A 144,179-nucleotide genomic window follows, 5' to 3' on the forward strand; every position below is an offset into this window, starting at 1 on the left:
GAGGCAGGCACGCTACTCCTACACCACGGGGCCGGCATGTGTTTACCTACTAGACAATAAATATCTAGCATATTTCAGATATTTTCTCCTAAATTTTTCATTCCTAATGCTTTCCAGTGCCAATATCTACATCGGCATTGTCTAGTTATAATTTCAGTTCAGTATCGCTCTCCGTGGTTTCCTACTTTCACACCAAGAAAATGCCGTAGTTTCTCTCTCCGAATGTCTTTTGAGTCATTCATCCAAGTAAAGTGTTTCCAAAACCTAAAAAGAATACCTTCAACGTATCTATCATCCAATCAAGAGTCAAGCTTGAGTCAGCTGGAAGGACGTTTAAAATTGGAAGAGGAATCCACTAAGGCGATCCCATATCGCTTAAGTTATTCACTTGCCTACTGGATGTGTTTCAATATAGACTTGGACTGGGATGAGTAATGCTACTAACATCAAAAGCAAGAAATATTCCAGCTTGAGATTTGCAGATGATGTCCGGTTTTCGGAGAATCAACCAGAGCTTCAGTTATGTTAACGACATGTATGAGCTCAGTAAGAGAGTGGTGTTACTAATGAATGAAGCCAAGACCATGTTAATGACAAACAGCCTTAAGGAGCTAATGAAAGTGAACGAAGAGTGAATAGAGCACGTTTATTTAGGCTAGATGTTGTCCTTTCAAGCTGGCCCCGTGGTGTAGGGGTAGCGTGCCTGCCTCTCGCCCGGAAGCCCTGGGTTCAATTCCCGGCCAGGTCAGGATCTTTCTCTCGACCTGAGGGCTGGTTCGAGGTCCACTCAGCCTACGTGATTCGAATTGAGGAGCTATCTGACGGTGAGATAGTTTCCCCGGTCTCGAAAGCCCAGAATAACGGCCGAGAGGATGCGTCGTGCTGACCACATGGCCCCTCGTAATCTGCAGGCCTTTGGGCTGATCAGCGGTCGCTGCGAAGGCCAAAGCCCTGTCAAGGGCGTTAAGTGCCGTGGGGTTTATTTTTTGGTTGTCCTTTCAAAGTAAGCTGGATAAAGAGTTCAGAACATGAACAGCGATTGCCTGGAAGAATGATTAGTCACTTAGCTTCATTCTCAACGATGATTATCCGCATAACATCAAGGTATATAGAAGAAGAAGAAGAGTCAAATGGTCTCAGCTGCTTGCTCGTCGACGTTCCGTTTTTCTCTAGGCCTACTAGATTAAATCGAATCTCTCTTGGGTGTGTATGGTTGAGTTTTAATGAATTTGTCGGATGAACACCAAATGTATCACCAGAGATCTTTTACATGCCGACATCGAACAGCATCGGTTGTCGAATAGACTTTTATCCGCCCTTCAAAAATCTGACAATCTCTGCAGATTTTGAACCACCTATATTGGAATCCGGAGGTCGACACTCTACTACTGATCCACAGAGGAAGTTAACATCAGTATGAAAGTAATGGACACTTTTGTTCTGGCCGTTCTCACATACGGTGACCGGGCAAGTTGGCCGTGCGGTGAGGGGCGTGCAGCTGTGAGCTTGCATCCGGGAGATAGTGGGTTCGAACCCACTGTCGGCAGTCCCGAAGACGGTTTTCCGTGTTTCCCATTTTCACACCAGAAAAATGCTGGGGCAGTACCTTAATTAAGGCCACGGCCGCTTCCTTCTCACTCCTAGGCCTTTGCCATCCCATCGTAACCGTAAGACTTACCTGTGTCGGTGTGACGTAAAAGCAATTGTAAAAAAAAAAAAATCGCATATGGTGCTGATACATGGTCCCCAACTGAAAAGATAGATCAACCAACTTTTATTCTGTCAACAAAGGATGGAATGAATTTTACCGGGTATTTCTCTGAGTGACCATCTCCGTAACAGTGCTGTTAGGCTTCAAAACTGGACAAAAGGTTGTATAAAGGAGATATGATTTCTATTCACGCAAAAAATGAGAAGTGTGGCTGGAGGTACTCAATGATTTACTGTACAGTTCAGACCTTGCGCCTTGTTGAATTTCATCCCTTCGGATTAGTGAAGAAATTCCTAGGGGACCAACGCTTCCTTTCAAATGAGGAAGTGAAATCCGTCGTCCACAGGTGGCTATATTCCGAAGGAACGAGGCGTATTGAACTTGATTTTACGGTGGGAGAAATGTCTCGAGAGGCTTGGCTCATGTTGAAATATAGGTAAAAAGTACATAGATTCTTCGCACATACTTTTTTATTTTTTACTTTCTTAATAAGTTTACCCTCCAGGGTTGGTTATTCCCTTGGACTCTATCGCCTCAAGGGAAGTGCTCTGGGGAGGGAGACTTCGGGTTTTTGGGGGATACAGCTAGGGAGGAGGAGGCCCAGGCGGCCTCACCTGCTATGCTGAACAGTGGTCTTGTGTACGGGGGGTGGGGGTTGGGGAGATTGGAAGTGGTAGACAAGGAAGACGAAACGAAGTTAGGTACCATCCCGGCATTTGCCTGGAGGAGAAGTGGGAAACCACGGAAAACCACTTCAAGGATAGCTGAGGTGGGAATACAAACCTCTCTACTCAGTTGACCTCCCGAGGCTGAGTGGACCCCGTTCCAGTCCTCATACTACTTTTCAAATTTCGTGGCATAACCACTACACCACAGAGGCGGAGTTTGTTTTAAATACTCATCAACCGTTTCGTAAGGAAAATAATGTGCTTTACTGTCGAGGCTCTGTCGTATAATATCAAAGTCTGTTCTCCCCAGAGACGAGAGCCGTCATTTCTATAGGTATATTCTCCAGAAGTTCGTGAAGGAGTTTGAATGAGATCAGAATATTGATATTCACCAACTAATTTCTACCCCGCAGAAACTATGCGGAGAGGGCTGAATTTTCATTCCGAGAGGCATTAGCCTTCAAGTACGCAATGAACTCGCAGTGTTGCCATGGGTGATGGTATGGATCTCAGTACACATTCGAATATCGAGTTAATCATGGAAGACCATGTGCTACCACTGATAAGAGAAAATTTCAGAAACTGCGTTCTGCACGCTACTTGAGTGACTTGCTTGGTGCAGGCAGCGCACCAACTCGGAAAGCTCTTATGGCGATGATGGGATAGGCCGGGCTAGGACTAGGAAGTGATCGACCGTGGCCTGGACGTCAGAGGTAAACTATCATAAGTGACTTTTCACTAACTTTACAGGAGAGGAGGAAGAAGCTGCTAAGGCAGGTATATTATTATTATTATTATTATTATTATTATTATTATTATTACTATTATTATTATTATTATTATTATTATTATTATTATTATTATTATTATTATTATTATTATACCGCCTCTGTGATGTACTGGTTAGAGTGATTAGCTGCGACCCGCAGAGGCCCAGGTTCAATTCCCCGCTCTGCTACGAAATTTGAAAAGTGGCACGAAGACTGGAACGGGATCTAGGCCTACTCAGCTTCGGGAGGTCAACTGAGTAGAGGGGTGTTCGATTCCCATTTCAGCCATACTTGAAGTAGTTTTCCATGGTTTCTCACTTCTCCTCCAGGCAAATGCCAGGATGGTACCTAACTTAAGGCCACAGCCGTTTTCTTTTCTCTTCCTTATCTATCCCTTCCGATATCCCATCCCCCTACAAGGCCCCTGTTCAGCACAGAAGGTGAGGCCGCCTAGGCGAGCTACTGGTCCTCCTCTCCAGTTGTATCCTCGACACAAAACTTCACGTTCCAGGACACTGCCCTTGAGGTGGTAGAGGTGGGATCCCTCACTGAGTCAGAGGGAAAAACGAACCCTGGAGGGTAAACGGATTAAGAAAGATTATTATTATTATTATTATTATTATTATTATTATTATTATTATTATTATTATTATTATTATTATTATTATTATTATTATATTTTATGCAGGTCTAATCGAAAGTTAGGTCGATGGTAAACTATCACAACAGTGAATACAATAACAAGTGCGGCGGATGGCATAAGATTGAACTGTTGTATGCTCTTTTACCATTGTTTATCGCTGATTTCTCCTTGTACGTACGATAGTATCGCATATAGTAGCTTATCTTCATTCCTGCGAAAGTTACACATACAATAATGTAGCCATAAGAAGGCACGACCAAAACAACTCACATACGATGAAAACCTCAAAATTGTCTTTTTTTTTTTTTATTTAAGATAGTTTACCTCTGACGTCCAGAATTAACGTGCATACCCAGCATTTGCCTCGTGCGAAAATGGTAAACCACAGAAAACTGTCTTCAGGGCTTCCAACAATGGGGTTCGAACCCATCATCTTCCGAATGCAATTTCACAGTTACGTGCGTAGTTAACTCGCTCGGTGCCATGTGGATTAATGGAAAGTGAAAACTTTCACTATATTTAACCTCATCACCAAATTTAATGTCGGGTAGAGTGATTAGCCTTACGTTCACCCGCTTTTTTCCCGTAGGTATTCATTTCTGGAGAGTAAACCCCAGGACCATGTGTATTTTCAAGTGTCGAAGTCCCGTTTCAATATTTTTCGATATTTAACGGAGATTCCATTCCACGTCCTTTCGAATGAACGAAGGATACTTAATCTACTACGGTAAAAAGGTATCGATCCAACTTCTTGGTCCAGTCGCCACCCAATAAATAATTTCATTGATTTTACATCCTTTTAACTACTATTACGATTTTCGGAGACGCTGAAGTGCCGGAATATTGTCTAGCAAGAGCTGATTTACGTGCCAGTAAATCTACCGACACGAGCTGGTTCATTTAAGCACCTTCAAATACCACCGGTGGCTAAGGTAGGATCGAACATATCAACTTCAACTCAAAGGGCAGCACATTATCATCTGAGTTACTCAGTCCAGCGAAGGGTGTTGGCTGTCAAATGTGTACCTCCAATACTAAGACCTGTAACATAACAATCAGGTTCTATCAAAGAACCTTAAGTGTTCACTTCAAGTTTGTGGATATTTTCACTGCCAAACCATTCGCTTTTCTAGAGCTGTATGAACGATGCGGAATTGGTCTACCTCATTCTACAACAGCTGACATCCAGATCGGTTTAAGAAGTCACCGTGAAAGAGTAAGCTAAGCTTAACATAGTGCGGGGGAAAGAAGCAGCGTTTTGTGGTGGACTTACTGAGCGAGGCCCTGTGTTACAATTGAGATCGAAAACTCAACGGACAAGTTGCAGATTAGAATTTCATCAACAATGAGAAGTTTGGTCAGCATTTATTTCTTTTAATAGGTACGAGAGATTTCATCTAACCAGTACTTTCAATATATCTAGTGGTAAAATAGCAAATACGCAGGATGTTTAATTCATTTTTACACGAAAATCGTCCAACTAATAATGAAATTGTTTTATTGACAATGATGCTTTCGCGGCCCGTAGTTGTAGACATGATAACGCTGCTGGCCCATTCTAGGTCCACGTTATCCCACAGATATAACAAAAGGAAGGTCATCAATCAAAATCAAACATTGACCACTGATCTGCATTAAGGGCTCTCGCCCAGGTGGCAGATGCCCTATCAATTGTTTGCTTAGACTTTTCTTAATATATTTTCGAAAAGTTGGAAAATACTGAACATTTCCCTTAGGAAATTCTTCCAGTCCCTTATTCCTCTCCCTATAAACAAATATGTGCAACAATTTGTCCCCTTGAATTTAAACTTTATCTTCATATTATGATCTTTCCTACTTTTAGAAAACTCAGCTCAAGCTTATTCGTCTACCAATGTCATTCCATGTTCACTAACAGCTAGGAACATACCGCTTAATCAAGCAGCTCGTCTCCTTACTCCCAAGTCCTTCCCGTCCAAAGTTTACAACGTTTTTTGTAACACTACTCTTTTGTCGGAACTCACCAGAACAAATCGTGCTGCTTGTCTTTGAAACATTTTAAGTTCTTAAGTGAAGTAATTTGGTGAGGATCCTATATCCTGGAACCATACTCTAATTGGGGGTCTTATGCCCTCTCCTTTACAGCCGTACCCCTTAGATACCATCATAGCCAATGAAAAGATCTGTAACATTTATTTACAACCTTATTAATGTAATCACGCCAATGGAGACCTTTCTTTATGTTAACACTGGATTCTTACAGATACTTACTTGGATTGCAAACTAATTTGGTTAGTAGGAAGTGTCGGCCACCCGCTCTTCCACAATGTAGCAAGAGTAACATAGACCATAGGGGTCCTAATGGGCCGTACCCGTAATGTTTATGCAAACCCCATACCACAATCGTTGTGAAGGTAGACGATACGTGCTACTCGCTTCAGTAAGTTTGCATTCTATCCTGTTAATGCATCGAAATCCGGGCTCTACCCATGAGTTACTTTCATCCCATTAACATAGTAATTAAACCTGAGAGGACTTCTCCTCTTGGTCAGCCTCTCTCCTACACAGTATCCCACCGATAACGATTTCCCCTTGCTTAAACTTCTCCTGCGCTGTCATCTCATTGCGCCTTTGGCCATAAATACGGGGTTTGATGATAGGAATGACGTCCTTTCTCCTGTAATAAGTGTAAAATTAATGAGAGCTTAAATGAGTGTATTCTTGTTCTCTGCTACTCATTATTCATTTATTTATTTATTTATTTATTTATTTATTTATTTATTTATTTATTTATTTATTTATTTTTCTTTGCGTTTAGGCCATCTGTGGACCACGGTGCTTGTGTTCTAGCTGTGTTTTTTGTCGTCGTCTGCCCCTTTTAGCGTACTGGATTGTGTTCTTAGTGGCCTCTTGAGCCTTCCTGTTGGCCCAGTATTCCTTCATTTTATTGCTGAATTCTTTCCTGCGCTCCTCTGACCAATTCCCGGCTCCTTTGTGGCTATCTGATGTAAGGGATGTTAGGAAAGGTTTAGTTTTGACCAGTAAACGGTATGCATTTCTGTCAGTAATGGAGGCTTGATTAATATTAAGCTCTGCAAGATATTTGTCCACTTGTTTTGTCCAAGGGAATCCAGTAGCTTTACCTTTGTTAGCAACCTTGAAGATCTTATGGGATAATCTATTAGGATCCATTTTGTATAGGTGTCCATAGAAAGTCAGACGTTTTCTCCTGATGGCATCTATGAGGTTTTCTTGATGCTGGTAGAGCTCATTGTTGGGTTTGTACCATCGCCTTCCATCTGGTAGGATCCTTGGCCCTATTATTCTTCTCAGGAATTTCCGTTCTTGCACTTCCAGGGCTCTCAGTGGGGTCTTTTTAGTTAGGGATAGGCATTCTGGTGCATAGAGGACTGATGGTCTGACTACTGCATTACAGTGTCTCAGTTTTACATTCTTTGATAAATGCTTTGAGGCATACAGTTTTCTGCAGGCATGGTAGGCCTTGTCTAATTTGATTCTCCTTTGTTCAAGAGCCATCGTTTCACTTAGGTCCTCCGATATCCACTCTCCGAGGTACTTCACATTTTTAGCTCTCTTGATGTGTTTTGTATCACTGACTCCCATTGTTGTAGGGGCATCTTTGATGTTGGTCATAAACTCGGTCTTTCCAATGTTGATCATGAGGCCCGCTTTAGCTGCTATAGAGTGCAGTGTTTGAAGCTGCATAGTGGCCTCATGCATGTCGTTTGCTAATAAAGTAAGGTCATCAGCAAAGGCCAGGCATGGAATCCTCAGGTTGTCTGATTGAAACCCCATCCTTAATCCGGTGTTCTCAGGTAATGACCTGATCCATTCTCTTATGGTCTTTTCCAGGACACAGTTAAATAATATGCATGAGATACCATCTCCTTGCCTCACCCCTGTTTTGATTGTGAAGCTCTCTGATAATTGACCTCTAAACATAACTTTGGAAGTGGTGTTGTGCAGGGTGGCTTGCACCAACCTGTTAATTTTTTCGTTTAGTCCCAGTTCTCTTAAGGTGTTGAAGAGTGTGATCCTATCCACGGAGTCGTATGCCTTCTGGAAGTCGACAAAGATAGCTACCCACTGTCGGCATCTTTTCTTGCTATATTGAAGGATGGTCTTCAGATTTTGTATCTGTTCAGCACAAGACCTTGCAGTTCTGAACCCTGCTTGATATTCTCCTAATTCTTTATCCAGTTGTCTTGTTATGTGCTGTTCCAGAATCTTGGAAACGACTTTATATGATACTGAAAGGAGTGATATTCCTCTATAGTTGCTGGAATCTGTTTTGCTTCCCTTCTTGTGGATTGGATGGATAACAGCTGATGTCCAATCATCTGGGAGCCTTTCCTTAGCCCATATGTCCAGGATTACTTTGTGTATGTGCCTGAATGTTTGCTCACCAGCTTGTTTCAACATTTCTTCTACTATTCCGTCTTCTCCAGGAGCTTTGTTATTCTTGAGAAGTTGAATGGTCTCTCTTACTTCTTCATAGATGGGAGGAGGGATGTCTTTGGTGTCCGGGTTAGCTGGTTCTCTAACTGGGAGGCGCTGCGCAGGTTCTTCAGCATTCAAAAGTCCATGGAAATAATCAGCTAGGGTCTTGATGCAGTCATCATCATTGAGGCACAGTGATTCGTCTGTTCTCTGGAAGTGTAACGTTTGAGGTGTGAACTGGGTTGTCTGTTGTTTTAGACCTTTGTATAAGTCTCTGGAGTTGTTTCTTCCAAAATCCTCCTCGGCTTGCTTAATCAGTTCTTTGTTGTATTTTCTTTTTGCCCCTCTTATGATGCTGGAGGCGTTCATTCTTTGTGTAATAAAGGCTTATAGGTTGGTTTCGTTTTTATGATGGTTCCATTTGAGCCATGCTAGTCGCCTGGCTTATAGCCTCATCGCATTCGTTTGACCACCATGGGTGCTTGTTTCCTTTAGGTCTGTTGGGGATCGTCTTCTGAGCCGCGTCTGTTATAGCATCCCGAAGTGGGTCGCAATTTGTAGTGGTGTTAATCCTATTGATGTGTTGGTTCAGACTCTATTGGTAACTTGCATTGTCTTCTTTAAGTTTGGTGATATCAAACCTAGGAATCTTCTTCTTCATAAGCATAGCCTTGGTCTTATACACTGGTTTCAGATTCATCTTAACCATGGACAGGTAATGATCGGAGTCTATTTATTTATTTATTTATTTATTTATTTATTTATTTATTTATTTATTTATTTATTTATTTATTTATTTATTCGCTAATCGGCCAACTAGAGACCACGATAAGTTTCATTATACATTCTGGCGTTTACTCAATTTTCTATTGATCCAGTAGGTTTTCGTTAGCTAATTGTGTCGAGCATGTCGTTCATCCGACCTTCTTGTACCTTTTGTCCATTTTTCGACTCGGAAAGTACAAAAAGACACGATGCTTGTTCTGAAAAGGTCTCGTTTGTGCGCGTCATCTCGTAGTAGACTCATTTCTTCAGGTCTTTCTTGACGTTAACGTGCTAGGGAATTAATGTTTTTGGTTTTGAGTCAAAATTGTTAAAAATGCGTTTTGTCCATGGAGAGTCCTCCATCCGTCGGAGGTGACCGTACAACGAGCCCTGAGTTTGCGCATTGTGTCCGTGATCGTCTACATCTTAGAGTAGATTTCTTATCTGGATTTTCTTAGGTAGGCCTACATCCCGTTTTTGTAGCTTGGGCCAAGAATGTTGTTGATAAACTTTCTCTCTTTTGCTGTAACTTAGCGGACGCACATTTGAGAGAGGATGAGGTATTCTGACGCATAGAGAGATAACGGTGTGACGAGAGTGTTTTTTGGTATTTATAAAAAGCATGTTTTCTTATATATAAATGTTCCAGGGGGTTCGAAAAACTACCTCCAATCTTTTTATTTCTTGCTCTGGCCGCTAAGGCCTCTGTATATAGTTAGTTTGATTATATCCACTCACTAAGGTATTGTCCGGCTCCATGACTGAATGGTTAGCGTGCTAGCCTTTGGTCACAGGGGCCCCGGGTTCGATTCCCTGCAGGGTCGGGAATTTTAACCTTAATTGGTTAAATTCGCTGGCACGCGGGCTGGGTGTATGTGTCGTCTTCATCATCATATCATCCTCATCACGACGCGCAAGTCGCCTACGGGTGTCGAATCAAAAGACCTGCATCTGGCGAGCCGAACTTGTCCTCGGACACTCCCGGCACTAAAAGCCATACGCCATTTCCATTTCATTACCAACGTATTCAAAATTATGCACACGGTTTATTGTCCCATGTTTGGTGTTGATTTGGGTCTTGTTGTCTTTGATGTTTGACCTTATTTCCGTCTTTTCAAAAGATATCTGTAAGCCTGTTTGTTCTGCTACCTCTTTCAGCACATTAATTTCTTCTGTTACAGTTTCAAAATTTTCTGTCATTATTGCCTTATCATCCGCAAAATATAAGCAGTCAATGTTTACTCCGATCTTCTTCGTTCCAATCCTTCAGTGTCTGAACAGGTTTCTACCTGGTGGTGTCAGACGCCACTCCTGTATTGCTTTTTCCAGTACGCTATTATTATTATTATTATTATTATTATTATTATTATTATTATTATTATTATTATTATTATTATTATTATTATTATTTAATTATTATTATTATTGCCTGTTTAATGTTGCGCTAACATAGTGTGTTGAACTTGATCTTATAACCAGTACAGGTGAAGCGTTTGTAATTAGGTCAGCGCTGACAAGGAAGTGATCATAGACTTCATCCTGAAATCTTTCTAAAGATGAAAGAAATAGCACTTCCTCGATAGAGAATAGTGCGATTCTAACATATTCCCCCATTCAATTACAGGCGTAATAGCCGAGTGATCTCATCGCTGGCTTTTCGCCAAGTTAGCTGCGGTTCGAATTCTGATATGTCTATGTGGAGTTTTATCAGATGAAATGTTACGCCTCTGTGGTTCGGATTGGACGTAAACATCGAGCGCCTGTGGGTATGATCACGGTATCAACATGTCGGCATTGGCACAAAATCTTTTCTCATTTCCTGGGGTGTTGATCCCGCGGTGAGACCTTACGTTTAACTCGACACCACCAATAAAGTCCATCATCACTCAGAAAATTCGAGAAAATGACTATACTCTGCATGGAGAACTCTATATGGCTTGTCGGAGAATGGAAGTAAGCGCAGGATCGATATCATAGCCTTAAAAGACAAAATTGAAAGATATATTATAGATCCTTCTGTTCGATTTGAATTGGACGCTAACCTTCCAAGCGAGGTGAATGAGGAAAAGAAGAGAACATACGAACCGACTATCTCCTTTCTCCGACGAGAATACGGACTTCAGAATATCACTGTAATAGGCCTGCTGATCGGAGAAAGAGGAACAATTCCCAAGGCGTTCGAGAACCGTGAAAGGTTCAATCTCCCTTCACCAATGACAAGGAAAATCGTCTTGTCAACTTTGAAAGGCTCTATTTCAATTATGAGACAACATCTCTACAGCTATGGACATAATGCATGAAGTATATTTTGTCCTCATGGGCATTCTCTTCACGAGGGAAGTTTTTATTCATCACTGAATAAACTTAGAGCTTGCTTGCTTGCGTCTACTGACGAGGAACCCAATCCACTTGAAAGATGGGAAATCACAATATTGTTCAAGGTAGCAGCCAAGGTTTAGCTCTATGTACAATATCAGCAGCTAATAGAAAAATCTTGTGTACAGGATAAAGTATGGGACGTTTACCGTCGAGTAGTGCGAAGAATTTCTGTGTCTAAACGCGAATGGAATGTAATAGAGAGAGAATTTTCATTTTTTATTATGACCAGCTGTTGTACCCTTGCTTCGCTACCGAATTATACATCGTATACAAAATGCTAGATGAAGTTGTGTACACGTTGTGAATAAGATTTTATTAAATTGCAGAATAAAATATCACAGGAATTTAAAAATTAAATTGTAGGCGCCTTCTCGTAAACTGCCATTTCATCCATCGTGAATAAAGTTATTTAGAGCCTATACTGTAGTGCTTTATTCACATATTTTCATTACATTCTGTCCACTCATTTTCTCATGGCTTGACATTGATATGGACCTAGCAACAAACATCGAAATTCATGAATATCTCTGTTATCATAGCCGGTACTATAAAATGCATAAGACATAAATAATCGGAAATGATATTCTATATAATTTTCGTTATGTATTATTTATCGATAGGACCACTAATAACTATTTCGGAATTGAATGTTGGGCCTTTTCCTAAACTATCATTTCACTCAGCGAAAATAAAATTATTTACAACCTAGATTGTATAGCCTCATTCCCCGACTTTACACACCGATTTTCATTAAATTCTCTTAAGACATTTCCTCGTGATGCTCGTACAGACAGACAGACAGACAGACAGACAGACAGACAGACAGACAGACAGACAGACAGACAGACAGACAGACAGACAGACAGATAGACAGACAGACAGACATGACGAAAAATTAAAAAGCACATTTCCTGGTTACTGTGGGCATGGCCGATACAGGAATGCCATTCTTTTCAAATTATGAGCAACGTACAGACAAAACTCTTACTATGTATATATAGAGGATCAAACATTGATGCCGGATCGGAATGTTTCATCAAAATTTCGGAATATGTTTGTAAATATGTCACAATTTTGATGACGTTACCTAAAACTAAATACGGAAGCCATGCATTTCAATGTAGTCATACAGCAGTTAATATAACATTCAAGTTTTTCAGTCTGTGGAACACAAGATGTAAATTAATAAATCACTAGTATATAATCCGATTGTTTATTTTGTAGGTATGTACTACTGGTATGTACGTTCTTTCATTTGTCCTTAAAGATTTGTAGCTCAGAATCTTTCCAACACAACTCAATGGAAGAATATCCGGCGCATAATCGCAAGGCCGTACGTTCGGATCCCACTGGTGTTCGGTTAGTCATTTTTGTTCCGTACTATATTCTAAGTTTGCCTTGAATACTGATTTTTATCTGTATGCAGATAGCCTGTGTTTTACTAGTAAGCAGGTCCATTTTCATGTTTGTGAACACTTTCCTGGTCAAATTATTTAAGAAATAATATTTTGGAAACTAAAAGGTTTTTTTAGTGATGGGTGGTCAAGGAACGGGAAACTATTTTGTTTCTTCATCATCATCATCATCATCTGTTTACCCTCCAGGTTCGGTTTTTCCCTCGGACTCAGCGAGGGATCCCACCTCTACCACCTCGGGGGCAGTGTCCTGGAGCTTCAGACTCTTGGTCGGGGGATACAACTGGGGAGAATGACCAGTACCGCGCCCAGGCGGCCTCACCTGCTATGCTGAACAGGGGCCTTGTGGAGGGATGGGAAGATTGGAAGGATAGGCAAGGAAGAGGGAAGGAAGCAGCCGTGGCCTTAAGTTAGGTACCATCCCGGCATTCGCCTGGAGGAGAAGTGGGAAACCACGGAAAACCACTTCCAGGATGGCTGAGGTGGGAATCGAACCCACCTCTACTCAGTTGACCTCCCGAGGCTGAGTGGACCCCGTTCCAGCCCTCGTACCACTTTTCAAATTTCGTGGCAGAGCCGGGAATCGAACCCGGGCCTCCGGGGGTGGCAGCTAATCACGCTAACCACTACACCACAGAGGCGGACATTTTGTTTCTTAATATTCCAAATGCTAGAACCGTACAAAAATATGTGGAAACTATACATCCGAATTGCTGTCACATGCCTGAATGACGCAAATTTGGGAGCTTGCGGTTATTTCCCAGTAACCAAACGCTTGAACACTCACAAATCAGGACGTAGAATGTGAATATGTGCATTCATTGTTTACTTCACAGAAGTACAACTAATTTACACTGAATACAGCACTAACAAAAATTTCTGGTAGAATAAGGCCTCCATTTTTCAGGTGAAAGATGTTTCAGCCGGCCCCTTGGTGTAAGGGTAGCGTGCCTGCCTCTTACCCGGAGGCCCCGGGTTCGATTCCCGGCCAGGTCAGGGATTTTTACCTGGACCTGAGGGCTGGTTCGAGGTCCACTCAGCCTACGTGATTAGAATTGAGGAGCTATCTGACGGTGAAATAGCGGCCCCGGTCTAGAAAGCTAAGAATAACGGCCGAGAGGATCGTCGTGTTCACCACACGACACTTCGTAATCTGCAGGCCTTCGGGCTGAGCGGCGGTCGCTTGGTAGGCCAAGGCCTTTCAAGGGCTGTAGTGCCATAGGGTTTGGTTTGGTTTGGAAAGATGTTTCACTTATATAGACTACCAAAGAAAACAAAGAATTCACAAACGAACTGTAGGGTGGTCTATATTTGTATAACTGAGTCTTTAATCTTCATAACAGCACTGGTAATAGCACTGAAACATAATAAAAAATCTGAAAATGAATAATGATGGTGTAGCGAAGAACGTGGTTTACTGTGCTTTGCCTTTATATAAACCCTATTTATTTACCCATAGTGCAACTTAAAATGAGCTCAGTCTAAAGTACAACTGAAGAACTACAGATAATTCATCATAACGTAAATAGTTTATAATTACGTATATCCATCACTTCCCGAAGGAATGCGCTCTTGGCATCAATTACAGTACTCTAAATTGTGTGAATTATAGACATGATACCTTCGACCTAACATTTAGCTGCAAACATTAACCAGTTATTTTTTCTGTTTTTATCGGTGAAATAAAGTTCTCCGAACAGTGCGTTGTGTGTAGATGAGACAGATACGAACACACATTCCCAGAGCCAGGGGCTTTAATCATAAACAGGTAAAATACCTGGTCCAGCTGGAAATTATTATTATTATTGTTATTATTATTATTATTATTATTATTATTATTATTATTATTATTATATGACGTTTTGCTGTTTAACAACTACAGTGAACGATTTTCCTGTAAGTGAGAAAATTCGGTCTAAACTTACGTAAACATTTATGTAAAAGAATGGCTGGAAATAAAATGTCCAGTAATCGCATTAGTCGCCGATGGGAAAACTGCAAAATTAATTTTGTTTTGCTTGTAATTAAAATGTGGATTACACAACGCTGTTGATGAATATTAACTACGGATACGTAAAGACGAGAACAATAGAATTTAGCAAAGCGCTGTACTGAGTACAAGGAAATGCGTTTGAATTGTATTTGTAACGAAGACGAATGATTCGCAAGACATCAGCTGAAGCACGCAATTTAATGCACTTGTTGTTTGTTGGTTTATCTGGAGTATCAATTGCTACAGTCATGTGCAAACATACATTCAGACGTACGAACCAAACTCCATGGCGCAACAGCCCCGAAAGACCATGACCTACCAAGCGACCGTTGCTCAACCCGAAGGCCTGCAGATTACGATGTGTCGTGTGGTCAACACGACGAATCCTCTCGGCCATTATTCTTGGCTTTCTAGACCGAGACCGCTATCTCACCGTCAGCTAACTCGTCGATTGTAATCTGTAGGCTGAGTGATTCATGTTCCAGCCCTCAGGTTACACGACCCTGACCTGACCTGGTCGGGAAACGAACCCGGGGCCTCCGGGTACGAGGCAGACACGCTACCCCTACATCGTTGGGGATGGCTACATTCATGCATACTCGTAAATAAATATATAGCAGGTTGGTGTGTAGCTGAAAGCATGCATACACTTGCTGGCAATTAAGACTACAATACCAAAGTGGACGTGAGCCTCCACCCAAATTCGCAAGTTATATGTTTACTCTTGCACCTCGGTGCGACGTACAGCATATGGGAAAATCAGTATTGTGTAGCTTGACCATGGGTGATACTCGCTGCTACGCTACACGGCTTTGAGAGGAAGAGACTTTCGATCTTCATCTGGTGTTATCTCCGCCCATGTTTCAACGAGTATCCTAAGTTCATTTGTTGTGAACGCGAGTGTCCTGTGATACGTCAGTCGTAATCTGACCACGGATCACACTGTTTCGATGGGCCGCAAATGTCCTGTAACAGGCAAGTCGTAATCCTACTATGGATCATGATGTGCGGGAGATCCGGTGAACGCGCAGGCCAAAGAAGCAATGAGATATGGTCGTTATCCACGAAACGATGTATGTTACATGATGCGATCGCGCATTGTCTTGTTGATACAGGACGCCGGGCTGGCCATGAAGATAGGGGACAACCACAAGCTCCAACACCTCCGCGAATTAATGGTTGTTGGTCAGTATACCAGCGATGCGGACTAGGCACGAGTGTGGCTGGAATCTGATGGTAACCCATGCCACAACTCTAGGTACAGAGCCGGTATGACGGTACACAATGCAGGACTTGTGCCGCTGCAAGTGAAAGCCGGACTTATCGGAGAAGACGACGGCAGGTCATTTATCTCTCCAGAACCGACATTCCATGCACCAGTGTTGCTACAGGCGCCAGTATTGAGCAATCAGTGACAGCCTCAGAAATGCGCGTGTGGACAAGATGCTCCGCTGCTGCAAACAGCGATGAACCGTGCGTGCAGACTCAGATTGATGTGCTACATGCCTGAAATCGTGAGGGAGGGTGTGTGATTTGGTTGTACGGTCCGTAATCCCCACGCGTACCAGATGCCTGTCCTCGCGCTCGTTGCTCGTTGGTGCACCGGAGTCATTGGTTTCCTGCACGTCGCTCAACCTGTTCTTTCTCAATCCACAGATGGCATATCCGCTTCACTGCATTTCTTCCAGTGCGAGAAAGTTTCTTGGTAGGGTAATCCATAACCTCTAGAGTCCATATTTTTTATTTTTTTACTAGTGGTTTAACGTCGCACCAATACATGGAAATGTTTTCGGTGACGCATGGATGAGAAAGGGCTGGGATTGGGAAGGTAGCGGCTGTGTCCTTAATTAAGGTACAACACCAGCATTTGTCTGGTGTGAAAATGGGAAAATACAGAAACCCATCTTCAAGGTGGGATTCGAATCCACCATCTCCCGAATGCAAGCTCACAGCTACATGACCCTATCCGCGCGTCCAAATTGAGTAGTAGGCCACTATTCTCCCATGCCAAGGGCGGAAACCTATTCATATAGTTGTCGCGTTCTTCGACGCGGCATACTAACTTCGTCTGTGAATATCAACGGCAGGTGTAAACACAGTGCCGCTACTTTTCTGTGGTTCTGTCCGCCTCCATGGCTAAGTGGTTAAATGGTCATCGGCAGGTCGCATACAGCCATCAAATGAAAAGACCTGCACCTGGCGAGCCGAACATGTCCTCGGACACTCTCGGCACTAAAAGCTATACGTCATTTAATTTCATTTCTGTGATTCTACAACTTCCATCCTTATATCGCTCATCAGTGTCACAAGGTGTGTCATTGTGCCACTTGGCTGTGTAACTAGTCGTGTCATTGTCCTGTCCTGTTCTACTCATTACCCCAATGTGGGGTCAATCAGATGTGTCTATCTTGGTGTTACAATTATTGTGGTCAGCCGTATACTTACATCGATATATAAAAAAAGAACTAATGTTTCCAGTTCCCTGGATAACACTCGTCCACTGTGATGGTGCCAGCATAGTGATGTAAGGATAGCGAACCTGTCTCTTATTTTTTGGCATCGGGTTCGATTCCTGTCTTATCTAAGACTTTTAATTGTAGAAGAATGGAACAGAATTCACTCAGACTCGTGAGGTGAACAGAAGGACTGTTGGATACAAGAGGCAATGTCTCGGAAGCCAACAGTACGGCTGAGAACGTCGTCACGCTATCACGTGTCGGTCCGCGATCTTGCTAAACAGCAGCCGTGTTGGCAGAACAAGGCTCTTTATGAATTTCATCTTCTGATGCAACTTTGATTGACCGTGAGAGATTCAGGATCTAGTTCGGTCGCCTATTTGTATAGACTCTCAGCCGTTCTGCATAAGCAGTCCGTTGCCAAGGGTACACCACGAGGAGATTATGGGAAAATATGGCTCAAGAACTTCCTCAGTGACGTATTACAGACTGGAATCATTCCCCCGGAGTTCAAAATGGCACACACCATAGCAATCCTCAAACCAGGAAAACCAACGAGAATGTCTCCTTTTAAGCTATTATATAAGTCGGACAATGTGTTAATCATCCACACAGTGTTTCTCGCAGTTATGTGTGTGTATTTTCAACCTGAGTGGAAAGACTATGACATTATTAGTGAGCTGATGTCAGGGCTATCCAAAATAAGGAAAACAGATCATCTTATTCTTGCTGGCGATCTCAACTGTCGGATTGATATCTCAAATAAAAAAGCAGATGCTGTAATATCCTATTTGGAGTCGGAAGATTTCTCACTACTCAATGAACGGACCGAGAAAACATACTTTTGCCCCAGTGGAAGTAGCACGATCGACCTGATTTTCAGTAACAGGATTGGGCCAAGAACAATAAGACCCTCAGTATTAAGAGATGTGGCAATTAGGAAACACCTGCCTGTAGAAATTACTCTCTCAGGCTTCATCGACCCACCTATCATCATCGCCCCCCTGAAACCACCGGTGCGGAAACTGGATTTGTTCAAACTGGAGGCTTACTCTGATTCGGTGAAAGCGATTATGGAAATAATACATCTCGGCGACCTGAATGGATCCCTTCGAGCTATAGAAGATATCATCAAGGATTCTGTTATACCAAGAAGTTTGCAGGAAAGGAAAGCTAAGCCCTGGTTTAACCGAACTTGCTACATTAAAAGGAAAGAAACGTTACGGGCCCTTCATCAAGTAATGGAAAGCCAAACTCAGGAAAGACTCACAGAATATGCAGTAAGAAGAAAAGAATACAAAAGGGTAGTTAAAGAAGCAAAGAAACAGTTCCAGAAAATATCTGAGGAAAATCTACTAAAGAAAGCCGAAGAAGAGCCTTTTTCAATTGTGAAGCAGAGGCAGCCGAAATTCACAAGACAGATCCCATTGGAAGTCTGGCAAGATCACTTCACCTCACTACTCCAAGCTAAAGAGACGCGAGACTTGATCGACGAAGACGGCAATGACAGAGCTCCAATCAAACTTTTTACGACAGATGAATTAGAAGACATCGTCCGGAACAGTAAAAACGGTAAAGCAGGGGGACCTGATAATATATTTTACGAACATATTAAAGACAGCTGGGCTATACTAAAGGACTCAATTACAGAACTCTTGAATCAATGTCTCAGACAGGGGAAAATTCCAGATAAGTGGAGAGAATCAACTATAAAGGTGATGTATAAAGGCAAAGGAGATGTGAACAACCCAAATTCATACCGAGGAATTGCTTTAGAGTGTACACTTTTGAAGATATTAACGAAGGCTCTAGCAAACCGTCTGAATGATCTACTAGATGACAAATTACCGGAAGAACAATTCGGGTTCAGAAGAGGTCGTTCAACTTTGCAGGCAGTACATTGTTTGATGGAAGACATTCAAGAGGCACTTAAAGTACAGAAAGGAAAATTGTATGCAGTGTTTGTTGACTTTCGCAAAGCATTCGATTCTACAAGTAGGAAATTGATCCTCCAGAAATTAAGAGAAATTTGCGGTGAAAACTGTTACATAAAATTGATAAAAAAAATATATTATCGGAAAATTATGTAAGAATTGATGATGACTTAACAAAGTCTAAGCCAATCCTACAGACTATAGGAGTTCTTCAAGGAGATCCTTTGAGTCCACTACTCTTTAATGTCGCAACATATGACATAACGAAAGCCATTGTTACAGAGCAGACAAGTATCTATCTATACGCAGACGACATGGTTATTGTCGCGTCTTGTAGAGAAGAACTACAAACAGCACTTGATAGACTGTCAAAATGGTGTGAAGAGGCCGGTTTGGAAGTTAACAAAGAGAAAACAGTAGTGATGGTTTTTACAAGAGGAGGAAAACGAGCGGCTGCAGATACTTTCTATTTTGAAGATTCTCTTCTAAATTCTGTGAACTCTTTCAAATACCTTGGAATAACTCTCCAAATGAACGGCAAAACATTCTCAGCTCACGTGAAAGAAAGATCTCTTGCAGCAATAATAGCAATAAATGATATAGAGCACATCGATCAATTATCAATTGAGACAGCAATGAAACTGTTTCATCTAAAGATTACTCCAATTGCAACTTACGGTTTAGAACTCATATGGACCTTCTTGAAAAAGAAAGACCTAAAGGAATTAGAAAGGGTTAAAGCTACCTTCCTTAAACGAATCCTTTGTGTGTCTAAATACACGCCTTCGAGACTTGTTTACGAACTGACAAGAGAACTGTTTTTCATCGAAGACCTACGGTTTTCTATGACCCTGCAATCGACGACAGAATACCAAGACTTCCTGCATAATTTGAAATTTAAAAAGACCGAAATATGGAGTGACTTCTACACAACCGACGCAATGACTACAACTGACTGGCAACAAAGTTGTTTTGAACTGAGACACGCGGTGACCCGTGCAGCGGTCCACGGATTTCACCACAAGGCTTGTGCTACTCTCCGCTTTCACGATCCGAATAGTGACTGTGTATGTCGATGGTGCAATAGACTTTGTGGCCGTTACCACGCTTTGGAGTGTCCAAAGAGAGCCTACTCTCTGAAAAGTCTCTGTAGTGAATAGTGCTATGTATTCTATTCTTTTATTTGACCATTGGTTGCAATAAAGATTTATATAAAACCAGCAGATGACCCCTCAGCTACCGTCCTATTGCACTACTGAGTGTCTGCTACAAATTGTTGGAACGCCTCATCCCCAACCGAATCCAGGAAATAATAAATGACATAACACCAACATACCAGGCGGGTTTCAGAACCAAACGAAGCTGCAGCGAACAAGTATTAGCATTAACATCATATATTGAGGCAGGATTGTAGAAGAAGCTAAAGACATCTGTCACTTTTGTTGACCTGACAGCGGCATATGATACAGTATGGCTGGATGGACTACTATTCAAAATTGAAAAGCATACAGGCTGGCGAAAACTTACAGCCCTTCTGAAGAACATGCTGTCAAATCGCTACTTCAAGGTCATCATAGGGCAAAAGACAAGCAAGTCTTTTACAGTAAAAAATGGACTACCTCAAGGGTCTGTATTTGTCCCATTACTTTTCAACTTGTACACCAGTGACATGCCTGACACCATCAGCAAGAACTTCTGTTATGCTGACGACTTAGCCATCGCTGTCCAAACTGTCACATTAGAAGAGGGGCAAAGCATTCTCTCCAATGACTTGAAACCTTAAATGCATACTACACGAAGTGGAGACGTCGCCCAAATCCGGCTAAGACAGAAGTATGCTCTTTCCATCTGTGTAACCAAATAGCTCACCAAAAGCTCAACGTTGTGTTCTGCCAACAAAGAAATAAACATAATTTCAACCCCAAGTACCTTGGCATCACCTTATACTGTTCTTTAACATACAAAAACACCTTGAAAATACAAGTCAGAAACTTAAGTCAAGAAACAACATCATGAAGAAACTAGCTGGTACGACACGGGGAGCTGATGCATCCATACTACTCACTACTGCCCTCACCATGGTTTATCCCGTGGCTGAATATTGTACCCCAGTGTGGCAAGGTAGCGCTCATACTAGGAAGATCGACGTCCATTTGAATGAATGTATGAGAACCATAAGAGGTACACTAAAATCCAACCCAATCTCGTGGCTACATACTCAGTAACATACCACCTCCGGAACTGAGACGGCAGGAAGCAACCATACTCGAGTGGAAAAAGTTACACCATCCTGATCATCCACAGAATCTCCCAATCCATGAGGTCCTTACTGACCTACCTCCTTCTCGTCTTAAATCAAGGAACCCAATATGGCATGGCATAACTGGCTTCAATATTCAGGAAAAATGGCGTCAAAGCTGGAGCTTTGCATGTATGAAACACCAAGGCATCCAATACCCCACAGCTGGACTCCCAGGATTTCACCTGAAGAGACACCAATGGTCTAAACTCAACTGTTTAAGAAAAGGCCACGCTAGATGTAATGCCATGCTACATAAGTGGGGTCTTCGAGAATCCCCTGCCTGTGACTGCGGAGCCCCTTTCCACTCAGTGCAGCACATTATTGAGGAGTGCCCTCTGAGAAAGTATGGTGGACCAGCCCAAGATGCCATCAGTGCTACACCCCCACCCCCCACCCCTTTCTTAGAATGGCTACAGCAATTGGACATTGATTTGTAAATGTGAACGCTACCAATATTCTTGTCATTGTATATAGTGTAGATTTTCTTTTCCTTTTGTATACTTGCCATACGATAATAAAGGCACTTTATGGGCTGAATGTGTTACAGTTTCCTTTATGTTGCTACATCGATGATGACAGATATTGTTTTAAGAGTCAAAATTATCAGCCTCAGGTACAGTATGATGGTAGAGACAGAGACTAGAGCAAGCAGGAGTAATAATAACAGTACTAATACAGGGTGGTCGGAAACAACGTGACACGGATATATGAGCGTTACAGATATGGTCATACTGATACATAATTTTAAAAATATAATTCGATATGTCGCACCGTTTTCATTTTCCCAGCTGCTGAAGGAAGCCAATGAGATCGCTTCGCGGGCGAATTCAGATGGGCTCGGCGCGGTGCTGTTGCTATATCGCACCTGTACTAGTTCTATTTGAGGATACAACTAACCTTCGTGCCGTTGACCTAACAGAGAGAGACATCAGCAGTTACAATGAAAATCACACTTGTTTGTTTTTAATTTATTTTTCCTTTCTGTTGCCGACATGTCTGTCTACCATCTTATGTTTTCATTTCTTCAGTTACCAAGAAAGACAACAGGAGTCTCCAGGCTGATGTCATCGTGTGCAGGTGATCACAGTAACTTCTCTTCCAGGGTACCAGGGTTTTCTTCTAGGCTTCGTTATTAGTTTGAGTGTTTGAATAGGAAGCAACCCTATGTGAAGGGTTGTATTCACTATGTTTGTGTAGTGATTCAAATAAATAAATCCTCCATGATCCGCATTTAGTGCTGTCGGCCAGGTGGCAGATTTCCTATCAATTGTTCACCTAGCTTTTTCTTAGAAGTTTTCAAAGAACTTGGAAATGTTGTCGAATATTTCCGTTGATAATTTATTCCAATCTCTTACTCATCGTCCTATAAATGAATATTTTCCCCAATTTGTCCTCTTGACTTCTATCTTCATATTGTAATCTTTCCTACTTTTAAAAGCTCCGCTCAAGCATATTCGTCTACTAATGTCAATCCACACCATCTCTCCACTGGCAGCTCGGAACATACCACTTAGTCGAGTATCTCGTCTCCTTAATCCCAAGTCTTCCCAGCCGAATATTCACTATATGTTCGTAACACTACTAACTTTTTAGGAAATCACCCAGAACAAATCCTGCTGCTTTCCTTCGACTCTTTTCCAGTTCTCGTATCAGTGAGTCCTGGTGTAGTTCCCATACACTGGAAACATACTCTAATCGGGGTGTTTTCATTCTTTAAATCCTTTCTTACTTTCTTTCCTTTCTTTCTTTCTTTCTTATTCCGTTCACCCTCCAGGATTGGTTTTCCCCTCGGATGCAGCAAGGGATCTCACCTCTACCACCTCAATGGCAGTGTTCTGGAGCGTAAGACTTTGGGTCGTAGGATACAACTGTGGAGGGGACCAGTACCTCGCCTAGGCGGCCTTACCTATTATACTGAAGAGCGGCCTAGTAGGGGGCAGAGGGGATGGGAATATTTGAAGGGATAAACAAAGAACAGGGAAGGAAGCGGCCGTGGCCTTACGTTAAGTACCATTCCGGCATTTGCCTGGAGGAGAAGTGCGAAATCACGGAAGACCATTTCGAGGATGGCTAAGGTGGGAATCGAACCCTCCTGTACTCAAGTTGACCTCCCGAGGCTGAGTGGACACCGTTCCAGTCCTCGAACCACTTTTCAAGTTTCATGATAGAGGATCGAACCCGGATCTCCGGGAATGGCAGCTAATCTCACTAACCACTAAATCACACAGGTGGACCTAAATTCTTACTACAACCCCTCGTAACTATGTGAAGAGATCTGTAAACTTTCTCAACCACCTCGTTAATGTGATTACCTCACTGAAGATCATTTGTAATATAAAGACCTAGGTACTTACAGAGTTCCCCATGAGGTACTACCACCCCATCAACACAGTAATTAAAACTGAGAGGACTTTTCGAAACTTACAACCTGACTCTTCATCCCGCTTACCATCAAACCATTGTCCACTGTGTGTGTGTGTGTGTGTGTGTGTGTGTGTGTGTGTGTGTGTGTGTGTGTGTGTGTGTGTGTGTGTGTGTGTGTGTGTGTGTGTGTGTGTGTGTGTGTGTGTGTGTGTGTGTGTGTGTGTGTGTGTGTGTGTGTGTGTGTGTGTGTGTGTAGGGACAAATACGAACACCGAGTCAGAGAAATTAAGCTGATGCGATTGAAACCGTGATTCGAACCCAACTTTTGACAGCAAATGCTGGGGATATATCGTAATTAAGGCCACGGTCGCTTCCTTACCGCTCCAAGCCCTTCCCAATCCCATCGTCGCCAAAAGACCTGTCTGTGTCGGTGCGACGTTCAGCCAATATAAAAAAGAAAAAAGAAATCTGCGACCCGGCCAGGTGTCGAACCAAATAGATGACCGCGACGCTGACCATTCAGCAAAGGAGCTGGATAATAATAATAATAATAATAATAATAATAATAATAATAATAATAATAATAATAATAATAATAATAATAATAATAATAATAATAATAATTGTTCCGGGGTATCTGTGGAACGCAGAGGTGAAAGAAGGTGCCGGGATGAATGGGTCTAACTACAAAGTCAAAGTTAGTTTACAATTTTAACAAAGGTTATATTTTCAGAAGAAACAACAAAATTATAACAACTTTTCATTGATGAAATAACAATTTGGAAACAAGACTTAGAGAGATCCAAGATTTCGGAATTTTAACACTCTTGGGCTACAAGCCCCTAGTTTTACAATTTTGAGCTTCGAGCTCAACATTACAAAACACTAATTGTTCAAAGGGCAAAAATCCCCTAACACATGGAGCACTTGCTCCTAATTACAATATCGAGCCTCCGAGAGGCATTCCTACAATACTTGAAAAGAGCTGAGGTGCTCTCAGTGTTCCCAGCCTACTCAAGGCAATACAATGTGAAAATCTACTAATTACTGGCCTTACAAGGCACTTTTTTACAAATAGCAATCTTATTACACAGAGGTATCTAGTACCCAACCTACGGGGCCTTAGTGAAAAAGAATTGGTTCAATAAACGGCCCATGTACAACAGGAATGGAGTCAAAGATTGAGCTCCCAAAGAGAAATTTAAAAACCTATAGGGCTCTTGGCCAACGAAACAGGGGCTAATTCCAAACTACTGAGGTTGCTCGGACGGAGATAACTTAAATACATATTAAAAACAAATGCGGTACCTCAAACCAAGATGAAGAGGAGTTCGAGAGGGTGTATTATTCTCTATCCCCGATTTACAGCTAAAAATTTTATGAAATTTTTACATAAGCCGGCATAAAATGACATTTTAGAGAAGGTGGTTACATATTAAAGTTTCGGACCTATCCTTCGGGTTAAACTGCGGAGCTAACAAAAGGTGAAGATGTTAAGTGGCCATACCTTGTCGAAGTACTGCTGCCTGATGAAAGAGGCACCTCCCGCTTTCTGCTTCACACACACACACACACTTAGTTAGATGTTGATCAAAATGGCCAAGAGACGTGAAAATCCGCAGTTTATAAACCCTCGGGTAAGGTTCGAGACCTTTCATGAATAATCAAGACACACCCACAGAATTTTATTGGAGGATAAAAAAGTTACACACAAAATCGGAGAAGAAATATGTGATTGGTTGGAAATTAATTACAGAAATTCTTGATTGGTTGGATTAAAAACAGGCGGAAAGAAAAGATAAATATTGCCAACCCAAAAATGGATGAATGAAATTTAGTAAAGAAAAACTTAGGAATACAACATGTCTTCAAAAAATTTCTTCCACTTCGCACTTGGATGCATGATCAAAGTTTATTATTAGTGACATCTGTTGCAGAAAGTCCAAACTTCTTGATAAATGGTAAACAAAACACGTAGAATTTTATACAGTACGGGAAACTTCAAAATAACCAAAATATTCGGTAGTGGCATCTTCTGAGGAAAAGTTTAAGTAGGTCTAGTTTCAAGTTGAGTGTTTCTCCTGTAGAGGAGGTTTTATTAGGCGCAACATTTAAATGTGCGGCCTAGAGGTGTACCTCCCGGTACAATAATAATAATCGCAAAACTGAATTGAGGCAAAAATAATCAAAATAACTTTCTGACATTTATTTCACTTTTCCACATATTCACCGTGTACATTCAGGCACTTCTTCCATCACTTTACAAGTCCTTGAAAGCCAGCAGCAAAGACGTCCTTTGGTTGCTGTCGCAGCCAATGTGTATGACTCCTCGCATGTCCCAAAACACGGTGAGCAAAACCTTGCAGGCCGATGGAATCTTCTTGAACTTTTTTCTTGTTGGGGAGGCGGTATGTATCCATTCCATAGACGATCGTTTGGATTCGGGTTGAAAGTGGTGAACCCAACACTCGTCCCCCGTAACAATTCGTGCCATGAAGTCCTTTCATGGTTAAACTTCTGGATCCAGTTGAACACAGCTTTCCGTGAGAAACAGTTTTCACCATAGACGGGATGCGATCCGCGATGCACTTCTTCTGTGGATAGTTCTTTGGTCCACAACAAACGCACAACTGCACGCTGTTCTTCTCGTGTACAGTCAAGCAACACATGTGCCATCGTGCAATAGCAGCCTCTGACTGACTGAGTGCCTGCGAGATGCCGTACGACAAGCATACATATGCTGTCATCTGCAGCAAAACTTGCGCACGTAATTTAAAATCGAATATTTGGTATAAGGCGCACACATATTTGCGACTTATTTCTGTGGCTTGGTTCTAAAAGGGCCAATTTCATATTTTTTTTTATCGAAATTGAGATATTAACTGATACAAACGCGTTTTTTTCCTAGGGGCTTTACGTCGCACCGACACAAATAGGTCTTATGGCGACGCTGGGATAGGAAAGGCCTAGGAGTTGGAAGGAAGCGGCCGTGGCCTTAATTAAGGTACAGCCCCAGCATTTGCCTGGTGTGAAAATGGGAAACCACGGAAAACCATTTTCAGGGCTGCCGATAGTGGGATTCGAACCCACTATCTCCCGGATGCAAGCTCACAGCCGCGCGCCTCTACGCGCACGGCCAACTCGCCCGGTTCCACAAACGCGTTTCATCCTGGCTTGCAACATGTTAACAGGGCCTGTTAAGTACTGTTAAGTACTAAACGAACAGTTAACGTTTAATTAAATAAGCCCTTGCCAATAATGTTAAATTACCAATCAAGATTAGAGACCTGGAAATTTTTAAAGAATACGATAGAAAAAATTAGCGTTTAATAAGGTGACTTCCAAAAAGAAAGTATAAAGTTATTTAAAGTTAATTGTTGAAAAAAATTGGAAAACTATAAGCAAAATTTCAAATGCTCATAGCTCAAAAACAGTTTTTTTGACATTGGCCATTTTAGAACCAAGCCACAGATTTATTGATACCCTCGTAAATCTTGCACTGCCTTGTCCATTACTGAAGGTTGGTCACAATTACAACGAAGTATGTACGATGTTCGGCCGTCCTCATCAGAATCTAGGCCTGTCCAGTCCCGTAAGTTCCTCAGCCAAGAGTGTTTCCATCTGCCGCAACCGCTACGTCCATCAATTTTACCCCGCATGATCAATTTAAGTAATGTGTAATTTTACTTCCTCATAATATGCCCAAGGTATGCTGTCTTTCTTTTCTAGATTGTAGCCTACACATCAACATTCGTTCCCTCCTCATGCGTTTGAGTACGGCAGCATTGGAGACGTGGTCACTCCACGAGATCACCGAGCTCGATAGCTGCAGTCGCTTAAGTGCGGCCAGTATCCAGTATTCGGGAGACAGTAGGTTCGAACCCCACTTGTCGCCAGCCCTGAAAATGGTTTTTCGTGGTTTCCCATTTTCACACCAGGCAAATGCTGGGGCTGTACCTTAATTAAGGCCACGGCCGCTTCCTTCCCACTCCTAGCCCTTTCCTGTCCCATCGCCGCCGTAAGACCTATCTGTGTAGATGCGACGTAAAACAACTAGCAAAAAAACTCCACGAGATCACGAGTTCCTTCGGAACATCCTCATCTCGAAGGCATTTATTTTCTTAATGGTGTTACATTTCAGAGTCCATGTTTCAGCGCCGTACAGAAGCACTAAATATACATAGCATCTGACGAAGTTGTGTCGTGTTTCCAAGCTGAGGCTTCTGTCACACACTAGATAATAATAATAAGAAGAAGAAGAAGATGAAGAAGAAGACGAAGAAGAAGACTCCGTGGCTCAGGCTGCAACGCGTCGGCCGCTCACCGCTGGGTTCCGTGGTTCAAATACCAGTCAATCCATGTGAGATTCGTGCTAGACAAAGCGGAGGGGCGACAGGTTTTTCTCCGGGTACTCAGGTTTTCCCTGTCATCTTTCATTCCAGCAACACTCTCCACTATCATTTCTTTTCATCTGTCAGTCATTAATCATTGCCCCAGGGGAGTGCGACAGGCTTCGGCAGCCGGCACAATTCCTATCCTCGCCGCAAGATGGAGGCTTCATTCACATTCCATCCCTGACCCGATCACTGACTGAAAAATAGTTTGTAGGTCTTCAATAATAGACTAATAATAATAATAATAATAATAATAATAATAATAATAATAATAATAATAATAATAATAATAATAATAATAATAATAATAATAATAATAATTTTGTGATTGCTAGCCTAATACAGTGCTTGTGAGGCAGACGCCCACTGTGTATATAGGAAATTGCGTGTTATTATAATGGAGGATAGTTTTGTGTGTGGTGTGTGAGTTGCAAGAGTATTAGAACAGCACAAACACCCAGTTTCCGTGCTAAAGGAATTAACTGTTTAAAATTAAAATCCCGTGACCCAGTCGTGTATCGAACCTGGGGTCCTGAGGACCGACGGTCAAAACGCTTACCACTCAGGCTGGAACCATGTAGAAGAAGAAGAGGGGGCAGAAAAATAATACAAAACTCTTGGATTATACTGTATGTAATATATTGTCTTTCCATATTGAACCAGAGATGGATGGACAATATTTTTATTTTGCTTTTATATCGCATTTACTCAAAAGTAAATATTTTCTATATGAAAAAGGAACGGCTCGGTTTTACAGCCATTGAGCACAGTTTAAGGCAAATTAAGGTAATTAAGTATGAAGTTGCGAGCCTCGAATGGAAATGAAAAGAAGAAAGAAATAAAGCGTAAAGGAAAAAAGGAAAAAGACAAAAAAGAAGGAAAAAGCTTGTGTAAGAGCACCCGATGGTCTATTGTTGATCCACTCAACGGAGTTGCTCTCCATTCCGAGTCATTTCATTAGCGCTCCTCTCCTAGGGGATACTAAACTCTGCAGCGGGGAGCACTGGCTCCTTAGCATTACTGGTGTGGGTCCCCGAATGAAAATTAGCAAAAAGAAGGAATGTACATACATACATACATACATACATACATACATACATACATACATACATACTGACCTCGGATAAACGGTGTCCTGTTGCATTCAGGAGATGGTGGGTTTGAAGCCCTGAAGATGTATTTTGCATGGTTTCCCATTTCCACACCAGGTAAATACTGGGGCTGTACTTTGACAAAGACAACGGCGCTTCCTTCCCTAACCCATCGTTATCAAAACCCCATCTGAGTTGAGGGACATTAAAACAAAATGAAAATGAAACTGTGTCGACTGGATTTTAAATAGCAGGTCCGATTTCGCCTGAGCACGGTGGTATTTGAGGATGTTACATTGTAATGTCATCGTATCGTTGTGCTTCTACCAAGTCAAAGAACTTCACACTCACATCCGCACCAGTCCGTGGGAAAATCGGTCGAAGAAGAGGGATTATTATTATTATTATTATTATTATTATTATTACAACCATGTTGAAACACTGGCACTTGTAATATTTCTGAACTTAACCATGTGGGTGGGTAGATCACGTACTGCTGGTCAAAGAAGCAGCAGAAAGGAACTGACCAGACGGCCACAAGTAAATTTTCGATCAAGCTGTATCGGTGATATCCTGGCTTAGCTAACAGTAGTGACTAGTTTTTTATTATTATTAAAATAACTAAACCAAACCCATGGCGCAACAGCGCTGAAGGGCCATAGCATACCAAGCGACCGAAGCTCAGCCCGAAGGCCTACAGATTATGTGGTGACGTATGGTCAGCATGACGGATCCTCTCGGCCGTTTTTCTTGGCTTTCGAGATCGGGCCCGCTATCTCACCGTCAGATAGCTCCTCAATTGTTTTCGCGAAGGCTGAATGGAGCTCGAACTAGCTTTCAGATCCAGGTAAAAATCCCTGACCTGGCCGGGAATGGAACCCAGGGCCTCCGGGTAATTGGTAGGCACGCTATCCCTACAACGCAACGCCAGCGTTGATTATTATTATTATTATTATTATTATTATTATTATTATTATTATTATTATTACATATTGCTTTACGTCGCACCGACACAGACAGGTCCTATGGCGACGATGGGATAGGAAACGCGTAGGAGTGGGCAGGAAGCGGCCGTGGCTTTAATTAAGGTACAGCCCCAGCATTTGCGTGGTGTAAAACTGGGAAACCACGGGAAACGATCTACAGGGCTACCGACAGTGGGGTTCGAACCCACTATCTTCCGGATGCAAGCTCACAGCTGCACAGCCCTAACCGCACGGCCAACTCTCCCAGTAAATACCTAAACATCTGAGCTCTAGTGATGACGTTTTATGACGGTCGTTTCAGTACTATCATAGACGCCCAGCACTGAACGGAAAAGAAAGATGTCTTCATGACAAAAAAAGAATAAAGTGGTAAATGAACAACACAGTGCGTAATGTGTTATGTTCATACTGTTTTATAACACGAAAATGTACATTGTAAAAGTTATTTTGGGATTCCCTCATAAATTTTAGCTGATGCTTCTTACGAATAGCACTATTATTATTATTATTATTATTATTATTATTATTATTATTATTATTATTATTATTATTATTATTATTATTATTGATATTATTATTATTATTATTATTATTATTATTATTATTATTATTATTATTATTGTTACGGAGTTTTCCGTGGTAGTTAGAGGTGAAAGAAGGTGCGGGGGGTGAACAGGTCCCAGGCTACGAAATTAAAGTGAATTTAAAATTTCACAAGGTTATATTTTCTTTTCAAAATTAAGAAATAACAAGCATGGCAGGTACAGAGTAGCAAAGCCACTATTCGAGAATGTACAATTACAGAGTTACAGGATGGGCTCCGAGAGCCAAACCCACAATACATGAACAATTAGCTCAATCTTACGATATACAGAAATTCAACAAAGGGGCAGAAGACCCCAATCATGCCCCGGAGCACTTGCTCCGAATTACACAGTAAAGCCTCCTCGAGGCATACAACACTCAATTTTCGAGAAAGAGCCACTCGCTCTCAACATTAAGCCTATTAAAGGCCACACCAAACTCCACCTTCAAGTTGTCCTCTAAGGACATAGATATAGGGGTAAAATACCCAACCTACTGAGGCCTATTATGTAAGAAAAAGGTTAATTACATGACCTCAAAAATAACCACTTGAGAGGAGGCGATCTGCGCTCCTAATACATTTTGTTTAAAACCTAATCTGGCTCTAGGCCGCTAATGCAAGGGCTAATCCCATACTACAGAGGTGACTTTAGAAAAGAAAAATTTACCTTACATTAAGGAAGAATCGGTTGTGAGAAATAAGTTCACCTCAAGGCAATATGAGTGGGAGCTCGAGAGGGTTAAGCACTCTCTATCCCAATATGTAGCTTTAAAAGAGAATAGGTGCTAAGAGTAGTTACATTTTAGGAAAAGGTTACATGGTGGAAACGCTTCGGACCCGCCCCGAGAGTTAAACTGCTGAGCTAGCAAGAAAAGAAGTTATTAAAAGGCCATTACCTGGTTATTGAGCTGCTGCCCGAAGAAAGAGGCGCTTCCCGCCCCCTGCTACGTACTTTACACACTGAAAGATGGTACAGAAGTGGCGCAGAGACCCTAAAATCAGCAGTTTATATACTCTCGCAGAAAGTTCGAGGCGTTTCAGGAAGAAAAACACCCGCCCACAATCATTTATTGGCTAGGGTACAGCAACATATCCCCTTTGGAGAAGATACACCTGATTGGTTAGAAATTAATTTTAAAAATTCGGGATTGGCTAAATACAAAACAAGGGGAAAGAAAGGGGTATAGAGCCAACTTAAACAATAACAGAAAGAAATTTAACAAGAAACATTTGAAATAAAAATTTCTCCAAAAAACAGTTCTTTCATTTCGCACTAGGGTGCACTATTGTTGATCTTCAGTAGTGTCCTCTAGAAGAGAATGTTCACACTTCTTACTACAAGCAAAACAAAAATACGTCGAAAACAACACAGTTCAGAAACTTCAAAATTTCCAAGTAGTGACATCTTCAGGGTAACTTGAAAATTAACACATAAGACCAAGTTCAGACTTCTCCCAGTAGGGGAGTTTCAACTGGCGCAAGGTTTAAATAAGCGGCGTGGAGGTGTACCGCCCGGTACAATTATTATTATTATTTAAGTACAAACCCTATTTTACACATGGTATATTAGGGCTATGAATAACAAAACTAAAAATGTATAGTATTCGGAGCCGGCTTGCGCTAGGCGGGGGTTAGGGGTTTTGTAGTGTTAGGATTATTTATATCCAGAAGTACGAGCATCAAATCAATAAAATGCGATGTAGTGCGACATGACGGTGCTGATAAGCTGCCCGTTGCCTGGATATCTCTGGTAATTGTGGTCCCTAGTGTGATGCACCGTAAAACGTAAACCCCCTAAAACCGCATTTCCCGTCCAGCGTTGCACTAATTCTCTCTCTATCCTCTCTGTATAGAACGTGTCGTATATTGTACCTAGTACTGTGTAACCCCACGTTAGACTGAGAGAGAAATGTTACGATAGTTGGGAATTCGTAGGGCGGAAGGGGGTGGAGAAGGTTATAGAGATCATTATTAAATACATCGTTTGTATGAGTTAGTTGTGTTTTCGTTTCCTGTATGCGAAGAAATTGTGCTCAACTAGCACAGCCACTATTTTCAAAGCTTTTGACCAAGGCGCCCATAGTACTAATCTCGCTCAATTCATGTGATTTTTTTTATATGAAAAATCTCCTTGTTGTTCGGATTCCTTAGCAAACTGGAAGTCCCGAAGCTATGATCACAGTATCACTGTGTGCTGTCAGGCGTTATCAAGACCTAAGTTTCTGTTTCAGTGTATTTGCGCGTGTTCGAACTGCTGTACACACTAGCAGCTGTGCAGTCGCTCCGAAAACCGTAAAAGTAGTTAGAGGTACGTCAAGCCATTATTATTATTATTATTATTATCATCATCATCATCATCATCTGTTTACCCTCCAGGTTCGGCTGTTCCCTCGGACTCAGCGAGGGATCCCACCTCTACCGCCTCAACGGCAGTGTCCTGGAGCTTCAGACTCTTGGTCGGGGGATACAACTGGGGAGAATGACCAGTACCTCGCCCAGGCGGCCTTACCTGCTATACTGAACAGGGGCCTTGTGAAGGGATGGGAAGATTGGAAGGGATAGACGAGGAAGAGGGAAGGAAGCGGCCGTGGCCTTAAGTTAGGTACCATCCCGGCATTCGCCTGGAGGAGAAGTGGGAAACCACGGAAAACCACTTCCAGAATGGCTGAGGTGGGAATCGAACCCACCTATACTCAGTTGACCTCCCGAGGCTGAGTGGACCCCGTTCCAGCCCTCGTACCACTTTTCAATTTTCGTGGCAGAGCCGGGAATCGAACCCGGGCCTCCGGGGGTGGCAGCTAATCACGCTAACCACTACACCACAGCGGCGGACATTATTATTATTATTATTATTATTATTATTATTATTATTATTATTATTACTATTGCGCTTTTACGGCCGCATTGGACCACTGTAGTATTTTTCCGGTATTTCTTAATTCTCCCTGATTTTCGTTGTCGTTCTTCTGAAAATACCCTTTTAGTTGTTTCCTTTTTATCAATTCATTGTAGAAATCTAATTTTACTATTCTTCAATTTATTTACTTTGTTTGATTTATTCTTTAAATCCTCCTGTGTTATGTCTAATTCTTTCATGTCTCCTTTTATTTCTTTTATCCAGGCAGGTTGTTGCTTTTGTTTCCAAAGCTTCTCCAAAATTCTGCATATTAACCTGTCTTGAGGTGTTCTCAACAGATGACCAAAGAATGATATTGAATCTCTTCTTTATTATGAAATCCGTTATTGGTTCTGTTTCCTGATATACTGTTGCATTTTGGATCATACGCCATTCTCTTTCTTTTTGATACTTCTTATTAATGCATGTTCTTTTTATTCTTTTTTTAAAAATTTTCTTTGTTATTCTTTTGCCTTGGATTAAATAATGTTTCACTTCCATAAGTTATTACAGGTTGGAATACAGTCTTGTAATGCTTCATTTTTGTATTTATTGACAAACATTTCTTGTTGTGTGTATTTATGCTTACTTTTTGCCGTAAAATGACAACCAGAGAACATCTTGAGGCAACCTCTATGGTTCATAACCATAGTTGTAACTCGGAGCTTGCTCTATCCAAGGCTATATGCCTTTGACAGTCAAGAATGGACGGAAATCTTTGCGGTAAATTTCTACCGCTTGGTACTATTATTATCATTAGCTGTGCAATCGCCCGAAAAAAAGAATGAGTACATGGTATTTTTATGAGTTCATCGCAGGTACAGTGTTCTCAGAAACAACTGAGCCTAATGATATAATGTTTGTTATGGGTATCCACAAGGTTGAAAGTCTGTTTCGATTACAATGCGGTCGTGAAAATTCAATATTCATTGACATGCCCCACAACGGGCGACTTAAACGCACTCTACAGTGTGCTATAGCAGCAGTGCCAGACCTGTAGCTCAGATCCTTTCAAACAGAACAAAGATGGCCTAGGCCACCGTAGCTCAATTGGTAGAGCAACCGACGCGAAATCGGGAGGTTGTGGGTTCGGATCCCACTGGTGTCCGGCTGGCCATTTTTGTTCTGTACTTACCATCTCTTCAACACGTACTACATGTACGTAACACGACCTAATACGTTGAAAGTCTGTTTCGATTAGGTGAATTATACTTTTATAATATTTTTGCCTGATAAAATATTAAAAGCCAGGAACGAACGATATCACGCGCTCATTATTTTTTTACTGACTATACATTCACAAAATTAGAGGACTTTCTTTTTCCTTGCATAATTTTTGGTTTACATACCTATATATGTATTTTACAATTTTGTTTTACGTCGCATCGACACAGATATGTCTTATGCCGACGATAGGATAGGGAAGGGCTAGGAGTGGAAAGGAAGCGACCGTGGCCGTGGAAGCGACGTCACAGCTCCATCATTTGCCTTTTGTGAGAATGGGAAACCACAAAAACCATCTTCAGGGCTGCCGACAGTGTGTGTGTTTCGAACCCACTGCCTCCGGAATGCAAGCTCACAGCTAAGCGATCCTAACCGCACGATCAACTCGCTTGGTGGTTTGCATATTTGTGGCGGATATTTTATGTTTAATACTGTAAATATAGACGTAGTACTCCATGTTTTGTTGATAAAAGACATTTCCTGGGCTTGCAAGCCGTGATTCAGTAGGGCTTGAGCTCTCGATGTTATGCCGTAAACTGCGCTCGGCATTTTCAAGGAGCCACTGTCTTCAAGGTCTACAAGTGGATTTTAGCTGAACATGTTCCTCCTGTTATGTACACTAGTAACTGTACATTTCCTGCGTAGATGGCAAATTTCTTGCGAAGAGGAACTCAACGCCGATTGACCTGCCGTACTAGCGAGCATCTACTGAATCTGGTGGCACCCCTCGAAAATGCACCGCTACTTGTATTTACATAACGGCGGTGGATAGTGCAATTACAATCCATCTTTGACCTTCCTGGATGTCGCAGGCAATGAACCTTTGTAAATACCGAATGCAGCTCTCGATGAAATGCCGGAAGTTCCAGACACCACGGAGTATATTCCCACGAATCTCTCCTTATCAACATAGTTCACCTTAGAAACCTCTTGAGTTATGTTAGTATTCCGCATTTTCCTAACTTACAAAATTGGAGGTCTACAGAGTTTATTTCAAGAACAATTCGTTTCTGTGGGAGCTTGTATTTACATTCTTGATATAACCTGTGTTTGCTGTATTCCTGTGTTAATAGAATTTATGATATAAATTAGCAAATGTACCCGTCCTTCGCTACGGTATTCTACATAGTATACGGATTACTCCGTAAATTACTGTAAAGGCAGTGATTAAAATTATATTAAATTGCTTGTATCTTAGCGCTATCCGAGAAACAAAACAGGGAGGACACCATACATAGTTTCCGAAGTATGGTAGGCATTGGGGGAGTTTTGTTGATAATGCCAGGCCACATTTCCTACTGCCAATCACAATCGAGTTCGGGAGTTTCTACTATAACGGCAGGCTCACTTGGCAATCGCCATTCACAGTATAGAGGGAGAGTTTTCATTGTAAATGCAGGCCACTTTCTTTAATGCCAGTCACAATCGAGCTGGAGAAATTTGATTATAATCGAGAAATGCAGTGCTATCTAACGTATCAACAATCTAGACATGACAATAATTCATAGGACCAAAAATATAGATCTCTCCAAATAGAACGGTGATTGTGCTATCTGTTTTTTAATACGACTTACCGTTTAGCCACCAACTACCACAAAACGAAGGTCTGCACGTTCATTAATATCCATCCATATTTCGATATTTTCCGGAGCCAAAAGTTATGCATTTGAACAGCTTGGAACTTTTCCTCAAAAAAAAAAAAGAGTGTCCAGGTTTAGGGATTAGCACTCGCATACATACGGAGTTATTAAGGAAGAAAGTAATACAGTTAAGGAAGTTGAAATTAATAGAAAATATGATTATAACTGAGGACAGCAGTATAGCAAAAATATGTAAATACCAAGTGGATGTATTGGATAATAAAATGCCCCTCAATAATTTGTGATGGTGTGAGTTACGGATATAAGAAGGCGATAACAGAGGAGAAATGTAGGTGCAGGGATTCTTAGGTAAACAGATAAGAAGATGAATTGTAGTGTTATTACTTAAGCCTAAATAGGCAAGGCAAAGGCAAGAAATTAAAGCGGGAAACAGAAGTAGAATACAAACACAGTAAAACATTTAGCAAATGCTAGAAAACACGTTACGGTGTGAGATAATGGGCTACACTCCGTGGTACTACTCAAATATTAACAACACCCCTTAGTGCTATTCGAGGACATTTGTAACATCCAACGGTATTCCGCCAATATCCCGCAGAAATGGCCGATTGACGTCTCTCTTGCTTTATACTCAAGGAACAACCACCAGTTTATAGGAATGATGACGAAAATGGCAATACGTTACTTTCCTACTGGCAGCCAGAGACGTTGCCATGGTAACTTGTAGGTTCGTTGACGGTCTGTCAGTCACTCAATGCAGAGCATGAGACCCGCAGAAAATAGCAATTTTCTCCGTCATTTGAAGAGTAAGCGAAATTATGTACATAAAAAAGTTGTTTATAATGAGTAGTATAATTGGATGGTTCGGCCGCCACCTCCTCCGCCCGCGGCGCGGGAAATTTGAATTTTGGCGGGAAATTTGAATTCTGGCGGGAAATTTGAATTTTGGCGGGAGATTTGAATTTGTAAACAAAGCCACGTGCTTTTTGACAGCTGTCATCGACAACAACGCATCGCTAACCTCACTGCTGCCATCTTGACGGGCCTAAACCTCACTAGTGCCAACTTAACCTAAGTAGCGTGAGGTAAACAAAGCCACGTGTTTTTTGACAGCCACGTGCTTTTTGACAGACAACAACGCATCGCTAACCTCAGTACTGCCATCTTGACGGGCCTAAACCTCAGTAGTGCCAACTTAACCTCACTAGCATGAGGTAAACAAAGCCACGTGTTTTTTGACAGCCACGTGCTTTTTGACAGATTTGTAAACAAAGCCACGTGCTTTTTGACAGACAACAACGCATCGCTAACCTCAGTACTGCCATCTTGACGGGAATAAACCTCGGTGGTACCAACTTAACCTAACTAGCTCGAGATAAACAAAGCCACGTGATTTTTGACAGCCACGTGCTTTTTGACAGCTGTCATCCGCCATCTTTAAACTACAGAGCGCTGTGCTGCCCTCTTTAGATGTAAAATTCGTCACCTGTCATCGGCAGTGCTGCCATCTTGGCGGGCCTAAACCTTAGTGCTACCAACTTAACCTCACTAGCTCGAGATAAACAAATCCACGTGCTTTTTGACAGCCACGTGTTTTTTTGACAGCTGTCATCCGCCATCTTTAATCCATAGAGCACAGTGCTGCCCTCTTTAGCTACTTACCTTTGAAATGTGGTGGCGGATAATTTGAAAAATGCTTTTTGACAGCAGCCATCTTTGAGCGCCGTGCTACACTCTTTAGCTAGTTACCTTTGAAATGTGGTGGCAGGCAATTCCACATGACAGCGGTCATCTTTAATCAAGAGAGCACCGTGCTGCCCTCTATGTGGTGGCGGCAAATTGAAAAATTCTACATGCTCTTGTTTGGAAACAAACTCACGCGCTTTTTTGACAGCCGTCATCCGCCATCTTTAATCAACAGAGCACAGTGCTGTACTCTTTAGCTAGATACCTTTGAAATGTGGTGGCGGCAATTTGAAAAATTCTATGTGCTCTTGTTGGGAAACAAAGCCACGTGCTTTTTGACAGCTGTCATCCGCCATCTTTAATCAATAGAGCACTGTGCTGCTATCATGCGGGCAATTTCGTCAGCTGTCATCCGCCATCTTTAATCCAGAGAGAACAGTGCTGCACTCTATGTGGTGGCGGTAAATTCCATGTGCTTTACAAACCTATGTGCTTTTCTGACAGCTGTCATCCGCCATCTTTAATCCAGAGAGAACAGTGCTGCACTCTATGTGGTGGCGGCAAATTCCACGTGCTTTACAAACCCATGTGCTTTTCTGACAGCTGTCATCCGCCATCTTTAATCTAGAGAGAACAGTGCTGCACTCTATGTGGTGGCGGCAAATTCCACGTGCTTTACAAACCTATGCGCTTTTCTGTCATCCACCATCTTTAATCTAGAGAGAACAGTGCTGCACTCTATGTGGTGGCGGCAAATTCCACGTGCTCTTATTTGGAAACAAATTCTACTCGCTCTTCAGCTGTCATCCACCATCTTTAATCAAGAGAGCACCGTGCTGCCCTCTTTGTGGTGGCGGATAATTTGAAAAAATTATTTTCGACAAGCAGCCATCTTTAATCCAGAGAGAACAGTGCTGCCCTCTTTAGCTACTTACCTTTGAAGCGGTTAATTTGAAAAATTCTTTTCGACAAGCTGCCATCTTTAATCCAGAGAGAACAGTGCTGCCCTCTTTAGCTACTTACCTTTGAGGCGGTTAATTTGAAAAATTATATTTAACAAGCTGCCATCTTTAATCCAGAGAGAACAGTGCTGCCCTCTTTAGCTACTTACCTTTGAGGCGGTTAATTTGAAAAATTCTATTTAACAAGCTGCCATCTTTAATGAAAAGAGCATCGTGGTGCTATCTTGCGGGTAATATTTTACGTCACAGCTGTCATCCACCATCTTGCATTGCTAACCTTAGTGCTGCCCTCTTTAGCTACTTACCTTTGAAACAAAAAATCTATTTGACAAGCTGTCACCCGCCATCTTGCATCGCAAACCTCAGTGCTGCACTCTATGTGGTGGCGGATAACTTGAAAAAATCTTTTTGACAAGCAGCCATCTTTAATCAACAGAGCACCGTGCTGACATCTTTAGCTACCGCCATCTTACATCGCTTACCTCGCTGCTGCACTCTATGTGGTGGCGGTAAATTCGAACAAGTTTAATCACGCATCGGGAAAGCTAGAGTAAGCACGTGCTGCAGTGATGACGTCATCATGCATGTTTAGACTTGTCCGTTTTCTTAAGAGTAAGTCGGTGTAAAGGAATGTGGTAGCGGTAAATTCGAACAAGTTTAAACATGCATCGGGAAAGCTAGAGTAAGCAAGTGCTGTTGTGATGACGTCATTGTGCATGTTTAGACCTGATCGTTTTCCTTAAGAGTAAGTCGGTGTAAAGCAATGCAATAAGTACAACATTTTTTGAATGCGATCAAATATTTATTTACAAATGTACTACAACAGTGTTCGTTTTTGCTGCTGACAAGGTTGGTGTGCTTCTTAACAACGTATGCTTCTGAAATGCCTCCTGCAACATTCAAATTAAACAAAGCATTTAGAAATATATTATACTAAGTATGTTATGCTTTACAGAGAAGATCATATACTTCTTACCTTGTTGTTATTCCTTTTCGGAATCATTATCATCATCATCATGAGGTACTAGAGAAAGTTCATTCATACACTGTGTACAGTGTTCAATCCTCGGATTTGGTCCATCCCAATCATCATCACCATTTTCTCCTCGATGCTTGTAATGTCGTTCACAAGTTCTGCATAAAGCTACTTCGATTGACATCTTACTGTGTAGAGGAAGGATGTCCCAAAAATTATGTACGTAAGAGGCAGCGTACGTATATAAAAATCCTGGTGGTAAGTATTGAATAAGATGTTTCGGCATCAACGATCTACGTTTATAGAACATCTTAATAGCCTCACTCACTCGTGAAACATAAATAAGATGTTGCGTATGAGCATGCAAACAGCATGCACATTTACAGTTTTGTCCCATAGCGTACGATGTCGAAGCACACACTAATGAAAATGATAAAGATCTATTCTTATTTATAGTCTCGTAACAATATTCGTTAGCGGATGGTAAGTAACATCACTCATATGAATAATAAGACAATAGGCTGCTGTGTTAACAGGAATGTATTCAGATGTTTCAAATTCTAAACGAATATCAACTGGAGATTCTTTTATAGATTCTTCGTGATAAGAGCAGTCTATAACTACAATCGGTGCTTTATTTTTAAATTCTTGAGGTGTAAATAGCGGACGATCTTCTTTCTGATAATACGATGATTGAAATTTACAAAACATGTCATAGAGCATCCCAAACTTATTTTTCTCAAAGTTAATGTCGATGTTTTCGTAGGGATACGTAATTCCGTTGAGATATAGTCTAACGTGTCTTAATTTGCAGTGATCAAACAGTGAGCTATCTTTTTCGTGATTGAATTTACGATTAGTTTGAAATCCAAAAATAATGTACAAGGGCTTCTCAGTAAAACGTGATTTTTAACAGCCCAGCTATGCTTGTTTGTAGGTGGTAACACAGGATATTCATGCAGCTCCCAACTTCTAAAACGTATAGGTAATGGTGTATCATTTTCTACAATCTTGAGCAATCGAAGTTTTTCACGACCAGATAAGGTTACATGTGGAATCCGCCACAGTATACGATGCAGTGTTATTTTCGATTCTACAGGTGTTTCTACTGCTTTAAGAGAATTGTAATCACTTCGATCACGGATTAGAATAAGCTCTTGTTTTGCGTTGATTACAATACGTGTAAAGTCTTCTGCGAATCCAAAAATATGTTTCAGCGATAACATACCCGTAAAAGTTCCATCCTCATTAATCATCCAGTTGTTAGTAGCTTTTGGACACCATCCAGCCATCCGCAAAAGATTACTTTCTTCATCACAGAAAGAAGGGTAGAGTTTCATTGCACTTGTAATACCAACATTCTTCGTTCGATCTATTTCAACATTATTTACTTCATATCGCGCTTCAGAAAAGAGAAAAGCTAGAGCATGGTTGTTTAGTTGTGAAGTGCTTGGTCCACTTCCATCAGACTTTTCTAATCGTCCTTCAATATAGAGGTAGCTTTCGTGTGGTAAGGTGTAAACATCTTGTTGATTAATAATAAAATGAATTTCATCATTGTTATTTAATCCAAACGTAAAAGGTTGATAGGAATGAAGCTCACTTCGTACTACACCTTCACGACTTTCTACTGTATTCGTAATGTCTAGCATTTCTTCCATTTTGTTGTAGTAGTGTATATCCCAAATCTTGGAGTATCTGCTTATGGGTATCTGTTAACTCGATGAGTCTCTGCACACATGTAGTATGTCTTCGGAATGTACACCATGTTTTATAGATGGTTTTCATACTGGTTTAAGATGTAGTTTGTAAGCTACGTACGCGTGCTGATCTAAATGAATAAGCTGATTATGTTTATTTACAAGTCTAAGAGTAATGTTGCTAATGTGTTTTACAGACACAGGATGATAAAGAACTACTGCTGGTTTCTCACAAATAGTATATCCACGTTCCTCTGTAACAATGAAGTCGTGCAGGACGTGCGAAGGTTGTAGATTACTATTCAAGTCTGTAATAATATTACAAGTAATGTTCACATTATAATCATCGAAGAGTTTTATAGGTTGATCAGACTCGTAACGTACGTTCGGTAGAAGCTCCCTCGATGAAAATCCAAGCAGTGGGCCAATCGAATCAGGTTGTGATTTGAAGTCAATCTTAAATGATGATTCAATAACACATTTATGTGTAATGTTGCTTATAGTGATTGAGAACTTGTAATTATGATTACTAAAACTATCTTCCCCAAACTGATCAATTAACGTACTTTCAATATAGTCGTGAATATCATCTACTGTATAACTACCTGAGGGTAGTGTTAGCACATACTCATCGTAATAGAACTTGTTTAAACCATCACGCACATTATAGATTTTATTGTAGCTTTCAAACGATACTAGTCCAAGACTATGTGGCTGATAACCAAGTTCGATTGGTGGATTAAAATAGACGGTTGTTTCAGGTCCTTCTCCACGTACAGCAAACGTTCTTTCACTGTTCGTCATCACGTGGACACTAATGCACTTTCTCTACTGTCTGGGTTTGATATAAGAACATAAGACATAATCGTCCGCACATGCGTGTATTAAAGTTTTGCACACGGTATTTATTGTAAACAATGTCTGCACTGCTTCCGAAATAACGTATGAGCTCAAAAGGAGGAGGTAAATCTCCATAGCTATCAAAATACCATACTTTAGATTTACGTTTTACATAAGCAACGTAATGAGTTCCAGGTCCACGACTGTCGTCCAAGTTAATTACGGCACTTTCACGTTCACGTGGGCGTACTGGTAGTTGATCGCGCATATACACTCCTCGAAAATAATGAATTCCTAGTTGTTTAGCAAACGTAAAAACTTCATCATGCGTTAGAGCTCGATATGGCAGTGCATTCAGTAGAGGTTTTTTGGAGAAATGTAGATACCAAGCCCTTTCTTGTATGGCGCTAGCTTCATGTTCACACCTTTGCCTCGTAACGCAATTGCCTCCATCGTCTTGTTATGACGTTCACTCTCTTTCAACTGTTGTTTCGCTTCTTCTACAGCTTTGACAGTTCTCGCTACAGCACTAGCACCACCTAGCAATGACCCTAAAGCTGCTAAGCCAGCAAACAGCGCAGGAAGAAATCCTCCTCGTTTTGGTACAGGAATAATTCGCGCACGTTTACTAAATATTGCTCTGCACTTTGGAGAATTTCTCGCTCTTGCTGCGCGTAACGCCTTAGTAATAGCTACACGAGGATTGTATTCCCCTCGAATAGCTTTTTGCGCAGCCTTTATAACATCTTTCCATCCAACAGTTTTTACTTTCTTCTTCTTCTTCTTCATGTCGTTTGGATATCGTTGTTTCACCATGCTGGACACGACTTTACTAGTCAAGAGCAAATCATAAACTAACCGTTGCCTCTTGTTTCGTTTAATATATATATTACTATTACGTACTTTATGATTCAGTTATCATGAAGATTATAAAGCAGCAAGACACGCTACCTGTTACCGACATTGTACCACATCTCTTACCTAGTTCTAGTACAACTACAAGAAAACGTCATGGAACGTTGTTTCCTTTTACTGTTCGATGTATTATATCAGGTCCGTCGGGATGCGGGAAAACAAATCTTTTACTCACACTTATTACTTCTGTAAATGGTGTACGCTTCGAGAATATTTACGTTTTCGCAAAGTCACTCTATCAGCCGCTATATACTATTCTACAAACTGTAATGCACGATCTAGTTAAAGATGGAATAAGATATTTTAAATTTAATTCACATGAGCAAGTACCATCACCAGACGATGTGCTTCCTAATTCTCTTATGATCTTTGATGATGTTGCAACAGAACAGCAAAACGTTATTCGTGCATTCTTTAGTATGGGTCGGCATAAATATGTTGATTGCATCTATTTGTGCCAAACCTATTCTCGTGTGCCTAAGCAGTTGATACGCGAAAACGCAAATGTTATTGTGCTTTTTCGGCAAGATGAGCGCAACATGCGACATGTGTATAACGATCATGTTAACACTGATATGACATTCGATGACTTTAAACGTATGTGTGCTAAATGTTGGTCATTACACCGTTACAGCTTTTTAGTTATTGATAAAGAAAGTGATGTACAGCATGGACGATATCGCATGGGTTTCGATCATTTTATATGCATTAACACAGAATTGCAGTAACTACTTGATTAAAAACCACCATCATGTTAACATCTAGCAAGGAGATCACAAAACATATCATCCAAGCTCGAAACAATATTCGACGGAAATTTAAAGAGCTTAAACGTATTCAAGCAGACACGGATTTATTTTTAAAAACACAACTAAGTACACCACTCAAAGAAATGTTTAATTCTACTTCATTACTGCAGTCTACTTCAAGTTTTGCTTCTATGCAAACATCATATCATAAAGAGAAGCATGAAGAAGAAAAGCATGAAGAAGATACTGAAGAGAAGAAGCAGGATGTAGATCAAGAGGAAGATAAGGAAGAAGAAGAAGAAGAACTTAATGATACATCACCATCTAAGCGTGTTGAGTTTTTAACTACAGATGTTATTGCTGAAACACCTACTACATCGACGCAAAATCTACCATCTTTGTCTGAGGTTATGATTACACCAGAGTATCGCAATCAGTTTGGAACTTTTATTCAAGATACCTATGGATCTCTCTTTGCACCTTATATACAAAAACTTTTTACAGGACAAACTGACACTACCTACGGTATTCGCTACGAAGATGACTGTTTCCGGATAGGAAATTCAAATGTTAAGATTAATAGCAACAAACTCATTGTAAAAGGTGGTACCTATAAACCTACGAAAGGACTCTTAGAACTTCTTTTCTCACGAATACCTGACAAGGATATAATTTTACAAGATGATCTAAAAAAGTATAAAGCAATACTTTTTGCTACTGATGCAACACGACGTAATTACAGGAGAACAGAAGCTGTAAATGCGAATAAGAGTTACAAGTATCGTGAGTTTATTTCTAAGCTGTTTCCGACTGCACGTAGTCTAGACGTTATCTACAAGCCTTTGTTGCCGTATGTGGATGTAAGATACTGGAATGACCCAAACTTACTCGTTGAACGATTACAACTTTTAAGAGCATCACAAGAGGCTGGTCACACTGGTCACGGATCAGAAATTCTAGAAATAGAAAGAGAACTACGTTATGCCGGTATTATTTTGTAATGGCTCGTCAAGGGAAGATCTCACCTGTAAAGGTAAACATCGCACATGAGTTACATTAACCAGCACGTCGCACCTACTGTCGCAGACGCGTTATTACACGAGGAAAAGATGATCTCTGGCAAGCAGACTTAGTAGAAATGATTCCATATGCCTCTAGTAATAAGGGGTATAAGTATCTACTTACTGTTATCGATGTGTACTCAAAGTTTGCTTTTGCACAACCCGTGCGTTCTAAAACAGCAGCTCAAGTTAAAGAAGCATTTAAACATATTGTTGAAGAATCGAAACGCTGCCCAAGGCTTCTTCAAACTGATCAAGGTAAAGAGTTTTACAACAAGGATTTTTCTTCTTACCTCAAGTTACTTGGCATTCAACACTACTCTACGTTCAGCAATCTCAAGGCAAGTGTTGTAGAACGCTTTAATCGTACACTCAAAACAATGATGTGGCGAGAATTTACAGCGCAAGGTTCATATCGTTGGATTGATCTGCTACCTAGACTTTTATCTACCTACAACGATACACCTCATCGCACTATCGGAACAAAGCCACGTCTTGTTACAAAGAATACACCTCGTCTAGATGCTATTCATCTTGTAATTAAATCAGCTGATCCACGTCGCTATCGCTTTAAAGAAGGTGATTTTGTTCGCATCAGCAAACACAAGTCTATCTTTGCAAAAGGATACACACCTAACTGGAGCACTGAAATTTTTCAAATCAGAAGTGTTAAGCTTACTAATAAAGTTACGTATTTACTTCGCGATCTCAGAGGACAGCCTATTGAAGGAGGATTCTACATCGAAGAACTGCAGAAAACAAAATATCCTGATCACTATTTAGTTGAACGTGTTATTCGACGTCGTGGCAATAAACTGTATGTTAAATGGCTTGGTTTTAATAACAGCTTTAATTCATGGATTAATAAAGAGGATGTACTTTAAATCTTATGTGTGTTTTCTTTTAATCCTCTACGTTTCCTTTCTTCTAAGTCACTAGGACATGCTGTAGGATTAAACAACACCTGTAATATGTTTTGACAATTCATATTTATTTTAGAATATATACATTTTTATCCTTTGTTTATTTTACGGTCTTTGTCACTCAGTTTTCGTTTTATTGCACCAACAACGACAAGTGCTGCTATATTCTCCTGAGCAGCTAAAGCAGTAGGTAATAAAACACACACACACACAGCATAACTTTACGAAGCAGATTTTAACAGCTACACGACATACTCTATGCAGGCAACATGTAACTACGTGTCAGGCGAACGTGTTCTAGGGCCGCAGAGGAGATGAAGCACGAAGAAAAGATCAATCACTCTATTGATGAGTCCACGCCCAACATGCTTCCTCATCTTTCTCCCAGCACGTTTCTTCACCTTTTCCTTGTTTACTCTCTCCACAGCCATGATAAGTGTTTATAAGCGAAGACAACTCATTAGTTTTAGGTCCGTGATACAGTTTAATTAGTGGACATGTACGGCACTGTCTCACAGAAGGTCTTCTAGCTAAACTCACGTGTCCATGATGTAAACTACACGTTTGAAGCTCTGACAAAACAGGATCTTGAGTCCACTCACGAGGCACCTTTTCCCAAATCTTCTTTACAGCATTCGCAGCTACATTAACCAAAAATGCCTTTGGTAATGCATTTAACTCTTCTTCAGTAAAAGTGTTTAGTTTTTTTTTGCATGCATAAAACTTTACGATCGCCTTTTCAACTGCGTTACACTTAGTATCTGTTAGAAATGACATGATGTCTTTACTCTACAAATGTTTCTTTTACACTAAGGTTATTTCGACACTGCAGTTTACATATGTTGTTCACTTCCCGGCATGCACTGCGACACAACCAATCAAAGAGCATGCATACATGTTGTAATGACTGTTTACTTGTTTCTCTGCTATGCTCTTTCGGAAGAGTTTTAAATGATGGGCACCCCAATTCATGCATGTCGATAACTTCACATGATGATGGTAGAAACTCACGCAACCATTCTTTCTTTTCACAACCCTTTAAAAGAACAAGATCTGCTCTTGACAAATGTGCATTCATCATTAAAGGTAGAAAACGATAAGGTATTCCTTTTTCTCCCCACTTCAAACCTAAATTGTTTTCAATCCACTGAGTCTGCTTTTTATCTTCATCTGTTTGCAAACAGTAAGGGAACGGTGGACTAAATACTAAACTAACAAGTTTTGGTGCCCACAACACACTGCAATCTAACACAGCCACCTCTTTAAACACAAATTTGTTTCCGTTTACTTTAAAGCCTTGCACATCAACTATTAATGTTTTCGTCATGTTTGCACTCCACACTCTATCACTGTTTCTCGAAGACTAAAGCTTTTAATCAACGAACGGGTTTAAACATGCACAATGACGTCATCACTGCAGCACGTGCTTACTCTAGCTTTCCCGATGCGTGATTTAACTTGTTCGAATTTACCGCCACCACATAGAGTGCAGCAGCGAGGTAAGCGATGTAAGATGGCGGTAGCTAAAGATGTCAGCACGGTGCTCTGTTGATTAAAGATGGCTGCTTGTCAAAAAGATTTTTTCAAGTTATCCGCCACCACATAGAGTGCAGCACTGAGGTTTGCGATGCAAGATGGCGGGTGACAGCTTGTCAAATAGATTTTTTGTTTCAAAGGTAAGTAGCTAAAGAGGGCAGCACTAAGGTTAGCAATGCAAGATGGTGGATGACAGCTGTGACGTAAAATATTACCCGCAAGATAGCACCACGATGCTCTTTTCATTAAAGATGGCAGCTTGTTAAATAGAATTTTTCAAATTAACCGCCTCAAAGGTAAGTAGCTAAAGAGGGCAGCACTGTTCTCTCTGGATTAAAGATGGCAGCTTGTTAAATATAATTTTTCAAATTAACCGCCTCAAAGGTAAGTAGCTAAAGAGGGCAGCACTGTTCTCTCTGGATTAAAGATGGCAGCTTGTCGAAAAGAATTTTTCAAATTAACCGCTTCAAAGGTAAGTAGCTAAAGAGGGCAGCACTGTTCTCTCTGGATTAAAGATGGCTGCTTGTCGAAAATAATTTTTTCAAATTATCCGCCACCACAAAGAGGGCAGCACGGTGCTCTCTTGATTAAAGATGGTGGATGACAGCTGAAGAGCGTGTAGAATTTGTTTCCAAATAAGAGCACGTGGAATTTGCCGCCACCACATAGAGTGCAGCACTGTTCTCTCTAGATTAAAGATGGTGGATGACAGAAAAGCGCATAGGTTTGTAAAGCACGTGGAATTTGCCGCCACCACATAGAGTGCAGCACTGTTCTCTCTAGATTAAAGATGGCGGATGACAGCTGTCAGAAAAGCACATGGGTTTGTAAAGCACGTGGAATTTGCCGCCACCACATAGAGTGCAGCACTGTTCTCTCTGGATTAAAGATGGCGGATGACAGCTGTCAGAAAAGCACATAGGTTTGTAAAGCACATGGAATTTACCGCCACCACATAGAGTGCAGCACTGTTCTCTCTGGATTAAAGATGGCGGATGACAGCTGACGAAATTGCCCGCATGATAGCAGCACAGTGCTCTATTGATTAAAGATGGCGGATGACAGCTGTCAAAAAGCACGTGGCTTTGTTTCCCAACAAGAGCACATAGAATTTTTCAAATTGCCGCCACCACATTTCAAAGGTATCTAGCTAAAGAGTACAGCACTGTGCTCTGTTGATTAAAGATGGCGGATGACGGCTGTCAAAAAAGCGCGTGAGTTTGTTTCCAAACAAGAGCATGTAGAATTTTTCAATTTGCCGCCACCACATAGAGGGCAGCACGGTGCCCTCTTGATTAAAGATGACTGCTGTCATGTGGAATTGCCTGCCACCACATTTCAAAGGTAACTAGCTAAAGAGTGTAGCACGGCGCTCAAAGATGGCTGCTGTCAAAAAGCATTTTTCAAATTATCCGCCACCACATTTCAAAGGTAAGTAGCTAAAGAGGGCAGCACTGTGCTCTATGGATTAAAGATGGCGGATGACAGCTGTCAAAAAAACACGTGGCTGTCAAAAAGCACGTGGATTTGTTTATCTCGAGCTAGTGAGGTTAAGTTGGTAGCACTAAGGTTTAGGCCCGCCAAGATGGCAGCACTGCCGATGACAGGTGACGAATTTTACATCTAAAGAGGACAGCACAGCGCTCTGTAGTTTAAAGATGGCGGATGACAGCTGTCAAAAAGCACGTGGCTGTCAAAAAGCACGTGGCTTTGTTTATCTCGAGCTAGTTAGGTTAAGTTGGTACCACCGAGGTTTATTCCCGTCAAGATGGCAGTACTGAGGTTAGCGATGCGTTGTTGTCTGTCAAAAAGCACGTGGCTTTGTTTACAAATCTGTCAAAAAGCACGTGGCTGTCAAAAAACACGTGGCTTTGTTTACCTCATGCTAGTGAGGTTAAGTTGGCACTACTGAGGTTTAGGCCCGTCAGGATGGCAGTACTGAGGTTAGCGATGCGTTGTTGTCTGTCAAAAAGCACGTGGCTGTCAAAAAACACGTGGCTTTGTTTACCTCACGCTACTTAGGTTAAGTTGGCACTAGTGAGGTTTAGGCCCGTCAAGATGGCAGCAGTGAGGTTAGCGATGCGTTGTTGTCGATGACAGCTGTCAAAAAGCACGTGGCTTTGTTTACAAATTCAAATCTCCCGCCAAAATTCAAATTTCCCGCCAGAATTCAAATTTCCCGCCAAAATTCAAATTTCCCGTTCGGAGGAGGAGGCGGCCGAACCATCCAATTATACTACTATAATGAAGGGACATTTCATATATAGTCGACGGATTTTACAGAAAATCAATAATGTGAGAGAAAATGGAAAAAAACTCTTCTGGTTTTCCTATAAAGATCCCGTCTGTACTGAGATTTTATCATTATATGCATATCAAAAACTTCTCCGGACGGAGTACATTCTAAATATGAAGATTGATGAAGATCTATCCAGCCGTTTTGCCGTAATGGTGGAACAAACAGACAAACGGACACAAAAAATAGAAATCACTAATACGGTCTTGTGTTAACCTAAAACGGATAAATATCTGAAAAATTTGCAAAACAAACGGAATTACAGACAACGGACACCCTAAAACTTTATTTATATATATTATCGTTCATAAATATGGTTGTGAACACTGATTTTTATCGCTGGCATTTGTGATAAGCTGATAAGTCCTCGGTGGAAAAGGTGGCAGTACACACAAATGCTCAAGATTGATCTATAACTGAAAGCTTGGTGACGTCAAAAGAGATGCTAGGGAAGTGAGGTGTGAGGTAGTTGCTTTTCTCACCGAGCACATTGAAATACTCGTACGTGCACCAACTCAGCCTATTGGCGCGTCCACACGATGCATTTTTGCGCGCGCAAAAGTTAATGCTTCTTGGAATAAGAGCGCACGGACGGTACGTACCTCGTTGGACGTGTCCACACGTGCCTCCCTAGTTGCCAGTTGTATCGCAATGCGAGATGTGTACGCCGTTACGTGCGCGGGTATTTGTTGTGCTTATTTGATAATAAAGCGAGCACAAGATTAAAAAATCGCAGAGAAAACAAGAGGTTATGGGTTAAGAATTACTTTAAGGTGATGAGAAATACACTACTACGTAAGTTGAGTACTTTTGTAGATATTTCATTTCTTAATCTTACCCGGATATTTTCACGAGATTTCTACAAGCTGTAGGAAATGAAGTAGAGAGAATCAATTGCCGCAGCTCTGGTGGGATGTGTAAAAGTAACGTTAAGTGACAGCAAATAATGTACATTTCATTTTGTATTTTATTATTACTAAACGGATCAGTTACTCATGTTAATATCTCACAGGAAAAAAATAATAACTGAAATAGAAAAATCTCCATAAGAAACTCCATTGTAAAAAATGGATACCCTGCGGATTACTTAAATATACACTAACATTCATGTTACTCCAGTTCTTGTAATGTTTGGACAGTGTTTCTAGTGAAACAGAATCATAAAAAGCAATGGAACAAAACGTCATGTGATAATTTAATCTCAAAGAAAATATTTATTATCTCGTTCTGAAATTTCCACAACACATCGTATGACCAGTAGTTAGTCTTAAATAAATTGCAACGTTATTTCTTTTATTTTTTGCTATTTGCTTTACGTCGCACCGACACAGATAGGTCTTATGGCGACGATGGGATAGGGAAGTCCTATAGAAGGGAAGGAAGCGACCATGGCCTTAATTAAAGTACAGCCCCAGCATTTGCCTGGTGTGAAAATGGGAAACACGGGAAAACAATCATCAGGGCTGCCGGCAGTGGGATTCGAACCCACCATCTCCCGGATGCAAGCTCACAGCTGCGCGCTCCTAACCGCACGGCCAACTCGCCCGGTCAACGTTATTTCCTTACCGTCGAAAGTCGTTTCTATGCTGTGCTGTGCAAGCATTGACACTGTGCTGAAAATGTGAATGGCGCACGAGATACCCACCAGCTGCGGAATGGTAAGCGACACAACGCACGCTATGGATTTCCGAGAAAAAGCGCGTGAGGCAAGGTCATTCCGCACTTGCCTTTCCGCTTGCGCTGAGGGCATGCGTAGAGCAGAGCTGCTTAGACTTATCTTACCAGGCAAGCAACTCCGGTGTACCAGCGTGCCGATCCTCAGCCAGGTTGCTTGCGGTTACCTGACACTACAAGTATAGCCATAGCGAGGAGAACGATTTCGTAGAATGGCATTCAAACGAATTTTTCGAATAGTGGGTTTGAACCCCACTGTCAGCAGCCCTGAAGATGGCTTTCCGTGGTTTCCCATTTTCACACCAGGCAAATGCTGGGGCTGTACCTTAATTAAGGCCACGGCCACTTCCGTCCAATTCCTAGGCCTTTCCTATCCCATTGTCGCCATAAGACCTATCTGTGTCGACGTAAAGCAAATAGCAAAAAACATTATAAAAATATGTTTTTGTTCACTGAATTCAGTATGACGTTCTATGGCTAGGGGGTCCTTGGACTTGAATGCGATATACTAAGGGGACCACAAATATAAAAGGTTTGGAAAACCCTGTTCTGCGAGCTCCAGCTGCAAGCTATGCGGAACATCTTTATCTGACACATACAAAGGTTCAGAAAATAAATCACGGGTGGGCTTATGCTCCGCAAAGTCAATAAAGCATTTGGAAAATTCCTGCTTCAAAGATGGAATCGTGTTCGACGTAAGTGGCAATCCAGGGAACGTTTCTTTACACTTTTAAAGAAAGTTCATGTAGGAGACATTAGTAGCCTATGTGTTATGTGGAATGCAAAAATAAGCTACCTCCTCAATGACTGTCCGCTTCTCCGGTTCTTTTCAATACCTTATGCAATTGAAATGCTGCCATCCAGTAAATAAGTTTTAACCCTTTCGCAACTCTTGCGCACTGGCGCGCTGACTGGTCTCACTATCGCGCCGGGAGCGCGGTTTGGACATCTCTGGCGCAGATTCCGATGATATTGCTCGCGTCGCTCATATTTCTGCCATATTCCCTATCCCAAAAGCAGAGATGAGACTGAGACAGGTCTATGAAAATACACGGAACTTGTTCCATCTGTACCAGACAAAGTATAGTAATGCAGTGTAAATCATTCTATTTCAACATAAAGGTGCATGAGCTACACTAGCATTTACCTTTTTATTTTCATCACATGGGTTGATCATGGTCAGAATAATGTAGTACTATATGCACATGTAGATAATCCACGTTATGTGGACCAGTGTCATTAGTAGTAGCTTTACGAGGTTTACCTGTAGAGTGGAGTGAAGCGGAGCGCGCTGAATGGAAGAGAGTGTGCCCACATTCTTCCTACCTACGGTCTGCCAATGTAGAGAGCGAGTGGGGTTAGTTCACCACACTCTTCGCCCTCTTCTCTCTCGTTCCAATTTGTGTGAAAGGGAAGGCGTGTTAAAGGTACTCCTCCTTTGGTCAGCCGGTCATTAATGTTAATGTACCCTGTCTCGCCCACTTGGGATTGCAAATGGCTCCATCCAAAGTCTAACGTTCCAATAGTTACCTTGCGTATCATTTAATTCAAACATAGGCGTGGATTGGTTCGTAGATTTTAACATGAATTAGATACGATCAACTGGAAATTTCCGTGTATTTGATTTACCGGAGGATAATATTATATCAGACGTGCAAAATCACTGAAGTGACGCTAAATGAAAACAAACGGATGTAGATATTCTTTATGATAGATTTATACATTTAATAACAAGTGTTAAAATTCAGCTATGCAGTGCTTCCACAGACTGATATGACTTCATTCCTGTCACTCCTAAGAATTTTCTTTTGACTAGATTTACTTCTACTGCCCTGACATATTCTTCCAGAATTTCACAACCGCTGCCGCCTCTGCTTCCACCTTCCGACACCATATTATTCTTTGTTTTCTTCTCTGATGGTTTATCACCGCACTAACTTGCACTCGGTTTTTAGCGATGATGGGACAAAGAAGGGAAAGAAACCGCCTTAGTGTTGATTAAGGTACTTGCCTGGTGGAAAAATGGGAGGTAATGAAAAACCATTTCCAGGGCTACCACCATATCGTGAATGCATGGTCATAGCTACGTGGCTCATAGCTCGCACCTAACTCGCTCTCTCTTTGTTGCAATTTAATGTTATTGGCCTTACGTCCCATTTATTACTTTTACCGTTTTCGGAGACGCCGAAGTGCCGGAATTTAGTCCCGCAGGAGTTCCAGTAAATTTACCGACACGAGCCTGGCGTATTTGAGCACCTTCAAATACCACCGGACTGAGCCAGGATCAAATCTGCCAAGTAGGGATCAGAAGGCCAGCCCCTCAACCGTCTGAGCCACTCAGCCCTGCCTGTCTTTGTTGTTCTGCTGCATTGCAGTATATGGAGTTGGTTCTCCAAAGTAAGGGAAGGACGTCAGCACGCCCAGATCTATAGGAGACAGCCCTTCCATTGAATTTTGAGTGCGATTGACTAACAACCTGCATATTCGAGAGTGGAACAATCACAGAGACTAAGAATTGTTTCGTGTGATTAGCGACGTATGATAGGTTGTGTGATTGTGGTAGGTAGGCTAGTAACTTTGCCATTTTACTGTACAACTGAAGAACACTGTTGTTTCTTTTAATTAATATTAGGTTATTAGTTCTTCTTCTTCTTCTCCTTCTTCTTCTTCTTCTTCTTCTTCTTATTATTATTGTTATTACTATTATTATCATTATAGTGTACATGTACATAATATTTAATGTTTAACTCATTTACATAGATCACTTCTTATGGCCATACGTATATTTCAATTACTTTATTACGTAGGCTACTAGCAAATGTACCCGTGCTTCACTGCGGTATTCTAAATTGTATACGGATATCGAAGAAAATTACTGTTCACGCAGTGAATAAGATGTTTTTAATTGCATGTCTCTTAGAGTTATCCAAGAAACAGCATGGGAGGGGTCCCAATACGTTGTTTACAATATAAAGTGTGAGTTGCAGAGTTGTGATGATAATGGCAGGCTCGCTTGCCTATTGCCATTCACAATCGAGTTGGGAAGTTTTCATTATAATAGAAGGCCCCCTTGTCTACTGTGCGGTCACAGTCTATTTGGGGGAGTTTTCGTTACAATGGCAGGGGAGTTTTGAAGAAAATTGCATGCTGCCTTGCCTTCTCCCAGTCAAATCGGGAAGGGAATTATTCATAAAAATGGTATACCCTCCCTAATAATGCCAGTTACACAGCAACTGGAGAAGGAGCCCATTTCTACTGCCAGTCAATTCGATGTGGGGAATATTGATTACAATAGCAGACACCCTCTCTCTCATTGCCATAGAATTCACGTTGCTTGTCTTCTGTATCCTGATTTCTTCTGCATTATTCTTCTCATCTCTGACTCGGGGAAAGTGTGTTTTTTGTTTTCGTTCCTGGTACTTATTTCAGCCCAGCGTTAGCGTACTTATTTCCTGTCAGGTTTTTTATTTTCTAGCTTTTTTTTTACATCGCACTACCTTGTTACGGTTTAGAAGACGTTGGTGTAAGAAGAGGGAAGATAGCAGCTGTGTTGTTAATTAAGGTATAGGCCCACCTTCGAAATAACCATCTCCGGAATGCAAGCTTACTGTTATACGACCAATACCGCTCGGTGACGTTCATATCTCAATAGCCACGACTGGGTAGAGTCGGAGGAATTTATTATTATTATTATTATTATTATTATTATTATTATTATTATTATTATTATTATTATTATTATTATTATTATTATTATTATTATTCAGCTGCTTGTTCCCACGCCCTGGTGGGGTCGCAGGTGTTAACCGCATCGCACATGTGGACTTGACCCTGTTTAACGGCCGGATGCCCTTCCCTGACGCCAAGTGTACTAGTGTACTATATAGAGGGATGTACTGCGTTTCTATGGTGATTGAAAATGTGGTATGTTGTAGCTGCATGAAGAGGAAACAAAGATCCAGTCCCCGAGTCAAAGGGTCGAAGGAATTAACCAGACGCGGTTTAAGTCCCCGATCCGCTCAAGAATCGAATTCAGGACCCTCTGAATCTAATGCCTCGCCTCTGATCATTCAGCCGAGAAGTTGAACAGTTTAAAAATAATAATAATAATAATAATAATAATAATAATAATAATAATAATAATAATAATAATAACCACACTGCAAATTGCGAAATAATTTTGTTTAAAACATACACATTTTGGACAAGCGAGCCGGACCGGGTGATGAACTATAACTTATTCTCGGGTTTGGATTGGGTTGGGCTGTAGAATCTCAGCCCATATAGAATTTGCTAGGTGTGAGAATAGGAAACCATGGAACCATCTTCAGGGCTATCGAGGGAAGGGGTCGAACCAACGTTCTCTTGAATGCAACTTCAAACTTACACGATCAGTGCCACGTGTTCCAGCTCGGTCAGTGATGCTCACATCTCAGAAGCCACGGCTGAGTAGCGTCACATGAATCCCTAGATTAAATTTCAATACCTGATTGACTTCTTTTTGGCGAGTGATGTTGCCTGGAGCTTCTAGGCAAACATGAATATGAGAGGTTTTGGAGACAGGCCCTCAGGTTGATATTCTGAGACTGATAGATCAAAGCATCCCATCTCGTCAGCCTGCAGCCCTGTGGGGGTTAACTTAATACAGTTCTAATGTTGAGCTGTTGACACAAGACAAATAAACAAGAGTTTATAGCGGGAGACCTGTAAATCATAAACTATCTCTCTCTCTACACACACACACACACACACACACACACACACACACACACACACACACACACACAGAGAATTGAATTGAATTGAATTGAATTGAATTGAATTTATTGATAATGATGATATACATGCCACTGAGGCTGAAAAGCCCCTTTATGTAGCGTCTACTTATAACACAATACAAGTTTATGAATATACTAACTACATTTTATAATATTAAAATATCAAATTAAACATTAAACTTAAAATTAAACTTAAAATTAAAATACAGATACCAATTCCAATAAAGTTAAAACATAAATCATATAAGAAGTAATAAAGCATATCATTCGTTATTTTAATATTTTAGGCTACAAGAATATCAGGAATATAAAAAACAGAAACAATTTTCTTAGAAATATACATATTTCTTATTATTGGACACAAGAATACCTGATCTCAGCCCCTTGCGTACTCCTCCAGGTAGATAGATGTTAAGGACTGCTTTAGTTGGGTGCAGTTCCTGTCATTTGCGAAACGGTGAAGGTTAAAGACATTGAAGATACGGGATGCAGTGCAAACAAAAGATTTGTTAAATTTAGTGGTACGATGAAGGGGAATTTGAAGGGTAGTTTTTGTAAACCTATTATCTCTGTTATGTACTGACTCCATAGATTTAAATGCATTATATAGGTAGGGTGGGGTCTTCAGTTTGAGTATTTTGTGCGTAGCAACGGCTACTGAGATTTCCCGTCGTTCATGGAGTTTCAACCATTGCAGCTGAATGTAATAGGGTGTTATGTGTTCATCACGCCTGGCATTTGTGAGAGAGAGAGAGAGAGTCCAGTCCTCGAACAAGCATAAATAAATTCTTTATGCAACTCGTGCGAGAAGGGGAACTTTTTGAAGGATTGGTATGATTTAGACCCTTGAATGGACACTTTTTAAAAATAATTTCTTTATACCATCAGGAAAAAAATAGACGTCAACAATTTCATGGCTTGTGGCCTCCGAAGGGGCCTGGTGCATGTTTTTCAAGTTGACGCTGCACAGGCTACCTGCGCGACTGTGAGGATGGGGCCCTACACATGCTGAATTCTCGTGCTGAATAGAGCACACACACCCAGCCCCAGAGCCCCAGAGCCACTGGAATTCACAATGAAGGTTAAAATCCCAGACCCGGCCAGGAATCTTGAACCCGTGAACACCTGGGCCATGGAGTCAGATTTTAGTCAGTGCAAAGTCAAAATGTGATGAAGTTTGGATGTTGTATGTATGCAAAGCTGTGTAGTTACCTTTAGTGGTTACTGCCAGTCAGTCTTCGGGAATGTTCATTCTATAATAATAATTTCGTGTGGCTATTTCTAGCTGGGTGCAGCCCTTGTAAGGCAGACCCTCCGATGGGGGTGAGCGGCATCTGCCATGTGTAGATAACTGCGTGTTATTGTGGTGGAGGATAGTGTTATGTGTGGTGTGTGAGTTTCAGGGATGTTGGGACAGCACAAATACCCAGTCCCCGAGCCATGGGAATTAACCAATGAAGGTTAAAATCCATTGAGCCAACGAGTCGGACATGTTCGTGCTAATGAATGCTAAGAGATTTTATTGATGATTTTACTTTCACTGTTTAACTACATTATTGTAGAAATATGCGGTTATGGCAACAAAGAACTTTTAAATTTCGAAAAGAATGCTCACTAAAAAAGAAGCAGTGGTACTGATTATGGGGGCCAAGGGGGGCCGAGGGGGGCCGAGGGGGGGCGGCGTCGACCCCCACCCACTTTGTGGAGAAAGCACTGTATTTCAATTCCATTTTAGCCGCCTGGAAGGAGCAATTATAGGAATTATTTTAAAAAAAGAAATTTTCACATGTCCTGTTGTCTTATCAGCTAATTCGTTACTTTATTTTCTTTAATTAGTAACAAACCGGGGTACTTCTTGCCGTCTGTAATCCCCCCTCCCACTTCTAATTCCCAATCGCCACTACTAAAAAGGAAACATATCTGGTGATTTACAACTTTACAACACTCCAGTTAACTTCGAACTCGACTATATTCAACTCTATCATCGAGCGAGTTTGCCGTGCAGTAATGGTCGCGCAGCTGTGCGCTTGCGTTCGGAATATAGTGGATTCGAACACCATTGTCGGCAGTCCTGAAGATGGTTTTTCCGTAATTCCGCATTTTCACCCTAGGCAAATTCTGCGGCTTTACCTTGATTAAGGTCACGGCCGCTTCTTCTCCACTCCTTGTCATTTCTTATCCTATCGTCGCCGGTGCGAAGTATAGAAAAATTGTGTCCGACCCGGCGGTGTAAGGGGCAACGCGTCCGCCTGTCATCCGGCGGCCCCGGGTTCGGTTCCCGGCAGGGTCAGGGGTTTTAAATTGTAAGTTATTAACATCCCTGGCCTGGACACTGGGTGTTTGTGTCGTCCTTAACGTTCCTTTCCTCATATTGTCCGACTCGTCGGCTGAACGGTCAGCGTACTGGCCTTCGGTTCCGAGGGTCCCGGGTTCGATTCCCGGCTGGGTCGGGGATTTAAACCTTAATTAGTTAATTCCAATGGCACGGGGGCTGGGTGTATGTGTTGGCTTCATCATCATTTCATCCTAATCACGACGCGCAGGTCGCCTACGGGAGTCAAATAGAAAAGACGTGCACCTGGTGAGCCGAACCCGTCCTGGGATATCCGGGCACTAAAAGCCATACGATATTTCATTTCATTTCCTCACGTTCAACACTCTACACTTCCTCCATTCCAATTACACGCAGGTTCATATCACATGGTGCAAGTAGGGGCAAAAGATCTCTTATAGGTCGACGCCCCGAACAAATAGCATTTAAAAAACAGCAAAATTGTAAGTATGTATTACTACACTTGCGGCACCTAGTGAGTTTTCTGAACTTCTTCTAAACTTGCTAAATTGTAAAGTTGAAATAACAATACCCATCTGTACAAGATAATTTGTAGCAAGCAAGTAAATTCTACTTTGCCTATATACAGTGCTGCGCATGCGTTAAACACGAGTTCAAAAATGTTAACACCACACAAGTCGAATTCATAATTTTCTGTTACCATAGCAGATATATAAGTTCTATGGAAGTAAACATGAAGTAGAATTACGCATGACTGTTGGGATTTTTCGTTTATTTTGTTATATTTTTTTCTTTTACCTTTTTTCCCACACCGTAGGATTGCGGGTGCGACTGTCGCAAATGTGATTTTGGACCTGTTTTACGGCCCGATGCCCTATCGGACGCCAACCTTGATTGGAGGGATGTAAAATCACTATTGCGTGTTTCTGCGTTGGTTGGTAGTGAGGTGTATTGTCTGAATATGAGGAGGAGAGTGTTGGGACAAACATAAACACCCAGTCCGCGAACCAGGAGAATTAATCGGATGAGATTAAAATACCCGACCCGGCCGGGAATTAAACCCGAGACCATCCAAACCTAAGGCCTCAAAGCTGACTATTCAGTCAGAGAGTCGAACATTTACCTTGTTATAGTAATGCATCATAAGTGTGTGTCATTTTAGGCGCAGTGAGAAGGCTGACATATACTAGGCCATGAAATGACTACGGAAACAAAAATATTGTGACCATTACATATAATTGTCTATTTCTTCGGCACATAGGCCTCTTCACAGAAGGTAGAAAATATAATAAAGTAGTTGTAATATTTCAGGCGGCCCCGTGGTGTAGGGGTAGTGTGCCTGCCTCTCGCCCGGAGGCCCCGGGTTCGATTCGCGGCCAGGTCAGGGATTTTTCTCTCCACCTGAGGGCTGGTTCGAGGTCCACTCAGCCTACGTGATTAGAATTGAGGAGCTATCTGACGGTGAGATGGCGGCCCCAGTCTCGAAAGCCCAGAATAACGGCCGAGAGGATGCGTCGTGCTGACCACACGGCCCCTCGTAATCTGCAGGCCTTTGAGCTGAGCAGCGGTCGCTGAGAAGGCCAAAGCCCTTCCAAGGGGATTAAGAGCCGTGGGGTTTGGTTTTAGTTGTAATATTTCTCTTTTATGTCAGAAAATGCCACTTTCCAACTTACTCGTCCTCTTTAAATCCTCCTTCCCCCATTTACTTTATCCTTCCCTTTGTATCCTTCTCAACTTGGCTGGAAACTCGCAGGACAAGAGTAACTTTCATTTCACAGATAATTCTATTTTATTCAGTAATTAACAGTTCAAATAACTTGGCCAGATCATAACAGAAAACATTGGGTGACACGCTGAAATAAAAACGCGAATATCAATAGCAAAGTTAAAAGGTAATGAAATCTCATGTGTGGTCTATTGCGCTGTATTGTGCTGAGAACTGGACGTTAACCAAGAAAGATATTAAGAGGCTAGAAGCTCTTGAGATGTGGTGTTGGCCTCAGCTGTAACGGATAAGTTGGATGGAGAAGAAGACCAACAGTGAGGTATTGAACATTGTCCAAGGAAAGAGACAGCTGTTGAGTCAGATTAGGAAGAGACAACTTTCTTGGATGAGATATAGGCTTCGACACAGAAATGTGTTGATGGAAATTTTGGAAGGTAAAATACCAGGGAAACGCCCTCGTGGAAGATCAAGAAAAACGCTCGTGATGACACTTCTTGTGAACACAGGATGCAGAAGTTATGCAGACGCCGAATGTACTGCAAAGGATCGACCCAGTCGGAGAAGACTCATCGCGGGGTGAAAACCAGTTGTTTAGACTGAATTACTCAAAGAAGAATTCTCTTTTTATTTTTACATTAGTGTTTACATAATGTGTATATTCAAAACTGTACTTCTCTTCTGTAATGTCTTGCTCTTTCCCCTTGGCTTGCATAACTTTTAATGTTAAAGCAGTTACTGTAATCTAGTGTTCAGTAGTTCTACATACGATAGTTAAAGTTTATGAAAGGGTACTTTCTAATGACATTTAATTAGTTGGTTATCAATATAATTCTGATACTGGTTAAGTGTAAGACGGGGACAGCTGCCCTTTACCAGGATAAATCAATTATGTGAAGAGGAGAATGTTTGGACTTTACGTCGCACCGACACAGATAGGTCTTATGGCGACAATGGGACAGAAAAGGGCTAAGAGTGGGAAGGAAGTGATCATGGCCTTAATTAAGGTATGAGAGGCGTAGCCTACTATATTGTTTTACACTTTATGTTTTGTACGTCAGGGTATGGTTCACATTTCACTTTTGAAGGTGGTGACGTGTAACTAGCGTCTTGTTCCGCACAGGGGCCGCACTCGTCATCATAGCCATTTCGTAACAACACTGTCAACGTAATAGCAGACAACATGGAAAGCAACCATCAGGGACAGCGCTATACGACTTGATTCCTACGGAAAGAAGGCGTGACCACTGCAGAAATTCATCGGCGCTTGGTGGCAGTCTGTGGAGAACATGCGCCATCACGGAAAACAGTTTACAACTGGGTGGAAGGCTGGAAAGCAGGGCGCACATCGGTGGACAAGGGAACCTGTTCTGGAAGGAATGTGACAGTGTCAACACCAGCAAACATTGCCCGGGTCGAACAGGCCATCCAAGGAAACAAATGCATCACATTTACGGAAATGGAGGCAGCCACGGGAATTAGCCGAAACACCCTGCAGCGGATCGCGCACGGCCACTTACAGTTGGGGAAAGTGCCAACCACGTGGGTGCCTAGACTGTTGCCTGCGGACGAAAAGCAGAGGCGTGTGGGCGTGTGCAGAGAACTTTTGCAACGCCATGATCAAGATCTAACCGATTTCTGACTGGTGATGAGACATGGCTCCATTACCATGAGCCACAAACGAAACAACAATCGATGCAATGGAAGCACAGGGGCAGTCCACCGCCAAAGAAATTTCGGACAGTGCCATCAGTTAGCAAGCGAATGGCGACAGTGTTCTGGGGGCACAAAGAGCATCATCCTCATTGAATGGCTGGAATCTGGGGCTACGATTAACAGTGTAGCATATGTGGCAACTCTTAAGCGCTTACATCGTGCCATTCAAACTAAGTGGCCAGGAAAATGGGCTAAAGGTGTGCTTCTGAATCATTCAAATGCCCGCCTCCACACTAGTCGAAAGACCACCGCTGCCATTGATCAAATGGGATTTACGGTGCTGCCACAGCCACCATACTCTCCCGACTTGGCACCAAGTGATTATCACCTGTTGGGGAACATGAAAGAAACGTATGCGTGGTGGCCGTTTTCGGGATTTTGCAGAACTGGACACAGCTTTCAAGGCATGTGTACGCAGTACTCTGAAATAATGGTTTCAGGGAGGTCTCGAGAGACTGACACATCGATGAAAAAGTGCATACAGTTAAAGGAGATTACGTTCAGAATGTGGACGTAAAAACTGATGTGTAATGTACTTCATTTGTGTAGAATAAAACAAAGTGTAAAACAGTATAGTACGCCATTCGTACAACCCTGGCATTTGTCTGATATGAAAGTGGAAAATCACGGAAAACCATCTTCAGGGCTGCCGACAGTGGGGTTCGAACCCACTATCTCCCGAATGTCTATCTAACCATCTATCTATCTATCTACCGGTACCGGTATCTAAAGTTATAACAATAAGAAATGTCACATTATAATGTGTTATATTTGAATAAGAAATTACCACTAACTTAATGATTTAGGTACATTGTGACGGCAGTGCTGTAGCACATTACGCTAGGAAGTGTGCATTTCAGTTACTCTACCGCACATGTGCGGTAATGTAATTGACACTGTCCAGAAAAGGTCTACTTTTCAATAGCAAAACTGTTTAATAAAACGAGCAATTTTTGTTCTGAGAGTAGATAACTGAAGTTGGATAACAAATTACAGAATAGCAGTGTGCAGAAAGACTAAGCTACTCAGATGACTTCAGTGGCCAGAAGGCTAATCGTAGTCTTTCTGTTCCCAAGAGAGCGCGTTGGATCTCGACAGTGGTCGGAGCCATATGAGGGGGTTTATATGAACACTCACCGAGTAAGTTGGCCGTACGTTTAGGGTTGCGTAGCTTCGAGCTCTTATTTGGGAGATGGCGGGTTCGAATCCCACTGACTGCAGTCCTGAAGTTGACTTTCCGTGGTTCTCATTTTCCATACCAGGCTGTTCCTTAGTTAACGCCACGGCCACTATCTTCCCAATCCTACCACATTCCTATTTTGCCTCGCCGAAAACCTGCCATGTGTTAGTACAGTGTTAAACCAAACGTAAAGTCGTCTCCATACAGGCCAAGAAGGCCGTTGCAGGAGTGGAAGGTAAAGACTTCCACTATCCGTACTCCGGCGCTTGATGAGGTAGAGTGGGAAGCTCTATGTCCGGCCGCCTTTACCCTCAGGAATTAACCTGGTACTCATTTTTAGTGTAGGCTGAGTGAACCTCAGGACCTCCGAAAGTAGAAATCCCTTTCCTTAAAGTTTCAGCTTCCTGACGGGAAATCGAACCCGCGTCCTTCCGGGTGAAGCGAGCACGCCTTTACTGCCTCGGCCTGGCACTCCTACGTTAAATCACTAGAATTATTTCTTTATTTTTTCACAGGGTTATTACTGCCTGCAGGTTATTTACGGTGGAATATGAAGAGGTAACAACCTGACGGCTGATCGATGCTTATTCCTCAGCCCTACGCTAAAAATGCGTCCCCTTAGCTCAGTAAGCCTCATTTTTGAACCCTCAATTTGGTTCAGTAGCACTACAGCTGCTGTCAACATATGCAAAATGGTTCCTGTGTTCAGCAACGACAAATACACAGACATAATTTTAATCTATGAAGAATTTGGTCAGAATGTATTCGAAGCTCGCAGGCGGTATGCACAGGAGTTTCCAAATAGCCGCCTGCTTTCCATACACGTATTTTGCCGAACAGGGTTGCAATTAAGAGCTAATGGATCGTTCAAGGCACATACCATATACAAGCAACTTTATGGTTGAGTGGAATATCTGTACGTGTATAAATTAATAAGTCATTAAACTTTTTTCCTGCAACTTTGGAGTGGTTGGCACCCTGTTACAGAACGTATGTAGTAAAATGACTGCTATTTATTTTGTATCCGAAATAGAGCGCGTTGTAGCGCTCCTTTGTAATTCAGTAATTAGGCATCCCATTCATCATTGGTGCATGCGGGACACTTATAAGTAGAAAGTACGGGGCTGGAGGGCCACCTGGTATTGACGAACTCCCGTGGGACAAAATATAGCTACTTGGCAACATTAACGGGAATGGGAAAGAAATGTTTTCATTACTTTATACAAATGTTTTCTCATAAAATGGTGTATACTTTATTATGATTTAAAACAAATATATTGCGGATTATTAAAGCACAAGTGAGAAATTGTATAACTTCGGGCATGCTTCTCTTTGCAGTTACCTATTTCTGCGACCGTTTGATCTAGAAGGCTGTAGTGTTTCACTAGTCTGTTCCAGAATAATGTGTGAACAAGTTGACGGCACTGTCATAACAAACACTCAGATAATTCTGACTGTGGACAAAGCTGGTTTTAGGAGCTGACATGGGTAAATATGTGAGTGAACAATGTGTCTTACTTTGAACTCAGTTTCTGAAAATTGTCTTTTTATCATATGTCTCATGAAGTATACAAGCTCAGGGTATCATTTTTAGAGAGTTATTTTATGCCTTAATGCAGCTACTGAACTGGAATCAAGTATTTCGCTTGATAGGTTTCTAATTTAGAGCAATTGTAATTATTTTTTTGCTAAAATATGGAACATTAGGAAATTAATAAATGTACAGCTATTCACTGAATCCACTTCATTTTAGTTCAGTAGCTAGGGGAAGGTTATAATTATCAGTGGTAAATATTCCAAAACTTTAACCTTAATAGTCCCTGCGATAGGCCTATTTGGATATCTTTTCTGTCAAATTAATATTGTCATAATAGGGCTTTCCCACTCCTCTTAAATAAATACCCTCCTTCCAAAACACCCATGGCGCAACAGCCGATTAGGGCCTTAGCCTGACAAGATGGTTCCTATCCAGCCAGATGGCCTCTAGTTACGTGGTCAGCCTCAGCCATATTGCTTGGCTTTCTTGACCGAGATTGCTGCCTCTCTTATCAGACAGTTCATCAGTGGGCTTATCGAGGCTGAGTGTACCCCGTTTCAGCCGTCAGTCCAGAATTAAAATTCCTCAGCTGACCAGGAATCGAACCCAGTTCCTCCATGTAGAAGGCAGGCATGCTGCTCCTACACCACCACTTAAATAAGTATCACTATTACTTTATTCGAACTAATACCATCTCAATTTCTCTTCATCAGAGTGGTACAAATTCTAGATATATCCCGAATAAAATCAGTTTTCATGCATAAGAATAATAATAATAATAATAATAATAATAATAATAATAATAATAATAATAATAATAATAATAATAATTATTATTATTATTATTATTATTATTATTATTATTATTATTAGTAGTCCTATCTTGATGAAAATCGGTGTCCAAAGTCAGGAAATAAGTCGCTATACTCTAGGCTGTAAATTATTTTATTTACGCTGAGTGAAATGGTAGTTTAGGGGAAGGCCTAAAATGTAATTATCAAATATTATAATAATAATAATAATAATTATTATTATTATTATTATTATATATATAAAATAAGAGTTTTGTCTGTACATTGCTCAGAATTTGAAAATAATGGTATTTCTGTATCGGTCATGTCCATAGTAACAAGAAAATGCATTTTTTACTTTTCCTTAATTTCTGTCTGTCTGTCTGTCTGTCTGTCTGTCTGTCTGTCTGTCTGTCTGTCTGTCTGTCTGTCTGTCTGTCTGTCTGTCTGTCTGTCTGTCTGTCTGTCTGTCTGTCTGTCTGTCTGTCTCTGTCTGTACACGCATCACGAGAAAACGGTTGAAGATAATTTAATGAAAATCGGTATGTGAAGTCGGGGGATGAGCCTCTACAATCTAGGCTATAAATCATTTTGCTCACGCTGAGTGAAATGGTAGTTTAGGGGAAGGCCTAAAATTGAATTCTCAACTATTTATGTTATTAGTGGTCTAATGAAAATCAGTATGTGAAGTCGGGGGATGAGCCTCTACAATCTAGGCTATAAATCATTTTACTCACACTGAGTAAAATGGTAGTTTAGGGGAAGGCCTAAAATTGAATTCTCAACTATTTATGTTATTAGTGGTCGTATTTTAAAGAAAATGGGTATGCAAAGTTTGGGAATAAGTTGCTACAATCTAGGCTATGAATAATTGTATTCACGCTGAGAAAAATGGTAGTTTAGGGGAAGGCCTAAAATGTAATTCTCAAATATTGTTTTTATTAGTAGTCCTATCTTGATGAAAATCGGTGTGCAAAGTCAGGAAATAAGTCGCTATAGTCTAGGCTGTAAATTATTTTATTTACGCTGAGTGAAATGGTAGTTTAGGGGAAGGCCTAAAATGTAATTATCAAATATTTCTTATTAGAGGTGTAATCGATGAATGCTACATAACTAAGGTTATATAGTATTAAATTTCCTATTATTCATGTCTTATGCATTGTTACCGTACTGGCTATGATCACAAACATGTTCAGGAATTTGGATTTTTGTTAATAAGTACATATCAGCGCCGAGTAACGAGAAAATGGGTATTTAATGAAAATTGGTATGTAAAGTCGGAGAATAAGAAACTACAGTTTATGGTATAAAATATTTTACAAATCACAGAGTCTAAAGAAAACTAAATGTGAAGGCCTACAATATAGAAAGCTCATAACATTGATCAACAATAACATTACATTGACCATTGTTTGTCGTGATGTGCTTTGTGTCTTCTGTTGCCCCTCATCTCCGGTAGATAGGATTACTGCTGCGTACAGACTATTTTTTATTTGATTTACGTTGCACCGACATAGATAGGTTTTATGGCAACGATGGTATAGGAAAGGGCTAGGAGTGCCTTAGGCCTTAATTAAGGTACAGGCCCAGCATTTGACTGGTGTGAAAATGGGAAACCATGGAATACCATCTTCAGCGCTGCCGACAATGGGGTTGGAACCCACTATCTCTCGGATACTAGCTCACAGCTGCGCACCGCTAACCACACGGTCAACTCGCCCAGTCGTACAGAGTGTAACAGCCTGTCTGAATATTGATGGGAAGTAGCTGGGGAGTTAGATAACTTTCTTCTTTAGCATGCCATTCCCCTGGTTTATAAATTTTCTGATACTACTGGTACGTAACAGACTGGATCATCATAGCATTCGGGCTATTCAATCCCTACTCTGAGGCACTGATTGGAATGAACAGTGTGCATATTTAGTGGAATAATGGCAGATGAGTGTTCATGGTAATCTGCGGCCTGGTCATCCCAGCTCTGGAACTTTGGACTATTAGATTAGGACCGCAATCTAACCGCAGCATTGTCCGTTAAAAGTGATAAAACGTGCGGCTTTCCATTTGATCGAGTATTTTATATGATAGCATTGCTTTTAATCGCTACATTCATACTTACGTTTTTGTAATGACCTATGTTGATCTCAGGTTAGGAAAACCACATTCTTTCTGAGAATCCCGTAGCGAAGCACGGGTACATCAGCTAGTAATAATAATAATGTCTACCTCCGTAGCGAAAAGGTTAGTGTTATTAGCTGCCGTTTTGGGGGTCCCGGGTTCGATTCCCGGTACTGCCAGAAATTTAAGAATGGCGGGAAGGCTTGTATGTGGTTGAAATGGTACATGCAGCTCACCCCCATTTGGGGGTGTGACTGAAAAGAGCTGCACCTCCTCGGGATGAGGACACGAGTTTACTCTTTTAATAATAAAAATAATAATAATAATAATAATAATAATAATAATAATAATAATAATGTCCACCTCTGTGGTGTAATGGTTAGTGTGATTAGCTGCCACCCCTTGAGGCCCGGGTTCGATTCCTGGCTCTGCCACGATTTTGAAAAGTGGTACGAGGGCGGGAACGGGCTTCACTCAGCCTCGGGAGGTCAACAGAGTAGAGGTGGGTTCGATTCACACCTCGGCCATCCTGGAAGTGGTTTTCCGTGGTTTCCCACTTCTCCTCCAGGCAAATGCCGGAATGGTACCTAACTTAAGGCCACGGCCGCTTCCTTCCTTCTTCTTCCTTGTCTATCCCTTCCAATCTTCCCATCCCCCGTCAAGGCTCCTGTTCAGCATAGCAGGTGAGGCCGCCTCGGCGAGGTACTGGTCATACTCTCCAGTTGTATCCCCCGACCCAGAGTCTGAAGCTCCAGGACACTGCCCTTGAGGCGGTAGAGGTGGGATCCCTCGCTGAGTCCGAGGGAAAAACCAACCCTGGAGAGTAAGCAGATTAAGAAAGAAATAATAATAATAATAATAATAATAATAATAATAATAATAAACTTTCTTCTGCTTGTCACAGTCATTTCTTGGGTCATTTTAACCACCGTGGTTCAATTTGGGTTTTAGCTGGCGGTTTAATACTGGGTGTCTTTTCTGCCACCACCAGTAGAGAGCAACAAAGATTAAGTCAGAACCTGCTGTGTTTAGACACAAAGCTCTAGTTACAACTATCAAGTATCCATAACAGCTGTTTCCAACTTCAAGTATGACCCTTACAACAACGATATTAATTAATCTATTTCAGTAAACTATGAGGTGCTTAGCACTATACTACACCCTCCCGGGCTTCGAATGGATGACCCACGCATAAGAATGCCTCCACGTAACGGTGTAAACACCCACGGATGAGATTGGATTGAAGAGCGGGTCGAATTGCCTAACGAGCTTCGAACCGCTCCCCTTCCTACTTTCTGTGCCGGCCCGGCAGCCTGAGCACTTGGGGGAGTGGTACGTTCGAAAGAAAGAAACAAATACTTAAGATGGAGCCTTATGTCTATAATATGAAAGTAGGATCTCTGGGTTCAAATGCCTAGTGGATACTGCTTAGCACTGCTACAAATGACAAGAATCATAAAATAGGGGTTACGAATACGAATTTATTCAAATACGACACATTAAGAAATTGACACAGCTCTATACAATGACTCTCCACATACGGGAGGAAAAGAAAATAATGATCCCTTTAAAATACGAGTCGCCCATGGGCGTCGTCTGCATAACGGTATGATTGAGGTTTTGCGATTTGCTATCGTTCATCATTCTTCATTAGTTCAGACCGTTCATGAAATTTTTATATTATTCTGTCGATCACACCATGAGATGATCTGATGTCCCTATTCACAAATTACTTGTTGTTCTTAGCACGAACATAACCGGGGCCTACGCTACATAATTTTCATATTAAAAGAAACATTTCCATGATACACAAACAAACCCACATACCATTTAGCTAAACCCCGGACTCCTCATCTATCACCAAGACCACACAACGTGCACATAGGTTCTGTTTGAACTCAAAAATATATGCACATAATTACGAAACATACACTGATATATGGATATATACACTTCATGCACAAAGGAGAGCCATTCCTAGAAAGAAACAGCATGGTTATCAATGTCTCCGGCCCAAGGCGCACGCGTGGAGCAGCTCGCTCAAGGGCGCCATCATAATCCGGAGTCGAACTGGCCGACTCCCGACCGAGAGGTACTGTGGGTTACTGTAGATCCCTAGAATAGCTATAGTCTCATATCACCGGATATCTGGGGGAGATCCCTACTCATTTATTAAATACCTTTAAAATCACCGTGATATTATCATTATACAAGTATTCTTAGCTAAGCCATTTAAACCAAACAGAGGCGCGCGGGTAGACACAGGGCTCCAAGTCTTAATACAATGGTGCGAGGGATCCTTCTGTCACGAGGGCGAGAGCCAGACATTCACACAAAAAAAAAGGGAGGGCGGCCATTCACTTCGCACGGCCATTTCTCATTCATTGGCCACGCCAGATTCTTCTCTCCCTCACACGTCCACCCTTTTCATCTCGGGGACATATATCCATGGCCCACTTCATTTGCTTATTCATATTATCGTGGAATTCCCATGAAATACTCTTTTATTCTCTCCCTTCTCATTATCAACGCTGAACGTCGACTGTGGGCATGATCACTTCTAACTCATCTCATCGTAAATTCCTCGGGCATTGGGCCCTCTCACTACGTCTCATATCGCGTATCTTCTTCCCCTGGGCATAGGGCTCTCATGACCCCTTCAGTCCACCTTTTCACACTCCTCGCTCCTACCACAGGAAATATACCTATATTTAATCTTCTGACCAAAGATTAGGGACTCCTGCCCCTGGGTCTCACCCCGGCTATAGATTAGAAAAAAACACTCCAAACCATTCTGGCCAATTACTCAAAAATCACGGGAGACTTGCACATGGTTCCTCACACCTACCTAAATAGCACAACATATACCTCTCTCGGTCGGGATTTCTTCTTTCTTGCTGTACATGCACTGATTATATGTGTAAGCTAGGCATGCATTGACTGACTGACCCATGAGTTTCCCCGGCATATACGACAGCCACGTGGGACAGTAGCTACCAACATTTTGACATGGTTTTCCCTGCTCGCCAGCACTATTGTTCCAACCACCCCTAAGGGAAACTCAAATATTCTCCTAACCTTGTTCCCATATTTGCTAGGACATTCTACATATTACTAGAAATATAACCCTCACAATAAGCTAATCATTAAGAAAAAAATGAGTCGTCCGGGAATTTAGCCCCCTTGAATTTACTTCAACTATCTAAAGATCAATAAAATTTCCATATAGGACATGCATTATCTTACAACATTTTGATATTTACAAAGAAAGCTGATCCCATCCCCCGGTTATGTGACATGCTTAGAAATTAGATTTGGACATCACTCATCTGTTTGGTGGCCGTTGTTTCTCCTTCCACGGGAGACCCATGGTGAAGTTCTTAGTACTCCATGACCACTCGGTAGGTGGCGGGCGTGCAGTCCTTCATCCCTGGTCCATAGAAGTCCGACATCCTGGGGAACTCGTTCACAGCTGAAATCTTACAGTAATCCAAATGGGTGACACTTTACACTCGTCACACGGCCTCTATTTCCAGAGTTTACACCACGAATAAGATGGTCTTTCAAATCGCGGCGGGCGCGTTCACAGCAGGGATCGGGTGGCCCACGAGACTCGAGCCCCCTGATTCAAAGTAACACTTTGGGTGATACCAAATTATGAATTTCACTGACTCACTAAAGCCGGCACTGTCTCAGCCGTATTCTGCTACTTGTTTGTAAATTATGCTCGCGGATTAACTAGTTTGACACGCAGCACAGAGACAATTCACCTAGGCTCGTTTGGCCTCCCGTTCACTTCACAAAGGCGATGGACACAATAGCACTTTCAGTAAGCGGTCAAGGGTTTCGGACTGTAAACTGGAGCACCGCGGGACACAGTGTCCGTCTCCACGACCCGCAAAGAACAACTGTCTCTGTGATGGCCTGCCCGGCCTATATTATCTTGCCCGCCGGAAGCCTGGGGGCGTCAACGTTCACGGTTCATTAAGAACAAGAGCTCCTTTCATACCAAGAATTGAAGACATTTAAATAGTGCATCTTGCAGCCCTCTGTCTCCTCTTTCATTTGAGCAAGGCGTGCTGGACCTACGATCGGCAGTTTTTATGTAATTTGCTTCCCGCCTTTGATTAATTCATAGCGTCCTTTGGAGGGTGGAGTCATCTTCTGAGCGCGACTCTTAGCTTGGGTGACGCCGTTGTATTCACATGTGTTAGCGATATATTACATCTGGACAGCTGGTGACCTCATTTCTTCCCCTGAATAAGTTATTACATATTTTTAGTCTGGGAAACGCAGAAAATTCCGCTCTATTCAATGGTGTGTCTCCCATAATTTTCCTATGTCTGGATCAAAATATCATTCCATTTTTTACGCGCCAAAATCCGACGTTGGCACCCGTGACACGTGCATAAAAAACCGGAAGTTCCTTATGTTAGTTTGGAACTCTGGGAAGCTAAGCCACACCTCGGGGCGTATCTGACTACTCCAGCATCGCGTCCTCTTCTATCTCTCTCTGCAAGTTGAGAGGGTATTTCCGCGGGGGCTTGGCTCTTGCTCTGCCCTCCCTTTGTTTTTCAGGCGCTCTATCGCGGGTTCCGTTCTGGCCGGACGCCGCTCGATCCCCTTCGCCCATACTGCTACCAATGACACGACCTTTAGGAGTAAATTTTAATGGAGTAGAAAGGCACATATCATTCCCATGAGCTGTACAGGACACTGTACGGTTTCAATACGGAGGGAAGGGAAAAATAGCACAGATATTTAGCACAGAGGCTTCTATCTTCACGGCTGAGGTTTGTATAGTGTGGAAATTCACGTGGGGTTAAAAAGTGTATTACGTTTTAAAACTTCGGCCAAAAACAAGTCAGTGGGGCTCCAGTGAAGAAGAAACAAACATTCGTATAAATTATCTCGAGTCATTTGTAAAACGTTCATAGAAAGGACATTGAAGCCAACAGCGTATTTGCCGGGTTGAGTGGCTCAGACGGTTCAGGCGCTGGCCTTCTGACTCCAACTTGGCAGATTCGATCCTGGCTCAGTCTGGTGGTATATGAAGGTGCTCAAATACGTCAGACGACAGATTTGTGTCGGTAGATTTACTGGCACGTAAATAAACTCCTGCGGGACTAAATTCCAGCACTTCGTTGTCTCCGAAAACCGGAAAAGTAGTTAGTGGGACGTAATGCCAATAAAATTAACTAACAATATATTTAATTTGATTTAATAATGTAAATAGGAACGGATGAAGCTGGTATCATATCATAAGTAAGCAGCATACTTTCTGTTTCCTGAGTTAAATACACCCTCTCAGTCTAGCCTGGAACCCATTGATCTTCCTTTGCGAAACAAATCGCAGTTCTCACATCCATTCACGTCAATCGATCCTGAGGAAACGGTGTGAAGAAAGACTGTAAAGTACTTGGCATATCTTTAAAACTTCTGGGGAAAAAAGAAAGATGGTTGGAGCAAGAGAATGAACTTTAAGAAGAAAAGAAAGGAAAACATGTTGAATAGAAAAGAAGGTATTGGTTTCTACCTTTAAGAACTTAAAAGTTTTAAGAGGTTTTCAGAGATAAGAAGGGTGTTCTCAACTTTTGCGTAAGTAGACCAGCTGGACCGAGTAAAGACGTGGAAATCATCGGTATTCCACAATATTAAAATGAATATCCAAGTTCATAGAAAATATGGGGAAGGAAGATATAACCCTCATCTGGTGACGTGGTGCCTGACAGACTCCTTGAACGTGGTTTTCCCATTTTCACACTAGGCAAATGCTGGGGCTGTACCTTAATTAAGGCCACGGCCGCTTCCTTCCCACTCCTAGCCCTTTCCCGTCCCATCGTCGCCATAAGACCTATCTGTGTCGGTGCGACGTAAAGCAACTAGCAAAAAAAAAGACTCCTTGAAACCGTGCTCGATAGCTGCAGTTGCTTAAGTGCGGCCAGTATCCAGTAATCGGGAGATAGTGGGTTCGGACACCACTGTCGGCAGCTCTGAAGATGGTTTTCGGTGGTTTCCCATTTTCACACCAGCCAAATGCTGGGGCTGTACCTTAGTTAAGGCCACGGCCGCTTCCTTCCTATTCCTAGGCCTTCCCTATCCCATCGTGGCCATAAAACCTATCTGTGTCGGTGCGACGTAAAGCAACTAGCAACAACAACAAAAAGGACTCCTTGAAGGAGTTACATGTACACCCCTAAGTACACAACCGGAACGGACTCTTTTTGTTTGCAGTACCTTGTTATGTCTATGTCAAAAACCGTTCCATCATCAGAGTTTTGCCATCAGTTCTTCTCAGAGTGGAGACAAGTTTCCAAGTGGCTTCATAGACACCATGTCACCAATTGGGCATTTTTTTATGTGTGGCTTGTTAAGTTGTAGGAAGTGAACTCATAGTTTTTTAACTTTTTCGTAATTCAACAATGGCGGACCGAGCTGGTCCATCTCGAGCTATAAGGCCTGAAGGTCCCGGGTTCGAAAATCAGGTAACACAATGGTTGGATACAGAATTCAGGCATGTTGAAAATGATGTGGACAGTGACTTTTCTTGCTAGTGGCTTTACGTCGCATCGACACAGATAGGGCTTATGGCGACAATGGGATAGGAAAGGGCTAGGAGTGGGAAGGAATCGGCCGTGACATTAATTAAGGTACAGCCCCAGCATTTGCCTGGTGTGAAAATAGGAAACCACGGAAAACCATCTTCAGGGCTGCCGACAGTTGAATTCGAACCCACTACCTCCCGGATGTAAGCTCACAGCTGCACGACCCTAATCGCACGGCCAACTCGCCCGGTGACAGTGGCTTTACTATTGAAAATGATCATAGCACTGACTAGGAATAAGAAGGCACAGGTAGTGAAGGTGAAGGATAAGAATCCACAGAACAGCATTATTACTATGGTGAAAACCGTTATACATTGCCCGCTCAAGAACCTACTAGAAATGTGTGCACCCCTTGTCACAACGGAATTCGCTTACCTGCATTACGTGCTCTAGCAAGAATTGGCAATCAAATCGACTGTAGAAGTGCCTGTAATTTCATATTTTCCAGGGAGATGGTGCAATGTATAGTTCAATGAACAAATGTCAAAATGCGGAATATGAGAGAAAAATACAAGCGGATGGACCGTCCCGAATTTCAGGAGACTGATAATATAGAAATTCAAGCTTTGAAGCTTTCTAGGATTACTTCTCTACACTGCTTCTTTCAAATAAAAAATGAAGATATTTCTCCACTGTTTCCTACGGAACAAGATATGTATAGTATGTATATAATCACTTCTTATTTTGAAGACTTAGGCTGCTTTTGCTGCAAATTGTTCAGAAAATGATATACGTAGGAAGTAAAAACTTTCTGTTGAGTTGCGTTATGAGATTCACAAAGGATCTCAATAGAATGTCTAACTTCTAAATTACTCGATTTCTTAACACAGGAGTGAACCCATCTTTATCAGAGTGAACCGAGTGCGCCTTTAACACCGTAGTCTGGTGTCCGGCTCCATAGCTAAATGGTGAGCATGCTGGCCTATGGTAACAGGGGTCCCGAGTTCGATCCCCGGCAGGGTCGGGAATTTTAACCATCATTGGTTAATTTCGCTGGCATGAGGACTGGGTGCATGTGTCGTCTTTATCATCATTTCATCCTCATCACGACGCCCAGGTCGCCTACGGGAGTCAAATCAAAAGACCTGCACCTGGCGAGCCGAACATGTCTTCGGACACTCCCGACACTAAAATCCGTACGCCATTTCATTTTACCGTAGTCTGGTAGCCCTCTTTCACATTCCCTCTTACACTCTTTCGTTCCAAAACTAACTTTACAGGACTAACGTGTCTGAAGATACTGTAAGTGCTTTGCATCTGTCTGTCTATTCTTGTTCTTCAAACCAATCTACTACAGTTTGCTTCACGTCACACCGACACAGAGTGGGAAGGAAGCAGCCGTGGTCTTAATTTAGGTACAGCCCCAGTATCTGCCTGGTGTAAAAATGGGAAACTTCGGGAAACCATCTTCAGGCCTGCCGACAGTTGGGTTCGAATCCACTATCTCCCGGATGCAAGCTCACAGCTGCGCGCCCTTAACCGCACGACAAAATCACCCGGTACTTAGCCAATCAGGACGGTTCGCGGGCGAATTCACATGGGATTTGCGAGGCGATCTGCACGTGACTTAAGGACGGCTTTAGAGCCATGCCGGGAAAGCAGCGTCAAACACAAACACACCGTGGATGTCAGTCAGTGTCACCGTAGCTCAGTTGTTATGGCGCGATCCCGTCAGCTCGGAGGTCCGTGTAACAATTCCCGTTTTCTTCGACTAGTTCTCTCAAGACAGTTCATGCCCGCAGAATTTGCCGGCGACAATTTACGCTGTATCCCTTGCATCTCAAGGAACTTGTTGACCACTTGGGATCGATGGGCACGAGCATCACCATCCACTAGTGTAAAGCCATTGCCCACAGTGGCAGAAAATCCTGTAACTACAGATTCGAGGATGCTCTTTCTGTTTACCAGATCAGTCATATTACTTTGGGTAAGAACTTGAAGCCTACCTTGACAAAACATGATTCTACCCCAAAACATGGCACTCCAGGTTAAGTGGGGGAGACCTAGCTCAACACGGGGAAAATAGGCCAATATTCATTCGATTGTTATATATGCTACAAACGTTGTTGACAAATGCTGCACATACCCCAGGATTGGCACGCTTAAGCGCAATCAGAAGCAACTTCAATAATGTCAGAATTCAAATTATAACATTTTAAAATAAAATGTTCAAAATTTCCCGCCTTTTTAACAATATATCACGGTTTCCTTCATAACTCTCTTACTGATTCACGGATAATTATGATTTTTTCAGAGTTTCCTCCCATAATGTTGTACTACAATCTGTACCTCATTCATATCGATAGGATTAAAATTCGATTTTATATAACATTTTTATTTAAAAAGCTATCAATATTTTCTGGTGCTCGGAATAAAAATGCGACAAAAAATCCAAATCACAGTCTATGTTAATGATTGAGGTTCATTTTGTAGCTGGAGTTTTGATACACACTTTAAAAAAGGAAAAGTACGAAAATTCTTATAAACTTGGAATTTATAAGGGAAACAGCGATATACTGTTAAAAAGGCTGGAAATTTTGAATATTTTGTTTTAAAATATTAAAATTATTAAAATTCTGACATTATTGAAGTTGCTTCTGGTTGCCAGGAAGCATGCCAATACTGGGATATGTGCAGCAATTGTCAATAACAATTGTAGCATATTTAACAATCGAATGAATATTAACCTATTTTTTCCTTTGTTAAGCTAGGTCTCCCCCCTTAACGACATCATTACATCTCTCTCGGGATCGTCTCCAGACTCTGATGCTCCTGTTTTATGGGTGCTAGCTAATGGTACTTTCACCAGAAAAGAGCATATGCTTCCACTGTTCCTAATGCCATGGGCTATGAATTTTTCCTGCCTCACACGAGCTGCCGAATGATGTAGTTAAGGAGGAGCTTTTGGCACAGGACTCCTTCCTCCGTCGTGCAGCCATCTTATTTGACACATTCACTCCGGTGTCCCTCCGAATTTTCCTGGTGGAACGAGATGGTATTAGTAATAGGTGTACGACGTTATGAAAGCAACAAATACCTGTTCTCCCTAAGAGTTGTTTTTGAGTGGACGTCCCTTCCATTGTCAATCAGCAACCGTTTATGTTTCCCTGAGTTCTATAAAAACTCTGGAGGCATCAATCTGACTCATTCAAATACGAGCGGCGACATTCATGTGTCGCCATCCTTTTTGCAGCCATGCCATAATTCCAATAGGGTCAGTATTAGAAATAGGTACTTTTACCAAGTTTATCTCAGTCCTACAAGTGCTGTCTATACCTCACTGTCCTTACAAGCGATGTTAAACTTACCGACATGGTAAATGACTTCCATCCAACAAATATGGAAGCTTGATCTGGGTTTAGCGTCATCATGTCGTCTTAGACATTGACCTACAGTGCATTCTATAAACATGTTTGAGATTCCGTGCCATATACTGAGTCTCATCGTGATATACAGACTTTTTGAGAACTGAATTACAATGGCTCTTCATATTATTATTTTCCTGTCACTGTAAAGGCGTGCAGTGAACCTCGCCAGTCGATGTAATATTTTGGGAATAGTTGCGGTTTCGTCATCGTTTTTTGATTTATTTGACGGACGTATTTACTGTCCGTGGAATTGTTACAGTTTTAACTTGAGCAGATAATTTCCATTTGTTTCTCTAAATTTATCTTTCCTTAATGGTGTGCCCTTCGTTGACTGGTTAGTTTTATGTAATTGCAGCAGTAATAACTTATCCTCAAGCAGAGATAAGTGACAGCAGACGACACAGAACACCCTTCACCTAACAACAGTAAAACATTGTAGTGAAAAAAATGAAATGGCGTATGGCTTTTAGTGCCAGGAGTGTCCAAGGACAAGTTCGGCTCCCCAGATGCAGGTCTTTTGATCTGACTCCCGCAGGCGACCTGCGCGTCGTGATGAGGATGAAGTGATGATGAAGAGAACACATATACCCAGCCCCCGTACCAGCGAAATTAACAAATGATGGTTAAAATTCCCGACCCTGCCGGGAATCGAACCCGGGAACCCTATGACCAAGGGCCGGCATGCTAATAATTTAGCCATGGAGCCGGACAGCCATTGTAATATTACTGTTGAACAGGTTTTTGAAACTTACGTCACTATGTGCCATCACACTATTTTCTTACAAGTCGGCAATGTTAGGTACCTTAGGATGATTGGGGGGGGCATAGGGAGAACCCGTATGTTGTACGGGAAGTGCCTTTTTTTTTTTTTTTTGGCTAGTTGCTTTACGACGCACCGACACAAACAGGTCTTATGGCGACGATGGGACAGGGAAGGACTAGGAGTGGGAAGGAAGCGGCCGTGGCATTAATTAAGGTACTGCCCCAGCATTTGCCTGGTATGAAAATGGGAAACCACGGAAAACCATTTTCAGGGCTGCCGACAGTGGGGTTCGAACCTACTATCTCCCGAATACTGGATACTGGCCGCACTTAAGCGACTGCAGCTATCAAGCTCGGTGTAAGTGCCATTACATTCAATTAAAATAGTGGTATGGTGTGCGGCAAGCGCGTGGCACCTATATCTATCGATGATAGCGTGAATCCATGTGTGTATGTTCGAACAATTTTGTGTCCATTTTTTAAAATAAATTGACTCAGGAATAACTAGTGATATTTTAACAGGACAGTGCCACAGCCCATATCGCTCTTAATTCTGTAGGCTTTTTACGTCCATTTTTAATGACCAGGTGATTAGTACAGATTTATTGCATCAGCCGATCTAACTTATGTGATTATTATCTTTGAAGGACCCTAAGGGACAAAATTTATCGAAATAACCCCGTATTTTAGAAGAACTGAAGGCCGAAATAACACGTGCAATGCAATCTATTACCGAAGCTGAATCAGAGAAAGTGGCCAATAATTTGTTTAAACAAACGATGTGAGGCATGTCTTACTGAGGAGGGAGTTTATTTTCAACAGTATCTGAAATAAATGGTGAGTAATGAATCTGTATACATTATTTTTAATAATAATATTCAAATTCGTTGCGTTATTTTATTTTGTAGCTGCTAAATGTCTTGATTTGCCGGTAGTAACGGAACACGTGGTAGAGTATGAGCCGGGTTCTGCTGTAATCCAGTTTTCTTGTTTTGTCACATGTCACCTGTCATCCCACGCTGTAATTGAGAGAGTCGGAAGTTGACCAGCGGCAGGATGATCCGAAGTTCCTTCGTAAAACCAGAGCGCTATATATAGCTTTGTGCACAACCCGGCTGTCTCTGAACTTAAATACCGTGTTCCGAGAAAGTTAAGTCGTTTTTCCGTGATATCGAAACAAACAAACAAACTGACTTAAATGAATTTACATTTTAAAAAAGCGAGGTGTAAGGCATGTCTTCGAAAGATACTAAACCTACTTTATAGAACCTAAATGTCGAAGAAATGTTAATATTGAAAACATTTCTTAGCAAAGTAGAGGTTCCCATACCACGAAAAACGTAAAAATTAAGCAATTTACTCAATTATGCCGAAAGTTTAATGGCTAAAGCACCCGTAAAGGTTTCAAATTGTGAGTCTGAAATAGCTCTATGCAACTTAAAAAAATGACCTTCGGCCTAAATGCGGTTTCGGGAAAACAGTCTAAAATCGCTTTTTTTCTTCATTCGTATTCTTTTTAAATCAAATCCTAGCCAAATTAGCTTATTTACATATTTTTCCTGTAATGTGTTCCTTGGTTCAATACCCTCCGGCGGTTTTTGATATTTTGAAAAATGCCCACACCGAATATAGTTATTATAAGGGCTTCAGTGAAACTCTGTATTGACTAGCATTAGCGCTCATAGTGGTGCTTAAGTGAAACAAGGCATTTACTCACATTAGCGCTTCTAGTGGCAGAAAAAGGCAAACTGCTAATCTAATCAACCGGACGAAATGAAATGAAATGTCGTATGGCTTTCAGTGCCGGGATATCACAGGACGGGTTCGGCTCGCCAGGTGCAGGTCTTTCTATTTGACGCCCGTACGCGACCTGCATGTCGTGATGGGGATGAAATGATGATGAAGATGAAGACAACACATACACCCAGCCCCCGTGCCGTAGGAATTAACCAATTAAGATTAAAATCCCCGGCCCGGCCGGGAATCGAACCTGGGACCCTCTGAACCGAAGGCCAGTACGCTGACCGTTCAGCCAACGAGTCGGACATCGACTGCATAAAGATGATTAAGGAAAGGTTTGTAATTTTTAGGGATAAATACAGAATATATTCCCATACTTTATTATATTTTATTTACCTAAAATTCGTAGCTCTTATTCCCAGGATGTTTTCAACATTGAATTGTTTGCCTGAAGGGCTAGAACTGTGGATTTTGCTTTCCAGTCCTTTTTGTCAGCAGGACGATTGGGAATAGGAAGTGGAGGGGGAAAAATGTATAGGCAACAAAAAGTACCCGGGTTTTGGGGATATAGCGGACGGAGAGGGGGGAGGGTTGTTTGAAGAGGAAGGGAAAGTTATAATATACATCAAAACTGAAAAAATACCAACACAATGGGTTTTTTTAATGCTCTCTGACTGAATTTCGTCAGAGAGGTAATGGTTGACAGTTTATGAACTTATCCGCGATAATAATAGTTTTTTTTTTGAGATTTTGGTTCAATACTATCAAATAAAACATTCACCAAAGGAACAATATTACACATGTACCGGGATTGAAATGAAATGAAATGGCGTATGGCTTTTAGTGCCGGGAGTATCCGAGGACAAGTTCTGCTCGCCAGATGCAGGTCTTTCTATTTGACACCCGTAGGCGACTTGCGCGTCGTGATGAGTATGAAATGATGATGAAGGCCATACATACAACACCCAGCCCCATGCCAGCGAAATTAACCAATTATGGTTCAAATTCCCGACTCTGCCGGGAATCGAACCCGGGACCCCTGTGACCAAAGGCCGGTATGCTAACCATTTAGCCATGAAGCCGGACGTGTATTACAAATAAATAGCAGTACAACGTGATTATTCAATTAAAAATTATTTCGTAATTGACAACACACTAAAAAAGACTGCCTGACTGACAAATGCGCGTGGCAAACGGGTGTATCATATCTCAGTGCCCGTTACCTTGAAGAAAAAAAAAAAAGAAACCTGCTACCCTTCCTGACAGTACATGCAAAGTCTCCACTACTTGGAGTGGCTCTACACAAATAGGTCCAACAAAAGAAAATAAAGGAAGGAATTAGGTTACAAGAAAACAGGGCTTGTAGCTTGTAGAAATTGCTTGTTTTAATAAGTCCTCTAATACCTAGTTTCAGCCGGCTAAATTGGAATAAAAATGTAATGTTTTCTCCATGATTGCCCCTCCCCCCTCGCCCCGCCCCCCTAATCGCCACTACACCTTTTTGTATTTAGTTTATTGTCAGTTTTCTCTTCCTGTGTAGCCAGTCGTAGCATTTAAATACTTTTGGAAAATCCAATAAGCTTTGTTTCCGTAGTGGTTTCACCCATCTGTCCCTCTTTCCATATTACAATTTTGCATTAAATCGCGGTGTACTAAATGCAATGGCATCAGGAATGGATTAGTGAACGGATCGAAAATCCATATATTATGATGATAGATAGATACGTAATTATGCCTAATTTATAACCAGCAGGACTAACTGACGTTCAATATTTCGTAAGTTGAATTCAATACGTGAAATGGATGTTACGAGAGCGTTTCAGGACTAATAAGTTCATCTATATTCATGGGACTTTATTGCCATAGAGTTTCATATCACGTACGGGAATGGGTGTCTTTCATTGTGTTCTGGTACTAGATACACCACTGCTGCTACTTCCTTATTAAGATACTGTGTTGTCCTGCATTTCCTTTTTGTGAAACCTGTCTGTTAACAAATACGGTTGCTATAGCAGACAGCGTTGATCCAATAATAATTTGCACATAAGTAATCTGATAAAGTAAATAAGGTACTGTTATTGTATTTTCCGAGAGAAAGTATGGAAAATCCTGAAGTAAATCAATATTCGAATATCCATGAAAATTTTCCGTGGCCTGGTACTGAACAAGCACAGTAATTAATTTCCTTTTCATGTCAACGGTGATAACGGTGGTTATAACTGCGTTAAAGGGAGATGCAACCAGGCAACCATCTCCTCGATGTTAACACATCGAATAGAATTGAAAGGACACCGCAGAATATAGACCGTATCAATTCATTCACTTGTATGTAACTGGCCAAATTTCACGCAAATTAAGTATTGAATTCACAGAATAAAACTTATGTAATAATAATAATAATAATAATAATAATAATAATAATAATAATAATAATATAATAATAATTGTACCGGAGGTACACCCGCCCGCGCATTTAAATTAAGCACCTTGGAGAATGCCATCTGAAATATAAACCTTGTAACAACTAGTACAAGAAGTTTGAACATTTCTCAACAGATGTCGCTACTGTAAACTTATGTTGTGCCCTCTGATGTGAAGATGAACTATAAAAATTGACGACTAATTTTGTACGTAAAGGTTTCCTAAACTGGAATATTTAGTGTTAGTTTTTGATGTTCAAAAGTTGTCAACACTTCTACCTATTCCCGCCAACTTAAGGCGTTGGCCAATCAAAAATGTTGTACGGTACATTTATTTATTTATTTACCAATGATAATATTTTGATGTTTATTTGATTATCTAATAGAGATTGTGAGTGTGTCAGGGCCTTATCCCAGAGTTTTCTGGAACTTTCCCATCGGCTATAACAGTTGGCATATTTTCGGACCAGGTTGTCTTTGTGATCACTCCAGTCTACAGTCTAGTGTGTGTTTTCGTAACGGAGGCGGGGGTGCCTCGTCCATCCACGAGAGGTCCACCAGCTCAAGGTAATGGCAGCTCTAGTTTAAAATCTGATAGTCTTTCAAAGTTAGCTCGAGGGGAGGGTCTCAAATCTTTAGTAATGTAACTTCATTTTATAAAATGTACATTTCAAACTCTAAATGTAAATTTCAAACAAGCCGAAAGAACTTAACCGAAATCAAGGAATAGAGACTGAGGTACCCTCTCGTATTCCCTCTCAACTTGATTTTGAGGTGACTATAACCTTTTCTATCTTGTAAATTCTGTAACTTAAATATTTTTCTCCATCTAGTCACCTAATATTATTAATAATAATGCCGTACGAGGTGGCTGCATGGTGTAGGTCGTGTAGCTGTAAGATTTTATTCACAAAGTTGACAGCACTGGAGATGATTTTCCGTGATTTTCCCATTTTCCATACAAGACGAATACCAGATACCTAATGTAAGATATCCCAACATTTCAAAGCGGAAAGGTTATTTTATTAAACGAAACCTTTCTATTATTAATTCAGTGTTTAGATAGCAAGCCTCTTTCTGACCAGTTTGTAAAATAAATATTACGGTTATTGTATGTTTTCACCTCTTTGGATTTAACCGTGTAGCTAACATTTGTCCTTGTGCATGTAAGGCTGTTTTAAAAGCATACATAATTAAACTTCAAACTTAAATAAATTGGTAAAATAAATAAAATATGATAGTTGTCGCTAGCTAACGAGTAGAACAGCTGAGCAACATCAGACGTTCATATATTCCTAGCGACGTTAACTCACGCTCGAAGGTGTAATTTAAAAATATTTTATATGTTAGGTCCCTTTAACCAACAAGCATCATCATTAGATCTTAGATCAGACTCTATAACCGAGTTTAGTTTCATCTAGAAATGGTGTGAAAATACGGTATATAGAGCCTTGGAGATACTATCTTAATTCTAATGCAAAATATCCACAGTTAAACTCATTACTACAGACCTCACGATTCTTCTTCTTATTATTATTATTATTATTATCATCTTTAGTATAGATTCAAAGGCATACTCCTGATAATCAAATTGGTTCTAACTTCTAAATGAAACGACACAAACAACTCTTCACTTTCAGTAGGTTTTAAGCGACGCCAGAGTGCAAGAATTTGTTTTTAAACTGCCTCTGCAACTTCCGACCTCAAAACCTGAAATATAGGAGATGTGCCCGAACTACTAGGTTACGTAGCCGGTTAACAAAAGTGTACAGTATTGTCTACAGCTTCATCTCTCATGAATCACTTCTTTATATTACTCGTATGTACAGTAACTTACATGACAAGGGAATCGAAGAGCTCTTCGGCATTAACATTGTCTTAGATGATGATCATGATGGTGATAAGAGAATTTTAGGAGCTTAACATTTAGGTCGTTAGTCTCAAGGGACAAGTCATATACCATGTGGCCTTTCAGCCCCGTACTTTCTACTTATGTACTAATGATGAATGGTATGGCTAATCGCTGGATTACAAACGAGCGCTACAACTTTCTACATTTCGGATGTAAAATAAATAGCAGTTTTTTACTACACACATTCTGTATTAGGGTGCATTTATAAACACGCCCGAGATGCAGAAAAACAAAGTTTAATAACTTATTAATTCATACACGTACAGACAATCCAATACCAAAATGTTGCATGTATATGGTATGCACCTTGAACGATCCATTAGCTCTTAATTGCAACTCTATTTGGCTAAATAAATGTATAGAAGTCAGGTGGCTATTTCACAACTCTTGCACATACCGTCTGCGAGCTTCGGCTGCATTCCGACGAGATTCTCTATAGATTACAATAGGGAACATGCATGATCCGGGGTTTTAATTAAAAATATGCTAATCTGATCCAAAATTTCACGCAGAATTCAAAAATGTGATCAGAATGTACAAATAATAACTCCAAACATGATAAAAATCTACGAAGATGTCACGTCACGCAAGTACGCGATCTCATTGGTCTGACGTCATCGTACAGGTTGACTGAATTAGCAGACGAAATAACACATAGTGTGCTGTGAGAAGCAGGATACACTTCGCGTATTTCTACTTCACGTTAGTGTCTGGTATGGTTAAATTCAAGGTCTATGCATTGGATAATAATCTGAGTGGTATATTTTAGACTGAAAATGAATCCTGCGCAGACAGTGAGGCAGAAAACTTATAAATGGTGTATAGTTCCGATGTGCAATAGCACATCGCATACCATACCAAACAAATTGTTTATAAACGTTCCAAAGACGCTAAAACTAGGGAGAAATGAATTTTGGCGAGCCGGAGAAATGCTGGTGGTATATCGGAAAAGTCTACAGTTTATTTTTTTGAAGATTTTTTTTTTTGCTAGGGGCTTTACGTCGCACCGACACAGATAGGTCTTATGGCGACGATGGGATAGGAAGGCCTAGGAGTTGAAATGAAGCGGCCGTGGCCTTAATTAAGGTACAGCCCCAGCATTTGCCTGGTGTGAAAATGGGAAACCACGGAAAACCATCTTCAGGGCTGCCGATAGTGGGATTCGAACCTACTATCTCCCGGATGCAAGCTCACAGCCGCTTTTGAAGATTTTAACGTAAGATGAATTTGTTTGAATTTTCAAATCACTTTTCCATGTCAGCTGTTCTAGTGGTAAAACTTAAAATTTTAATGTATGATGCTTTATTTAAATGCTTCAATTACATCTTGGAATATGAAAGTAATAAACAGTGCATTAAATAATGCTGGTTATTAAAGTATTCTCCAAACCTAACCTATGTTTCGGGTGATCCATGTCAAGATAATAAATCAAAGGGGTTATGAACCATTTTGACAGCTCTAATTCTACCAATATATCTTGGCATGGGACAGTTATGTATGTCTTTATTGAAGAGCTTAATTGGTTAAGAAATGTAGCCTATATCTAAATACTCTATAATGTAACGAAGAATAGGCGTGTACATCATGAAAGGAAACAACGTGAATTTAACAAATGTATAACTCTACACAAAACCAATGCTTGTCTGTTGGGGTCTTATAAGTTAACAATGCTCAATTATAATAATTATCATAATATTAATGAAATAAATAACATAATTGCACACAGGTGAAAATAGTGATGTAGGTATTTAAAATATCCAACTTAGCCTAAGTTTTAGGTTATACAAGCCAAGTCAATAAACCGAAGGGTAAAAATACCGCGCGAGTTGGCCGTGCGGTTAGGAGCGCGCAGCTGTGAGCTCGCATCCGGGAGATAGTGGGTTTTGACCCCCACTGCCGGCAGCCCTGAAGATGGTTTTCCGTGGTTTCCCATTTTCACACAAGGCAAATGCGGAGGCTGTACCTAAGGCCACGGCCGCTTTGTTCCCATTCCTAGGCCTTTCCTGTCCCATCGTCACCATAAGACCTATATGTGACGGTGTGACGTAAAGCCAAAAAAAAAAAAGTAAAAGTCACAGCACCCAAAGACATTCCTGTATTGAGCGACTAAAATGTCACCAGGACACTTTTCTTTCCTGATATGCTCAGCTTGTTAAAAGCCAAATGTAATTAATGTTATTGGCTTCACGCCCCGCTAACTACTTCTACGATTTTCGGAGACGCCGATGTGCAGGAATTTAGTCCTGCAGGAGTTCTTTTACGTGCCAGTAAATCTACCGACACGAGGCTGACGTATTTGAGCACCTTCAACTACCACCGGACTGAACCAGGATCGAACCTGCCAAGTCGGGGTCAGAAGGCCAGCACCTCAACAGTCTGAACCACTCAGCCCGACTTGTGAAAACTAGATGAAGTCATATTTATCTTTATCATGTTTAACTTTTTCCCTCCACAAAGATATTTAATTCTCTTTCATGGGCCCCGGAAGTGGGTAGGCCAGTTGTCCCAACCATAAATATATATATATATATATATTTTTGGGAATAATAGATTATAGCCCTATAGTACTATGATCTTTCTTTCTTTCCTTCTTTCTTTCTTTCTTAATCAGTTTATCCTTCAGGGTTGGTTTTCTCTCGGACTCAGCGAGGGATTTCACCTCTACCACTTCAAGGGCAGTGTCCTGGAACGTGAGACTTTGAGTATGGTGATGAAACTGGTGAGGAGGGCCATTACCTCGCCCAGGCTGCCTCACCTGTTATGCTCAACAGGGGCCTTGTTGGAGGATGGGAGGATCGGAAGGGATAGACAAGGAAGAGGGAAGGAAACGGCCGTGGCCGTAGGTGCCTGGAGGAGAAGTAGGAAAATACGAAAAACCACTTCGAGGATGGCTACTCAGTTGACCTCCCGAGGCTGAGTAGACCCCGTTCCAGCCCTCGTACTATTTGTTTTCAACTTTCATGGCAGAACCGGGAATCGAAACCGGGCCTCCGGGAGTGGCACACATTAACCACTACACCACAGAAGCGGACTATGTTATGTTATGTTATGTTAGTGCTGAAATCCGATTTCTTACTTTACTAATGCTGAAAGCCCGAAAATGTAATGTTATTCTTTAATAGGGGAATCAGTCTAGAAGGAAATGTTGAAAGTGATGTGATATCTATCCAGGTTCGTTGTTATCCTAATACTATGGGTTACAGTACATTGCACGTATATAAAAGACGCCACTTACAAACTTGCTTGTTATCCGCGAATTTCTGCGGCCACAAAAGTCACACATTTCAATAATGATGACATCTACACATGGTAGATTGTCTGACTGTGCTGTTTTGAACCTTTCTTCTGTCATTTCGAAGTTATTCGCGATCATGAATAATAAACAATCGGCTTCTAGCAACGGCTGATGCACAGCGGCTGGTAGAGCTCCATGCGATACTGGATCGTGACGTCACAGCGCGCCGCTTACGTCAGAGGCCGTTTCACTCGCCTTGCGGAAAAGCACTATTAAATATTTTTTTAATGGTAGAAAACAAGGCAACATACCACAATGTAATACGTTTACGTACTATTTCATTGGTGTACTTTTCAAAAAAAAAATATTTTTGAAGATGATGCATGTTACCAATTATGTCTGTGTATTCGCTGTTGCTCAACACAAAAGCCATTGTCGATGTGACAGCAACTCTAGTGCTACTGTACCAAATACCAGCCTACGAATGGCAGCGTTCGAAAGTGAATCTTACTAACGCAAGACGGGTAGCGCTGAGGAATATGCGCAGCGAGCGGCCGTGCAGGCAGTAATACCCCTGTGAAAATTTGTTGTTAGACATCCCACTCATCATTAGTGCATGCGGGACACTTTTAAGTAGAAAGTATGACGCTAGCGGGCTACCTGGTGTAAAAAAAAATGCGCAAGTCCAGTCTTGATGTGGGAAATGTGGGATGAGAATAAATCCGGATAAAGAGGGGGAAAAGTTAAGAGACATAGATAACAAGTGGTAAAATATTAGGAACACAGAGCAAGTATAGAGTGGAAAGAGTATCCCAGTTGGTCAAATATATAACAGAAATGAACAAACAAGTGACAAATTAAGTCATGTGTAGAAAGATACGTACATGAATGAAAGCATATAATAGAAAAAAACAAAATGACAGATCAGTGTGGGAAGTAGGAACAGCAGAAGGGCAAATACGAAAATACAAAGGGAATAATGATTCTTTTACATTCCACTAACTACTTTTACGGTTTTCGGATACGCCTGTGTACCGGAATTTAGTACCGCAGAAATTCTTTTGCATGCCAGTAAATCTACCGACACGAGGCTGGCGTATCTGAGCATGTTCAAATCACACCGGACTGAGCCAGGGTGGAACCTGCCAAGTTGGGGTCAGAAGGCCAGCGCCTCAACCATTTGAGCCACTCAGCCCGGCAAACAAACACAAAGGGAGAATGGCTATCTCCACATATTCATAAGATACACTGAAGGTTTTTCTTCGATTAAGAATTTCAGCCAATCTGCAGGTATGTTTTCTATGTTGTTGGTGAGGTTGAACAGCTTCAATATGAAGTGATTAATTAACAGTCAGTTTCAGAATACCTGCATTAATTCGATCTGCTTCATTGGTTTTCTAGATTTTGTTTCACTGCAAACTTTCTACAGCGCAACCTTGAAAATACCTGTTTACAGTAATAATCATCTGATTTATTTACATTATATTTCTTTGTGAAGCTTTTTCTGTTTGATATCCTTGCTATTCAATTGAGCAGAAAGAATATTATAATAATGAGTGATAACTGCAATTTTATTAATTAGTATTAGTAAAGATGTTAAAAAGTTTACGAATGCGATTTAACTGTCCATCCAGTTGAACGCCTTTTATAACACAGTTCTGACAACTTAATGCATGTGTTGTATATTTTGCTCTCTTTAGCAAACCTGAACATCCCACAGTTAATCAAACTGGGCTGTTTGCAAGGAATTCAGCTCGCAAAATCTCTGTCCATTGTGACAAATTAGTGCATGTCACATGAGGAGTACAAATGTCACTGAATTGAGGTTCAAAGCTAATTCGATTTAACTGACTGTCAGTCATGCTTGAACCGTGATACATACTGCCATTGAGAAAGGTGAATGCTTAAGAACTTTCTGTTACCAAATGTCATCTGAAATACAAAGCTCAATTTTAATACAATATTTTTCTTGCCTACGGGAGTTCACGTTTCAGTTAATGTGCATGGCAGAATTTATACATATTTTAGAATTCTACACCAGCCTACACCAAAATATGAGTAGTAGATTAACTGTTCTTCTTCTTTATCTGTTTACCCTCCAGGGTCGGTTTTTGCCTCGGACTCAGGGAGGGATTCCACCCCTTCCACAGTGTCCTGCAGCTTCATACTCTGAGTCGGGATACAACTGGGGAGGATGACCAGCACCTCGCCCACGTGGCCTCACCTGCTATGCTGAACAGGGGCCGTGCGGTGGGATGGGGTGATTGGAGAGGATAGACAAGAAGGAAGGAAGCGGCCGTGGCCTTAAGTTAGGTACCATCCCGGCATTTGCCAGGAGGAGAAGTGAGAAACCACGGACAACCACTTCCAGGATGGCTGAGGAGGATCGAACCTACCTCTGCTCAGTTGACCTCCCGAGTATGAGTGGACCCCGTTATAGCCCTCGTACCACTTTTCAAATTTTCGTGACAGAGCCGGGAATCGAACCCGGGCCTCCGGGGGAGCCAGCTAATCACACTAACCACTACACCACAGAGGCGGACACCAGATTAACTCCCGGGGGCAAATGTCATCTGAAATACAAAGCTCAATTTGAACACAATATTTTTCTTGTTTACGGGAGTCCACGTTACAGATAATGTGCATGGCAGAAGTTTTAGATATTTTAGATTTATGCGGATATTCCTCCTATGATTCACCCAGCCTACACCAAAATATGAGTACTAGATTAATTCCCGGGGACAAAGGCGGTCCAGTCTATCTCACCTACAAGAGGAAGTCACGATGTCCGCAACATCGATTTTGTTCAAACTTTGTAGGTTGGTAGTACTACAACACAAAAACACACTGGCAAAGTAGTAGCCCGCAACTCTCAAAACAACTCCGAAAAAAGCTATTGTGAAAATGTCGAGAAAAGTTGCGAGAGCTTTAGCATGCCAGGTACCATCAAACGAGAGACTGTGGTGCGGTGGTAATGAAGATGGTGATTTCGAGTCACGCTCGTCTCAACTTTATTTGTCTGATATTTCCTGATCCCCTTTTTCCTCGTGTTGCGAATGAGAGCAACAGTTAGTCACTGTCTGACCGCGTTGTGTCGTGTAACGGTTGTGTGGGATGTAATCAGACGTGCTCATCATAAGTCCGATCGGGATGGAGATCTCACATGTTGAATTATGTTCGAATGAAAGTGCTTTTGAATGTGAAGCTATGCGAAGTGCAAACGAATTCGCGGGAGAGCCAGCAATAAATAAACGGTTGAAAAGGGCCATGGCTTACGTCGAGAACCTTCTTTATATACTGCAAATCGCTTACTGGATCCCGGCGACTCGTTAGAGATTAAAGAAGAGGCCGAATTACTGGGAAAGAAAATGTTTAAATCTATTTTAACAGTAATAGATGAAAAAGGGGGAAAAGAGAGGGGGGGGGGGGTTAAAAAGCTGATAGCAGCGTGACTCGAACTCGCCATCTTCATAACTGAAGTGGAGAAACTTAACCACTCGACCACCGCGCCACAGTGTCTCGCTTGATGCTACCTGGCCTGCTAAACCTCTCTTAACGTTTTTCGACATTTTCAAAATAGCTTTTTTCGAAAATGTGTGAGAGTTGCGCGCTACAATGTTGCCAGTGTGCTTTTGTGATGTAGTACTTACCAGCCTACAAATTTTAAACAAAATCGGTGATGCGGACATCGTGACCTCCCCTTGTTAGTGCCAAAGTTACTTTACACTCTTCCAATGGCATTCATGGCCTGTGCAGAGATGGCTATACTTTCGGCGTCTCCCTAACCAAGGCGGTAAAGGCGTGCTACGTTCACTCAGGACATTCGATTCCTTCCTATGCTTTGGGGTTTGCCTAACCGAGCGCGTAAAGGCGAATAATAATAATGTTATTTGTTTTACGTCCCACTAACTACTTTTTAAGGTCTTCGGAGACGCACGTAAAGGCGAGCTACGTTCACTCAGGACATTCGATTTCTGCCTTTGCTTTGGGGTTTGCCTAACGGAGGCGGTAAAGGCGTGCTACGATCACTCAGTAGGACGTTCGATTTCCGGCTATGCTTTGAAGTCTGCCTAACCGAGGCAGTAAAGGCGTGCTACGTTCACACAGAAGGACGTTCGATTCCTGGCTATGCTTTGGGGCCTGTCTAACAGAGGCAGTAAAAGCGTGCTACGTTCACTCAGAGGGACATTCGAATCCCCGTCAGAAAATCGGTAACTTACAAACAAGTCTTCCACTTCTGAAGGGGCACATAACCTGAAGTTCACTCGGCCTACATCAGAAAGAGTACCAGATTAATTCCTGAGGATAAACGCACATATAGCTAACAACTCTGTAGCACTTGGCGCCGAGGTTACTTTCTACCACTGCAATGGAGATTCAGTTTTGATCTTACTTCTGCGGATATTCCTCATTCATCCTTGCAGTTTATCTTCTTAGAAGCCAGATTTTAGTTTTATGCGACTCTTGATTCAACGATCATAGCCATGGGACCTCTAATATTGCATAGAATTCGAACCACGGGGACGTGACATTTCATTTCAACAATCGCACATGCACTGACCTGAATGGAAGCCGTGGCCGACCTCTTAAAAAGCCAGTGACGATGCCGTTAAGCAGTAACACCCGCTCAAAATGTGCCTACCGATTTATTAATGTACGTATGTCTCTAGATTTGTTTAAATGTTTGACGTGTTACATTCGGTTAATACTTCAATCTTCAAGATTAGCGGGGAAAATCACAACTCGCACACTTTATAAATAGAATGGCCTCGTTTTCTGAATGGCTGTTTGCCTATAACAGCACGTCTTTCAAAAATGAGTTCTTAATATGAATTTCAAGTTAAATTTTCACCATAGCATTAATTAATTGAACCACCACCGCTTGTAATGTCAAGTGAGGCGAATGATAGCCGTGCAGAGATATAAATTTGGGGCCCGGAACGAGGCGTAATTAGCCTCGTGAACACGATTCAGTGCATATGAGTTGACATCCAAATTCTTGGCTATTTTCGGAATTATTTTCTATGGTTTTCCTCGTCAACAGCAAGCAAATCCTGGGATGACTTAAAGTCACAGGCGCCTACGTCAAAATTCCTCATGACCTCTATGAGTGATAGTCCTCCATTCTATTCGATGGAAGTCGCTGCCTGGGTGAAAGGCAATCCCCCTTCCCAGTTTTAGGTATATCTTAGTATTATGATACAGAAAGATCACCTGCTACATTTTATTCCAAATAACGCATAGAAATACGCTTACCTATCGCCACCAATTGTAGATCCAGGGAAGGAATAAGACAACCACACGGGTTTAGTTCGACAATGCGTGACGGTTACACACTCGTGAAATACGCTTGCTCATAATGTTATATACTTTAAGTCGCAATAACTACTTGGTGAGTTGGCCGTGCGGTTAGAGGCGCGCTGCTATGAGCTTGCATCCGGGAGATAGTGGGTTGGAATCCCACTATCGGCAGTCCTGAAGATGGCTTTCCGTGGTTTCCCAATTTCACACCAGGCAAATTCTGGGGCTGTACCTTAATTAAGGCTACGGCCACTTCCTTCCAATTCCTGGCCCTTCCCTATCCCATCGTTGCCATAAGACCTATCTGTATCGGTGCGACGTAAAGCCACTAGCAAACAAATTAAAAGAACCCCAGTGCAACGAAATTCCGGCACCTCGGAATCTTCGTAAATAGTAATAGTAATTCAAAATGAATAACATTTTTAGGACACAAATGTAGGTCCTAAAATGAATTATTAACAATTTCTTCTTTTTAGTCGTCCCATACTTTTCTCCAAATGATGATATTCCATCTAATTCTAAACTGGCTCTCAATTTGGACGTAACCGCGTCATCGCTGAATGTCAGGTGTATGGCATGTCTCGCACAGTCGCAACACCATGTACAAACCTAGATTAGCGGCCTCCCTCGTGTAATAATGAACGCACTCCACAGCTATAGCAATCTGTAATTAGGTTACCGACCGTAGATTGATACTTCGCCGATTCTAGAAATGACATATCGATCTATTATCGGATTTTAAAATAGCTTCATGATTACGCAATAAATAAAGCGTAACAAGGTTACATTCTGACAAACAAAGAAGAGCTACACACAAAATATTATGTTACTAGAAAATTACAGTTCATAAATTCATGAAAGTGGTGATGTAATGACGAATGACTTTAAAAAGACTCAAATAATAATAATAATAATAATAATAATAATAATAATAATAATAATAATAATAATAATAATAATAATAATAATGGGAACAACGGTAGGAGGATATTCAAGATGAAGTGTTTAGATGATCAGGTGGACGCAAAAGGAAAAGCTTGCGGTTTTATGCGTCGATCGCTATCGTGATCATAGCTACAAAACATCCTGTTTTACATGGAATCCTAATCACGGAGACGTGACTTCATTGGCCAGGATTCAAACTAGAGTCGCACTGGTAAGAAAACAGTGGCTATACCACTCGGCTATCGCGTCTCCCGGTGCATTGCAGTTGTGGTCCTTTTATTATATGAAATAAATTGTGATATTTTTACAGTGTTCTGTCAACGCTGAACGGCTGATTGTGAAGGAGAAACATCCAGTAGGTAAACCGTTAAACTCGGGTTAGATGGCTCTCCTAGTTAGTCGTTGGCTTTCTGTTCCCAAGATCGCAATTCAGTACTTGTGTGGTACGTGCCTTTTCCGCTAGCATTTAAAGGTGTTGAAATGCGGCAGTTTCGTATTCCAGAAGGTTGCAACTGAGTGCATAACTGACTGTTCCGTAATTTAACACCTGTGAATATTTGTAAGAGAGAAATCTTACAATACTTTCCGGTAAACCACGTTCCTAGTAGACCTTTTCCCTCTTGATAAGTTAATTTTTAGCATTCCGTAAGCGTTCACGGGAAGCATGGGTACTTGTAGCTGTGACAAAACATTGGCTCATTTAAAGATGTTCCAATTCTATCGTCTGTTCTTCACTTTTGTTGACAGACATAGTAAATGCAAAACGTACTCGGAACTGCTTTTTCTCCAAAATGAAATTGGTGATGGACCTGTTACCCGTACTGCAAGTCTTGTGCCATCGCTGCGGTGAGCTTAACTGCAGCAATCTGCGCTCGAAAAAATGCACGAAAATTAGAGAGAACTTTTTTAAATCGCCGAGTGTTCAATGTAGAGTGTAGAGTGGAATGCGCACTTCGACTGCGCAGTGTCACAGGGTAATGAAAAAGGAGAATATTCTTTAGAAATTTAGAAATAGGCCTATATCGTCACACAATTTCCATCTTTCGACGATATACTATCAATATTCAGAAAAAGAGCTATAATTTGGTATCGTTTCTTCAGATGAGCTCTTACAAGTGCTTCTGCTCCGTTGTTTTTTTTTTTTTTTTTTTTTTGTACAGATCGATCAGTTCAGACTTAACACTTTGAATCATATTGCATGTACGAACTGGCTTCGATGGGGGGAGATTCGTAATGTGACAAGAGGAGGGAAGATAAACCTAGGGAAAAAATGACCTGGAAGAGATCTTGGAGACTATGGGTTAAATTCGATTGGAATTAATGTAAGAAGCACACCTGACTACAGAGGCTAGCTGCATATATTATTATTATTATTATTATTATTATTATTATTATTATTATTATTATTATTATTATTATTATTATTATTATCTTATCCTGTAATGATTAAAATAGTGTTCCGAACGGAGGTATTATTGGACCTGTACGCTTTCCTCTTTATATATATATATATATATATATATATATATATATATATATCTACACGTACGTAAAAGTAAAGAACTCGAATCACAAGGCTATTTGCAGATGATGTTATACAGTATAGAGATATAAATAAGTTACAGTATTGTGAACGACTGCAAATACATCGACAAAGTTGTGAGATGGACAGTAGACAGTGGTTTGATGGGGTGAAAATTCAGGTTTTAAGTTCCACCGAGAGGAAATTCCCTCTCAGTTTTAATTACTCCTACCGTTGTTCCCAATGGGAACACAGTAATTACTGTACTTTGGTGTTAATATGTGGAAGGATGTTCTTTGGGGTAATCGCATTAACGGGACTGTAAATAAAGGTTAGAGATCTCTTCATATGATGGAGAGGGTATTTAAGGGTTGTAGTAAGGAAGTAACAGAGAGCATAAAAGTCACTGATAAGACCCTGATTAGAGTATGGTTCCAATGATGGTATCATCACCAGGCTTACCTGATTCTAGAACCTGAATAAAAACGAAGGAGAGCAGCTCTATATGTTCTTAGTGATTTCAGAAAAAATTGTATTGTAACTGTCTAACAAAATCAAAATTCTAAACGACTGTTCCTACGGATGAGTTTATGTTATTGGATGACACCGACTGCACTATAACAGTAGCAGGGAATCGACTAACTCACCTAAGATCGAACTCGCAATATTGAGATCATGAGTCGCTACTCCACCATACATCTACGGAGACAGCTTAATACACAGCAACACGGCGCCACTTGTCTAACTGCTAACGCGACCTGCAAGATTTTTTCGGTGACCGCGTAATCTCAAAAAAATTGTAGCCTCCTCGTTCTCCAGACTTAAAATCTTCAGACTTATTTCTGTAGGTATTTAAAAAACTAGTATACAGAGTTAATTCTTACATGAGCTCAAGGAAGCAATTTCTATATATATATTGCAGAAATAACACCAGCAATTTTGAGAAAAGTGTCGTAAAATATAAGCGTGTAAATTTGTGCCTGTAAGAAAACAGTGGTCACTTTCAACATCCCTTGTGAAGTGGAACTGTGGGAACGTAATATGCGGTAAACGATTTAGTGTTATGTCTGAACATGTATTACTCTCAACACTTCCAAAATTCTTCCACCAGAGTTTAACAAATATATTTCTTCACTTGAAGGTATGTGGAACTGCAGTGTGTAATCACTATATTTCTTTGTGTAATAAAACATACGAAAATAATCATAAATATTGACTCCGGTCATTTTATGAACACCCTGCAGAGTTAATAAGGCGTTAATTGACTGCTATGTCGTCTGTTATCCTGTGAAAGGCCCCAGTGCCGATTCACACGCCAGAAGTCACTTTCCGTCAGTTCAGCGTATTGAGCAGTAGTCGGAATTCTCTTACGATTTCCTGATGTTATTATAAAGTCTTGTGGTTCGGATGTAAAAATGACTCTGAATTTCATTGAATTCTGAAGAGAGAAAGGAGTTTTGGGGCTACCAGTAGAATTATTATACAATTCCATCTGATACCACTTCACGTCAAGTTATGTGTGGAACGAATATTACTTGTTTTGATGCTCCTGCAGTGAAAAGAAATAAGTTACTTAGCAGCGTGTGAAGTTAGAGCTCGTGGCCCTCTCTTATTAATCACATAAATAACGAGGTAATAAAATAAATATAAATATGATATTACAAACCAAAACATGATACACTAAATAATAGATTGGGGAGCACATAATAAGGGGAGAAAGCAAAGCTCAACAAACAAAAGAAATCTTTGGCATAATAGTAAAAGAGAAAAAATACAATACATCATAAATGAAAAGCACATGAAATACGATACGAAAACATAAGCCAGTATATAAAGAGAACACGATATATAATAACTAAAAGAGAAAAAAACATTCGAGTGGACAATGGCATTACTTAAACTCTATGTGCATGATATAAAACCGAAGTGTTACGCACCTAGGCGCTTTTACAATAAAATGAATATGAAAATACACAGCCTGTTTCCAGTCATTTGATCGGGTCAGGAATGGAACGAATGAAGCCCCATCTAGGTGCGAGGTTAGGAATTGTGCCAGCTGCCGAAGCCTGTCGCACTCCTCTGGGGTAATGGTTAATGACTGACAGATGGAATGAAATTATATTGAAGAATGTTGCTGGAATGAAAGATGACAGGGAAAACCGGAGTACCTGGAGGAGAGGAAAACCTGTCCCACTTCCGCTTTGTCCAGCACAAATCTCACATGGAATGAACCGCAGAACCCAGCGGTGAGGGGCCGCCGTGCCTCCGCCTGAGCCACGGAGGCTGTTAAAATAATAATTAACTAATAATAACAGTAATAATATAGGAATATTGACAGTTAAGCCGGGCTGAGTGTCTCAGACGGTTGAACCGCTGGCACTCTGACCCCAGCTTGGCAGGTTCGATCCTGGCTCAGTCCGGTGGTATTGAATGGTGCTCGTGTTAGTAGATTTACTGGCACGTAAAAGATCTCCCGCGGGACTAAATTCCCGCACCTCGGCGTCCCCGAAAACCGTAAAACTATTTAGTGGGACATAAAAACAGATAACATTATTTATTATTGGCAGTTAATACTAATATTCATTTCAGTTGTCGGACTTGGAATGCAGGAACTGAGGATGACTACTGTGGTGACCTTCCCTTTGAGGGATCCATCATCATCATCATCAAATTTTGGTTAATGATGTTTTCCGGACACATTATTCTTTACCTAATTGTGCTTTTACTTCACGTGCTTCAGTTATGCTATAGGGTGTCAACTTAGTAAACTGCATCTGTTAAGTTATAAGATTAAAATAAAATAAACAATACCCTCTCCCGAATCTATGGTTTCCGAGATTCTGGGAGATGGATATCATCTTGTATTATTATAGGAATAGTCCGGCTCCATGGCTAAATGGTTAGCCTGCTGACCTTTGGTCGCAGGAGACCCGGGTTCGATTCCCGGCAGGGTAGAGAATTTTAACCAGCATTGGTTAATTTCGCTGGCACGGGGGCTGGGTGTCGGTGTCGTCTTCACCATCATTTCATCCTCATCACGACGCGCAGGTCGCCTATGGGGGTCAAATCAAAAGCCCTGCATCTGGCGAGCCGAACATGTCCTCGGACACTCCCGGCACTAAAAGCCATACGCCATTTCTTTTCATTATAGGAATAAACATGTAAATATGAAAATATTATATTTTAATATCAGTTTATTACCCTCTGTCAGTGTGGGGTCACTAAGCAGTATCCTCTGTCTGTCGTATGAGGTGGCTACATGGCGGTAACCTCAAACCTCAGGGGAGTAATGTTTAGCAACAGCGGGCCGTTAACTGAGTCTTGCATGGATTCCGTTTACTACCTGCATTCTCTTCACCTTCATCTTTCCTATCTGACCTCCCTTGGTCAATATTTTTTTCTCTTCGGACCAAGATTTTGCAAAGCCTAGGGAGTCTTTCATTGTCACGCTCATCGTGGTCCTTCCTGTTCTTTAGCCGTTACCTTTACCCTACGAAAATTCGGACCACCTCTTCTTTCCATTCTCATTAGTGTTAACAGAGGATTGTTGTCCAGTTGATCTTTTTCCTGAAAAATAATAATCATCACCACTACCACTAAGCTGGATTATTTTATTAATGTGAATCCCGGCACTTGTATAACGGTGTCATATTTCTTCTTAATATTGTTTTTGTTTGTCTATCCCTTAGTCCCGCTTCTTGTTATAGGTATACTTTTACGTCCAGATGCCCGTCCTGACGCCAACCTCAGTTGAAGAGCTAATGAAGATGAAATGAATGATGGTGAATGAGATTTGGAAATGACGTGGAAGGAATTGGCTTTGGCATATGAACTGGAACTGTCCCGGCATTTGCCTGGAAGTCAAAATGGGAAACTACAGCAAAAACCGTTCTCAGGACAGCCGACGGTGGAGTTTGAACCCACGCGTCTCCCGAATGTTGAAGTGGCTCCATAGCCGTAGCGCATTAATGCGCGCGGCCAATCCCTTCGATCTTCTCAATATTATTATTATCATGTTTATCAATAGTATTTGCATTATTTAAGTGTAGTTATGTAATTACTAGTGTATTAGTTTAGGTCTGGTTAAATATAGAAAAAGAAATATATTCCTAATTTCGTCAGAGGGAGAATGTACGGGGTTATTATTTATATATGTAAAAATGATGAGATGCCTCCGTTTGTTTGTTTGTTTGTTTGTTTGTTTGTTTGTTTGTTTGTTTGTTTGTTTGTTTGTTTGTTTGTTTGTTTGTTTGTTTGTTTGTTTGTTTGTTTGTCTTCCGAAATCGCTGAGTGGAATTTCACGAAAATTTGCACAAATATTTTCAGAAGGAACTGACATATCACTAATTAATTTTATTTCCAAAATATTGATCTGCAGTTATAGCATTAGTGAAATTATTTGCAGAAAATTTCATATTAGATTAACATGAGGTGGTGAACACTGCGGGACCAATTAAGCTAGAATTACGTGTGAATATACGTCAAGTATCCGATTTTTCAATAATTAACTTCTTGTAGTTGGCGGTTATTGATATGTAGGTATTTACTGAATTTGATCATGTTCTATCTGTAGTAATGGAACGAGAGTTCCTACTTCATCTAGACAGAATCTGGAGCTCGAGCTGGCTATTGAGTGAATAACTATAAAATTAAGTAATTAATGGCAATACAAGTACATAAATATAAAAAACCAAGTGCGTACGTATTCATAACCAATACACAGAACAACATTTTCAGCACGGAATGGGAAACTGTTGGAGCCACAGCCTCCGAATATATCGGCGGTTGGCTTCACAGATTAATACTGATATGTCCTATTGATGGTTTGGTCTGTGGTCAAATGTGATGAAATAGTCTTCGATGAGGCAATTGCAATGAAAGGCCTCAACGAAAATACTGCTAAGCTTTGCATTTTACCACTATTGAAGCCCGACCAAATATTGTCTACCATTACATATGGCCCAGCCTCAGATGGGTCTTTAAGCGACGATGCTTGAAAGAAAACCACAGTGGCCTTAACTAAGGTGTTAAACCACGATAAACCCTAGGGTTCGAACCCACTATCTCCAAAATGAAAGCTGGCAGCTACGTGACTCGAACAGCGTAGCCAACTCGCTCGGTTTTACATATTTTACCGTAAGGACTTCAATAATATAGATATTCGGAATTTACATTTATGTTCCCAAGTCCAAGAATGATGATCATCACAAATGTGGAAAAATTGCCTTGTCGTCATAGTAACGAAATCTGACGATGGTGGTGGTTGTTGTATTTTATAAGCTGCAAAATACGTGCTAATGAATGTAATAATAATGTTACTTATTTTACGGCCCACTAACTACATTTTTACGGCTTTCGGAGACTACGAGTTGCCGGAATGTTGCCCCACAGGAGTTCTTTTGTGTGCCAGTAAATCTACCGACAAGAGGCTGACGTATTTGAACACTTTCAAATACGACCGGACTGAGCCAGGGTCGAACCTGCCAAGTTGAGGTCAGAAGAGCAGCGCCTCAACCGTCTGAGCTATTCAGCCCGGCGGTAATAAATGTCATAATATCGGCGAGGGTAGAGGAAGCCTAGGCTTGAATGCCCTAATATCAATGATAAGCCTGAAGAGAGCATAATGTGATGATCTATCCTAAAACTTATCAACAGTAATAGGTAAATTCGGGTAGTTCTCCTCTTTTCAGACACACCCTCGGTGAACGTGAACTAAATGTACTGTTTTAAGCACATACCAGCCCTCCTTCCAATCTTCAATTTCGGGCAGTGTCGGGGATCAAACTGGGGTGTCCGAGGATGGTAGCTACGGAGCTCCGTAGTGTGCCGGTTAGCAGTGTTAGATACTGTCCACTGAGGCGAGGTTTCGATTCCCGGTACTGCCAGAGATTTAACAATGGCTGGAGTACTGGTATTTGATTAAAATAGTACATTCTGCTCACCATCACTGGGGCACTGGGGGTGTGCTTGAAAAAAGTTGGAAAACTGCGGGTTAGGGCAGGAGTTTACTTTATTTTTATCAATAGCGTTTCTCTGACGGACTTTTGTTTTAGTTGAGGTACAGAACAGATGGTTACAAGCAAATGACAATTATATTTGAGCAGTGACGTATACTGAGGACTCCCACGGCTATCGGTGAAGCTGAAACCTCAAATGATAACGATGGAAATCTAAAGCATGTTATAATGTAAGCATCCGACACATTGTTCCATTTACAAAACTTGAAGCAATGAGAAAAATACGTCGCAAGGCATCAGAGACTGAGATTGCAGTCCAAGCGCTGCGTCCATCTCCCCTCGCCAGACCTCGCACGGCATGCTGCAGAATGTCCGATAGGTGCGGGGACCGGGGAGATAGGTGTGCTAGGCTTCGCTCGGTCAGATCGCCACTGCTAACGAACAACCCTGTATTACTCATCGTATATACTTCCTCACCTCATATTCATGGTATTTCATTCCCATTGACTTCTACATCCTTGTAGCAAGACACCGCAGGGTTTCTGTTATAGTAGCAATATAGTTTTCCTTTTATATGTAGATCTGCTAACATGAATACTGTAAACTAGTGAACGATAGGTACGCCCACCGGTAATGCTGTAAAATTCAAAATTTTAATTAATGGTGCATGACATCTGTATAGGCTCGCTAGTGACCTAATGAGGATGAAATGAATGGCGGAGACGTCATAAATACCCTGTCCCCAAGCCAGGGGAATTAAGAATACGATGGAGTTGATTCTGAGAATTGAACCGGGGCCATCGGACCAAAGGCAAGCATTCTATCCATTTAGCCACAAAGCCGGACATTAAATTGCTAAACTTTAGGCTACCATCTCCGTGATCATGTGCTGATTATTGACAGCAGAGGCCAGGGAAGTAGCTTGTGAAACAGCCTTACCAAAACAGCAGGCTACTCCGTTGGCTACTGCAGTCACTTAAGTGCGGCCAATATTCAGTAGTCGGAAGATAGTGGGTTCGAACCCCACTTTCGGCTGCCCTGAAGGTGATTTTCCGTGGTTTCCCATTTTCACACCAGGCAAATCCCGGGGCTATACCTTAATTAAGGCCACGGTTGCTTCCTTCCCACTCCGAGCTCTTTCCTTACCCATTGTTTCCGTAAGACCTATCTGTGTTGGTGCGACGTAAAGCAACTTGTAACGTAATAAAGGGCTGCAGCTTAAAACCCTTAATGGTTGACGTTCACTAAATCAACTATCGAAAAGGGATAACCTAACTCTAGTGGTAGCCCACGTCTTGATCCCAGCATACACCACTGTATTTGAGTATTTAATCTCTGTGAAATTAGCTTAAAGCTTACATGTATAAGAATGGACCTCAACTGGGGGTAGTACCGCAAAGTTCTCCGCAGAGCGATCAATCGTTGACTCAGATATTTCGTAGACCGGATTTGATGAAGACAAGTAGTGAGCGAGTTAGTGGAGTTCGCTCGGAAGCAGCTCTCTCGAGTTCAGCTGGGTTCGTTAAGTCGGTATAGAAAACTGATAAACGGTCGTTATTTTGTTCTGTGCTAAAGTTTGCATTGAAACTCTGCTGCACAAAGTCTAATCTAGATCCTGAGTTAGGAGAGGAGACAGGAAGAAAGAGAGAGGGTTTGTTCTACACGTCACAGTGTATGTAAGGTGTGTATACCGCAGACTGTTAGCTGGAAGACATAATGAACTAAGTTTGTTTTCTGTTGTAAAGAACTAAAATTCTATAATGAAAGTGTTCATGAAAGGGAACCGAAATTTATTTTTACTTGATTTTAGCAGTGGTGAAGTTGGGGCTCGAGGCCCTCTCTTACACTTAACCACGTAAATTACAAGGCAATACATATATGAAATAAATGAACTATTATATAACAAAATCAAAGACAACTAAGCAAAATAACAGATTTAGAGAAAAATAACGAAAATGCTTTTCATTATACAATCCCACATGTAATGACAGGAATTCTAAGCATGGTCACCTTGGTGAGAAGCCACTGACGATGCCACTCGCCTATTACGACTGTATTATTATTATTATTATTATTATTATTCCGGGGTCTCTGTGGAACATAAATGTGAAAGAAGGCGTGGTCTTGAATGGGTCCAACTAAAATATCAAAAATCAATTTAAAACTTTAAATAAAGGTTATATTTCTTTTCAAAAAACAATCTTAACAACCTTTCACTTAGTGAAATGACAATGACAAATTTGGGGATTAAAATAGAGAACCCCAGAATAGAGAATTAAACAATTTAGGGCTTCAGGCCACCGATTTACAAGTTTTGAGCTACAAGTTCCAGTTTACAAAATTTGCAAAATTTCAACGTGTAGAGAAGGACAGGAATATCCCAATTTAAGAGCACTTTGCTCCAAGGATTACAAGTACGGCCTTCCAAAGGCACCCCTCAATATTATAGTAAACTTAGAAAAGTGCTTACATGCTCTCCAACATTAACCAATTTATTACAGCCTACTCAAGGCAACATTACATCAAAAATCTTTTGATTTCTGATCTCTCTAGGTCCGTCTTACACAGGGATATAATTTACCCAAACTACTGGGCCTTCGCGGAAAGAAGAACAGGCTAAATTAATGGTCCGAACACAAAATGAATGGAGGCGTACACTTCCACTCCTAGACCCTAATTGGACTCTCGGCCCGATGATGCAGAGGCTAATCCCAAGCTACTGAGGTGACTCGAATGAAGGTTAATTTAATGCATTACAGGAAAGAAAAAAATAGTTGCAAAATCGTAGTCACCTCAAACCAAGTTGAAGTTAACTCGAGAGGGTAACGCACTCTCTATCCCCGAATTGCAGTTAAATGTTTTATGAAATTTTACATTAGCCGAAAGGAAATTTACATTCTAGAAAACAGGTTACATAGTTAGAAATTAGGACTTCCCCTCGCGTTAATCTGCGGAGGTAGCTACAGAAAAATAAGTTTGGAGGTCATTACCTTGGCTGTTGGTCTGCCTGGCGAAGAATGAGGCGCCCCGCCTCCTGTCTTAACACACACACTCTCAGTAATATAGCGATCGATAGACAAGGTAGACGGAAAGGCCGCAGCTTATATACACGAGGGGACGGTTCTAGAGGGTTCTAGACTCATACGGATATACCCTCACGATTTTATCGGCAGAATCAAAAGTTACTCCCAAAAACCCAACAAGAAGCTTGTGATAGGCTGAAAAATAATTACAGAAAATTCCTGTTGGCCAGATTCAAAACTGGCGGAATGAGAAAGAAGTTTTGCAAACCTTGAAATATATATATAAAAATAAATGAAAGTTAATTTAATTGAGAAAACCCATAAACACAAAATTTCTTTCGGTAAAAAATTCTTTTACCTTGCACCAGAGTGCAAGGCCTCAGTTTTTGTAATGACATCTATGGAAAAATGTCCGAACTTCTTGATGTACACCAAAACACAACAAAATAAATCCAATCAGTTTAGAAAACTTAGAAATGACAAACTTCTCAATTATTCAGTAGTGACATCTTCTGATTAATGTCCCAACTTCATGCTGTAGCAGTTACACGTTTTGTTGGGTAGATAGAGTTCATTAAGACGCTTCTTTTGAATGAGCGGAGTTGAGGTGTACCTCCCGGTACAATTATTATTATTTATACTTTTTCTCCGACTCCTTGGCTAAATGGTCAGTACTGAGGCCTTCGGTTCAGAGAGTCCCGGGGTCGATTCCCGGCGGGGTCGGGTTTTGTAATGGCGTCCGATTAATTCTTCTGGCTCGAGCACAGGGTGTTTGTGTTTGTCCCAGCACTTTCCTCTTAGTATTCACACAACACACCATACTACCAACCACGACAGAAACTCGCATTGGTGATTACAACCCTTCACATAGAGGTAGTGCCAGGAAGGGCACCTGGCCGTTAAACAGGGAAAATTTACATGTGCTACACAGTTCGCTCACGCGACCTCACAGGTGTGGGGAATACTATTGAAGTAGAAGGTAATTATTCGTATTTTTATGAACACCGTTACGGTTCAAGCCGCTACTGAAATAGGAACACTAAGTATTGTCGTTTGATTACAATAAATGAATACCGAGAACGTTGGCTACGCGGTCTGGCGCAGGTAATTAAGGCAGGCCACGGTCATATCCTTCCCAATCCTAGCCCTGTTCTATTCCATCGTCGCCATAGATCTGTCTGTGTTGGCGAGACGTAATACAATAGCACCCAAAAGAAAGACATTACAATTGCCTTCACATCGTACCGACACGGATAGATCTTATGGTGACGATGGGATAGGAAAGGTGTTGGAAGGAAGCAACCGTGGCCTTAATTAAGGTACAGCCCCAGCATTTGCCTGGCGTGAAAATAAGAAACCACGGAAAGCCATTTTTAGGACGGCTGGGGTTCGAACCCACCATCTCCCGAATGCAAGCTAATAGCTGCGCATCCTTAACCGCACGTCCTACTCGTTCGGTACCAAAAAAGAAAAAGGTGAGAAAATTAGCTTCTAACTGGGCAACTCACTATCAAAGTTACACGTCTCAACAAATGTATTTCGTGAGACATGAAGATCAGTCTCGTTTGAACCGAACATTGCGCTGTAGCATGTTGAAGACCCAATCATAAGTTTTAAATCAACAAGTAGGCTTATGAAAAAGTATGGCATTCAATAATGTCGTCATGGACCATTGATGCCAATTAGACTATTGACCCACAGGCTGTGATTAAAGAGACTGAAGCAAAAGAAATGAATTGAACGCAGAAGTTAATTTATACAAAGAGACTCAATTAATGTTTCTTTTGGTGGCATAAATTTAATCCAGCGCTTAGGGTGCTGCGAAACTTCTAACTGTCCGTCCTTCCATCGTTGTTCTAAATACGTTGTATGATTTGCCTGGTGTAACGAATATTCACAACAAATCCTGCAGATGTGCTCCAGTCTTTGTGCAATTCAAACTGAACTAGATCATTTTCAAAATGGTGTTCAGAGGTCTCCAGGTTTGACTCCCAACCGTGTCGGGAATTTTAACCAAGTCTGGAAAATTCTTCTAGCTCAGGGATTGGGTGTTTCTGTTCGTTTTAATACACCTCTTCATTTTCATACAATGCATTATACTACAAACCGCCATAGAAACTCGGAACAGGACTTTTTTTTCAGTTTACCTTACGTCGCACTGACACAGATAGGTCTTACGGCGACAATTTAATAGCAAAGAGCTAGGAGTGGAAAGAAAGCGGTCGTGGCCTTAAATAAGGTACAGCCTCAGCATTTGCCTGGTGTGAAAAGGGGAAACCACGGAAAACCATCTTCAGGACTGCCGACGATGGTGTTCGGTAAAAACTCTCAATAGGAATCTCTCCACATAGAGTTGGCGTTAGTAGGGGCATCCGGCCGTAAAAAAGGGCTTAATCCACACGTAATTCCTACCCCCGAGTAACTGGGAAGAATGTTTCGCTAATGGGAGTTCAAGTTTTTTATGAAGAGGCCATTTCTCATCAGTTAGTTAGGTCTACCACAGACTTTATTTCACCCGTTTCTTTAATTGCTTAATTTCGCTTTAACTTCTCATAGTTTTCGGCAATATTGGGAAAGTATAGGTTTCAGACAAGAAGTGTGACTATGGCCTCGATTAAGGCACACCCCCAGTGTAAAAGTGTAAAACAATTGAAAACGGAGCTCGATCCCAGCATTTCCAGAATGCAAGCTTGTAGCCATACACCTATATTTTATAGCGAACACGCGGGTTTTCTTGTGGTTTTTTTACCATTTGCTCTGCATCGCATCTTACGGCGATGATGGGATAGGAAAGGGCTAGGAGTGGGAAGGAAGTGACCATGTCCTTAATTAAAGTGTGTCTGCTGTGAAAATGGGAATTACGGAAAGCCATCTTCAAGGTTGCCGACAATGGGGTTCGAACCCACTATCTCCCGAATGCAAGTTGACAGCTGTGTGCCCCAAACAACGCAGCCACTTGCTTGGTCGCCGGTATGTTATTTCCATTCGAAGTCAGTGTGTCGTCTTGCTTTTAGTACGCTAGTTGCCGTGCTTTCAATGTACAACGATCACGTAAATATAATAATAATAATAATAATAATAATAATAATAATAATAATAATAATAATAATAATAATAATAATAATGTTGTTATTCGGAGACGCCGAGGTGCCGTATTTCTGTACTTGATGCGTTCTTTTTATATGCTAGTAAATATCCTGACACGAAACTGTTCTCTTTCAATGCCTTCCAGTTCTACCATACTAAACTAAGATCAAACCCGTCAACTTAGGCTTAGAAAGCCAGGTAAATGTAGAGTTAGTTCTCTTAAGATTTGTGGCAACAACTACTATTAGGTATTATTTCTGATAACAAGGAGGAACAAAAGTGAAACGAAGTATATTTCTTAGATAAAGGTTGCCTTAAGAGAGTGCAGAAGTGAGTTGTTCTATGTAGCAGTAAAAAAAAAGCGTTTTTAATACGGGATAGCACATGAGCTACTCGCAGCAGTACTTGGAAGTCCGGCTTTGATTCCCGCTCGTGTCAGAGATTTAAGACTGGCAGGAGAGCTGCCACGTGGGTGTGAATGCACATTCATATTACTTCCCTAGGAAATGTACCTGAAAGGAGCTGAACCACATCCTGTATATAATGTATTGTGACAATTGCTTGCCCAGTGTAGCCCTTGCAAGGCAGACCCTACGACGAGTGTGGGTGTTATTTGTCTTGTATTGTATTGGAAACAGAGTATAATCATGATAGAGGACAGTGTCGTGTGTGGTGTATAAATTACAGGGATGTTGGGGACAGCAAACACATTCAGCCTTTGAGGGGGAGACGGGCAGGAAAATTAATTTATTTTGTAAGTTCTCTGTAACTAGGACACTATTTGAGTTAGAATAAAGAAACTTTGCACAATGATTTATTTAAAATACATTGTTCTTAGCTATAAACATTAATCGGTTAATTTAGATGAAAACATATTGAATTGTTTTTCACCGAGCTCGATAGCTGCAGTGGCTTAAGTGCGGCCAGTATCCAGTATTCGGGAGATAGTTGGTTCGAACCCCACCGTCGGCAGCCCTGAAAATGGTTTTCCGTGGTTTCCCATTTTCACACCAGGCAAATGCTGGGGCTGTACCTTAATTAAGGCCACGGCCGCTTCCTTCCCACTCCTAGCCCTTTCTTCTCCCATCGTCGCCGTAAGACCTATCTATGTCGATGAGACGTAAAAAAAATCTAGCAAAAAAAAATTGTTTTGCAAGTTTGAATTTTGGTCGTATTGATGTACCTTTCCCTCAGCAACGGTGAGGTATTGGACCTTGTTATTTATTTTAATCATTTCTATGACCTTGATTATTTAATGCCTGCAGGCGTTTTTAATTCCATGCCTATTTCGGTTTTGTTAAAATAAATTAACTTTCCATTTTGACAAGTTCACAAAACGTACATATATATGAAACTCTGAGGTGCATAAAATTACATATTTTCTAATTCCCTTTCAATAAAATGGCTGACAGGGTTAGCCTGTCTATCCATCAAGTTTCAGAATGATACATTTAGTAGTTCAAGAGAAAAACATACTTTTGTCATGGAGAAAGGAAGTCTAGGAAAACACAATTGAATTTCACAACACACTGTATCTCTCAAATTGAAACAAACTTTCCGCTTTGATTGCCATACTTGACCAACCGGAAACGATCCTTCACAGCCTTCTACAACACTCCTATGTGTGATACCGTCAACTGCATGACTAAGCTGACGTAAAGAGTTCAGGGAAGATAGAAAGCAATGCATGAAGGCATGGCAACTAACGAGCATGTATTAGGAATTTAATTTTGAGTGCTCTTAGGTACTGAAATCAACCATGTCCTTCTGGGACTAGATTCTTAACATAATAAGCTAGCAATTTCAGCATAAAAGAAATTTTTAGTGATAGTTGTTGAAGGATTTTGTGCACGTTTCCCCTGGAGATTAAAATCACGTACCCATGAGGGAGTCGAACCTGGGGCTTTTTAAATCGAAGTCTACTACGGTAACCATTCAGGCAAGGAGCCGAACGCCACATCAGGTGACTGCGAGGACATAGAACTTCCACACAACTATGGAATTCGATCCCGGCCCTTATTTCTAATCCCGGGATTTCGGGATTACACTTGGTCAGTCCCGGAATCCCGGGATTATCCAGGGATTGAAGGTTACAAATAAAAAATAAGAAAATCTTACAGAAATTAGCTGTTTAATCAGCAAATCGAAATTTAGACAAAATGAACATATTTTACGGTATACACTCTACAGTATACGGTAATCACTTTAACTAATCAGACTTAGAGTCAGACTAACCGGATTTAAAATCTCTGTCTCTATGTTAAAATTATTCTTTTCCAAGAATCAGTGAGATCTCTTTTAACTTACATAAATTTAAAAATCCATTATCTAACAAACTATGCAAATATACTTTGGAAATTAATAACAATCTCTATGAACATAGACTAAATAGACGAGTTTCATGTAACAACATAATAAGTAGGTAGAAAGTTTCCTAGCAAAATGTATTTAAAAATAACATTAATCAGTCACATTTCACATTTCTCGTAAATATACAGAAAACTAATTCAATAGGAACATTCTAATATGAATTGCGAAAATATGATGGGAGAAATAACAACGCGTCCAGTGTCTCATCACCAAGACTGCTTTTCAATTTGTTGCACATATATGCAGCTGCTGAGAAAGCGCGTTCACGTTCGATGGAAGTTGGAGGTATCGTTAGTACAGTATATACTTATAAGCCTGATCTAGGTTATAGATCCGAGTAGAATTTGAAGACTCGTATTGGCTCATTTCCTTCTTAACAATTCTGGAAAATTAATTTTCATTTAATGCTTCAGGAGACATAATTTACATGTTGTTTTCTATTTCCAGCTGAAGCTTTTCTTTGAGCGTCAAATCACTTTTTTTCTGTATTTGTAGGCTCGACTTGCATATTTTATTCTTCCTCTTCGTCATTTTTTTTACATTTAATCTCTCAATTAAGGAAACAACTTGGTTTTTAATCAGGACTTCGCTCGGACTTGAAAATGTACGCTTTATTTCATCATCGAACGCCAACGTCGACTATGAGGATTTTGTAGGTAGCATAATACGCCACTCAACTCATTTCTTCGGCGATCTTTCATGCGCTTTTTTAAATGTATCTTGAATTTAGAAGCGAACTCGGAGCTATTGTCATTTAACTGCTTAAAATAACGCACTGAGAGTTTCGCTTCACGCAGCATATTTTGCAAATTTTTAACAATGATGTCAATCCCGAAAATCCCGGGATCCTGAAAACTTAATCCCGAAAACAACGGGATTGAAAAGCGGTTTTCGGGATCCCGGGATCGAATCCTCTACGCACAACATTCCGTGGCTGGGAGCGGTAGAGTACTCCTTGCCTGTCGTAGGAGATGACTGAAACTGAGTCTAATAATGCTTCCACTTACTCGTGTCAACTTCTCTCTGACCTCCCTCGGTAAACTCTTCTTTCTCTTCCGATCGCGACAGGATTATGGCTTACAAGCTCAAGCGTGTCTTAGATATTCATTCTGTTAGTGGCCTACACTTCTATAGCCGATACCCTCATTCTTACACTTTCCACATATTCCTCTGATTATCGTTACAGTTTCTCAGGTGTTACTCCTCTTATAGCCGTAATCAGCAAGACAGTTGACCATGCATAGTTGTAAGCTTGCATGCGGGAGATGGTGGGTTCGCATCCCGCCATCGGCAGGGTGGTATCCATTGTTTCTCATTTTCACTCCAGACAAATGGTGGGGCTGTAACTTAATTAAGGCCACGGTCTCTACCTTTCCAGTCCTAACCCTTTCTCATGCTTGCGTCGCCGAAAACCGTCGATGTCAATCCCGAAAATCCCGGGATTCGGAAAACTTAATCCCGAAAACTAAGGGATTGAAAAGCGGTTTTCGGGATTCCGGGATCGAATCCTCTACGCTACGTGAAAACCACACAAAAAAAATGGTATTTTGGAATACTTCATCACAGCACTTCGGAAGATAATATTCCTTAAGAAGCTTTGTCAGGGGGATCAAAGTTCTTCTTTTAACGTTTTATACAGACGTTTCTCACAGGAAATAAAGGCCCTACGTAAACATGAATAATATACCCGACACCTCGAAAAACTCCATATATTTAAAGGGGGGGGGGTATTAGTTCCAGAGTTGTGAAGTATTTGAGTAAAATCTGCAGAATTACTTGTAACAAATACTTTCTTACTAACTTTTCTTTGTAATAGTTACTTTTCACAAAAAGTAATTTTACTCGCATTTTCTTTCCTTCTTTCTTAGTCTGCTTACCCTCCAGAGTTGGTTTTTCCCTCGGACTCAGCGAGGGATCCCACCTACGCCGCCGCCTCGAGGGCAGTGTCCTGGAAAGTGAGACATTTGGTTGGGGATACAACTGGGGACGAGGACCAGCTCCAGGCGGCCTTACTTGCTATATTGAACAGGGGACTTGTGGGGGATGGGAAGATAGGAAGGAAGTGACCGTGGCCTTAAGTTAGGTACCATTCCCGCATTTGCCTGGAGAAGAAGTGGGAAACCACAGAAAACCACTTCGAGGATGGGTGAGGTGAAAATCGAACCCCCATTACTCGTTTGACCTCCCGAGGTTGAGTGGACGCCATTCCAGCCCTTGTACCACTTTTCAAATTTCATGGCAGACCCGGGAATCGAACCAGGATCTCCACGGGTGACAGCTTATCACACTAACCACTACACCACAGAGGCGGGCTTCCTCGTATTTTACTTTTTGAAATAAAATAATAATCGTTTTATTCTAGTAATCGATATAGGTCTATATCGCATGGAGGGAGAAACGGGAAAATATAAATGAATATGAAGATGAATTGTTCTACTACAGAGCTGGGTGAGGTACTTTGTTTACCAGTCCAGTACTTCCAAAGACGTCTTACATATCCAACAATACTCATCACAGCTTGAGGATGTTCTAAAAATCAAGCACAGTTATTCCTTGAAGTAACCCTGTAGAGCATATTTTAGGCAAATGCAAAGATGTACTTGCCTATCTCCCTCGAAAGAGGTTGTGGCTTATGTATGAGAATTTTACGGATCGTATTTTTTGTAAAGTAGGCCTAAACAAAAAAATACTTGAAACGCTAAAATCCACATACTGAAATGTAAATGATGGGAAAGGATAATTTCGAAAGTTCCGAGGCATCATGTTTAGTCTGACGAATGTACAGTAGACCTACGACAGCTGCTAAATGTCTTCATGCTAAAATAATGATTTAATATCCTTTCCCAACAAACTTTTTAATCATTCCAGCCACATGCAGGAAAATAATGTCAGTTATTTCCTTAATATGGCGTTCTGTGAAATAATTATAATTGTAATGATTACTTGCTGAAAAATTTTAATTGAGTAAAATATTTCTCAGTCCACCTCTGTGGTGTAGTGGTTATTTTGATTAGCTGCCACCCCAGGGGGTCCGGGTTCGATTCCCGATTCCGCTACGAAATGTGAAAAGTGGTGCGAGGACTGAAACGGGATCCACTCAGCCTCGGGAGGCCAACTGAGTAGCGGGGGTTCGATTTCCAACTCAGCCATCTTCGAAGTGGCTTTCCGTGGTTGTCCACTTCTTCTCCAAGCAAATGCCGGGATGGTACCTAACTTAAGACCACAGCCATTTCCTTCCCTCTCCCTGGTCTCTCCGTTCAAATATTTCTATCTCCCACAAGGCCCCCCTTCAACATAGCAAGTGAGGCCGTTTGGACGAGGTACTGGTCTTCCTCACCTGTTGTATTCCAGACGCTCCAGGACACTGCCCTTGAAGTGGTAGAGATGGGATCCCTCGCTATTTCGAGGGAAGAACTAACCCTGTAGAATAAACGGATTAAATAAATTAAATAAATAAATAAAATTATCAGATAGCTTATTCGCTACAATTACTTTCTTCTTGTACTTCTCCTATCACTCAGTTCACATAAAGGCACCTGTATAAGAGTCGAACATGAAGCTACACAAATATTTCTAGTGCTATGCGAATATGAAGTAGTGACATGAGGCAGTGGATCTTCATTTATAAATGTTCCGTAAGGTTGGTGAAGAAATGTATAGGAGTAAGTCAAATATTACTTTTCCCTAATGTTTTGTTGGTGAACAGGTAAAGGTTGGTCATGGTAAAAGACAATGCCTTATTTCAGCATCATTCCTTTGTGTTTTAACATATTTACCAAAGTCATTCTTGCATTTGTCATAGCATAAAATAAATGTCTCCTTTCTTTCTTTCTTTCTTTCTTTCTTTCTTTCTTTCTTTCTTTAACATTAGAATGATGATGCTTGTTGTTTAAAGGGGCCTAGCATTTACGTCACCGGCCCTTGGGATAGGAACTGGTGTCCTGTTCATTTAAGTCCTATAACTGATTGATATTTACACGTCTGTTCTCCCGTACCATTTCATCAATGGCATTCACGAACGCGTCTTTCAGAGTCGTTCGACTTTCTGCAAATTCACTTCACTACTTCTACATGTGTTTGACAGACATCTCTCTCTCTCTCTCTCTCTCTCTCTCTCTCTCTCTCTCTGTTTACAGACACAATCCGGATCACCATACAAATCTCCTCCCGCGGCTACTCATTCAGTAACTTCGCCGATTTGCAACGTTGCTGTGCCAAGATTTGTAAACTTGTGCTCAAATTGTGATTACGAACTATCAGCTCCTTTCCTTCGTTTCTGAGCAATAAAACAGTGAAACTAACTTCTTGATTTTCGCTCGCAACTTGATTACAATTCCCTCTTAATTCTAATAATAGTAGAAAGGACGGAGAGACATCTTTTGATAACTCTCTAAACTGTTGCAAACCTTATTACTGTGTGCTTGTAAGTGAGAAATTAGCCAAGGAAGGTCAAATATGAAATAGGGAAGTACGGTAATAATAATAGCGTATGGCCTCCAGAGAGGCCTGGTGCAGGTCCTTTGCTAGTGTATGGCTTTTTATACGACCTGCATGTCAGTGAAGATGAGGACCCTACCTAGGATGATTTCTAATATTGAATACGCGACACATACCCAGCCCCCGAGCCATTGAAATTAACCAATTAAGGTTAAAATCCCTGACCCGGCCGAGAATCGAACCGTGACCATCTAAACCGAAGGCCAGTACGCTGACCATTCAGCCAACGAGTCGGACGGAAGTACAGTAAGAGGAAACGATTCCAGATAGCATGTTCAACAATGAGACAACTCAATTCTCGCTTCTAGTAATGGAGCGTGTATTAGTGTACTACCTTCAGGAAAAAAAAAAAAAAACCGTGCTGGAGGGAGGAAATACACATGTAAAAACAAAGATTACTAATGCGTATTAGAGCACCATATAAATGTGTTAGTAGGATAAACATAAATATTACTTAGAACGTAATTCCAGCGCGTCTAATATACAACAGAGGCTTTTGTCTCTTAATGCCTTAAGAAGAGATGAAACTCACAAGAAAACTTTCTTGGAAGCAAAAGTAGTATTTATTTCTTCAGCTTTTTACTCCTTTATATCTACTTACAATGGAAAGAAAATAAGAAGGAAAAGAAAGAAAATTAGGCAAGTTGGATTTTGTACCAACAGAGAGAAGGTAAGTTAGTTAAGCCCTACATAACTCCTGCGAGAAGACAAAAAACGAGTGTAGTCGTTTTTAATACTCTCGTCTTGTTGGATACAAAATAACCTTTTTTTTCTCATCTCACGCGGCGATGCCTCTCGATGGAAAATTTTTCATCCCTCCTTCACGACTCCAGTTGAGTCTCCATGTGCGCTCCGTAATGGAATTAGCAGAGCAAAGTTCATATAATGGCATTATTTCCTACAGTATCGCGGAGTAGCGAGGTTTCAGTGCGTTAAAGAGCACCGAGCTCGACAGCTGCAGTCGCTTAAGTGCGGCCAGTATCCAGCATTCGGGAGATAGTAGGTTCGAACCCCACTGTCGGCAGTCCTGAAGATGGTTTTCCGTGGTTTCCCATTTTCACACCAGGCAAATGCTGGGGCTGTACCTTAATTAAGGCCAGAGCCGCTTCCTTCCCAGCCCTAGCCCTTTCCTGTCCCATCGTCGCCATAAAACATATGTGTCGGTTCGACGTAAAGCCAATAGCAAAAAAAAAAAAGCGTTAAAGATCTCACAGTAGGTGGGTAATGTCCTCTGGATAACTCTGCGTAATACTTTCAAACGTAGATTTAATGGCGGACACTCACTTGATATATAATGTATTGAAGAAGTTCTGGAAAGTCCCATTTTGACTAATAATAATAATAATAATAATAATAATAATAATAATAATAATAATAATAATAATAATAATAATAATCGTATGGCCTCAGCTACCGTGTGCAAACATTTCAATTTGACGCCAACTGGCTGTCTGCTCGTCAATTTCGACGTTCTGTTTTACTCTAGGTCCACTAGATGGCAGACCGAGTAAACCGAAACTCTCTTGGGCGTCTGTGGCTGAGATGTAATGAATTTTGTCCGGTGAACACCAAATGTGTCACCAGAGATCTTTTACATGCCGACATCATACGACATGGAGTGTAGAATGGACTTTTATTCCGCCCTTCAAAAATCCGACTACCTCTCCCGGGTTTGAACCCGCTATCTTGGGATCCGGAGGCCGACACTCTACCAATGATCCACAGAGGCAGCTTATTGTGACAATGTTAAAGCAGTACTTGAAAAGAGTACGTTTGCACGGAGAGTGCAGAGAATTGTGACTGAAATTTATACAAGTTACAGATGAATGACCTAGCCATAATATAGTGGAGGTTTCGAAATAATATTTCTTCATTAATTTACGGAAATAGTAATTATTATTTCCTTCAGAAACGGTAGTTTTAAAGTAAGCAAAGTATGCTGGCGATGAAAAATCCTCAGCCAGTTTCCTGTCATTCGACCGGGTCGGGAATGGAATGAAGACATACAGCGGGGAGGGTAGGAATTGTGCCGGCTGCCGAAGTCTGTCGCACGCCTCTGGGGAAATGGTTAATGACTGACAGATCAAATGAAATGATAGTGAGAGTGTTGCTGGAATGAGAGATGATAGTAATAAGCGGAGTATCCAGAGAAAAACCTGTCCCACCTCCGCTTTGTCCAGCACAATTCTCACATGAAGTAATCGGGATTTGAACCACGGAACCCAGCGGTGAGAGGCCGGCGCGCTGCCGTCTGAGCTACGGAGGCTCTGATGCTTATAATAATACGCTAAAAATTTAAAACAAATCCATTAATTAGATACTGTGAAGGAACAAACGTTATATAACTAAAAGTAAGTTTACAAGAATCTACAAAGTTTGAGGTTACATTTTAGTAGACTACAAGCTTCATATGATGTGTTATCTTCATGTTCTCCAAACTCCGAATTGAGTTGCCCCTTTATACTCGTTCCCCTGTGCCTTGTCAATATTTTTGTGCTCCTAATTGCCCTATTTCCGGCCCTACGGTCTAGGTGTAGCGTGCCTGTCTCTTACCCGGAGACCCTGGGTTCCATTTCCGGCAATTTCTGGGATTTTCACCTGGATCTAAGGGGGTGATTGGATGTGCACTCAGCCTACGTGATTCAAGCTGAGCAGCTATCTGATGGTGAGATAAGAACCCCGGTCTAGAAAGCCAAGAATAACGCCCGAGAGGATTCTTGCGCTGACCACGCGGTACTTCGTAATCAGCAGACCTTTGCGCTAAGCAGCGGTCGCTTGGTAGGCCAAGGCCCATCAGGGATATTGCGCTATGTATTTTGGGGTTTGGTTGATAATTGCCCTATTAGCGATCCTAAGCACCGTCCGTGTCATCCGTATCATTGATCGCACATATATTACATCCAGCATTTAGCCCCATCCTTCTGAAAACCTCACACCTGGCTGTGTAGTCACTGTTGAAGGTTATAATGGCATCATGTACACAAAAATTAGTTTCAATATCTTAGAATCAGATTACACTATTTTTAACTCTCACTTGGAGTCTGCGATTTTCCCACGGAGGCAACTTTCAACTGTTCAGAAGAAAACGTACATGTAATAAAATCTAAGTTTTCAGGAATCAGTGTCATTTTGACATATCTTCATGGGGCCACACCATTACAGGGCGTGTGTGTGTGCAGTCCTTTCTTATATATATTATAATCGGCTTTACTTCGCACCGACACAGACAGGTCTTATGGCGACGATGGAATAGGAAAGGTAAAGGAGTAAGAAAGAGAAAAATTTCCTTGACCTCAGATGCTCTAATTTCTCCGAGCCGGATGGAAAGTATATGTGATGGCAAACAATGTCCTTAAAAAACACAAAGCAAAGTCATCTCCGCACAGGCCATGAAGGCCATTGGAGGGGTGGAAGGTAAAGGCTTCCACTATCTATAACCTCTGCACTTGATGGGGTGGAGTGGTTAGCTCTACGCCCGGACGCCTTTGCTCCCAGGAAATAATCTGATACTAATTTTTGGTGTAGGCTGAGTGAAACTCAGGGCCATATGCACCTCCGGAAGTGGAAATCTCGTTTCTTAAATGTTTGGACTTTTGACGGGGAATCGAACCCACGTCCTTCCGGGTGAACCGAGCACGCATTTACTGCCTCGGCCAGGCTCCTTAAGCCCCGAAAATTTATCAACAACAACAACATTGCACTGACTGACTACTGTTGATAGTTGAACCTTATGCTATCACACATCTCCGCTAGATGGCATTACTGCTGCAATTACAAGAATGAATCCATCAACGATGTATACCGGTTATACAACAGCTCCCTCAAAGGTGTGCTTTCAGAATTTTCGAATTGACCCACGTCAACAACTGATTTTTTGTGCAGAAGCGTTTGATTTCTTGTGTCCGTAATGTCGGAATACATGATGCCTTGAGTTGCAATGCTGGTAATTATCGCAAGACATCAAGTCAGTAATAAGCTTATGTTGGCTGTTGCAGAACTTGTGAAAGCTCCCCAATAATTCGTTTGTTTACTATGTATTCGTAAACTGATGCTTTCACGGCTCGTAGTGATAGACAAGACTGTCGGCATTCCTGAGGATGGTTTTTCGTGGTTTCCCATTTTCACACTAGGTAAATGCTGGGGTTGTACCTTAATTAAGACCACGGCCGATCTTCACCTATTGCATCGTCACCACAAAACCTATCTCTATCTGTGCGACGTAAAGCAAATATTATATTTAAATAAAACGTGATAAACTTTTGGTTTTTTGCCGTGTCAAAGGAAACAGAGAGAAAACTCTTCTCGTTTCACAGATACTTCTCTCCGCATATTTAGAAGAGAAAACATGCCTGCTACGAAGACGGTAGTATAATTGTCGGAGATGTCTTGCTAGTGGATAGATGTGTGTTTTCTCTTTTGAAGGTGCAGATCAACGTGTCCACGAAACATTCAGAGTTTGCCTTTGACACGGCAAAAACCCAAAAGACGTAAAGTAAAAATTATTTTATTAGTTTGTTTACTGTTGCTAAATTGGTATTTTTCGTGGCAGTTATCATCATTATAACAAGCTTTTTGAGAAAAAGGCCATACACATATTTAAAAAAAAAGAAATCGCACGCCCGCAAGAATAGTAGTACAACTCAGAAAATATCAGCTTTTAGTTATGGCATGCACCGTACGTCAAAATAATCAGTCTTTCGATCTAGTAAACTGAGATTAGTATAACTCATTTCTTTCTTGTGAAAAATCACAAGTGCCGTTATACCACTTCAGCATACTGAACTTCGGTCAATTCTTAGTTGCAATTTATTTAATTGAAATTCTGTCAAACTGTAATGTAATATATGCTATATTTTGTCATGTAGAAATAGTCTGATCAAATATTTTCCTTGATATGGTTTCTAAACGTTTAAAAACTCTATTTTCTCGAAAACGTTAATTTTTGAGTTTTGTCGCTGTTCTTCCACAGTCATGAAGTACCGTTACATTAACATTATATTCAGCAGGAAAAATAAGACCACATAAGAATCACATGCACCTCATTTGTATGGGATAAAAAGAGATGAGAGTGGAGGATATGAAATAAGGAAGAAAATAGAATGAGGGCCGCCAAGAGAGCACGTAGTCGGTGCGTGTGTACTGCGCAGTAAGTTCGCTCCTAATTTTCTACTTTTGTTCTGTTACGAAGACGGGAATATCATCTCAACTTTTTTTGCTTCCGTATTACCTTGCTCACGCAGATGTGCTTTTTTGATGAAATCTCCTTCTTTCCTCCCGTCTTTCTTTCCCTTGCGTGCCAAGAACCGATAATGAAAGCACAGGGGCGGCAGTGATCTCAACCGCGTCCCACCCTCTTTTGTGTGATCCCTAATTATGTGATGTGCAGTCTGGCCTTGTCTCCGTTCTTATCCTCTTCAGTCCATACACAGAAAGACCGGTTATAAAGGGGGGAAAGAGACGCAGTATGGAATTACTAGTGATCTAACATCGTTTACTATACTACTCTTTCACTGTGTTTCTCGATGGATGGTAAAACTACTCCTTTTTACTTCCATTTCAATCAGCATGGGAATTCAAAAAGATTCCACTCTTTCATGCATAGCTTTTATTCTAGAAAATAAATAGTATAGATAAATCATTCTCTATTTTTTACTTTTATTTAAACATTCTTCTTCTTCATCCGTTACATTTCCCACACCTTAGCGGGATCACGCGTGCGAACTCTGTCGTACATGACGGCTTCGCCTGTTGTACGACTGGATGCCCTTCCTTACGACATCCTATCTGGAGGTATTTACTAATGAGTGGGCAGCTGGTGGTTATTACTGCCATGTGTTCTGTGTAGATACTAATGTTATTGTCTTTATTTACTTTGTTTATTATCGTCTTGTTTTCTTTGGCGTGCCTCAGGCTATTATGCCCAACCATAATACACTGTTTAATTTTTGTTAAATTCTACAACATACCCAAATTTACAGAAGATTTATTTTGTTTTACGTCCCACTAACAACCTTTGATGGTTTTCGGAGACGCCAAGGTGCCTGAATTTTGTCCCTCAGGAGTTCTTTTACTTACCAGTAAGTCTACCAACACGAACATCAGCACCTTCAAATACCGCCCGACTGAGCCAGGATCGAACCTGGCAAGTTAGGGTCAGAAGGCCAGGGCCTCAACCGTCTGAGCCACTCAGTCCGGCGTATGTAAATGAAAAGGTATGTATTGAGGCAGTCAAATATTCAGTCCCTGAGCAAGAAGAATTAACCATGAGTGGCTAAAATCCTTGACCCGGAAAGGAATCGCACTCGCAGCCATCTGGAATGAAGGCCTCGATGCTGACTATTCTCTGTCAAAAAGCGAAACAGCTATAATAATAATAATAATAATAATAATAATAATAATAATAATAATAATAATAATAATAATACCGAGTGAGTTGGCCGTGCAGTTAGGAGCGTGCAGCTGTGAGCTTGTATTCGGAAGATAGTGAGTTCGAACCCCACTGCCGGCAGACCTGAAGATGGTTTTCCTTGGTTTCCCATTTTCACACCAGGCAAATGCTGGGCCTGTGCCTTGATTAATGCCACGGCCGCCTCCCTCCCACTCCTAGATCTTTCCTATCCCATCGTCGCCATAAGACCTATCTGCCTGTATGAGTGGCTCAGACGGTTGATGCGCTGGCCTTCTGACCCCAACTTGGCAGGTTCGATCCCGGCTCAGTCTGGTGGTATTTGAAGGTGCTCAAACACGTGAGCCTCGTGTCGGTAGATTTAGTGGCACGTAAAAGAACTCCTGCTGGACTAAATCCCGGCACCTCGGCGTCTCCGAAAACCGTAAAAGTGTTGTTAGTGGGACGTAAAGCAAATAACATTATTATTATTAAGACCTATCTGTGTCGGTGCGACGTAAAGCAACTTGTAAAAAAAAAAAAAATCATTTCGTGCGGCTATTCAGCTCTTGCAAAGCAGACTCTCCGATGAGGGTGAGCGGTGTCAGCTGTGTTTGGGAAACTACGTATTATTGTAAAAGAGAATACATTTTTAAACGAATGTTACCACAATCACCCCATCCCCGAGCCACGAGAATTAATTGTTTGCGATTAAAGTCCGACACAGCCAGAAGTCGAACCCGGGGTTCCGAGGGACGAAGGCTGAGATACTGACCACTCAGCCAGCGAGTTAAACCATGAATAGGTGATGTCCTAGCAAATATGTATTCTACAGGAATCATTTCATCGTTCACTTCTATTCAAATTAAAATAAGGAACTGCATAACATTACACTTATTCATGAATATCTAAACCTCTCTCTAAAGAACTTTACAAACTATTTATCTTATGTCTACAACGACCAATCTAATATCAGGAACTTCAGTCAATCAACAGCTGCCTGTCGACAGAATTTTCGTGTAATCGTTTTTATTTTATCGCAGCTACAAGCCTTTAATTTATACAGGATGGTCGGAAACAATATGAAGCTGATAATTATATTAACGTTAGAATTTTGGTCATACTGACAAATAAATTTAAAAAAATGAATTTTATATCTCGCGGCGTTGTCATTTTATCAGCCGGGCTGATCGCTTCGCGGATGAATTCAAATGGCCTTTCCCAGGCGGTGTTGCTAAATCTGCACATGGGTTAATGCCGGGTTGACAGCACCAATCGTAGAGAAAACCTCGCCAGGGGAGGAATTTGAGTACTGATCTCTGAGCTGACAGTATCGCGCCATGGCAAGTGTGTTACGATGACAACGGCTTATTTCTCGGCATCGGTAACTACTAGGCGATCGGTCACTTTTTACAGAACATTCGTTAAGCAGCCATGTGGTATGCGTACACTGGACTTGGACTCGCATTGCAACGCAAGCCTGCTGCGATTAATACAGGAAATATTTTATTTGATTTCGATTTATACCTAAATGCCGGCCCCGTGGCGTAGGGGTAGCGTGCCTGCCTCTTACCCGGACGCTCCGGGTTCGATTCCCGGCCAGGTCAGGGATTTTTACCTGGACCTGAGGGCTGGTTCGAGGTCCACTCAGCCTACGTGATTAGAATTGAGGAGCTATTTGACGGTGAGATAGCGGCCCCGGTCTAGAAACCCAAGAATAACGGCAGAGAGGATTCGTTGTGCTGACCACACAACACTTCGTAATCTGCAGGACTTTGGGCTGAGCAGCGGTCGCTTGGTAGGCCAAGGCCCTTCAAGGGCTGTAGTGCGATGGGGTTTTGGTTTGGTTTGGTTATACCAAAATAAAATTCAATAATATATCTTCTTCTTCTGCTTCTTCTTCTTCTTCTTCTGCCTTACCTGTTCCGGATGATGGGTGCCAACTTCGCTGTGTAACTTTTATATGTAGCAGGAGGGGAGTTATGGGAACAGAGATCGAAGAACTTTCTCGGATTGGTGAGCCACGAAATTATCCTTCTTCCCGCCCTTTTTTCTCATCTACTTCTCCTTGTACGATGACCTGTGGAAGATGGTACTTCTGCTCACTCCTGATAATGTGGCCAAAGTGTTTTAATTTTCCCTTCCTGATCACTTCCACGAGTACTGATAGGCAGTCCCTTCTTTGGAGTATTTTCCCATTAGTAAAATTCAGTGTCCAAGGGATTCGAATAATTCCCCGATGGATCCACATCTCGAAGGCCTGAATCGTTCTCTCCAACTGTCTGCAACATCGGCCAAGCTTCAGCGCTGTATAAGAGAGTGAAGAAGACTTACCATGTCAAATCATCTTTTTCTTTTTTGACGCCTTGAGACTAAATGAATTTCGTTCCACCCATCAGTCCAGTGCTGGAGCACTTAGATAGTGAGGAATCGAAATCCTTAAATAAAACAACATTAACAGCAAAATTCATCGTACTTGTGGTCCGAATCCATTGATACTGATCACGAGGACCAGTAACCAAACTCATTATCTTGAAATGTTGTCGGTCTCTTCATACAAGATGTGCTAACCAAGTCATCTTCACGTCGACCATTAAGGCCTGCAGAGGAGTAGAAGGTAAAAGTTTCCACTGTTCGGATTATTCGTAAACTCAACAGTGAATGAGACAGAGTGGTTAGGTCTACGCCCAGCTGTAGTTGAACCCAGAAATGAACATGGTACTCACTTTAGTCTTCGTCTGGCTACGTGGCTAAATGGTTAGCGTGATGACCTTCGTTCCGGAGGGTCCTGGGTTCGATTCCCGACCGCATCGAGTATTTTAACCTTCATTAGTTACTTCCATTTTTTCGGCGCCTGGGTGTTAGTCCGGTCTCCAACATCCCTGCAACTCACACACCACACACAACACTACCCTCCACCACAATAAAACGCGGTTACCTACACATGGCATGTGCCACCCACCCTCATCGGAGGGGTCTGCCTTACAAGGGCTGCACTCTGCTATAAATAGCCACACGAAATTATTATTATTACTTTAGTCTTCAAACTTCCTCGCGGAGAATCGAAATCACCAAGCACACATTCATTGCCTGCATTTGGGAGGTACTACCTTTGTATAACGTAATGCCATTCTCATTCCCATATATAGTTACAACAATAATCTCTTATCATTAGCTGAGTCTGTTGAAAATGAATGAAAACCTACAACCTGTTTTCCAGTCATTGACCGGGTCAGGGATGTAATGAATGAAACATATATAGGCTGTTATTACAATGGGGTCGCCACTCCCAAGGTGATTTATTATTGAGTGATAAATGCTATGAAATGATAATGGAGAGTGTTGCTGGAATGAAAGATGACAGGGAAAACCGGAGTACCCGGAGAAAAACCTGTCCAGCCTCCGCTTTGTCCAGCACAAATCTCACATGGAGTCACCGGGATTTGAACCACGGTATCCAGCGGTGTGGCTGAGTCTGTTATCCTCGTTAAATAGGCCTATTTTCTTTCCTAGCGAATTATTCATTCTGTTGATAAAAAAAAATCCTGTTACAATCATGCAAGTTGACGCACTGTGCATAATTAGAAAAGTAATACCGACACGTATACAGACACACAAAAAGTTAGAAATATCCCCGCTGTTCCGCAAGTTTACTCATCCGCATAAAGTTTGCTGCAGTAGCGCAGATTCCTGGGTGGCATTTTTACTTTTAGCTAAATTAAACTTGACAGCTGCACCACGTACTGTTGTGTACACCCCACACCTCTTCCTCCCAGCTTCATCCCCTTTTGAAACAAACGCGATATCCCATACAAAAAAAATTGATGACAGTAAAATGTACATTTATACATTTTCAGCTTTCATGAATACCACTAGTTTGCCTGAGAGGAGGTAGAATTGAATTGTCCAGCTATTTTGCAAGTGAAATACTTTCAAACAGTGTCCGTTTAAAGGTGTCGCGGTTGTAGTTGAGTGTGGCTTTATTCGTTTCATTTAATTTATTTAATTTAGGTTTGATGCTACAGTACCGGCAACAGGTGAAAATGTTTCTACTTGCAGGATTTAATTTACCACAATCCCTCGTTTAAACTGTATATTGAAAATCAAACGGTGCGTAGATATAATCTAGTTTTATGTAATTAAAATTAAACTATAATCTTCTTTCTTTCTTCGTTTCGGCCTGCTGTGGACCACGTTATTTCAACCGTTTGCATCCTTGAGCTTTAATTCTTCCCCAGTACTCACGCATTCTCGTTCTGTGAGCCTCCTTTCTTTCATCAGTCCACTTCTTGCCTGTTTTCAACTTTGGCCTTTCTTGGAACCTCTTGTATCCCTGGAGCTTTTTTTTTCAATTTCCCTTCATGGGTACTGGAAGGGAAGAAGGATCTGGAAAAACCGAGATAGGAAAAAATTATTGGATGGAAAGTGCAACCAGAGAACGAAGTGAAAAAAAAGACTGGAGCAAAGTGGACAGAAGAACGAAAAAGGATCCACGGAGAAAGGATGAGAGCTATTTGGCAACTCAGAAAACAGAATCGTTAGAGCTTTGCGTAATCCATTTGGTCCATACGAACATAATAATAATAATAATAATAATAATAATAATAATAATAATAATAATAATAATAATAATAATAATAATTTCGTGTGGTTATTTCTAGCCGAGTGCAGCCCCGGCAGACCCTCCGATGAGGGTGGGCGGCATTTGCCTTTTCTAGGTAACTGCGTGTTAATGTGGTGGAGGATAGTGTTAGGATAGTGTGTGAGTTGCAGGGATGTTGGGGACAGCACAAATAGCCAGCCCCCGGGCCAATGGAAATAACCAATGGAGGTTAAAATCTCCGACCCGGCGAGGAATCGAACCCGGGACCTTCAGAACCGAAGGCCAGTACGCTGACCATTCAGCCAACGAGTCGGACATAATAATAATAATAATAATAATAATAATAATAATAATAATAATAAATATTAGTTGCACGTAGCACTAAGTATGTTAATAGTTTCGAGGGATGAGAAAGCAAGGTGCTTGCGTGGTTCGAGCTGTGTAGTTGTTAGGTTGCATTCAAGACATGGTGGGTTCGATGATGTGTCAGCAGACATGAAGATGGTTTTTCGTTATTTCTACATCTTCACACCAGTCAAATTGTGGCATTGTGCCTTAAAGAAGGCCCCGACTGCTTCCTCCCCCGTGCTAGCCCTATCATTTCCTTTCGTTGCCATATGACCTGATTAAGTCGACGTGTAGTAAAACCAAGTTTTCTGAGATGCCGATGTGCTGCGAGTTTGTCCCATAGGAGTTGTCCTTACGCGCTGGTAAATGTACCGTCAAGAGGCTGGCGTATTTCAGCACCTTCAAATACGGCCGGACTGTACCGGCAGCTTAGGCTCAGCATGCCAGTGATTTGCTGCCTGAACCATTCATTATGGCAAAATTAAACTAAACTAGACTTGTTTCCGTGGAGGTCCTTGTGCCTGCCATGACGACCCCTGCCCAGTCAGTGTGATGATGGATCTACGGTAATCATTAAGGGGGAATAATTGAGGAGTGTTTAATTAAAACGCGCGATTTCCACCCTAAGAAATTTTCGGAAAAATGCAAGAAAACGTATAACACAAGGTACATAGTACGTACCCATGACCGGGTATGGTACTACTTTTAAGGAATTACATCTTTCTCTCTAGATTTCTCATGGCATTCGATAGTATTCAACAACTTAAATGCATGTGGACGAAATATTAATTTAAAAAAAATTAAGTGGAAATACTGTACAGTACTACCTTTGAACAGACACTCCTCAATTGTAACGCTGTGTTTCCTCTTCGTGATCTTCTACATGCCCTGTGACCGGGCGAGTTGGCCGTGCGGTTAGGGGCGTACAGCTGTGAGCTTGCATCCGGGAGATAGTGGGTTCGAACCCCTCTTTCGGCAGCCCTGAAGATGGTTTTCCGTTGTTTCCCATTTTCACACCAGGCAAATGCGGGGGCTGCACCTTAATTAAGGCCACGGCCGCTTCCTTCCCACTCCTAGTCCTTCCCTATCCCATCATCGCCATAAGACCTATCTGTGTCGGTGCGACGTAAAGCAACTAGCAAAAAAAACGTGTCCTGTGCTGTCCAGTGATTCGAGGTAAATAAGGACGATATGGAAAATAAACGAAGACAGTACGAATCATAAAGAACAACTTAAATGCCATAAAAATAGTGAATGTCGACGTCATCATATTTATTACATACAAAATGTCGGCTACAACATTAAGAAACATTAAGGTTCGCAAACGGATAACTCACTTTAACATCATTGTTAGTTATAAAATAGTGTTTTATTAGTTAGAAGGCGTGCTTTCTGATATCTACTTGTTTACAACGATAGCGTGAATATAGCCTATACTCTAGTCTGTAGTACTGTATGATATGAAGGAAAAGTTTAAACATAAAAACTGAAGCAGAAATGAATTAAACTTGGAATGACAAGTTCTAACAGTGATCATAATAAAAATAAAAAAAATTATGCCAGACTTAAAAGCGGATATATCGTTATCAACATGTTCTTCTTTCTTTTAGATTTTCTCAATCACTTGGGGTCATCACTACAAGTACATTAAGGCCAGTTTTAAGGCCGGATACCTTTCCCAATGTCAACCGCATATGGAGGGATGTCGTTACTAATTGTATATTTATGTGGTGTTTGATAGTGTGATGCGTTTTTGAATGAATACGTCTGTATTAAGATGATCAAACATTCAGCCCTCGAACAAGAGTAATTAAGCAGATGCGGCTAAAATTCTTGACCCATCCAGAGTTTGAACCCAGGCCTTCTGAACCGAAGATTTCGATGCTGACCATTCTGATGGGAGCCGGATGAAAAGTGGATACATGGTGATGAAAGGAAGCTGGAAATTCTGTTTGGTTGTAATATTGCTAACACAACGAAAACAAGTTTTCCATGAGGCTTTGCATACTTCTTGTAAAGTCGTAGTTTAAGAGACAAACAGTTCCAAAGGGTCAGTATGATTTTGAAGAATTCTGGATTGTTTCTTTCTTTATATTCACTATTCCAGGTAACATTTTAAGCTCAATTATTCCTTAGCATGCATATATTTCATTACCAAAGAGGAATACGACACGCGAACAACGTGACTTACTTTTCAATTAAGAGAATTTGAAGGGCAATATCATAGAGACCAGAGGAAGAGATCTTAATGGATCTTCACGAAACAGCTCAACAGGAAAGATATAGGGTTGTTTGCACTTGCATATGTCCGGTGCGGGATAAACACACTGAGTCCATGTTCACACACTTCGTACGCTGTGTCGCTCACCTTCAAAGGTCTCCCAATGTGCAGGAACTTGCGGAGTCTATGTAGAATTTCTAGAAGCGTACGAATTGTACACGTCTAGGCCCGTCCTCCCGTATGACGTGGGAAGGAAAGATAGGCAAGTGAACCGTCTGTCTCTTCAAGAGATCCCAGCCTCTTAATACCGGGCTCCAACAGATTCTGCTAATGCTTCCTCGTACAAAGTCACCTGACTGAGTGGCTCAGAGGGTAGAATTCTGACTTCCCAAGCTCCAGTTCGCGGGTTAGTTCCCTGCTCAGTCTGTTGATATTTTAAAAAGGGAAACGACGTAATTTTCCTGTTGATAGACTTGTCGGCACGTAAAAGAACTTTTGCGGAACAACACTCCAGCATCCGAACGTCTCTGAAAAAAGTAAAAGTATGGGACATAGAACATTGTTATTATTATTATTATTATTATTATAAAATCTGCAGTATTTAACATAATCACACAGATTATTAACATTCCTGCTGTCTGACTAAATGGTCACAGTCGTGGCCTTCGGTTCAGGTGGTCCTGGGTTCAATTCACGGCTAGGACGGGGACCTTTCTTGCGCCTGGTTAATTCCTATAGCTCGGGGATTGGGTGTTCGTGTTAGTCTCAGCTTATACTTATTCGTATACACACACAGCACATTACACTGTCAATCGTTACAGAAGCCCAAAAGCATCCTTCCATATAGGAATGGCGTCAGGAAGGGCATCCAGCCATAAAGCAAGGTCGCGTCCACATGTGTGACACAGTTCCCATCCACGATCTCGCCAGGGTGAGGGAAAATAAGAAGGAGAATAAGAATAAGAAGCCACTTTAATAAAATAGTGTCAGCACAATAATTGCTGTTGAAGAATCTATTCCCAAACTTCGTCTATAGTTGCTCATCCAAAGGGGAAAATTAAAATGGAATGCAATCGAGTACGTAAAAGAAGGCCAAGCCATTAATACACCGGATATGAAATACAGAATACAACTAGTGTAAAATTGCCAGCTGTTAGAAAGAGGAAAGCGTGTTAATTGCCATTTTACAATGCTATAGAGCACTGTATCAGGAAAATAATTGCCTGTGTATGAGACAATGCTGTATGTTGTTAAAATCATTATTACGGTAATATGAAATAAATCTGGGATGATATGTTGAGAATTAATGTACTGTAGCCCACCTAGTTCAATGTTCAGTACAACATTATCTAGACGAGACTTACAGTACATATCTTGGTAATGCATAAGATAGCGTGTAATACTGTAATACTGCAAAACATACAAAACTTTATTTAATTGCGTTGGTGCAGTATATGTTCAAAATCTGTACCACCACGTGCCATATGCTGTTCATAACGTTTCTGAAGAGCATTCAACATGTTGATGAACAAAAGTTGCTGTAAGGAGAAAGAAAATATGACGTTATCTTCTCGCGTAATTCGGGAATGTTTGTAGGCGGGCCATCTGTTTTGAAGACTGATTGTTTCAACTTCCCCATATGTAGACATCTGCGGCCGCGAGATCCGGGGAGCAGGAAGGATACGGGAATGGAGAAATTAGGCGATCACTAAAGTGTCGTTGCTGAAAGGTAAGCGACTCCCCCGCGGTGTAGGCTGTACCTCCATCTTCCTGCATCCATTGTCGTTGAAGGGGTAAGTTTCAGGTACAACAAAAAACGGTGGAAATCTCTCACGAATGGGGTAGTCATGAGATCTCTGTGGACTACCTGGTCCACTGTTTATTGGATTCTTTGCCGTATCCTCACGAAATAAGCGCCCAATATTCAATGACCAGACACATAACACCTTGATGGAGAAGTCATGCATGATTATTGTTTCTGGTAACAGTTCTTGGACTTCCTCTTGTCTACTTTCGTTGACATAAGACTGATCCCGTTTGACGGAACTTGGCAACGACAGCTAACACTGTTCTATTATTTGGAGCATCCTTATTAAATCGCTCCTCGTAGTGTTCTTTAAAGTGAAACAAATTTGGCTCATTCTGACGCTCCACTCCATATGAACGGAAATAATGTTCACGATCTCTACAATTGCTTCCGGATTTGAATATGCCTGTCCAGTGTGGTATAAATCCGCTCATGCCAAGCAAGTAGATATGGTCCTTAATGAAACTCCGAGACTAATTACTAGATGTTTGAAGTCAACTCCAGTTGACAAACTGTATTGTATGATAGAAATTGCTCCTCCTGATATACGCTGGGAAGTAGTCGCAAATACCGAGAGGAAAAAAGCTAAAGAAAATTATCTACATCCACAACACTGATACACTACACCAAAGACTAGATAGAAATCTAGCAAGAGCTTTCTACAGTCAACATCTCCACTAAATACATCTCCGAAGAAAGCCGGAGAAAAATTGTGGGCAGCCAAAACAAGTCATCTTCAAAGATGTTCAAAACTTGGACTGGATCACATGCAGATCACTGAACAAGTTAAGAACAGGTGTTGGAAAGTCTAAGGACAACCTAGTGAAATGGGGATATTTGTATGTATCACCACTATGTGACTGCGGAGAGGTGCAGACTACCATGCATCTGTGTCAGTGCTGGTGTTGTCCTGATTCTTGTAGTGAGAAGGATTTGCTCAAGACACAAGGAAATGCAGTCGCATTTGCTCGCTTCTGATCTAAGACTATTTAGTGCCATTTTGGTATATACACTGACTGACAGAGCAAATGCAACACCAAGAAGGAGTGGTTCGAAAGAGATGAAAGTTGGGGAAAAAACAGAGACGACACGGACGAATAATTGATGTTTATTTCAAACCGATATGCAGGTTACACAATGCGCACGGCATCGACTCAGTAGGATGTAGGACCACCGCGAGCGGCGATGCACGCAGAAACACGTCGAGGTACAGAGTCAATAAGAGTGCAGATGGTGTCCTGAGGGATGGTTCTCCATTCTCTGTCAGCCATTTGCCACAGTTGGTCGTCCGTACGAGGCTGGGGCAGAGTTTGCAAACGGCGTCCAATGAGATCCCACGTCCACACGTGTTCGATTGGTGAGAGATCCGGAGAGTACGCTGGCCACGGAAGCATCTGTACACCTCGTAGAGCCTGTTGGGAGATGCGATCAGTGTGTGGGCGGGCATTATCCTGCTGAAACAGAGCATTGGGCAGCCCCTGAAGGTACGGGAGTGCCACCGGCCGCAGCACATGCTGCGCGTAGCGGTGGGCATTTAACGTGCCTTGAATACGCACTAGAGGTGACGTGGAATCATACGCAATAGCGCCCCAAACCATGATGCCGCGTTGTCTAGCGGTAGGGCGCTCCACAGTTACTGCCGGATTTGACCTTTCTCCACGCCGACGCCACACTCGTCTGCGGTGACTATCACTGACAGAACAGAAGCGTGAATCATCGGAGAACACGACGTTCCGCCATTCCCTCATCCAAGTCGCTCTAGCCCGGCACCGTGCCAGGCGTGCACGTCTATGCTGTGGAGTCAATGGTAGTCTTCTGAGCGGACGCCGAGAGTGCAGGCCTCCTTCAACCAATCGACGGGAAATTGTTCTGGTCAATATTGGAACAGCCAGGGTGTCTTGCACATGCTGAAGAATGGCGGTTGACGTGGCGTGCGGGGCTGCCACCGCTTGGCGGCGGATGCGCCGATCCTCGCGTGCTGACGTCACTCGGGCTGCGCCTGGACCCCTCGCACGTGCCACATGTCCCTGCGCCAACCATCTTCGCCACAGGCGCTGCACCGTGGACACATCCCTATGGGTATCGGCTGCGATTTGACGAAGCGACCAACCTGCCCTCCTCAGCCCGATCACCATACCCCTCGTAAAGTCGTCTGTCTGCTGGAAATGCCTCCGTTGACGGCGGCCTGGCATTCTTAGCTATACACGTGTCCTGTGGCACACGACAACACGTTCTACAATGACTGTCGGCTGAGAAATCACGGTACGAAGTGGGCCATTCGCCAACGCCGTGTCCCATTTATCGTTCGCTACGTGCGCAGCACAGCGGCGCATTTCACATCATGAGCATACCTCAGTCTACCCTGTAATTGGCATAAAGTTCTGACCACTCCTTCTTGGTGTTGCATTTGCTCTGTCAGTCAGTGTATGTATATAAATTCCTCCTGTTTCACTGCTACTAAATTGTAATGTAAAAACCAAAACAAAAAGGTTCTATTGTATGATTCTGACTCGAGTAAATAAATAAATAAATAAAATGTTCACGATGAACACCTTCACCTCTGCTGTGAGAACCATCATTCCAGAAACCAACACAACACTGAATTCGCGATATGTCTTCTTCTTCTTTATCTGTTTAACCTCCAGGGTAGGTTTCTCCCTCGGACTCAGCCAGGGATCCCAGCTCTACCGTTTCAAGGGCAGTGTCCCGGAGCTTCAGACTCTGGGTCGGGGGGTACAACTGGGGAGGATGACCAGTGCCTCGCCCAGGCGACGTCACCTGCTATGCTGAACAAGAGCCTTGCGGGTGGATGGGAAGATTGGAATGGATAGACAAGGAAGAGGGAAGGATGCGGCCGTGGGCTTAAGTTAGGTACCATCTTGGAGGAGGAGTGGGAAACCACGGAAAACCACTTCCAGGATGCCTGAGGTGGAAATCGAACCCACCTCTACTCAGTTGACCTCCCGAGGCTGAGTGGACCCCTTTCGAGCCCTCGTACCGCTTTTCAAATTTCGTGGCAGAGCCGGGAATCGAGCCTGGGCCTCTGGGGATGGCAGCTAATCACACCAACCACTACACAACAGAGGCGGACTCGCGATATGTCGAACTATTATATACCGTGTAGTAGATAAATACTTCATTTCTAAAGAAACGAGAAATGCAGGCAAGCAATAATTTAAGTGTCGTTTGTTTTACTGCGTACCGTCTATTCTTATATCACATCACCTGCTTCCTTTCATTTCTTTTAACGTAGACTTGGGGGTTCCTCGACAACGGGTGCACGAAAAGAAAAGTTTTACCGAGCTCGATAGCTGCAGTCGCTCAAGTGCGGCCAGTATCCAGTAATGGGGAGATAGTGGGTTCGATCCCCACTGTCGGCAGCCCTGAATATTGTTTTCCGTAGTTTCCCATTTTCACACCAGACAAATGCTGGGGCTGCACCTTAAATAAGGCCACGGCCGCTTCCTTCCAATTCCTAGACCTTTCCTATCCCATTGTCGCCATAAGACCTATCTGTGTCGATGCGACGTTAAGCAAATAGCAAAAAAAATAATAATAATAAAAAAAAGTTTTAAGACGCTTCTAGTGTTTGGGTGGAACGCGTAGATCGCCGAGAATATTTCTAATGTATCCATTGACAGATGTTGCAAAAGAATCTGAAACGTCGTTTTCCTGAAATAGCCCTTTAAAGTACGGCAAAGTTTATGCTAAATATGTGACGTAACACGCGTACTCTGTTATATGATGGTGCAGTGCTGACTCACGGGCTCGGAGGGAGGTCATAATATTTGTCTTTTATTTCTAATGAGTAAGTCTACGAAACTCTCAAAAACCTGCGGCCGTTACAATAGTGACAGCCTACCGCCAGCTTTTTTCTTTATGTCGCAGCGACTCAGGTAGATGGGATAGGAAATGGCTAGGGGCACGAAAGAAGGTACAACATTTGCCTGCTGTGAAAATGGGAAACCACGAGAAACGATCTTCACTGGGGTTCGAACCCATTATCTTCCGAATGCAAGTTGACGGCTATGTGACCCGAACTTAAAACAACGCAAAATCATCTCCTTACAGGCCACGAAGGCCCTTGAATGACTAGAATGAAAAGGCTCCCATTATCCGTAACCTTGACAGTCAGTGGGATAAAGTCCGGCTCCGCGGTGTAGGGGGCAAGCATCCGCCAGTCACCCAGCGCCCCGGGGTCGGCCGGGTCAGGGGTTTTTAATTATAAATGATTAATATCCCTGGCCTGGGGACTGGGTGTTTGTGTCGTCCTTAACGTTCCTTTCCTCACATTCAACACTTCACACTTCCGCAATTGCACTTACACGCAGGTTCCTCTCATATTGTGAAAGTAGTGGCAAAATATCTGCAGAGGTCGACGCCACGAACAAATATAATTTCTTTAAAGTGGGATAGAGTCGTTAACTCTATTTACATTTTTCTTGGTAGTGGTTTTTTTAGACGATAGATAATACATATAAGGTAGATAAGGGAAGAACTACCTGCCTGATGCGAAAATAGGAAACCACGGAAAACTATCGTGATACTGATAGTGGTGTTCGAACCCACAATCTCCGGAATACTGCACGGTCCAAACATCCCGGCTACCTATCTCGATAGGTCTTCTCTCTGCTCGGCTTACTTTGATGGGAATTAACCTGGCACTCATTTCTGGTGAACCTTAGGGCCATCGGCCTCTCCAGACTGGAAGTCTCTTTCCTAAATGTTTCGACTTCCTGGCAGGGAATCGAACCCCATATCTTTACGGGTAAACCGAGCTCGCAATCACAACCTCGGCTGGGCAGCCACTATACCTCGTATATCTATATATATATATATATATATATATATATATAAATGTATGTGTTGCACCCATTGAATTACGCTGATAGTATTACACGCCTAGCACCCGTGAGAATGGGGATCGGGAGGGGATGACATGAAAAAAATCGGAAAAGACCGATATTAGTGTCGAATCTATATTTTTCGGGGACGCTGAAATGAATAGTGACACTCCGGATACCGTTTAAGTCCAAGTTCTGTTCCTATCGGTATGGGTGTGAAAAGGAAAATGTCCAAAATCACCGAAGTTATGGATGTGTGTGTGTGTGGATGTTCTAGCATATCTCTCAACCAAACGTGGTACACCTATGACTTACTAACTGAAAAAAATACAGTGGGATAAGACACCCCTAGCACCCCGAGGGGAGGGACTGACAAGTACAGATCACTGAAAACCGATATCAGTGTCGAATCCATCGTTCAGCCTCATTGGCACCGGAGTTGAAAAGGGCTGAAAAAGAACATTTCCAAAATGACCAAGATTAGTGTTGAATCCATAGTTTTTGGGGATGCTAGGGTGATTGGTAAGAGTCTTAATGCCATTTGGAATCGTGTACGTCATATGTATAGTGTGTCGCGTAAATACATACAGTTATCATTTTTAAGGGATCAAAATCTGGGCTTCCACAAGGACACACTTTTATGCTAAAAATAGTTTAAAACTTAAAATTAAACACATATTAATCCCTAAAATTACGAAATAGTTCCTAAAATATAAATCAATGTCACATTAAGGAAATCTGTAAAAAATTCAATTCACACCTAATTAACAGTTAAAAAAACCTAAAAGTTATCGTTCAAAAAATAGTACCGGGACAGCGCCGGGTACGGCTTGTAGTATTTGTAATTTTGCCATCTGACTTACATAGAAAAACTTAGGTGGGACACACTGGGGACTAGAAGGAAACGAACACGGTTATGTTCCATGTATAATGCCTACACGAATAAGCCAGCTTGGGGCGAGTTGAACAGTCAAGCAGAAAAGCCCTAGGACAGATCATCCACATAAAGTAAAAAGTAGATCGCAGAAAATTAACTGTGGTAAATGTTCGTTTGTAAATTGGCAAATTGATGATTAGAATGCATTACCTGAAGCTGCCTTAGAGCCTTTTCCCAAAAATACAAGATGCTTCAAGGATAGACTCCAGCATTCCGTAAATTATGTGTAAATATCTATGTGACAGTGTCAAATTTTAATGCAACGCAGAACCCACTGTAAATTGTAGTATTAAGGCATCTGAATTATTTAAGGTTTGTGTGAATTTGTATAAGAACGTGCTGTATAATCGTAACTGGACCGCGCAATATACTGCAAGTCATAGTGTTAAATTTTGGAATACAATACTTACGGTACGTGTGAATTTGCATAAGACTGTGTTGTAATGTTAAACTAGTGTTAAGTTCAATCTGTAGTATTGTAAGCGATAGTGTTTAGCACTTGAAAACCGGGTGAGTTGGTCGTGCGGCTAGAGGCGCGCGGTTGTGAGCTTGCATCCGGGAGATAGTGGGTTCGAATCCCACTATCGGCAACGCTGAAGGTGTTTTTCCGTGGTTTCCCATTTTCATACCAGGCAAATGCTGGTGCTGTACCTTAACTAAGGCCACGCCCGCTTCCTTCTAACTCCTAGACCTTTCCTATCCCATCGTCGCCATATGACCTATCTGTGTCGGTGCGACGTAAAGCAACTAGCAACAACAAGCACTTGAGATACTGAAGTTGTGTGTGAATTTGTATATGATGCTGGATTTATAATTTTAAACTAGTAATATTTCTTGTAATATTTTATCACCATGGATTTGCGTGTTGTACTCTTGTTGTTGTTCTTGTTGTTGATGATGTTGGGTAATTATGTTTTAACTTTAATTCATTATTACACTACTGTAAGTGACCATTGCCACCGGTATATTTCCCAATTGCGATGTATTTGTTAATAATAATAATAATAATAATAATAATAATAATAATAATAATAAATACTCTTTACTATCTTATGGAGTTACTAGAGGGCTATTCCTTTTCAAATCTCCCTATCTGAATCTTTCACGTATAACTGCGAAATACCGTATGTACTGCAAATGTGAACCTTGTGTCTGCGCTCTCCTTCAGCATGTGGGTCTCTTTCAATTCCAATATAGGTTAATAGTTGTTGCTATTCCTTTCTGGTAATAGCATTTTGTTCTCTGAGTCAGCACAGCATCTGGACGAGTCTTCTCCCCCGAAGAGAATCAGCCTTTTGAGGAAATCCCCATAGTACTCATTTAGACAGTATTGTGAGTCTTGTCAGAAGCCGCACGAAAGTGGGCGCCGCTTCCGTTATTGCTGACTGCTCAGAATTGAAACTCCGACTGCCCAGTGTGTTTCCTTTCGATAACCATTGATATTAGGCCTTATGACGCCGGTGTAGTTACTTAGACTTAAATAGGCGGGTTATTAAACTAAGTACTGCACTTTCTTTAAATTTCATGTGGCTATTTCTAGCGGGCTGCAGCCCTTGTAAGACAGACACTCCTATGAGGATGGGCGGCATCTGCCATGTGTAGGTAACTGCGTGTTATTGTGGTGGAGGAGTATTATATGTGATGTGCGAGTTGCAGGGATGTTGGTGACAGCACAAACACCCAGTCCCCGAGCCAAGGGAATTAAACATTTAAGGTTAAAATCTCCGACCTGGTTGGGAATCGAATCCGGGACCCTCTGGACCAAAGACCAACATGCTAACCATTTAGCCATGAAGCCGGACGGTACTGAACTGATAAGTAATATGTTTACTAGAGACCGAGTGAAATAGCCGCCCGTATTAACGCTCTAACTAGCTTATGTGGAGCCCAGCCTTGCGTTCGGGGGACGAGTGGGTTTGAACCCCACCGTCGGCTGTCCTGAAAGTGGTTGTCTCCTTTTTCCCATTTTCACTGCCAAATAAATGCCAGGACAGTTCCTATTCATAGGCCACAAACGATTTCTTACAACTCCTTAACTCAATTTCATACAATATTATTCATTTCATCTTCATTAGCTCCTCAATTGAATTTGGTGACAGGAAGGGCATCTAGTCGTAAAACATGCCATATATATATATATATATATATATATATATATATACCGAGCTCGATAGCTGCAGTCGCTTAAGTGCGGCCAGTATCCAGTATTCGGGAGATAGTAGGTTCGAATCCCACTGTCGGCAGCCTTGAAAATAGTTTTCCGTGGTTTCCCATTTTCACACCAGGCAAATGCTGGGGCTGTACCTTAATTAAGGCCACGGCCGCTTCCTTCCCACTCCTAGCCATTTCCTGTCCCATCGTCGCCATAAGACATATCTGTGTCAGTGCGACGTGAAGCAACTAGCAAAATAAATATATATATATATATACACTGACTGACAGAGCAAATGCAACACCAACAAGGAGTGGTTCGAAAGGGATGAAAGTTGGGGAAAAAACAGAGACGGCACGGACGAATAATTGATGTTTCTTTCAAACCGATATGCAGGTTACACAATGCGCACGGCATCGACTCAGTAGGATGTAGGACCACCGCGAGCGGCGATGCACGCAGAAACACGTCGAGGTACAGAGTCAACAAGAGTGCGGATGGTGTCCTGAGGGATGGTTCTCCATTCTCTGTCAACCATTTGCCACAGTTGGTCGTCCGTACGAGGCTGGGGCAGAGTTTGCAAACGGCGTCCAATGAGATCCCACACGTGTTCGATTGGTGAGAGATCCGGAGAGTACGCTGGCCACGGAAGCATCTGTACACCTCGTAGAGCCTGTTGGGAGATGCGAGCAGTGTGTGGGCGGGCATTATCCTGCTGAAACAGAGCATGGGCAGCCCCTGAAGGTACGGGAGTGCAACCGGCCGCAGCACATGCTGCACGTAGCGGTGGGCATTTAACGTGCCTTGAATACGCACTAGAGGTGACGTGGAATCATACGCAATAGCGCCCCAAACCATGATGCCGCGTTGTCTAGCGGTAGGGCGCTCCACAGTTACTGCCGGATTTGACCTTTCTCCACGCCGACGCCACACTCGTCTGCGGTGACTATCACTGACAGAACAGAAGCGTGACTCATCGGAGAACACGACGTTCCGCCATTCCCTCATCCAAGTCGCTCTAGCCCGGCACCATGCCAGGCGTGCACGTCTATGCTGTGGAGTCAATGGTAGTCTTCTGAGTGGACGCCGGGAGTGCAGGCCTCCTTCAACCAATCGACGGGAAATTGTTCTGGTCGATATTGGAACAGCCAGGGTGTCTTGCACATGCTGAAGAATGGCGGTTGACGTGGCGTGCGGGGCTGCCACCGTTTGGCGGCGGAATCGCCGATCCTCGCGTGCTGACGTCACTCGGGTTGCGCCTGGACCCCTCGCACGTGCCACATGTCCCTGCGCCAACCATGTTCGCCACAGGCGCTGCACCGTGGACACATCCCTATGGATATCGGCTGCGATTTGACGAAGCGACCAACCTGCCCATCTCAGCCCGATCACCATACCCCTCGTAAAGTCGTCTGTCTGCTGGAAATGCCTCCGTTGACGGCGGCCTGGCATTCTTAGCTATACACGTGTCCCGTGGCACACGACAACACGTTCTACAATGACTGTCGGCTGAGAAATCACGGTACGAAGTGGGCCATTCGCCAACGCCGTGTCCCATTTATCGTTCGCTACGTGCGCAGCACAGCGGCGCATTTCACATCATGAGCATACCTCAGTGACGTCAGTCTACCCTGCAATTGGCATAAAGTTCTGACCACTCCTTCTTGGTGTTGCATTTGCTCTGTCAGTCAGTGTATATATAAACACCGACACTGTATCAAGCAACAGGACTAGTTTTTATAAACTCACTGTGCATTGTGCTCTTCACTTAGCCTTTTATTTGTTCTCATAGTCTCCATGTGACTGACCCATTTGTCTAACCATGGAACAAGTTTTTCGATGCCATTCTTATAAAATGTGGTGCCCTGATCGTTGATCCAGCGTTCTTTTTATTATTTTGAAATGTATGGCCCTTACGTTATTGTTTAAACCCCGGAAAGATATGAAAATCACTTCTCTGTCGTGCCAACTGTTATGGGCCTGTCATTCCACCGCCAGCTGTTGTCTCTCTCCTGGTTCGAAATTTGTAACACCAATTTTCAATACTCTGACGACTCATTACACTTTTGCCATAGACTTCCAACAAGTGACAATGAATTTCCGCAGCTGGAACATCATATTGAGAAGTCGAATAACAGCATGAGTTATGAACCACTGCTCTAGTCGACGTACCATACATAAGTGGCCTTTGCACGAATATTGTAGTGTATAATGCTAGAAACGGGTAAGTAATTACCAACTGAAACATAAAGTTTGATTATAATTCGAATCAGTCCAGCATCATCTTTACGGATTATAAAGGTCTTTGCTTTTGGGATGCCCTTCGTAAGTGTTGAATCCTTAGTCAAAACGGTGGTTGGATTCAGAAGAGCTCAACTATTAGCTATCATAGTCACTGAAGAGGCGAACTAGGAAAATGAGCCGTGAGGTAGTTTCTCGTTGCTTTCCTCACCGAGCCAGTAGTCAGCGAATCCCACTGAAAGGTACACCTAACGAACTCACCTTACACAGGAACGTGTTGCGTAGGAATGGGTGGTACGAGCATTGCCGATACCTCAGTTAAAGCCGAAACATAACGAAACATAGTGAGAAATCTATGAGACGTAATATCTGAAGCCATCTCTTTTCAGTTTCAACTGAGTTAATTTTTAACTGTTAGGTTCTTCAGACAGCCGAAACTAATTTCGAATAAATATATTTATAAACTACCTGAAAAATAAAACATTTGGTACCATGTTTCGTTCTTGAAAGATCATCATATTCTATCAAAACACACTCATATATATTTAGAAATCTACAAGTATTAAAATAAAAAAATTTAAAAAAAATTGGAACTTATTTTAATGAAGTACTCACTGCTCTCCACTCTAGCAGAGAATGCCTGTACCTACACATTATTTATTTATTTATTTATTTATTTATTTATTTATTTATTTATTTATTTATTTATTTATTTATTTATTTATTTAATTTAATTTATTTATGTATTTATTTAATTTATTTATTTGTATTTTGGGTATTCAGCCCGAAGGCTGGCTGGTTGGATCCTCAACAGGTTCACCATTAGCTGTCATAGATGGCCTAGGTGTCACTGAAGAGGCGTACTAGGGAAATGAGAAGTGAGGTAGTTCGCCGTTGCTTTCCTCACTGAGCCGGAAGTTGCTATTGCACATCAGTCTGCCAAGCCCACTGAAATTCATGCACCAACCGACCCTATGAGCGACATTTTCACACCATTCATAGCAGGGACTGGCTGCATAAGGAATGGCATTACTAGCGTCACTCATACCTCAGCCACTTTCATATTGTCAAAGCCAAGGAAGAGACTGAGACAGGTCAATGAAAGTAACAATTTTATTCTAGCCCATACCAGAAGACATAGCGCACTGTAAACACTACATCTTGCCAGCAAAGGCATTTTATTTATTTATACTTATTTAATTTTTTTTTCGCCCCATAAAGGATCACATAAAGCAAATTATGATTTTTTGTTGTTATTCTTCTTGTTCTTCCAGAATTATTTCACCATGCCGCTATGTTTAGCTCGACGTTCGTCAGTCCATTTTCTCCTAGATCTGCAGGACTTACCTTCTGAAGCAACTTCCCAAGTGTAGATCTTATGTCTGAAAGTTTTGCGGTCTTCGATATCGGCGTTATTGAGATCAATTTCGACTTGTTTGATCCAAACCGTTGTCTTCTTTAATGTTTTTGAGTACATCATTATTTTCTTTGTTAGCCTCATAATGTTCTATAAAATTTCAATCGTCGTTTACGGAAATCTGTTTCAATGTTTGAGCATTTTTCTTGTTATCTTGTGCGATTGTAGACGATATCCTTCATCTGTAAGTTTAAGGCCAATGATTTTTTGGATGTTTCCATTCAGCTTTCTTGATATTTTCGATATCCCCTTTATAATTGAGGTTTGAGGTCTCACCAGCATAGAGTGTTTCGAGTTTGACGACCGTCGTGTAATGTCGATTTTTTTGTGTTAATGCTCATGTATTTTTTGTTACAGATGTTGGCGTTTTTCGCATATGCTTTCCGCATTTTGAGTTCAGGTGTTTTTGTGCTATTCTTTCTGTACCTCTAGGTTCAATGATTTCACCTAAAAAATTTAAATGATTAAAATTGTTTACTGTGCTATATTTTGCTACAAACGTTTGTGGTTCAATGTGTTTTGTAACCATGAAAGCAGTTTTTGTAAAGGAGATTTGTAAACCAACTTTCCCAGCACATTCTTTGAGGACTTCAATGTGGTGATTTGCTGTGTGCTCATCTCCGGAGAGGATTGCCAAATCATCAGCAAAGGCTAAACAAGTAACGTTGATATTATTCTGCTTCCTTCCTAACATGACAGGTTTTCAGATGTTGCGACTTTTTAATTCCTTTTTCCCGTTCTTTGATGACCTTATCAAGAACGATGTTGAACAGCAACGGAGAAAGTCCGTCACCGGCCGGACCTCGTTTTTATTGGGAAAAGGTTGAGATATCTCTCCAGTGAATTTAACCTTGGAAATTGTGTCAGTTAGAGTTTGTTGGATGAGTCGTCTTGTCTTCGGATCAAGATTTTTTTTCTTCGAGTACATTAAAAAGAGATTGTCGATCAATGGAGTCATAAGCCTTCCGGAAGTCAACAAATGTACAGATGGTTGGGAGGTATCACGTGGCTCGAAGTTTCAAGGTGGATCTCAGATCGAAGACATGTTCGACGGCTGATTTCTTTGCTCTGAAGCCAGCTTGATATTATTATGCGATGAACGGCTCAAGTTTTCCTTACGTACGGTGAAAAGAGAGGCGGGGAGGATTTTATAAGCGATGGGTAAGATGGAAATTCCTCTGTAGTTTTTACATTATTTTTCGCCGCCATAAGACCTATCTGTGTCAGTGCGACGTAAAGCAACTAGCAAAAAAAAGTTTTTACATCAGATTTATCTCCTTTATTGTGGAGTGGGTGGACGAGTGCACATTTCCATTCCGCCAGTAGTTTTTCACTTCGTCAAATGTCTTGAATTATCTGTGTTATTTCCGGTAGGGATCGTGATCCTAAATTTTTCAATAGTTCTGTGATGATTCCGTCTTTTCCAGATGTCTTCCCGTTCTTGAGTATTTTTTATGTGGTGATGAATTTCTTCTTGCATTGGTGGTTTGGCTTCGGGTCTCATGTGTTCTGGGACTGTGTGTATGAATCGCTCAGGTGGTTCAGGACAATTGAGGAGGTCAGAAAAGTAACGTTCTAGTTCTTCACAGTTTTCTTAGTTAGTGAGTGCTAACCTTCCGTCTTGTTTCTTGAAGGTCAAGTTTTGCTGTACCTAACCTTTTATTCAGTTCACGAAAGTTTTTTTTTTTTTTTTTGCTGTTTGCTTTACGTCGCACCGACACAGATAGGTCTTATGGCGACGATGGGACAGGGAAGGGCTAGGAGTAGGAAGGAAGCGGCCGTGGCCTTAATTAAGGTACAGCCCCAGCATTTGCCTAGTGTGAAAATGGGAAACCACGGAAAACCATCTTCAGGGCTGCCGACAGTGGGGTTCGAACCCACTATCTCCCGAATACTGGATACTGACCGCACTTAAGCGACTGCAGCTATCGAGCTCGGTCACGAAAGTTTTATAAACTTTTGTGATTTCTGAAGTCATCCTCGATTGATTGAAGTTGCTTACTTACATAATTACGTTTAGTTGTCCTGATAGTTCTGGTTGCCTGTTTGCAGACGTCAAGAAAGTGTTGCAGTGTTTCTGGAGATTTGTGTCCATTGAATTTTTGAAATTCGAATCGGCGATCAATAACAACTTGATCACAGTTGGAATCCCACGAGGGATGTTTTGCTTTCTTTTTAGTGGAATCAGTTCTTTGGCTTTTCTGATAATTTTGCTACTGTAGTCCGTTTTTGTTTCTCGAATTTTGGATGTGTCAAAATTTGGAATTATTATTATTATTATTATTATTATTATTATTATTATTATTATTATTATTGTTACGGAGCTTTCCGTGGTAGGTAGAGGTGAAAGAAGGTGCGGGTGTGAATAGGTCTCCAGCTACGAAAGTAAAATTAATTAAAAATTTAACAAG

This window comes from Anabrus simplex, chromosome 1 (assembly GCF_040414725.1).
Source record: "Anabrus simplex isolate iqAnaSimp1 chromosome 1, ASM4041472v1, whole genome shotgun sequence".
Taxonomy (NCBI): domain Eukaryota; kingdom Metazoa; phylum Arthropoda; class Insecta; order Orthoptera; family Tettigoniidae; genus Anabrus; species Anabrus simplex.